At 42.4% G+C, this 144179-nt stretch overlaps 1 protein-coding gene across 4 annotated transcripts; it reads right to left on the bottom strand.

The window, feature by feature from the left end:
- Positions 1-4703: 4703 nt before the first annotated feature.
- MME (membrane metalloendopeptidase) lies at positions 4704-72173 on the bottom strand. Of its 4 annotated transcripts, XM_084639747.1 has the most exons (24): positions 71541-72173; positions 68665-68779; positions 67402-67571; positions 66316-66351; positions 60066-60227; positions 58863-58943; positions 57778-57873; positions 57552-57670; positions 56325-56390; positions 51588-51722; positions 48820-48921; positions 44703-44839; positions 44508-44601; positions 41403-41531; positions 37962-38060; positions 33689-33769; positions 32470-32573; positions 29067-29125; positions 20829-20948; positions 19940-20073; positions 14853-14918; positions 11458-11553; positions 10991-11067; positions 4704-6475 (listed from the first exon to the last, which is right to left on the bottom strand). In XM_084639747.1, the coding sequence occupies exons 3-24, from the start codon at positions 67559-67561 to the stop codon at positions 6376-6378; spliced, it is 2253 nt and encodes a 750-aa protein (XP_084495873.1). In that variant the 5' UTR covers positions 67562-67571; positions 68665-68779; positions 71541-72173; the 3' UTR covers positions 4704-6375. The 4 variants fall into 4 exon arrangements, with proteins under 4 accessions (XP_084495873.1, XP_084495872.1, XP_084495870.1 ...); XM_084639746.1 differs by lacking the exon at positions 68665-68779; XM_084639744.1 differs by lacking the exons at positions 68665-68779; positions 71541-72173 and adding an exon at positions 67832-67906.
- Positions 72174-144179: the final 72006 nt, after the last annotated feature.

Below are 144179 nucleotides of genomic sequence, written 5' to 3' on the forward strand. Positions count from 1 at the left end.
AAACTCATCCATTTCATCCTCACCCATAACAATTTTACATTCAACAACAAACACTTTATCCAAACCATGGGAACTAGGATGGCTCCCCAATGTACCAAACTCTTCATGGGCCACCCTGAAGAAGAATTTCTGGACAAGTGCACTATGAAACTAATGATATACCTGAGATACATCAATGATATTTTCATCCTCTGGACAGACTACTTAAATTGCATCATAGATTTCTACCACAACTTCAACAACCACTACCCGTCCATTATTCTCTCTCTGGAACACTCCCACACTAACATTAACTTCCTGGACACCACAATCAGCTTCAACAATGGAACCTTACATACATGTGTATAAAAGAAACCCATGGATCACCCTGCCTACCTTCACAGATCCAATAACAGCCTCAAACACACCAAGAAGTCTGTTATCTACAGCCAGACCACAGAATATGCTCTGAGGAGAAAGTCCAGGATATACACCTTAACATACTCAAAACCGCCTTCACCAAACAAGATACTTCACCAGAGAAGTAGACTGCATCATGAAATAGGTCACTGAAAGACCCCAAGAGAACCTGCTTCAATACAGAAAGAAAACCCCCTCTGACTGCACACCCCTCGTTGTCACCTACCACCTCACACTGGAACCCATACCGAGTACCATCAAACAACTACAATCCATACTCAAGGCAGATCCCATCCTAAAATAAATCTTTCTTGACACCCCCCAACTTCTAACCTTCAAACAACCCTCCAACCTCTCCAAGTTCATTATCAGAAGCAACCTCCCCAGACCAAGACACACCAACTCAAAGTGGCACCAGACCCTGCCAGAACAACAGATGCAAAACCTCCAGACATATCTCTGCTGCTACAATGATCAACACCCTCCCAAAAACCACCTTTCAAGTTCTACACATGCCTATTACATGTGGTGTACCTCACCAATGCACTAAATGCCCCAATAACAACTATGTGTGTGAAACCAGACAATAACTATGCTGTCAAATGAATTCACACAGGAAAATGATGAAGGACAAAGCTATCACCTGTGGGTGAACACTTTTCACACAGCAATCACTCTATATCTGACCTTTCAGTCCTCATCCTCAAAGGGAACCTGCACAACACAATGTGGGAGCTTAAATCTGTAACTTTGCCAGACACTAAAACTCATGGTCTTGATAAAGACACTGGATTGATGGCTTATTACAACAATCTGTAATCTACTAACCCCTCTTTCTGTCCTATGCCTACAAGGGCGATAACCAGCCACTTCACCTGGTATGTTCCCTTAGCACACATTCTAACTACTTATGCTAAACTATGTGTTCAATCTTGTATTTAGCTGTGACACTCTGAGTACCTTTCTCATACCTGAGGAAGAGCTCTGTGTAGCTCGAAAGCTTGTCTCTCTCACCAACAGAAGTTGGTCCAACAAAAGATATTACCTCACCCACCTTATCTCTCTAATAAGAAAAAAAAGGCAGACAATGAAACATAGGGGAAAAATCACAAAAGAGAAATCTGGCCTCAGCAAGTCGTCTGGCCCAACTGTGATAGGGGTAGAGGTTCTGCTTCATCAAACAATTTTTCTGCTGCTGCTGCTGTGGCCAGTGTTTTTTGGGTACTTTCCATAAGATGAGTTGCTTCTTACTGCCAGCCTGAGAGAAACAACTGAACTACTGAGCAACATCATTGGCCATGTATTCCCCTCTCCTTCTCCACTAAGTTAGCTGTCTTCTCAAGCTGAACATGGCTAAAACAGAGCTTCTAGTCTTCCCCAACCAAGCCTCCCTACTACTTCTTTTTTTGGTTACTAGGGAAAATAACACCATCCTTGCCTGCTTCTCATCTTCAGCTTGGACGTCTCTCTAGGTTCTCACCTCCAGGCTATGTCTAAATTTTGCCGATTCTTTATGTAGACCATCTATAAGATAGGGCCTTTCCTGTCCATCCAGCTAAAACTTGTGCAAGCTCTCATCATCGCATGTCTTTATTACTGCAACATCCTTCTCTTTTTCCTTGACAAATGCAATCCTGCCCCACTCATTTCCATTCAGAATACTGAAGCAAAGATTATTTCTCTAGTCTGTGGCTTTGACGATGTCACTTTCTCTTTGCATTCCCCATTGTCTCCCCCTTGTCTATTGCATGAAACATAAGCTGCTTGTCTTCACTTTCTAGGCCCTTCACACTCTAGCCTCACGCTACCTATCCTCTCTTATTTGTTACCAAGCTGTTGACACCAGCCTCCAATGCACATTTGTTAAACTTTCCAACAAGCACCTTTGTGCTTTCTCATGCTGTCCCTCGTGCTAGGGAAAGAAAAGGTTAAAGAATATTTAGGTAAGTTTGATGTATTCAAGACAGCAGAGCCTAATGAAATTAATTGTACGGTGCTTCAGCTAGTTCCCGAAGTACATCTTGGAACCATTAGCGATTATCTTTGAGAACTCATGGAGGATGATTGAGGCCCCAGAGGACTGGAGGAAGGCAAACAAAGTACCTATCCTTAAAAATAAAAAGGACTTGGAGAATTATAGACCACTCAACCTAACTTTAATTGGAAAGACACTGGAACAAATTATTAAACAATTAATTTGTAAGCACTTAGAGGATAATAGGGTTAAAAGTAATAGCCAACAAGGAATTGTCAAGAACAAATCATTACTTAATTTTTTTCTTTGAAAGGGTTACTACCTTGGGGGTGGTTGGGGGTGGGAAGCACTAGGCATGATATATCTTGATTTTAGTAAAGCTTTTCACATAGTCCCACATGACATTCTCATAAACAAACTAGGGAAATGTGAAACACATTAAAGATTGTGAAGCATTCAGACAATACAATAATGGAGGCCATATAAGTACCTAAGATAATAGATAGAGTGGGGTGGGAGAGGGATCCAGTAGAGAGAGAAATCCAATACACAGTTGTCTTTTTTTTCTTGTTATTCCTATCCTGTAATCTCCTTTCTTTGGGGCCATTATGTGATACTTTAGGCCCGAAAGGTGTTCTGTCACTTCCTGCCCTGTAACCATGGGTGCCTCTCTGCTGTACAGCTTCGGCTCAGAGCCCTGATGCCAACAGCACTCTAGCCTCACCCTGGCTTTGATCATCCTGGTTACTCCTTGTAGGGTGACACCAACAGTCTTTCCGGTCCTGGGTCTCTCTAAAACTGTTGCCTCTGTAGCCTCCAGTCCCTCTCACTGGGCCCTCACAGAAGATATTCAGTTTGCTGCCTCCAAAGAGACACCATACATACCAGCCTGCTAGTTTAGCTGAAGGTCCGCCCACATGTAGTTGAAACACACAGCATTCAGATAGTTTGTGGTAAAACTAAAACGAAGTTCATTAACCAAAAATTTAGGATTAAGTGGGTTTCTAGTACAAATGAAAGAAATATGAAAAGTTACAAACTAAACATGCTTTCTAGTGACTAAATTTAACTTCAGGAAGTTACAGTCTGAATATAAGGAGGTTTATCACCTATCTTCAGTTTCCATAGACTTTCAGCCTCCTTGGTTGAAAACCTCTATTTGTTTTTCCTCAGATGTACAAGAGCCCTGGCCACTTGTATCTGTCCAGTAATGGATACCAAAATGGCTCTCTATCTTTGCTTATATCTTCCAAAGTTCAATGACCTTATCTCCAGGAGGTTTCCTGGAGTTGCATCTTCCATCTCCTATTGTTAAGAGGCCATCCCCCACACTGGTTTGCCTGATGACTTTACATTTACATGCAAGGTAGACAATTTCATTGTCTCACCTTGCTCAATTTACTTTGGAAACACATTCAAGAACCACATACCTTTGTCTAAGGTGGGGGTGTCTTAAACCCTGTTTGCCAAACACATTTTAAGAAAATATTTCCAACACATATTTATAATTCATATATCACCTGTACATACACCACAAAATAATATTAATGACCAGCGTGGCACCAGTTTAGATAAAATATCTTACAGGGCACCTTTTAGGTACAGATTAGGACAATAGCGAGTTGGAGCAATGAGTGTGCCAAGCCTGATATGAGTTATATTATGGTGTGCCCTCTGCCAGTTGGCACTGAGGGGCTCCCTAGGTCACACATTGCTATCCCCTTTGCTGTGCCAACAGGGGGACCCAGATGGAGTGGAACTGGGATTAGAGTTCTCTTGTGCAAAGTGGGGAGTAGAATTTGGAAAGCCAGCTCAGGGGTCTACACTGGGAATACAGTGCAGAGCCAAGTTGTGTGGGGCTCTGTCAGGATCTCCGTACAATGGGCTTTGGCAGCACAGAGCTGACAGATGGCCTGGGGGCTGCCACTATGTTGAGCCACTGCTGTTGTCCTTTGTCGAGTGGTGATGCAGTGGCTGGTGAGCTGCAGTAGCATCCACAGAGTATTTTTTCCTCTTGCTCCTGCACTAAGCCTGACTACTTGGGCAGGGTGCAGGAAGAGGACTTGGTGCTCTATGTTTTGATGTATTTTGTTTGTCAGCCTGGTGTGATGAACACATGTGAGACAAAGACTAGCATAGTCCATTCTGGTGTAATTTCCCTAGGTTCCAAATTATCCATTCATTTTTTTTAATTATCATCAAATAATTTGAGTTCTCATGTTAATCATAACAGGCACCCCAGGAGTTTGGAATTTCTGTACCTCTACTGCAGACGACACATCTTTGTTACTGCACATCTCCCACAGAAAACACACATACACTGCAGTCATTGTAGACAATAATGAGCAGTTGGCTCATAATTTCAATTTATTATCAAAAGGTTTTCCTCAGACGACAAACTTGGAAAGCTAAAATGAACATAGTTTTACCCATTATAGAAGTCATTGGAGGTATCTGGTGTTTATTTTTGGAAGTCTTAACTAGCTTCGATAGAAGAAGCAGTAAGTTCTTGGCAACCTGCAGGAGGGCATTTCATATGTATCATAGTGTATTTAAAGCCTTTTGCCAGTACCAATTAAGGATCCAATCTTGCAAACACTTGTATAACTCTAATGACATAACCAGTCTCATTGACTTCAAATGGACTACTGACATCAACAAAGTCAAAGTATTTACTGGATCAGGCCCTAAAAATTGAAAAAGTGAGTCTCAAAAGTTGTTTTTTGGTGCATCCCTTTAGAGATCTGTTTTATAGGCTTTGTCATTTCATATCATACTATGTGTAACTAAAATTTCTCAATTATATGCAGCCACTGATAAAATATATAACAATAACTTCAAGTCATAAGTGTAGCTCAGAATTAAAAATAAAAACTATGATTTATATATTATTACAAATCTTTTTAAAAGACCAAGTTTAGAGAAAGCAAGACAACTCTTAGAAACCTGTGAAGGGGTCTTTGATCACAACATTACTGATTGTAAACTCAAAAATTAATAAATTAGCTACATTTTCATTTTGGCTGGAAGGCGGTAAATAAAACCAAGTAAATAGCCTTTAAGCATTGGAATAATTACTGAGAAATTATTTAAGTGAATTACAACAGGTCTTTGGACTTTTCTCATATAAATCATTTCAAGTAAAAATGAAAACAAACATTTGGTAGAACACATTTATCATGACAGAAGAGGGTACAGAGTCTGACATTTTTTAGATGAACTGTTGTCTGATTATACTTTGATGTCCAAGCAGTAGCATAGCCAGGGGGGGAGCGACCGCTCCCCCTCTGAGCACAAGTGGCGCCTTTTTAATTTATAGGCTCCTTTTTTAATTTTTACTCACCCGGTGGTGCTCCTGGTCTTTGGCGGCGGGGGCCTTCACGCGCTCCGGCTCCTTGGCAGTACTTCGGCAGCACGGGCCTTCACGCGCTCCGGGTCCTTGGCGGCATTTCGGCGGCAGGGCCCTTCAGTGCCGCCGAGGACCCGGAGCGCCGCCTGGTGAGTACAAGCGGGTGGTACCTTTTTTTTATGTCTGCTGCCCTGTTCGCTCCACCTAGCTACGCCACTGTGTCCAAGATAATGTGTTACTTAATATCTTCTTCCTCCATCTGATCAGAAATATCAGTATACATTCTCAAAGGAGTAGGTGATTAAGTGTTCCCCAGTGAGAATAAAAAAATCTGTAGACCAAATGGGAAACAGAATTAAACTATAATAACAATGTTGTTTAAGAGTGAAGAAATAGGTAAACAATTAAGTGATTTATATTTTGCAAGGTTTGGTCATAAAAAAGCAGTTTATATATTATATTTGCTGCCTTGGCTATAAACCTTAATTTGAAGAATTGATTGTTTTGAATTTCTGATCTCACAGATATTGTTGGTTTTTTTGTCCACTAACAAATGACTTTTGTAGCACATTTCCTTCCCCCAGTCCTCCCAGTAAGTTCCAAATTTCTGTTTGCCTGGAAGTTTGTCCTTGGGGTGCCTGGTTTATAGCTGTCACCAAACACGGCACTTTTTTGCAGGGTCCATGTACTCTGTTGTGGTGCATGAAAAGGCCTCGGTAAACTCTGCAGAGTTCTGCAATGATCCTATGATCCTTTAAAACAAAAACAAAAAGAAGTTGGTACCACTAATTCTCTTTAAGACCCAACTTAAAATAAAACCGAACTGTTATTTTCTGCACCTCAAAATATTTCAGGAAACATCCATAAGCATTTTCAGGTTATCCCCCTTTCTCCTCTAAAATGGTAGTGGCCCACCTAAATTTTTATTTTTCCAGTTTGCACATTCCCTATCACATATAAAAGAAGGCGACCCGTAGAAACACAGGCCTGATATTATTTCCATTGATGTCTATTGGAGTCAAACTCTCATTGACATCATAGGAACAGGGTAATGGCCTTTTGTTCGTTTTGCTGGCAATTTTTCTGACAGCTCCATTTGTGCTTTAAGTCCTCTGTAAAAGTAGGTAAAACCTAGAGCTGGAGGAATATTGAAGATGTTTTTTGTTAGTATTCATTCCATTTGACTATAGTCATGCCCCTTTTTCTGGTCACTGCCCACAAATATTCTAGTGAACAAGTTTCCTGGAAGAAATGTTGACATAAACAGTAGATTTTAAGTGAATTTTGGGAAATGCTAGTCAAAAGCAATTTTCAGATTTGTATTGTGAAACCTGACTCTGAGAATTACACCCTTCCCAGGGCAGAAATATACCCTGTGACCTATACATCTAGTCAAAACAACTCCAGTATTTAGTGTCAAATATCAAATAGTGGCACTGAATTGATTGTGAAGCAAGAATTATTTGCAGAAATCATTTTCTGAATAATTTCAATAACAATTAGATTCAATATAATCAAGAACTGTCTGTGGAAATTGTGAGCAGTAATAGAGGTGAAGCAGTTTATCTGATTACATTTGTTACAAATTACCGGATCGGCCCTGTAAAATCAAAAGGGGAATATTTGGTAAGTATTTTCAGGAGCCATCAGCAGCACATGGGACCAAATAGAAGAGAGAGAAGACAAAGATTGCTTTCTAGTAAGTGATCCAGCAAAGCTTTGACCAATCCCAGGGCTGGAGCTACTGAAGTAGGATTTTGCCAAAAACATAGCCAAAAATATTCTGTGTGTCATAAAATCTTACTTATAGCTGTCATTATTTTTGATCTATTGGCAGTGGAGAGCAAATCCCGCTTGCTTTAGTTATGTCACTAATACCAATAAGGTGAGTCAGATGAGCAGGATTTGACTTGTATCTGTCATTATATCTGATTTGTTTTAAAATGGAATAACAATCAAATGCAAATTATCTGAAAAATTACTTCATTTCTTTTTCCTCCTTTAGATACCAAAAATCTAAGGCTTCCTTTCATATTTATTTTATTATACTTAGATATTGTATTCTATTGCTACATTTATTCTAATTGTAACAAATGTAATCTGATCAACAACTTCAGGTATATACAAGCTTCTGTCATTCTCCATCCAGTGCTCAAAACAACCAATCCATACGTTAAAAACATATAATGCAAATAACAAAGCAATATAAAGAACTGCCCATCCCACCTTGACAGAGAAATAAATCAGCTCCAGCAAATGCAATAGGCATAAAATAAACCTATACATTTTGAGTCCATATGACTTTTTGATACAAAGTCATTAATATCCTGGTAGTTTTATATGTTTAAGTTAAATATGTTGTAGTTTTAGATACAATTCTAATATGTACAAAGATGCTTTAGATTTTAGAGCTTTATGTTGGGCCTGATCCTGCAAATCATTACTGAGGCAAGCTGTCCTGGCAATATCAGTGAGATTTCTCATGTAAGATGACTTGTGTGAGTAAAGGTTTGCAGGATTAGGCACGTTTCGTTTGTAGCCACCTATATAGATATAAAAACAGTAGTGAGACTTAACGTATGACATTGAAGCAAAGTGCATCCAAATATAAATGCATAAGGACATCAAGCCGATCACAAGAACGAATGAACTGTACAAATTAATAACACAAATATGAGGCAAAGCTATAACGAACTGCCACAGATCCTCATTAACATTGTGCCTAGATTCAGCGGCTTGCAGGAGTTTTAAATATAATTGCCTTGGGGAGAGGTTTGCAGATAACACAGAAACGCCCACACCAAAATGCCAATTAATGACAACAGCAGGAACAGTCACTGCTTTCACCAAATATTTGAATATGTGGGATAAGCAATAATTCTCTGGTAAAGAGAGGGGGTTAAGAAAAAAAGCCCTTTGGAAGTGATGTGCTGAACTGTATCAGAAGATAATGTGATCAGCGGGAGTGCAAGTGCTGTAGGGTTCACAATGATTTTTGTGGCTAGCACAGGTATTGTGGCATCTACCATTCTGACGAGACTTAGCCGATCGGATATAGAAGAACAAACGCAGTGTTTTTATGTAGTTCAAACGGAATGTTGTGCTGGTTTAGGTTAAAATTTAAGGGTCCTAATCAGCCCACACCGTCTGCAACTTCTGGGTACCTAAGCCTCATAAGTTGGGCCCTATCAAATTCACAGTCCATTTTGGTCAGTTTCATGGCCAAGGGTTTTTAAAATTAGTCAATTTCATGTCTTCAGATTTTTACATCTGAAATTTCAAGATGTAATCATGGGGGTCCCAGCCCAAAGGTGGGAGGGTGGCAAGGCTATTGTGTGTGTGTGTGGGGGTGTGTGTGTCATGGGATTGCCCCCTCACTTCTGCCCTGGTGCTGGCAGGGGCACTGCCTTCAGAGCTGGGCAGCCAGAGAGGAAGGCTGCTGGCTGGGCACCCAGCTTAAAGCCAGCACCAGCACAGAAGTGAGGGTAGCAGGGTATGGGGGCATGGGTTACCATCTCTGTGGTTTTCCCAGCAGTCTCCCACCCAAATCGGGGGCTGACAGCTGGAGCTGCAGCCTCTCCGCATGGGGGAGGGTGACAGCTGGAGCTGCAGCCTTTCCGTGTGGGGGAGGAGAGGTGACATCTGGAGCAGCAGCCTCTCTGGGTGGGGAGGACACAGCTGGAGACGTGGAGCTTCCTGCAGCTGGGGGAGACCCCAGAGGTGGGTCTGACCTGCCCTGGGAGCAGCCCCTGCAGGGGAAGAGGAAGTCAGGCAGCCTAGCTGACTCGTTAGACTGTCAGGAGTACTGAGCAAGTGCAGCTGCAGGGCCTTCCTCCTGGCACCCCCTCACGCACAGAGTCAGCTTTCTCCAGAATGGGTTGACTTGCCAGGAGGAAGGCCCTGCACCTGCTCAGTACTCCTGACAGCCTAACAAGTCAGCTAGGCTGGCTGATGGACCGCCCTGCCTGACTGGCTGAGGAAGCTAGCAGGATGGTCCTTAAGCTCAGCAGCAGCAGCAGGTTGGTGGTTGCTCAATGCACATGTCCACAGAGTCTCTGCTTCCCTGTGCTTGTCTCTCTCCAAGCCCTTCTCCACCACTGCTCCAGCCTAGACCTTGCCCTGCACCCAGTCCTGTCCCAGCTTTGCTCTTGGCTCTGAGCCAGCCCTACTGCTGCCTTCCCTGACTCCTGGTAATGCAGTTCTGAGCCTTGGCTCTGATTTCTGGCTCCCACTCTGTCTTGACCCTTGGTTCTGGCACCTGGACTCTGATTTTGGTTCTGACCTTTGGCCCTGGTCTGACCCTATTTCACCCCTTGGCTCTGGCATTTGGACTCCTACCACTAGGCATGATCACCTATGACTCAGTTGCCTGATGGGAGGAAAAGTAAACCAATTCTCCATCACGCCACAGTGCGTGGGTCTGTTGTTGCTCACGGGGTGGAGAATCTTTGTTACCAGCCTTTTTTTCTTCCCTCTTGTTAGGGAGAGGGAGGGAACAGGGACCTTGTTTCCCTTGTGTTTGTACAGTGCCCAGTACAATGCTGCCCCAGTCCTGTTTGTGGCCCTTAGACAGTGCCTCAGTACAATTAAATAATAATAATGTAGGTCTAAGGATGCAGTCACACTGTCTGTGCCATACCAGTGAAGGAAAAGACCCAATCCAGACAATAAAAAGCAAAACAAAAGAACCCCTAGAGTTCTGGAAGGTGCTCCTGCTTCTGATTTGGTGTGATGCCTGCGTACCTTTAGGCAAAGAGCTCCCACCATAGAAAAAGGCCCATCCTCCTCCCTTCTATTATCCCTGTTTGTGGGGAGACCATTTGATTTCTTCATTTTTCCCTGGCTGAGCCCTCTCTCCTTAGAGCTGTCAAGAGAGACATACAAACTGAAATCCTTGCCCCGATGAAGTCAGTGGGAGTTTTGCCATTGACTTCAGCAGAGCCAGGATTTCAATCCTAGCCTTCAGGCCACGGAGCCCCTTAAGTCACTTCCTTGTCTGTCTTTCGGCCATCTTGGGGAGAACCTTAGCAGAGGCTTAAATGAACATGATCATAGGAGGCAACAAGGAAAGGCCACAGGCCTGGATGTCTGCAATCTATTCCCGGCTCTGTCACTGACCTGCTGTCTGACCTTGAGATAGTCATGTCACTTCTTTGTGTCACATCCATAAAATGAGGATAATGATACTTGCCCTGCTTTGTAGAGTGCTTTGATATCTACAATGAAAAGCTATCTTACAGCCGAGGATGATGATTATAAACACTGACCTGAATTTGCCTGGGCTATGCGTATCAGTTTTAATGGAGTTGACAGCATATTCTGGACGGTATGTTCCACACCATATCTAGAAACGTATCAGAAAGAAAGTGATTTGTTGTGAATAAGATTTTTCAGGAGAAGTGTTGCTTTAGTTTTATTATGAAACATTTAATGCTGGAGAACACATTTCAAATTGGACCACAGTGAAAAAATGTGGATTCTATAAAATCCCACATACTGTAGTACACTTTCACGGGCATTTGAGCCTAGAAGACTGTGCCTAGCAGACTTACTCCTGCATGAATTCACGTGTGTAGCTAGGATTAACATCCTGTCTGCTTTGCTCTGGACTCTGCTCAATTTAACAACCCTGCCAGCTCTTGTTAGAATGAGAAAAGTCAGACTGCTGTTCAGCTTATGGTGAAATTGTAACTCAAAATTATTTTCAAACCTCCAGTCAAGAAGGATACAATACCTGTGCAAAGTTCACGAAGAACAGCTGCTTATGGTTCATGTCAAGCCCGGGAAGCAGTTTTTCTTTTCCGTTTTTTTTGACAAAGTTTTCGTAGGCCTGCAAAACGAATGGAGCAGAAATGTTATGGTTTCCTATTTCCCTTATCAAAATGGCACTTTAATGAGAAGGAACATGGATTATTTGACATACTACAGCAAGACTATTTTAGGTATCCTCTCTGGCTGAATGCCACCCATGTGCAGAAAAAGAGTGGCCAGCACAGGAAAGAAATGCAATGATCTGATTGACACAGGGCCTGATTCTCCTCTCAGATCAGTTTTACAGTGGTGTAGCTCCACTGAGTTCAGGTAGTTACTCCTGATTTATACTGGGGTAAGTGAGGGGAGGATTAGGTCCAAGGAATGCAATTTACTGGTAGAAAAGTAAACACAGCAATATCATTGTCTCAGTAGGACAGGTGTGATAGCTGACAATATATCATGCCGTCGGCATCCAGACGTCATGCACCTTTTTATAGGAAAGATAATGTATAGGCGAATTGTGTTTGTATGACAATAACTGTAGAGACACAAACTCTAGACCAGTGGTTCCCAAACTTCTTCTGCCGCTTGTGCAGGGAAAGCCCCTGGCGGGCCGGGCCGATTTGTTTACCTGCCGCGTATAACCTCCCCACTTCAGCAAGCTTTACATTAGTTAATATTTTATCAGATCCCATTTAACTGTCATGTACTCATGCTGCATTTCCCAGCATTACTAATTACCTATGGCTCGATTGTCCCCTGCCATGGTTATATCCAGGGTTTACATTCTTATTGAGTATTTTCTGGAGTCCTCCCCCCACATCCCTCTCCCAAAATCCTATAAAAACTCCAGCGGGTTTGAAAATGTTTACCAGAGCTCTGCTCCGGACAGTACCAGGTGAATTTTAGCCCGGCTCATATCTCCTTGTGGACAGGGGGATTGAACTTCCACAGAAAAGAGAGAGGGGCCAACTTCCAAATCTGGCAGGCCCCATGGAAGCTCTGACCCTCAGCACCTTGGGCTTGTGCATGTTCCTTCGGAGCCACTCTAACAGAGACTACCCCACCACAGCCCCCAGAGGGGCTATGTAGAAAAGTTAATGCAGCCTGATATTGTGCTGTCTTCCTAAAGTACAGTGCATGAGCCCAGAATAAGGAGACTATGTTCATCTCACCCACCCACTCTTCCTCTCAGACCACCTGGACTATGCAGAGTGCTCTGCTGGCTAGGTGCATGGACTGCAGCATGGAGTGTACTGAGCTCCTTCTGCGCATGAAGGACCCCTCTGTGCCTGGGCTCCAGGGGGCACAGTCTGTCTCCAAGATGATTAATGTGTAAACAGAGGCTTTATTCTGCTGTTTAATCAGCTAACATTTCTAACCTGATCCTTTCCATGATACTACAGTTAGAGCTGTGGGGTAACAAGTTTCAGTTGCAGGAAAAATCACCATCTTCTCTGATTTCAGACAATACACAAATGTGTCATTCTGTTCCCAAATTCTTTGTTTTCTCCATGAATGTAAGTAATTTCAAGTTATTTAATTAAATCCATAGGCTGTTACCACAGGAATTATGACAATGCTTCAGTTATAAGACCTCTTTGATCAGAATCTGGTCTGACTTATAAGACCTCTTTGATCAGAATCTGGTCTGACTTACATGGTGTAAATGTGGAGTAACTCCACTGCTCTTGCTCCATATTTACACCGTAGGCGATCAGAATCTCATTCATACCTATGTCTGGTGTAAAACTGATTTTGTGGTGACAAATGCAACATTTCCTTATGAAAAAGGAAATTTTCCCTAGGGCTACTTTTATGAAAATGCAGGCCATTTTTCAGGCTGTAATTAAGTTGATTTGCTAGTTTGTGGATTCTTTTTATTTTGAAAAGAAAAAAAAGTGTTCATTGGCAGAAATGGTGAAACTTTTCCCTGAACTAAATTCTTGTAAAAAATCTGTTGTCATCCAGTGAAACTTGCTCCTTTCACATGTTCATAATACAGACCATATCTGTGATATCACAGTAACTCTGAAGACCCAGTTCCTTCTTGGTAGTACTGCTGACTTGCTATTATTCCCTGTGCTAGGTTTGCTCTGGGCTCCCATTGACTTGAGACAGGATAATATCCTGTGTATTTGTGCTTTCCTGTTTAAATGCTACATAAACCAGGTCTTGGATTTAGCTTGTACGTAGCAGTATGACATACCAGCTCCTCTTTCTGGCTGCTGCCGTCTTGTCCAGAATCTAAGCTTTCCAGGAACTCCCTAGTGAACTGAGTATAACTGATGCAGTGATTCCTGTGTTTGCAGAACTTGTAACAATAGCTCTGAGAGGTCTGAGCTGCCCCATTTGTTCCAGGGGTGCTCTGGTATGGAGTGATATTACATAAAGTGTCAACATTGTGAAATATTTCACTCTGATTAAAGTGGAAAAGGAGAGGGTGGGTCATATTATGAGGATCTACATCATCTGCTGTGATGGAGACCTCACTGTGGTGCCACAAGAGTGGAACTGGGAAAGTACTGCCATTTTACCATTCCAAACCCAAGAAGCCTAGAAGAGCCTAGCAGGGCATCTGGGCCTAGGGTTGCCAACCCTCCAGGATTGGTCTGGATTGGTCCAGGATTGGTCTGAATTGGCATCAATTTCCCGGTGACTACTGAAAGCAATCCAGGAGATTTTAATAGGGTATTTTAAGAAAATGACATTATGTAATATTGGAAAAAAAAATCTCCGGAATAGCTTCAGTCAGAGTTTGCAACCCTATCTGGGCCCGCACCCAGGGGTAGCCTGGCACACAGAGCTGATGGGTGTATATGGACCTCAGTAAGGGGAAACCAAGCCCTGAAAGCAAGCAGGATCATATTTTGAACATCTGAGCAATCTACTGTGAATGGCGTTCCATGTGGGCAGAGACTGTTTTGTGGGAGGAACTTGGAAGACTACCATTACCGTTCGCTGCCATTCATAAACAAGAATGCTGGTGAACAGACATAGACAACAGGTCAATATGATCATTTCAGTCAGGTTAAAGTTTGTGTGGGATTGATTCACTAAGTGTTTTCATTCTACAAATTCTTTATGCCCAATCAGTAATAGTGAGAGAGAGCTAGAGAGAGCTGTAATGGGCAATAATAAACAAAAGAGCACTAGGAATAGAAAATCCCTTCCCTAAAGTGAGTAATATACTGAACAAAAGGTAACAAAGTTTCAGTTGTTTTAGAAGCTGACTTGGTGACAGAGAATTACAGTAAAGTGTCCTTCTGTCTTTGCCACACATAAAAACTGCTCCCCCCCCAGGAACTTTAATAAATGTGTTTCAACAGTAATAATCTCAACTGTGAAGACAAAGAGAAAATGGATCTTTCTCACCTTATACGCTTGTCTAACACCCCCGTTATCAGCAATGTTTTCTCCCAGAGTATTGATTCCACTCAGCTGCAAAGAGAGAAATGAAAAAGTTGCAGGTTTTCTTGCAGGAAAAGCTTCTCTATCCTGGGAATTACAGTGCTAAACTTCTGAATATCTCCTGTTTATTTACCCACTTTGGCCTTGACTAGCAGCCTCAGGTTCCAAAGCAGAGATGAGTGAATGGCAAAAGTTTCAAGCAAGCCCTCCCAAATTTCAATGTTTAACAGAAGATTTATGTTAATGCATCTGAACATTCTCTGCCTCCCTTGTCTCCAAACCCTAACTCCAAACTCCCTCTCGATACAATGAGCATTTTATGGCTGTCATATCTTTCTTGCCCAGACTCTCTGATGTCTGCTGATTAATTCACTCTTTCTTGTTCTTTGTGTCCTTAAAATCTAGCTTCTTATCTTTCTCAAACCCATCCCCCTTACTTCTGCTATAATCTAAACGGTGGGTCTGGCTGATTCTGTTGGGCTCAGTGTGGCTTTTGTCATCACTGCTCAAGGTCTCCAGGCCAGTGGTGGCCAGAATACACTGGAAACCCATGAAGCAGGGAAGACCCAGACTTCATGATGTTGGAAGACATGAGTTAACAGAACCAAGACTGGCAAATCTGCTGGAACCTTACTAGGAATTTTGCTGGATATCAGGCAAGGTGGATGGCCCCTTAGCTTCATGTTCTAATCAACATGCTGGGGCAGATCCTCAGTGGGTGTAAATCAATGTAGTAACACTAAAGATAATGGAGCTATGCTAGTGGAGAACCTGGCTCTTTATTTTTATTGAACAACTTTGCCAGTCCTTAATCCAAAACTGCATGTCATCTGAAGTCATAAAACTGCAACTCATCATTAGATTCAATTCTGAGGGTGGATAAGTATCAGGACAAAAACCTGCGCTGTCATTTCCCCAAATGATTTTAAAAGGATTCTGGTGATCTTATTGGTATAGCTGATAGATTGAAAACTCCTCTGGATGGGAGTTTGTCTTTTGCACGTTCTGTATGGCAATGAACAGACTTGTCAGCTGTCAACAAAGAGACAATAAGAGTCAAAGGTACAGCTGGGAGCAACCCCTCATTCATCACTTGCAGCAGGAGGTTCCATCCCATTGAAACTCTGCTCTTTAGACAAACAGCTTTCAGCACTGCTGAACACTGCGTGTGGTTATCTGGAGAAGTCCCAAATAAACAAGACAGATGTTGTAAGTAACTGGCCTTTCACAGTGGAATCAGGTGCTATTGTAAACACCTTCCACCCATTTACTGTCCAACAGTGTTTCAGGGGCTCATCCTCATTTGCTGTGTGGCCTTCTCTGTGAAAGAAACAACAACACAAACTGCAAAGCACATTCGTGCCGTACAAGCCCTTACAAGCTGTCCACAGAGAATGCAGGCAGCTCAGCAGAAACTTCAGGTGAAAGAGAATTGAAACTCAGTCTTTTAAACGTGTGAAATGCAAGTTTGGAACTCCAAAGGCACTCAGTCTGTTTTACCTCTGTCTAGTTCTATCAGCCTTTCTCAGCTAGTCGAGATTCTTAGGGCTCTTTCTGTGTCAACATGTCTTTGCGCTGTTTGGTTAGGAGGATGTTTTTTTCTCAGTGCATTTTCAGTTTGAAGGAGGTTCACTGGGAGAAGTTCCTTGGGACAAGTCACATACTGCTATTCTAGTGAACCACCAAACCTGGTACAACCCCATGAACATGTACACATTCCAAACCGTGGATTGTAGATACATGAGATTTAACACTTATTCATTGGCTTTTCTGTGGTGATATCTGAGTGCCTCACATACGTTAATGAATTCATTCTTACAACATCCTGATGAAGTAGGGAAGTGATGTTATCTCGGTGTTACAGATGCGGACTGGGGACAAAGAGAGCTTATATGATTTGCCCAAGATCACACAAGGAAATCAGCAAATTCAAGATTAGAACCCACCTAACCCTAAATCCTAATCCAGGTCTTTAACTGTCCCTTCCTCTATGAGAGAGCCCCAATTGTTTGAATGCCAACTTTGCTTAACTTCACGGCCTGTGAATATATGCAAAATGGTTCTGACAAATTCATGAAGCTGTTCAAATTGAACTTTGAAGGGTTCACAGCTCTGCTTAGACTCTAAGCAAATTCCAGACCAAAGGAGTAGAGGAGACTGCAGCAATGGAAGGAAAATGTGCTAATACAGGTCTCTGTTTATAAGAGAAATAGAAATACACTGATATGACTGAGTATCCTTCAATACTTTTTCAACTGGAAATTTTGCCATTTGAGTTAAATAGGCTGGACTCATATTCAGTTAAAAAAAAGAAGACAGATGTTATCGTCACCTGCTTTTATGAGTTAATGGAACGTTAAACATACACAAACAGACTGAGGGCCTGAATCTGCAAGCCTCTACTTATTCAGGACTCAAGAACTATAGTGATGAACACCATAGCTCTCTCCAGACTCATTGGAGGCCTGTCTCTACCTGGTTTGGGATCTGTGCTGCTGACAATGCAGGGGGAGAGACTGAGTGGGCCAGGGAAAGTAGCAAGTACGACGAGTTTAGACTGGGAGGTACATTTTCCCCACCTCCAGCTCCAAGGAAATGAAGCCAAAAATAAATTATCTTCCCTGTTCTACCAGGAAGTTTAAGTGGGAACAGATGGCAAAATCTGCAGATGACTCACACATATTTAGGTTAGCCAAGCCCAGAAAAGACTGTGAGGAATCTGAGATACCTAATAAATCTAGGCAAATGGGCAATACAATGGCAAATGAAATTCAATGTTGAAAAATATAAAATAGTGCACCCTGAAGGGAAAAATATAAACACTTTACAAAGTTCTAAATTAACTGTATCAACTCAGGAAAGGATATGGCATACATGTACACAGCTCAATGAAAACCTTTGCCCAGTGTGCTACTTCAAGGAAGTAAATAAGATGGTAGGAGGTGGAAGACATAAGATGGGGAATACAGAAAATATCATAATGCCCTTACCTAAATCAGTGGTGAGTCCTCATCTAGAATATTGTGTAAAGTACTGGTCAACCTATCTAAAAAAAGTGTATTGAAAAACTAGAGGGGGTTCAGAAAAGGGCAATCAGAAACCATCTCATGAAGAGAGATTGAAAAAAGATTGAATTGTTTATCTCAGATAGCTGATGAGTAAGAGAGGGGACTGTTCGTAAAATAATAAAGGGAATAGAGAAGGTAGATTGTGGGCTCCCTGTCTAATAACACAAGAACAAGGGCACATTCATTTAAACAAAAAGGTGGCAAATTCCAAATTAATAAAAGGAATTACTTTTTCACACAATGCAAAGTTACAGTGTGGAACTTCACAGCAACAGAAAGCCATTGAGGCCAAGAATTTAGCATGAATGAAAAACAAGTTAGACACTTTATATGGAAAACAAGGCCATTCAGAGTTATAATAGTTAATTCTCACAAATTTAGGAAGGGATATTAAACCTCATGCTTAAGGGTTTAAAACAATCTCTAAATATTAGAGATTAGGAAGAAACCTAATGTGGGGACAGATTATCTGATGGGTTCCTACTGCAGGGTTCTGTGTTCCTGTGAGAAACTGAACTACCTTTAATTATGTAGAGGTGGTCCCTCTGTGACATTCTGTACCTTGGGGGAGCACTCTGTAACCCTCATATTCCTCATTTTTATATAATAGTGATCTTACATATAAAGCGTGCCTTGTAAGGGGAAATGTTATGATCTGCTGAAAGTCATTTTTCTATCCATATATGTATATCATTAATGCATATTAATGCATCAACAATCATTGTCCAGCAAGGGAGTTACAATTCAATGACTCACCTGCATCAGGAGAGGTATTTCCAGTAGGGATAAGAAGGTTTTAGTACCATTATACAAGGCACTGGTGAGACCTCACCTGGAATATTGTGTGCAGTTCTGGTCTCCCATGTTTAAGAAGGATGAATTCAAACTGGAACAGGTACAGAGAAGGGCTACTAGGATGATCCGAGGAATGGAAAACTTGTCTTATGAAAGGAGACTCAAGGAGCTTGGCTTGTTTAGCCTAACTAAAAGAAGGTTGAGGGGAGATATGATTGCTCTCTATAAATATATCAGAGGGATAAGTATCGGAGAGGGAGAGGAATTATTTAAGCTCAGTACCAGTGTGAACACAAGAACAAATGGATATAAACTGGCCACCAGGAAATTTAGACTAGAAATTAGACGAAGGTTTCTAACCATCAGAGGAGTGAAGTTTTGGAGCAGCTTCCAAGCAGTGGGGGCAAAAGATCTATCTGGCTTTAAGATTAAACTCGATAAGTTTATGGAGGAGATGGTATGATGGGATAACATGGTTTTGGTAATTAAATATTCATGGTAAATAGGCCCAATGGCCTGTGATGGGATATTAGATGGGGTGAGATCTGAGTTACCCAGGAAAGAATTTTCTGTAGTATCTGGCTGATGAATCTTGCCCATATGCTCAGGGTTTAGCTGATTGCCATATTTGGGGTCGGGAAGGAATTTTCCTCTAGGGCAGATTGGAAGAGGCCCTGGAGGTTTTTCGCCTTCCTCTGTAGCATGGGGCACGGGTCACTTGCTGGAGGATTCTCTGCTCCTTGAAGTCTTTAAACCATGATTTGAGGACTTCAATAGCACAGACATAGGTGAGAGGTTTTTTGCAGGAGTGGTGGGTGAAATTCTGTGGCCTGCGTTGTGCAGGAGGTCAGACTAGATGATCATAATGGTCCCTTCTGACCTAAATATCTATGAATCTATGGCTTTCAGGGCTCAATGCCGGTGCAGATTTGCAGTCACAAACCATGGTCTTACAAATGGGGGGGGGGTAAATACTGACCCCTGCTGGATCAGACCGTATGTATGTGATCTTCTTGGAGATGTCATCCACCAAAGTCTCCTTCCACAGGTTTTTCTGAGGGAGGCTAATCTGGGCCATACACCACCATGGCACTACTCTCATATATAAGAGTTTGTGGGACTGGGCCTTAAATGTCCATCTAATTTCATTTAAAATGACATTGTATAGACAAATTATGAATGACCTACATGTTGTCCACCTGCTAGGTCCCACGAAAAGTTTCCATACTGGTATACCATACACTGCGACTGATCCTTAAAATGTTTTGCTGATTCTGGAGTCCACCAGTCTATGAGGTCCCCATTCTCATTAAAATTTCTACCTGTAAGGACATGTACACAGAATGATGTATGTAAGAAACAAGCTGATGATGCAATGATGAAGGGTAATAAAAGTTACTTTCTCAGTTAGAAGAAAATATATTACAGTGTAATTATCCATGCAAATAGGTGTTTCTGTAATGAAGCAATCACAGAAATGATGCCTTTTTTCTTCTTTCCAAACAAGCCTGTGTTCTAGCCAGGAAGGAAAGGTACGGTTGCCTAGAACATAAGGCTCTCTCCACAACAGCATACAAAGGGCTTTGGGAATAGCCCGGGGAAAAAGCAGGAGAGCCACTGGTCAAAAAACCATGATGGAGGGAGAGCATGTGCTGTGCTACTGCTCAGGAGTGACAGAAGCTTCTTAAAGGTGGCGTGGGGGCATCAGTGCCAGAACCAGGGTTCCGCCCCCTGTGGCGCCCTTTCCCCCCAAGGCCCTGCCTTCATCCTGCCTCTTGTCCCCAAGACCCCGCCTCCTGCTTTCTCCTCACTTTTAAAAGTGGTGGGGCCATCGCCCCCGGACCTGCCTGTTCTGGTGCCTCTGCTCCTGCTGCAGCCTTGAGGCTACCCTCGTGCCTCTGTAGTGCTTTGGCTGTTGCTCTCCAGAGAACACCAGTGCAAATCACACGGAAATAGGGATTGGGTCCTAGAAGCACCATCTTTTTATCTGCTACCTTGAATGACTAGACTGCAAAGTATGCAGTCAATAATGTAATATCTACCAAAAGGATTATCCAATAAAAACCCTGAACCTTACCATTGTCGTCAAATCCATGAGTGATTTCATGGCCAATGACCATACCAATGCCACCATAATTCAGCGATTTGGATTGAGAGGCACTGAAGAAAGGTGGTTGCAAAATGCCTGCGGGGAAGACTGCAAAGTAAGAAAACACAGTAAGATGCTGATTCATTATTTCATGCATTCAACTTTAATAAAGTAATTCGTTCATATGGGATCACTTACAAGAAATAATGATTCTGTAATATTTACAGAATCATTTACATGAACTTCCGTGAGGAAGTCAAGCTGTTTGTCCTCAAATACAGCAAAAAGGGTAAATATATTTACATGTGGAAGCTCTGTGAGAAGTGAAGATAAATGAAAAAAAAAATCAAACATGGGGGAAAGGGAAACATCCCTTCAAACATTTGCTTGGCAACTCACAACTGGATCTTCGCTGTTTTACATTGGATCTTCGCTGTTATGTGCAGCAAAAAGAAGTAATGGTACTTAGCTATTATACAGCATTTGGCACCCCCAGACCGATCTAGCAATGTTAATTAATCCTCACAACACCCAGTGAGGTCAGAGACCATACCAGGAGAGCGAATAAATTGTTTGACCAAGGCCCCACAAGGAGTCATTGTCAGAGATAAGACCTTATTCTCCCAGCAAAGGATATGAAATGATTCCATGAGAACCAATATAAGTAAGTTGTATGCAGTAGGGGAAGATTTGGGCCACAGGGGTGCCTTTCACTCAGTTCTGTGTTCATTTCTTTAGGCCATTAACAGAAGAAGCAATGTCACAAATACATAAATCAATTAAATTAAATGCATGTTTCAATTATGACGTGTTTCTGTAAAGATGAAGAATTAAAAAAATCTTCAAATATGAATTAGAGAATTCTGTTCTATTTTGTATTCTATGCAGGTTCTTCTTTTCTACACTCATCACTGGGGTTCCCCGAATACGAGGGATTAATTCCCATTGTGAATGGTATGGTTGTGGAACTACAATATAACAAGGGTGAGGAATTAATGGACAATTTTCCCATAGGGAGAATAGATACATTCAGTATTTTGCTATAAAGCCTAGTTTGGCTCAAGTTCTTCCTCAAATATTGAGGGAGGGGGAATAAGAAAATATTAAAAGACAAAATAAAAAGCCACAGTAATTGTCCATGAACGCTGCCTACTGAGAATAATCAGCAAATTGATTAATCAACACCATTTGTACTGTAGAAGTAATGTCCAAATGCTTTGATGTTAAATATTTTCAGGAAATGCAGTAGAAATGACAAGAAATTAATGATATTGCAGGTACTTTGTGACAACTTAACTATTGGCAAAACCGGGCAATATGAAACAAAGCATCAGCTGATTATATTCCTATGTAGAGGTGTGGCAGAATGCACCCCTATATTCGCACCCTATACCAGTGGTGGGCAACCTGTGGCCTGTCAGGGTAATCTGCTGGCAGGCCACAAGACAGTTTGTTTACAGTTGCACGGCCATCCACAGCTCCCAGTGGCTGCAGTTCACCGTTCCCGGCCAATGGGAGCTGCGGGAAGCTGGTGTGCTGGCCGTCGCTTCCTGCAGCTCCCATTGGCCGGGAACGGCGAACTGTGGCCACCTGGAGCTGCGGGAGGCTGTGCAAATGTAAACAAACTTTATGGAGGCCTGCCAGTGGATTACCCTGATGGGCCACGTGTGGCCCACAGGCCACAGGTTGCCCACCACTGCCCTATACACTATTGTAATAATATTTGTACAAGGTACGCCTTCCGAGGTATCATCTGAAAACGTATAACTTGCTGATCAGTAATATGGTAAAATGTGTGCAGCAGCATTATGTGTAAAGTTATAAATTTCCCCCTTTATGATATTAAAAATACATGTTCAGACTCACATGGCATCAAACTGGTCAAACAGACCTATCTTGAACAAAGGAGTATGTGTTTGCCTTAATTTGCATTTAAGCTGTAAACAGAGTAATCAAGCAGAAAGGGGGAAGGGAGGAAACAAAAGAAAACCTGTATGTGAGCAAACACAGGTGAAAAAAACCCAGCAGGGAACATTCTTCCACACAGACTCTTTGGTTCCTGGTTCTCAGCCGGAAATGCTTTTCAAGAGGGGGACTGAAACTCTAAAAAGGAAGGGCAAATAACCCAAAGGCACCTCTCTTTTCTCTCCCTGTCCATCTCACTCTTTGCACCTGAGAAGATAAAAGAAGCAGCTGTTGGACTCTGGGGAGGAGTCCTGACAATACTGCTGGAAGCATGTGGTGAGAAACTTTGCTTGGATCTAATATAGATTGTTAAGTTAGGCACTAGACAGTGTTTTATCTTTATTTTTCTTGTAACCATTTCTAATCCTTATACCTCCTCACTTGTACTCATTTAAAATCCATCTCTTTGAATTAATAAGCTTGTTTTATTGTTTTATCTTATCCAGTGTGTTACATTGAAGTGTCTGGCTAATTCCATTTAAGGTGGCAAGTTGTTGTATATTATTCCCTTAAAGGAATAAGGGACTCTAAATACAAGAAAAATGTATCGAACAAACATGAATCTGTTCAGTGTTTTCACTGATCTCACAAAAGCATCTGATACAGTCAGTAGGGAAAGATTATGGATGATCCTCAGAAAACTTGGTTGCCCACCAAAACTGGTAAAGATCATTCGTTTATTTCATGAGGGGATGCAAGGTCAGGTACTTTTTCTCACTGACTCCTTTCCCATTTCAAATGAAGTCAAACAAGGCTGTGTCCTTGCCCCTGTGCTGTTCAACCTCTTCTTCACCCAAGTTCTCAACCATGCTACAGATGGGCTCAACAGTGGCATATACATCAGATACAGACACGACGGCTCAGTCTTCAATCTTACAAGGCTTAAAGCAAAAACAAAAGTAACAGACTGACTAACAAGAGAAGCACTCTTTGTGGATGATTGTGCCCTCCTAGCACACACAGAGGGAGATCTGCATCGCAGATTGCTTCGCTGAAGCATCAAAATTGTTTGGCCTCACAAGCAGCCTGGAGAAAACTGTGATGTTGCACCAATCATCTTCATGGCTCCATGCCATATCCCCTAGCATGTCCATCAGTGGAATCCAACTAAAGCAAGGATTTCCCATCTCGGCAGCAACATCTCCCATGATGGATCTCTTGACAAAGGGATCACAAACAGGATAGAGAAAGCTTCTCAGTCATTAGGAAAGCTATGTAGCAAAGTCCTGAAATCCCACAACATAACCCTCTCAACAAAAATAAAACTTTACAATGCTTCTGTGCTCACATCTCTCCTCTATGGCTGTGCAACCTGGACACTGTACAAATGGCATCTCAAACAGCTAGAGGCCTTCCATCTGCAGTCTCTGCAACTCATTATGGGATCGGCTGGCGGGACAAGATTACCAACTTGGAGGTTCTCCAAAAGTCAAAGACCACAAATATCAAGGCCATGCTGATAAAAGCCCAACTACATTGGGTTGGACACATCATTAGGATGTGTGAATATCAACTCCCCAGAAAAATTTTCTATGGATAATTGGCACAAGGACACGGGAATCAAGGCCACTCCAGAAAGTGCTGCAAGGACAGCATCAAGAACAGCACACACTTTTTGGTGCAATAAAACTGGATGATGTTGAGAAGGCTGTGTTAAATAGAGCAGCATGGCAAGACACAGCACTCAGAGCTTTCCAAGCCTTTGAATAGGACAGAAATAATCGACTGTTAGCTGCAAGGGAAAAGCATCATACTACTGCTGAAGCTACCAAGACGCTCACCAATTACTTTGTCTGCTCGATCTGCTCACAAGCATGCGCGTCATGCTTTGGACTTCAGAGTCACTCCAGAATCCATAAAAAGAAAGAGCATGAAAATGTCATTGTCGAACTGATGGACTCTACACACACACATATTTGGACTGTCCAGGCGAGGGCTGGACAGTACAAAACATACTGTCAGGACTCATGGGTTTTTACCCACCCTCCTATAAGAGCATTGATTCCATGACTCCTGTTACATAACAAAATCCAGACTTAACTAGAGTTACCTGAGGCACTATTAAAGTTATGGGGTACATTCAGAGTGGAGATTTTAAGACTATGTGCAACTCCTGCTGAGCATTGAGAGCCTGTCTGTGCCCTGCTACTCTGCGGGCTCTTAGGCACCTCACTACACCAGCCCTGTGCACACCTGCACAACACAGCTCTAGTCCCTGAAGCACAAAGCCTGCTTCCTCGAGGCACTCCTAGGATGCAAGATACTCCAAAGACAACAGGGATGGACATGGGTCCACTGCCTTCTTCCCATATATTTGCCAACAAAGACAACTGGCTGCATGGGGGGGATCTATGGTGCAACTTCTGAAGGTCTCAAACAGTGGGTTATTCCCAGCATTCCCCCTGCACGCCCAACAGCTTAGGGAGAATTCTCTTTGAGGCAGAGTGCCTCCCAGAGGTCCTGCTGAGGAAATGTGGATCCATATCACCCCAGCCCTTGGCTGTACTGAAGCCCCAGAACAGATCCCTAAATTCCCTAAGCACTGTGCTGAAAGCTCTGCTTTAGAAGAAATCTTCTTAAGTGTGTTACTAAGCTATTCAAGCATCAACTTTAAAGATCATGCTGCTTTAATTATAAAGTGACACGCCATAGCTCAAGGATGAGATAGTAAATATGAGCCATAAATTCTTATCAGTCATTAGCTTCAAGCTTCCAAATTATGACTCCTGTTCCACTGATTACTAAGCAAAAGCTATTTTAAACAAAGCTCTGTGAGCAGATTTTTAGGCTGCCTGTTGAAAGGTACTTTCAGAATGTTTATTTGACTTCAACACCCTTGGCCTCATTCTGCAGTCCTTACCCAAGTGCAACTAGTCAGTGAAGTCAATGGAGTATTGTCTGTGTTAAGCTCTTACTGTAGTCTGTTTGTGGGAGCTCTTGTAGCTAAAGATAATTGTGTGGCAGTTTTGCTTTGCTGGCATTTGGGTGATCATGTACTGCTGGTTTCAGTCTGTGTGGTTGGAACTCCATCCCCACATGTTTAATGTTCAAAAACCCCTACCGTGTCAAAGGGGTGCTCACTTGGTGCAGTGCAAAACTGCAAATTTCACATGATTTTGATTTAAAGACAGAAATTGGCTGAGGTTAACTGGAAAAATTTGTGAGCAAACATTATCTGAGTTTCAAGTGGGTGATGAAACCTGAAAACCGGCGCGTTTGGCATGGTTTCACATGTTCATGCAAATATTTCACACAACCCATCTAATCAAATTGCCATGGGCTGCTACATTGTCCCTGGCTCTTATTTAGGTGCACCAGGTGTAGGGTGCCTGGAGGCTTCCACCTACTCCCGTCAATCTTGCCTTCCCTGTGCCAGGGCCAACATTATTGTAGTCTCTGTGCACTAGAGACTACAAACTTCTAGTGCCTCTCTGAGTGCAAGCCCAAAGGCGATGGGGAGTTTTGGGAAAAGGTGGGGCCACATTTGCGGGGCTGTGAACAAGATATAAACGGGCTCAATAAAAACTACGGACCTAGGACTTCAGGACCATTTTGAAATTGTCTAATTTAAAAAAAAAAGAAATATTCCAATCAAACTAGTAACCTTCTTGGAAGTATTGACCTTAGAATTCCAATTCTCTTTCATTCTGTGTCTGATACTAGACCTTCAAAATCAGTGGGAGCAGGAGCAGGGTTTATATGATCCAAGATGCAACATTAACTTTTGTTTTCTTCTGGGTAGAAAATACATACTCTCAAAATGTTAGCAATGTAAATATGCCCCAGAAATATGAAAGGAAAACCGCATCCATTCAGCTCAGTGCAGCTGTGCTTACAGAGTGTGCAATGGAAATCACTTTTTGCCATGCAATAAATTGATATATATTCCTAGAATAAAGTTTCAAATTGCAGTTGAACCTCCTGCTGGAAGTGACTATGTTGCAGAAAAGTGACATAATTTTTAACACTAGCAACCTGAGAACCCAGTGGAAGAAACTGCACACCAGTCTGCACGTTGATTTAATACTTCGTTTAAAAATAGAAGTAAGATTGTAATAGAAACAATTTTTTAAATATTAAACAGCCCTGGTTTAACTGCAATGAAACCAAGAGTGTCAAATATTTTCTTCAAAGGCTTTCCATATGTAAACCAGTAACACGTTATTTCTTCTTGTGCAAGCAATGCAAGATCAGGTCCTATAGTTTCTAAACATGGTACAGCTTTGTTTTCATGCAGTAATAAGAATTATATATGGTTTATGGTGTCTCCATAAGGGGTTATAAAGGCCAGAGGCTGTACCTGTGAGTGTCCCTTCTGTCTTGGTGTCGCATATGAAGCAAAATACTACACAGGGGCACCAAGATGAAAAAAGCAGAAATAACAGATACTTGAATTGAAATAGACACAAGGGGCCAGGTCCTCTCCTGCATCCACCTAGCACAGCAGACTGAAGGGACTATTAGGGGGATAGTTATATGTGCCCCAGTCCCAACACAGGTTAGAGCAGGCTGGGGCTGCTCTAACTTGCCCTAGTTGCCTATGGCCCCCAGGGTGCCCCACCCATCCCCTTCCCTGTCTTCTTCCTAGTCCTTTCTGCTCCTGACATGCCTTAGCCCTCTTGCACCAGGAGTCATGGAAGGAAAGCAGAAATGCTGACTATACCTGCTCTGCACCCACTTCGGCTTCTTCCTTGCCAGGGGCAATCTCCAGCAGGGGCCCTGTGAGCAGTTTCTTGAATAGTGTAAAAGGAGAAGATCTTCCATTTGAGAATTGAACAAATACATAATAGTAAGGAAGCACCCAGCAGGGTTGGGAAATTAGGAGTTCTGGCTTCGGCACTGATCTCTGATTGACTGAGGGAAAGCCCCTTCAACTGCCTGAACTTCAAATTTCTCTAAATTTCTATAAAATGAGGATAATACTTACTGCACCTATGGTATATGCACATTTGAGATCTTTGGATGAAAGTGTCTGCTTTGATGCAAAGTATGTTATTGTTATATAGAAGGGAGAACCTCAGAGGTTTCTCTCATTATTACTATATTCTTTTCTTCAGCCAAAGCCTATTTTTCCATATTCATAAAAATAATTTATCATCTTTTTATTGTTTCTCTTCTATTTCCAAATTATATATAACCAAAGGCGGGCCTGATACGCTGATACTACAAGGTTTCTAGTTATACCCAAAAGCATTGCTAAAGATATTTGATGATTATTGTGTCTTCTTCTCTTCTTTAAGCTGTTTTTGTGCTGAGTTTAATCTGCCAGGTTGACATTTTCATTTTTTCCAGTACAAAGGAAACCAGAATTAAAGAGAGATGAAGCATGTGACAGACCAGGAGTTTCAGGTCATCTGATGGATGACATGTGCTGAACAGAAATAGGAACCAAGGAGCCCCTAGACTTCACAAGATTTTACAGAGCAGTACTTTATAGAATGTGCCGTGTTGTAGGTTTAAGATAAAAAAATGACAAATGCCAGCTGAGCCTATTGCAGTGGAAACAGATTTCCTTACAGGCTAAAGTTAGTTACACTCGTATTTCAAGATGATTTAACATGGGGCCATCTTCTGTTACCTTGCCAAAAGGACATTTCTCTGAGAGTAGCCCCGTTGATTTAGATGAGAATACTCCCAGGGGAAGGAACCTCCATGAACGTAAGGGCAGGAGATTTATGGCCCATAAAGAGGACATGAAAAGGGATGTTAAGGGATTGTAAGGAATACATGCGGTAAGTTCATGCTTCCATTATTCACCTGGATGAAATTCACTGTCCCGACTAAAGCTAGAGTAAATAGGCTTTGTGTGAAGGAGCTATGGAGAAGGTGTAGGGAACAGAATCAATCTCTAATCTACAGACAGAACCCTGGGCAGCTCAGGCCACTGCTTCCTCTCTCAGGCCAGTACAGTTACTGCAACTCCTGGGCATCCCCTAGGCAATGTTTGTGGTCACTGTAATCTTTGACCCACTGGCCACACCTCTTTCGCTTCCACAGCTGAACTCCAAGCTCCCTTCCCTACTGGCTTATGCAGAAATGGTCCACTACCCAGTTCTTCCATGTACAGAAGATGTGGAGTCCCCATCCGTGAGTGAGAGCCCCACAATCACCTAATCCCCAAGTAATGAAACCTCTGTCGTTCTGCTACACTGAGGGCCTTCTGCAGTCCATATGCTATTGGATGCATATCACTTTCAGGGCTTAAAAACAAATAACCAGGCCATTAAAGAACTGTACCTTCAGTATGCTAGTAAACCTTACCTATCTGATTCCTGGTTGCAGAATAAAAGGCATTGACGACAGCGGCCCCACTTATCCACCTACAGAAAACACATAAGAAGTCTAGTTAGAAATGCAATTCTTAACAGCAAGCTCAATGGGGCATGGGAACAGACCAGGAAAGTGACCCTCTCCTTCACCTGTTACTGAAAATATTTAGATTTCCTTTTACTGGCACTAGAAGATTTCACTGGCAAAATTTCAAACACAAAAAAACATAATTAATCCAGATTGCCTATCTTCAAGTAGTGAGACACACCAGCATAGATTATTGTGATTTCAAAGTATTTATGATTAATTAAAATTGTGTTTATAGTCTTATATGTCAATGTTTTCAGGATCCATCATCAGCTATAAGTCCAGAAATCTAGATAGCAGACTTGAGCCTGTGGTCATTATGCAGGGATGTGAGGCCCACACAGGTCTAGAACCTAGTTCTGTAGAGCTACTAGGCAGCTAGCCACTCCAGGCTGTCACCCAGCAGCAGCAGCTATAATTAACTTGAGCTCCATTTCCCACAGCGCATGGAAAGTTTTGCCTCAAGTGTTTGACAGCCAGCAGCCCCATTGGCTCCAGATTGGCTCTGTGACCAATATAAACGCAAGGGGCATTCCAGGGAGTGCCTAGGCAACAGTGTGATTCTTCTGTGGCTGCCATGACTGGTCCTGCTCCTTGCTGTTGAATTCCTGGCTTGTCCTCAGATTGATTAGGACTTCACTGCCTGACTCAGACTCTGACCCTTGGTATTAACCCTGCCTTGGATCTGACTACGAACTCCCCTGCCACTCCCAGTCTTGGGTTTGTCCCTACTCTGACCCTTGGCCCTGATTGACCTCACTGGAATCCTAACAGGGCTTTCTTCCAGTGAAACTGATAAGAATTGTACCTCCATAAGACCACAGCACTGAACCCTTATTTACTACTTGATGGGTGGTTAGTGGGAAGAAAGGAGAATGTATTCTTTGGGAATGATGGACTTCATTTCTCCCATTGTAACTAACCTAAGAGGTACCTCTCTAAGTTAACACTTAATGAATACAAGGATACGTGCTGCTGCTTTTGTGTTAGCGTGATTTTTATTCTCTTCTAAACAGACTGTGTTTTTAATTCTGCTTGAGTCTTATCCCGCTTGGGAGTTTCCTGCTGACCATTCCAGAGACATAAAACAACCTTCAACCTTTAACAAGATGTACTGAAAGAAGGGTGCCTGGAGCCTACTCTGGTCAGGATTCTTGGTCAAAGGGGCACAAACTAGAGTCCCCTCCAAGAAGGTTTATCCCATGCAAAGCTGCAGTCCGATGGATGCATAGGGAATACCTAGTGACCATGGACAAAAACCAAGTGTAAGGTGGTAAGATGACAGGCTGAAAAAGATTACCTGTAGTCTGTTGGACTCTGCCAAAACTGAGCTAAAAACTATAAACCAGCTACAAAGATAAACTGAACAAACCCACTTCTGCAGCTCTTACTTATGAGAATAGTCTTGCATTTGTGGTCGGTGATCCATTCTGGTCATCATCCCCTCTCTGCTTGGGTCCTGCAAATGGCTAAAGTAGCCAAAAGAGTGGGCAGTGCTGGCAGGGGAGGGATGTGGCCAGGTCAACCAGGGACTGGGCTGATACAGCACATGTTTGTTTCAGCCTTTGAGTGGAAAGTAAAGCTGCCCTCCCCCGTGGATGCTAGCCACCCTCTTCAACTGATGAATCCTCACCCCATTTTGCCATGGGTTTTGGTGGAACAGTCCTTGTATGCCAGCAGGGGGCAGATCCGGTCAAATAGCCACAAAGTATATTATCTCACAACAGGTGAGACAACAGAGACTTTGATGCATTAAGGCAGTTTCTCTAAATCAGAAACCACAGAGTAAAATTTACAAAGAACATGAGAAACTGTGCTCTGGTCTGAAACAAGAAGCAGCATCAGCTAGTGAATCACAGCCTTTGAACCCCTCCACGACAGGTAAGTTCTTTCCATTCTGGCACTGGTTAATACTGAACATTTTCTCAAAAGATGGACAAAGTTTTTAAAAAGCTAAAGGCTGAAAAATAAAATTGTAGCTTTGAGATATGCTAGGGACAGCAGAGTTTAGCTGAGCCCGGACAAGAGAACTGGGTAATAGGACAGTTTATTGTAAAAGCAGAGTGTAAATGAAACTATAACAAGAGAAGTAGGTAATAGAGCACTGCAAGGGAGCCAGCTGGAGAGAGGGATGTGCACAAATTTAGTCGTTAGCTGCACTCATACAGTTGCACAGATGTCAGTGCTTAGATCAATTGCTGTCAGTCTATAGTAGTTACATTCTATGTCATTAAATTAAATGACCTAAGTGAAGTATCATAGTAATATTTCAGGTTGGAAGGAGGCCCCCGGGACCATTTAGGGCGTTTAGCTTTTTTATATCAGCTTCTCTACCTCTAAGGGTATGTCTACAGTACAAGCACGACAGTGGGGCAACAGCAGCGCGGCAGCTACACCACACTGTAGTGTAGGCACTTACTGTAGTGACGGAAGTGGGTTTTCCATTGCTGTAGCAAATCCAGCCCCTTGAGAGGCAGTAGCTAAGCTAAGCTAAGCACCACTGGAAGAATTCTTTCTTTGACCTAATGATGTCTACGCTGGGGCTTAGGTAAGCTTCACTACATCTCTCAGGGGTGTTAATTTTTCGTACCCCGTGAGCAACGTTGCTAGGTCAACCTAAGTTTTAGGTGTAGACCAGACCTGAAGTGTTTGCCTAAGTTTTTGTGACTTCTTATCTTATAAGATTTGCAAAAAATGTGTATAGTAATTAAGAGCCATTTCCTGCATAGCTAGGTAGACAAACTTCCCATTGATTTCACTGTGCTTCACAGCCGGATCGTATTTATAAGATAAATGTATACATGATGGATTAAATTTGTAATATAACTGCATTATGTTTCAGTTATTCCAGTATCATTCTCAACTCAGTACCTCACAAGCTCAAGCTCCCAAAAAACTCACCAATATACATGCTGCATTCTTTTATATTACCTAAATAAATGTAATCACCTTTCTTGTTTTGATAAATACTCGGACTTTCCTGAATTCAGATCTATCTTCAAACACCAATTAATGAGAGAACATCCGGAGACCGTAGATCCCTGGTAACATCTGTGCTGATTTAGGGTGAACAAGCAAGTCAAAGTGCTAATGCTCTGCTTTCAGTGTGTGCAGGAAATGTTAGTACACTGCTCACATAGTGTGGAGAAATGTGCACATTGCTCAGCAATGGTAGCAAACATCTATGGCCATGTGGAACTGAGTGCTGGGGAGGAGTGTGGCCAATCCCAGGTGCTTACCTGAAAGCCAGTTATGTCTTACTTTAAACACATGTGATAAACAATACACAGACATTTAAAATACATACTGTTCCTTGTCCACCTTTTCTCTGAGCTTCTTCAGACGCTTCCTTTGGCTAAATAGCAAACTTTGAATGATGTTCTCAAAGTACTCGTCCTCTTTGTAGTTCAGCTTAAAAAAGGAGAAATAAAAGAAAAATGATATTGCAGGTTTGTTACTTGACTGCTACCGAAGAGGGACTGGATTTAAAAAGTCCATTTCGAGCATGGTACTCAGAGTGATGAATTTCCTATGAAAATTTCTAAGCTGCAAAAGCAGATCTTGGTTTGCAGTGCTCTGTAACATCATTCCCTGGGTATCACAACTACATCAGCACCAGGACATACGCTAATGTAATGTTGCAGTGCAGTGTACCCCAAAGGATCATTATTTGCCACCACTATTTCGTATTTGTAGATTTAGGGCTGGATTCTGCCATCATTACTTGGAGTGAGTAGTACCTTATTCTAGAAATCACCTAATTCAAATCAATGGTGCTGCTTCCCAGGAGTATGCATGTCAGAATCAGGCCAGTAGGTTATTTTAAGAAGATATTCTGATTTTTTTTATGACTCTCCATTCTTTTTTAGCTTTAAAAATATTAACAGCACTTTGGACTCCTACCCCACCTTCTATCTGAGGCTCTCAACATGCTTTACATACTTTAATGAAAGTAACTCATGATATCCCTGCAAGGCAGGAGAGAATTATGAGCCACACTTTGCAGATGGACAAACTGAGATACAGTTTACACTAGGTGACTTGCAGAAGGTCACAAATGAAGGGCCAAATTCAACCCTGATATGGGCACAACTTCTTTGAATTCCATGAAACTGAAGTCACTTAAAGCAGGACTGTTTAATTCACACATAGTCAGTAGAAATACTGGGCCTGATTCTCCATTGCACTACTCCAATTTTATGCTGATATAATGCCATTGGAATCTGCACTTATGCACCATCCCCTGGGCATTTCTTGGCTTATACCAGCAGCAAATTATACCACTACCCATGCTGGATCAATCATCTGTGCCACACTGCATATCGGGGGGGAGGAGGGCGGATGTGCAGAACCTAAACTCCACCCACTCCCTGACTCCTGCTCCCCTGAATTCAAGATCCAGGCAGCCCATGTGGAGGTGAAATCTTACGCCTTATATCCCTGCATAGGCGTGTAGTACAATCACAGAATAGTTCTTAAGAGCCTTTGCTAACCATTGTTTGCATGATGACTTTATGGATACTTACATCTTGGTATTCATTATTCAGTTTATTATTATCTGTTATGATATCATCTGGATAGCCGATCCTCTCTGTAATTGCTGCAGCCTAAAGGACATAATAATATTTAAATGGGTTTGCTATTACATGCCAATCCAAATACAGCTATACCTCCAAGATAATCAGATACTAGTAATGTACCAGATGTTTACAGGCACCTATTTGGAAATACCTGTGTAGGAGCCTTCAGTCTCATTGTACAGAGTTTTTGTTGAGGTATTTTTTTTCTTTTCTTTTATGGATTTTAAGGATTGTAAAGTCCTATGGTTAATTACTTTATGACTCTAAAAGAATTAAAAAAATGTGTCCCATTCAACAGAAATACTATCATATGCTTTTTCTATAAACCCGTATGCTAGAGCAGGACCCCATATCTCAGCAGCAGTTTCAAATGCAATACTTATTTCAGTGAATGGAAGATTATCCCAACGTATCTGATATTTCTACAAGACAGAAATTAAATTAATAATTTTAATTTGTGTAACTTCAACACAAGACAGGCAAAATAGTCTTGTTAATATTTGCAGGGATAAGTACATTATATGGAGAGATGGGATCAAATTGAAATCCTGAATCTGAACAAATCCTAGCTTTTGAAGACAGGAATTTTCAGAATCTGAATCTGGATCCAAATTTTAGAGCAGGCTTCTACATCTACCATTGACTGAACCAAACCCCTGTATTTGAACACCCCTGTATATTGAGGGGTTTGATTGAAATCCAGATCCAGTCTTTTCAGTCCAGACCATTCAATGTCCATTACTTTGTGTAACTAATCAGTGTTTTCTATTTGATGACACGGCCAGAAGTTATAAAAATCCTCATGATAGTAAAGGCCTCCTTGGCAATCCTTTCTCATATTTTCAAAATATAAATGCCACAGTGAATTTAACTGTTAAACCATTAACTGATATGTCTGTAAGTAATGCTCTGACTGGCTATGCACACAAATAAGCAATATAAGTAACTCATCTCAGTACATTTGGGAATCTTAGGGCCTGTCTACACTTACGGGGGATTGATGAGCGGCGATCGATGTATTGCGGTCGATTTAGCGGGTCTAGTGAAGACCCGCTAAATTAACCAGAGATTGCTCTCCCGTCGACTCCTGTACTCCAGATCGAGAAGAATAGGGGCAGTCAACGGGAGAGCATCTCCCGTCGACATTACATAGTGTGGACCCTGCGGTAAGTAGGTCTAAGCTACGTTGCTTTGAGTTACACTATTCACGTAACTCAAATTGTGTAGCTTCGATCAAATTTCCCCTATAGTGTAAACAAGGCCTAATACTAATTAGTCTGAAATGTAATGATTTGAGTCAAAGGCTCATCCATGTGAATCTGCATAGTCTTGCCAATGTTTCTTAGGTTGGAGAGGCTGAGCACATATCAGAACTAATTATAGTACAGAGTGTACAATAGGTGCTCAATATACTACCTTGCTTAAAATACCATTCTTGGACTCAACCTACTGTATTGTTGAACTGTTGATATAGATTATAACTAACTATTCTCTATGACCATGGATGTACATAAATATAATATAGTATAATTGCATCTACATTGCATAAGCATGTAATGAAAGACACTAACGTAAAGCAAAATGTGCAGGGGAGATGGTTAAACTCATTGGGGAACACTAACTTTGAACTTCCTGACTGTAATGTTGCAATAATGACATTATTTTATATGTTGCAGAACCTAGAGCCTGTTGAAAAAACAACAATACATTTCACAGGAATTTTTCAAAAAAATTAATGGGTTTTTCCAAATTTTGAAAAAATACAATTGTCAAAAAAAACTGACCAGCTTGATACTAGGTAGAAAAATCCTACCATTTTCAGGGTTTTCTTTAAAAAAAAATTAGAGACAGCATTTGATGAAAAAGTCATTAAAATACTCAAAATTGGGAAAATTTCAACCAGCTCTAGAATATTGTTGATAAATGCAAAGTAATGCACATACTCCCAACTATGCATACAAAATGATGGGGTCTAAATTAGCTATTACCACTCAAGCAGATCTTGGAGTCACTCTGAGTAGTTCTCTGAAAACACCTGCTCAATGTGGAGCGGCAGTCAAAAATGCTAACAGAATGTTAGGAACCATTAGGCTTCAGAGTAGCAGCCGTGTTAGTCTGTATTTGCAAAAAGAAAAGGAGGACTTGTGGCACCTTAGAGACTAACCAATTTATTTGAGCATAAGCTTTCGTGAGCTACAGGAAGTGAGCTGTAGCTCACGAAAGCTTATGATCAAATAAATCTGTTAGTCTCTAAGGTGCCACAAGTACTCCTTTTCTTTTTAGGAACCATTAAGAAAGAGATAGATAAGACAGAAAATATCAGAACACCACTGTATAAATCTATGGTACGCCCACACCTTGAATACAGTGGGCAGTTCTGGTCAGCCCATTTAAAAATAGATCTATTAGAATTAGAAAAGGTGCAGAGAAGGGCAACAAAAATGATTGGGGGGGATGGAACAGCTTCCATCTGAGGAGAGATTAGAAATACTGGGACTGTTCAGCTTAGAAAGGAGTTGACTAAGGGGGGATATGATAGAAATCTATAAAATCTTGACTGGTGGGGAGAAAATTACTAGGGAAGTGTTATTTACCCCTTCACATACCCTAAGAACTAGGCTCACCCAAGGAAATTAATAGGCACTAGGTCTAAAACCAACATAAGTGTCAGGAATTAGGAACTGCAGCAGAGCTAGTCTCCACGCAGCCTCATCAGTACAGCTGACCTGCAGAAGCCTGCCTGATTAGCGACACCACCTGATTGGCTGCTGAGGCCAGAAGGCTGGCTTTTAAGCCAGCAGCAGCAGCAGCTTGCTGGCTTCTCAGTGATCATACTGTCCTACCCTCCTCCCCCATATGCCTGCTCCTGCCTTCCACCTAGCCTCGCTTCTGTCCTGACCATGCCTTGAACCACTCCTTGCCTGCTGCCCTGCTTGATCCAGTTCCTGACCTCGTTTGATCCTAGGCTCTGGCTCCTGACTATGGACTCCAGCTTGAACCTGTATCTGATACTCAGTTTCTGCCTTCTGGTTTGACCCTTGGCTCCCGATGACTGACTATGGCTCAGACTCTGGCCACTAGGCTAGGCTGCCCTCATCTCGGTCTGCCGACAATAAGGATGTACTTTTTCACACAATGCACAGTCAACCTATGGAACTTGTTGCCAGGAGTTGTTGTGAAGGCCAAAAGTATAACTGGGCTCAAAAAAGAATTACCTAAGTTCATGGACGATCAGTCCATCAATGGGTATTAGCCAAGATAGGGATGCAACACAATGCTTTAGGTGACCCTAAATATCGGACTGCCAGAAGCTGAGACTGGACAACGGGATGGATCACTCTGAAGCATCTGGCACCAGCCACTGTTGGAAGATAGGATATTGGACTAGGTGGACCACTGATCTGACACTATGGCCGTTCTTATGTTCTTATTAGAAATCATCCCATTTGGTTATCTCCCCTGCAAAAGAAGGATGGTCTCCTACAGTATGTTGTCTAGTGTTTAATTCAGCCTAGTTTTAAACGTCTAAAGCAACAGGACTTTATCTCTGCCCTTAGAAGCCTGTTCTACAGATCTCACTGTCCAGGAGTTTTTCACAATATTCAGCCTAAATGTTTCCCTTCTTAATTCCATCCCATTACTCCTACAGTCATTTTAGCTCAGTGAATTACCTTAAATCATTCCTTTACATTTTGGTCTTTATAACTGTCTACAAATATTGTATTTGAAAGGGTATCTACTCCCTTTGTCCCTGCTCAGCCCAGTGATTCTCAACCTTTTCTATACATGGATTTCCTGTTCCATGCCAGGATCCTCCAATGTAACCAGGACTTAACTGAGACCCCCTTCTATTCAGTAAATGGGAAAGGCAGGGTGGTTGTGACCCCTGCCCCCAGTTAAAAACCCATTAGTCGAACCATGCATATTTATCTCTTTTAACCTTTCCTCATCAGTCATTCCCAGACAATCTGAAAACTGCTAATGTAGTGTCTGGAGCTTGAAAAACTATGATTATATGTGTGATTGGTACACTTTTAAGGTCTGGAAAAACAAGGGATCTCCATATTGTACTATCTTGATTGCTGTTATTCTGACCTAACTAAAGGAACAGTAGATAAATGCAATGGTATGACTGTCTGATTAGATTTTTTGGTCAATTTAAGTTACCACTCTCTACAGTAGGGTTATAAAACAAATCAAAACTTGTTTTTTCACTTACTTTTTGTTCTGCTTTCTTTTTGGTTTCTGCATCCATCCAGGTGAGTTCATCTAACGTTGTTATAAAAACCTCACGGATTTGTGTAATCATTTCTTGAACCTGGGAAAAGCCATCAGAATACAGTAATTTTTCCCTAAATCATCATCTGTTCTGTACATTCTTGTTGTTACTCAAATGGCATATTAATTGAGCAACAAACAAACAAAATCTTAAGGCCAATTTTATCAGAAAGCAAAGTTTCCAAGTGGAAAGTGTTAATTATAACAATTACCTTTGTTATTTAAAGAATCAAAAGTTAAAAGTGGCTATTACTTATTGCAGCAATAATTATTTGGGAAGATGTTAGGGTCAGTGATCCTAAAGAATGTATGATTAGACAATAACCCTGTAATAACCTCAAAGGAAAAATCATGTATTTTCACATCATTAGCCATAATAAAATACTGTTTTAAATAACTAAATTCACCCTCCTTTCATTGAGAAAATATACCTTACAAAATCATTTTACTTAAATATTTAATTCATCAATTTATTTTAATTAAGTTGATTTAAAAGAGTTGGTTTTCAGAAAAGGTAATCAAATTCAGTGCCTCGCTCTGTAACCTTCTCTGCTTTATGATATTGCCAGCTGCAGTTTGCCTAAGCTGTAGATTGCCTAATCTCCACTGACATCCACTCTTAGGGTCATTTGCTAATTGCTTGTTTTACTGTCCTGGAAAAGGTACATAATCCCATCACCACAGATTGCTGACATGGGTGCTTCCCAGCGTATTGCTGAGTAGCATTTTCTTCACTGTTCTTAACCCAACCTGAACATCTGAATGTGGGAAATAACATTTTATGCTTTTGCAATTAGTGTTCCCTCTGTACTGGATGAGGGAACTAAATCTATTTGCTTAGAAACATTAGCAGAGTAGTACTGCATGATGATGTACTGTGTAACGTTTGTCAGATAACTCAAAGATTCTCTTGAACTGATAAGCTTGCTTTTCCTTTTCCTGATCTAGCCCTTGGTAGCCATTAGCATGGGAATGAAACAAAGCTACTATATTTTCAAGGAACAAGTTCTGACACTGGATGAATGAGTGGTGCAGCTCCCATTTATGTCAGTTGGAGCAGCTGCAAGCATGCCAAGACAGAATTTGCCCTGGGCATCTGCAGTGGAATGAAATGAATATCAGCAATAATTGGCAGGTTTCAGAGTAGCAGCCATGTTAGTCTATATTCGCAAAAAGAACAGGAGGACTTGTGGCACCTTAGAGACTAACCAATTTATTAGAGCATGAGCTTTCGTGAGCTACAGCTCACTTCATCAGATGCATAAAAGTGGAAAATGCAGTGAGGATGTTTTTATACACACAGATCATGAAAAAATGGGTGTTTACCACTTCAAAAGGTTTTCTCTCCCCCGACCCCACTCTCCTGCTGGTAATAGCTTATCTAAAGTGATCATTCTCCTTACAATGTGTATGATAATCAAGGTGGGCCATTTCCAGCACAAATCCAGGGTTTAACAAGACCATCCTGGCCACTCTGGATGTAGAAGCCCTCTACACCAACATTCCACACAAAGATGTACTACAAGCCTTCAAGAACACTATCCCCGATAATGTCACGGCTAACCTGGTGGCTGAACTTTGTGACTTTGTCCTCACCCATAACTATTTCACATTTGGGGACAATGTATACCTTCAGATCAGCGGCACTGCTGTGGGTACCCGCATGGCCCCACAGTATGCCAACATTTTTATGGCTGACTTAGAACAATGCTTCCTCAGCTCTCATCCCTTAATACCCCTACTCTACTTGCGCTATATTGATGACATCTTGACCCATGGAAAAGAAGCCCTTGAGGAATTCCACCATGATTTCAACAATTTCCATCCCACCATCAACCTCAGCCTGGACCAGTCCACACAAGAGATCCACTTCCTGGACACTACAATGCTAATAAACGATGGTCACATAAACGCCACCTCATACTGGAAACCTACTGACCGCTATTCCTACCTACATGCCTCCAGCTTTCACCCAGACCACACCACACGGTCCATTGTCTACAGCCAAGCTCTGCAATACAACCACATTTGCTCCAACCCCTCAGACAGAGACAAACACCTACAAGATCTCTGTCAAGCATTTTTACAACTACAATACCCACCTGCTGAAGTGAAGAAACAGATTGACAGAGCCAGAAGAGTTCCCAGAAGTCACCTACTACAGGACAGGCCTAACAAAGAAAATAACAGAACGCCACTAGCTGTCACCTTCAGCCCCCAACTAAAACCCCTCCAACGCATCATCAAGGATCTACAACCTATCCTGAAGGACGACCCATCACGCTCACAAATCTTGGGAGACAGGCCAGTCCTTGCCTACAGACAGCCCCCCAACCTGAAGCAAATACTTACCAGCAACTACATACCACACAACAGAACCACTAACCCAGGAACCTATCCTCGCAACAAAGCCCATTGCCAACTGTGCCCACATATCTATTCAGGGGACACCATCACAGGGCCTAATCACATCAGCCACACTATCAGAGGCTCGTTCACCTGCACATCTACCAATGTGATATATGCCATCATGTGCCAGCAATGCCCGTCTGCCATGTACATTGGTCAAACTGGACAGTCCCTACATAAAAGAATAAATGGACACAAATCAGATGTCAAGAATTATAACATTCATAAACCAGTCAGAGAACACTTAAATCTCTCTGGTCACACGATTACAGACATGAAAGTTGCGATATTACAACAGAAAAACTTCAAAACCAGACTCCAGCGAGAGACTGCTGCATTGGAATTCATTTGCAAATTGGATACAATTAACTTAGGCTTGAATAGAGACTGGGAGTGGCTAAGTCATTATGCAAGGTAACCTGTTTTTTCCTACCTCCCCCCTTCCCCGTTCCTCAGACGTTCTTGTTAAACCCTGGATTTGTGCTGGAAATGGCCCACCTTGATTATCATACACACTGTAAGGAGAGTGATCACTTTAGATAAGCTATTACCAGCAAGAGAGTGGGGTGGAGGGAGAGAAAACCTGGATTTGTGCTGGAAATGGCCCACCTTGATTATCATACACATTGTAAGGAGAGTGATCACTTTAGATAAGCTACTACCAGCAGGAGAGTGGGGTGGGGGGAGAGAAAACCTTTTGAAGTGATAAACACCCATTTTTTCATGATCTGTATGTATAAAAACATCCTCACTGCATTTTCCACTTTTATGCATCTGATGAAGTGAGCTGTAGCTCACGAAAGCTTATGCTCAAATAAATTGGTTAGTCTCTAAGGTGCCACAAGTACTCCTTTTCTTTTAGCAATAATTGGGTTTCTACAACTCTAATATGAAGCCAATTTCTATTAAATCATCATCCACTAAACTTTAACCACTTGGATGGTGAACAAGTTAAGTGAACTGAAAACATTACCACATGTTTACTGTCTCCAGAAAATGCTTCCTCTACATACAGTCGTCCCACTGCGTTCTCCATATTGCCATTGACATAGTTTGCACAGCGCCGCCAAACAGCTGTTTCTGATGTTGTGCCATAAAGTGCCTGTTAAACATAAACATTAGATAAAGGAATGGCATCTGGGTCAACATAAACAGAAGGAGAATGGTGGCTGATTGCCAGACTATGAGTTTTGCAGGAGTCTAATCTACCCTCACTGACTACATTTAATTATCATTAGTGTTAGTGGGGATGAGGTGTACTCTCTAAATTGAACACTGATCTGAGCAAACATACGGGAGTCACTGGCAACATTTCCTATCCCTCCAGCAGCCAAGGAAGGGAGTGGGGGAAGAAAAACACCCCTAATAGCCACAAAGGGGAGAGATAAGGAAGGTGTTGCTGCACATTGCTGCTCTGGTGCCTGTATTTGAACTGCAACCCCGTGCTCCACTAAGGGCCACTGTGACCAGAGGACAAATTCACACCCAGAGGTGGAAGGTTGAGCTTTCCACCACAGCCCTGCCAGCAGCTCCATAAGAGTGTCACTGGTGGTATCTGAGCAGGGGATCTACCTAGTCAATACCCCAGATACATAGGCTATACCACCTTTCCAGCGAGAGCCACACATTTTGGGGGCAGCCCTGACTGTTTGAAGGGAGGCTGTTGGTATCTCGTACTATCAATGTACATGTTGCAAAGATTTTGTCATGATATTTCATTAATAAATGATGATGCAGAGATGTTGATGTGATGGTGTGACATCACAAAATGATTACAATGTTAGGGAGTCACACCGTGATTATCTGGTGGCTCCCTGGAGCCCTGTTCAGTGAGGAAAGAGTTATCCTTTTCTTCAAGATTGTAGATCTGGGACTTCATGTATTAAGAGCTACATAGTTGCTGCACTTTGCACTGAATTAATGATAGTGAAAAGGAAAACTTCTGATATTTCCTTTCACCTCAACAAATACATGAAGAATTAGGAGGAGAGGAAATGGCTTCAGTGGGACACAATATAGAATTGTCTACGACAGGCTTCCCTGAAGACCTTGCATTGTTGCAGCTTTTCCATGACTCTTACATGATTCAACACTGCCACTGAATAGAATAGAAAATTCCTCTATTTCTAATTTTGCTTCCTTTTTCTCACACAGATACACACATATACCCTGCATCAGGGGAAATATGCATGTAATACAATACTGGCACAGTATGCTGGGACTGATTCACTTTTAAACACAAAAAGAAGCAGACATAGCAAAAATAAATACAAAAAAAAATCACGCTGTCATGTTATGGTCGACATTTTTTACTCAGAAATCAGGGGGCTAGAGTCAGTAGGTCAGCCAAGCTGTGCTCAGCACAAGTTCAATGGGAGACCATGAAAGTGACCTCAGTGCTGCTCAATCTTACACCAGCTTCCCACAAACCAAAGCGGGGTGGCAGTTGTTGCTGCAGCTGTTGCTCAGGTGCCCCCTTACACCTGGCCACACGCCACATACATGGGCTAGAATAGCCAGGAGAGAGATTACGGTGCTCTTTGTTGCTCAGGGATTCTCCTACACCTGCGGAATCCTCAGGAAGCGGCTTTTAAGTCTGTTTTGCCTCACCAGCATGGCGCAATGAACTGGTGAATCTGGCACTGGAAATCCAAACTTATGTTTCCTACAACAATGGAAACTCATCCGCTCTGCATGTGATTATCAATGGTGCTAAACTACAATGCATTGATATAGATTCATGTGTGTAAGGCGACCACATGGGTCTATTAGAAACCATACCACTAACTTTCATTATTTTATTGTGCATAAACTCTCAATTACAGTGTTCTATTAATATAGCTTTTAACATTTAACTTCTGTTTTTTAAAGAATAATAATAATAGAAAAAAGAAGGTGCCAGTGACTTTCTTTAAAGGAAATAACTATATCCACAGTTGTACAGTCACTTCAACTCCAAGTGCTATGCATCACCATACTAATGAGCATGCCATTTTCACTGTCTTTCCAAGTCTCTCAATAACAGATCTGTTGGAGGGGCAACAACTGTGATGGTGCAACCTGACAGTTTGGCCTCAGGGAATAGAATGGAACTCCAGTGAGCTAGGGTCATAGTCCTGCCTTTGTAGCAGATGCAGGTTTATTTGAATATGCAGTCTAGCAATCTGCCAGGCTCCTTCTGCTGAGATTCTAAAAAGTGGTGGCAACAGGTTTGATGGCCTTTTTGCTAGGGTTCTGGCATCTTCACTTGCAAATTTCAAGCATTCTGTCTCCAGCTCCAGAACATGTGAAATTTTAAATCAATAACTGACTGAATGGTCAAATCTTCAGAGAAAAATGCTCAGGGTGAATCGGGGAAAGGATCTTAATGTAGTTATGTTAGGGAGGTAGATTAACTACAGTGATGGGAGAACCCCTCCCGTCACTGTAATGAGTGTTTACACTGACATGCTGCAGCATTTTAAGTGTAGACACAGTCGGTACTTGGCATCTTGCAGGTTTGTGCCATTAATGACCGCAATATTGGGCCCATAATGTTTGGCTATGGGTAGGGTGACCAGACAGCAAGTGTGAAAAATTGGGACAAGGGATTGGGGGTAATAGGAGCCTATATAAGAAAAAGACCCCAAAATCGGGACTGTCCCTACAGAATCGGGACATCTGGTCACCCTAGCTATGGGTCATGATACCGTAAGGTGCTGGAAAGCTTGCAGCAAGTCAATAGGAGTCGAGGAGCCATAAAATATTAAATATTACTAAATACTAATATTATTAAAATATTACTGTACTGCCATAAAACTGATCATGCATTCACTTGATTGACTCAGATTCAGAATAACACAGAGACAGACCTTAGAACAATATGCTTCCCACCCTCTTTCCAAGTATCAAGGATACATCATATAAATTATAAACACACTCCAGCAGGAACATCAGCAAACATCTACAGCTTTGTTAGTTGCAAAGTTCAAAATGTATTAAAAAATGTATATTGTGTAGCTGGTTCTCGGAAAACATTTACCTTTAGTGGGTGTTAAAAAGTCAAATTTAAAATTTAAAGAGAGATGAATTTCTGCACCTTACGAAAAGCATTCCTTGTGTCCTTGTAGTTACGGCTTAGACTGTTTACAAGATCCATTACGTATCGCCAAATCATGTAATTTTGAATGTCTCTGTGTAATAAAACAATAATAATAAGCTGGTGATGTTTCTAGGCTTTTGGAACTTATCGGCAATAAAATGCAAATTTTAAAAACATACCTGACATACCTACCTGGAAGTATATTTATTAAGAATAGGCTTTAGTTTGGTTAGATATTCTGGAGCATAAACAACCACATCTTCTGCATTCTCAACATTAATTTTCACAGTTGACATTATATTATTTATGAATTCTGACCAGTTGAATTGCTGGAAAAAACATGCATTTTAGGGATAAGTATTAAATAAGATTAAAATAATGTGATTGTTACCCATTTCTTTTTGGGATTCGACTATGTTTGAGTGAAACAAATGTTTCAGTTAATCTTTAGTTTTCCTAATAGTGACACTACTGTAACTGAAGCTATCATGGTAATACTTGATTTTGGAGGATTTGAAATGATATTACTCCAGGCTGACAATTACTGTGCAGGATATGGAATTTGTTGTTTTTTTAAAGTACAGTGAGTTAAATGGTTATGGTACTATAAAATAAATCTGGAAAAGTGGAAATGATACTTTATGCAGTTTCAGGAGCTCTTTTCTTTTCTTTTCTTTTCTTTTCTTTTCTAATTTCTAGTCAAAAGTTTTTAAATTAATAATTCACTGAGAACCTTATTTTCATTTACTCTAAGGCCCCTCTGTATTGCTTTGGGAGTGTAATAGCATATAAACTAAGGCCTTGATATATATGATAATCTGGTCCTGTACTTTCATATGCACTAAGGTCCTGATACACAGCACAGTGAAATCAATAAGATGTATTCCAGTGGGCTTTGGAACATACCCCAAATCCTTTTACTCGTGCTCCCCATCCTGCCATATTTTCACTAAAACAAGATACTTGAAAAGGATATGTTTGAAAGCAACACTGTTTTCAGTGTAAAGAGGCAGTTAAATCTCAGACCAAGGTTAGCGCTTGTCTTTGGAGACCACATTAAAATATCAGTAAATTAAACAATGCCTTTGTATTTACACTGAGAGTGTACAAGGAGACCAAGGCAGGCTACAATAAAAAAAAAAAGTCAATGTGAATGGCAGGTACACACCTGCATAAACACAAACTGTTTGGACACATCTCTGAATGAGCACCCTAGAACATGGGCATCCCACATTCTGGCTTGTGCAAAATGTCTCCTCTCAGAATTCCATGTCATTCACATGTGAACAAGGTACACAGACTGAAACAGACCATGTCTATGGTTTATGTGGGTGAGTTACACTCTACCATTAGAATAAAGTGGCTTTTCTCCTCCTCTTCTGGTCCAACCCCATATTCGTTTGTGCTGCTGTTCATTATTACAAGGTCTTCAGAGCTTGGACGAACAGCTATCAAAGCAATTTTCTATTAAGTAAATTCTTATTGAGTAATGCCTATGCAGTCTACACAGTGTGTTATTTTAAAACGTGAACATGTTAAATTTGAAACTGTGTGAAGGTATAAGGGATACCATTCCTCAGGGATCAGAAGCCTGCAGCTGGCTGGCTGATTAGCTCCACCTGTTGCACTGGGGAAAAAGAGCTGGCACTTAATTGGTTGATCCTCATAAAAGAAGGCAGCAGGAAATGGAGGGAGGAGTTGGTAGTACCTTCCAGAAAACTGATGGGTTAGTGGCTGTTTGCAAGACTGCTGCTGGACCAATTGTGTTACTAAGGCTGAGAGGTAAGAGGCATGACATTTTGGGTTGATGAATTTACTGGTGTGAGGAGCAGACTTGGGGAAGGGACTACTCAACTTGCACAGACACTGAGGGAAGAGTCTATGAGGTTTTGTTTTCTTGTGTTAAGAAGGCTTGAAATAAAAAAAAAAAGCAACTAACTGTGTGGGAAAACTGCTTCCCTGGATTCTATGAGAGAGCATCAGATAGAATTACGCTAGGGAATGAGCTGGCTCAGCAAGAGCAAAACCTGGCCTGGTAGGAGGAAGGTGCTGTAAGATAGGTCTCCAATCCTTTATGCTCTGTAATTGTGAACAACCTTTGAATAAGAAATATCATTGCTTGCCATTATGTTTTCTGTTTTTAATAGCTCTTTGCTCAAGGAACTAGATGAAACTGAAACTGAACTGGATGAAAGGATTGGTAAGAGGTTATAGAATCTTTCACTGAACACTGAATTTGTCCCCCATACAGGCAGTAGTTATAAAAAATTGTTGACAGCTGGAGACTATTTTGTGGATTATGAAGAATGAGTTACTGGTCACACTTTATTATGTAGTGGGAGGGTATTTGTACGACTAACCTCACCAACATGGCATCTTTGTTCATAGTTTCATCAAAGAACAAGGTCTGAGTAAGAATGGAGACTATACTTCTACAACCTATACATGCTCCCTCTAGGTCAGTACTGAAGCATATTGGCAGAGTAATGGCCTTTTCCACAGACAGTTATATTGACAGCACTGGAAAATGTGTTACTTTTCACATGCATTACACTCCTATTGGCCTTATCCTGTGCTGCCCCAAACACTACATGGAAGATGCTTAACTCCTTCAACTACCAGAAACCTCAATGGAAGATGGGGGTGTTCAACACATTGCAGGATTGAATCCTATGAAAAAACAAAAAACCTTCTCCATTCATCACTTTACCAAATGAGCTTCCCGTGTGAGTAGATATGGCAGTTTCCATTAGGAAAACTGCAACTATGCACTGCTTTGTGTAGAAGTTCACATGATCTGTTAAAATCTGCATATTGGCCCATAACTCCCTGTTCCGTTGTGCTGGGAATTCAAGATTAAAAGAGGGCTGCAGAGCCTTTGTGGGCCAATATGAAGACTGAGGGGGTGGAAATTTTAGAAGAAGATGGTTGTCATTGGAGACAATAATTGAGCTGCTATTTTCCAGTATTTTCCCCCTGTTCAGTTAAATCTGCTCTTTAAATAGTTGAGGAAAGTTACTGTATTTAGCACAAGCAGCTTTGTACTTTGACACCTGAGGAAGTTTGTCACTCAGAAAGGTCTGTCTCTTATTTTGAAAAGTGGCTTGGTCTTGATTGGTACCTTCTTAAGGCATTTTTGGACAGACTTTCAGGAGAGAGGTGGCTGTTAATTTCCCCATGACATTAGAAATAGCCAGGGCAGTAATGTTTTATGAGCAAACTAAATAAATTCCTGATACCACAGTTTATGTATAGTCATTGTTTAATTGAGATCTGTGAGTGTATGTGATGTTTATGAAATCAGAAGTGCGATAAGCTGAGCTGAATTAAATTGATATTATTTAGGTTGGGACATTTAAAGTCATTGACAGTCTTTGAGATTAAGAAGGATACTATGTAACAGGCAGTGGCAGGAGGTGTATTTCAAAGTACGTTACTTGGGCGGAAAGACTCAGTAATAATACACTCCTGCCTAGCATTCCAAGTTCTCTTCCAGTGACCATTAGCTAAGACTGTATGTCCAGAAGTGGCAAGTTTCACCCACCTGCCCCGCCAAGAGTAAATCAAGTCCACGGAATTAATTTTTAATGAGAATTTTCTCTCCTCTTCTCTAACCTTACCATAGGGTGGGTGTGGGTGTGGGATGGCAGGGGCAAGGCCAGCCATAATCTGGCTCAAAATAATGTGTTTAGCTCTCAGATATAGAGACGTGTGGATAACTTTATTTTTCAGGCTGCTGGCTGTTCTGAAAAATAAAAAAACAACTTGCTTTGGGTCAAACAAAACATTTTGTTCAACCTGTAATAGAACATTTCATCTTGATTTCTGGATATATATATATATTTTTACTCTGTTTTGAAATGTCCTTCAATTTTATTTTAAAAATGTAACTTTGAATCATTTAGAAAATGAACCAAAACCTTCTGTATTGGGGGTTATCTTTTCAATTGAAACCATTTGGTGAATTCGACACATGCATAAAACATTTTGGTTTATCAAGTCTGCATTTTTTGGTCTTCTCCCCTCCCCCCAAAAAAAATTGGGGTTGAAAAATTTTGACCAGCTCTAGTCAATGCTCTTCCAGCAATCCTGAGTGTTGGCTTTAAAAGAGCACCTCCTTGTTTTTAATTTAGTGGCACCAAATCAGCCAGTAATAGCCTATCATCTTCAAGCACTTCATGTACATAGTTCAACTTTAAATACCTCAGTTCTAGATAAAAGCTTTATTTCAAAAAGAATTCTATAATACGACAGTTTCTTTCATCAGGAACTAATAGGACTTGAAAATATTTGGATATTAATCACTCACCTGATGATTGATCTCCAAAGAGAAGTTATTTTGGAGTTCTGTTAATGTCATTTTATTATATAGCAGAACTGGATTGTTTCTGTCTTCAGGTTTAGATGTAGCCTACACATGTTAATTACAGAAGAAGACTATATAAGTTGAGGCAATTTATAGCAATAGCAGGAAAAGGAAGTGACAATGATGAAAGAACTGAAGGTCTTATGGCTTGATACATTGATACATGTCTACTGTATATGGGCAGTATATATATTGCTCAATGTCTTGCAGGTACATGTAGTAGGCTTGAGTCAAAAGAGAGGACAAAATTGCACTGACTAAATCTCTGTTAATACTATAGGTCTCTACTTTTTGGATTGGTTTTGGATTAGAGAGCCAGTATCACTGCCTTTTCCAAGAAGCTCTCTTGCTCTGCTAAGATACTTTCAACCCGTGGGATATACTTCTACTCTTTCTCATGCACCATGGCTATCCCCAGTTAAGTTGCTTAAACAGCCATCTGGCACATGTTCTCTTGTCCTCAAAGATCCACTTCATTCCTGGGTTTCCGTCTGTCCTTTCCAATGTACAGCATCCCCCCCCCCGCCCCCGAGCCAGATCTGCCCTAAGGGTAGGAGAGGAGCAAGCACTTGCATGATGCAGCACTGAGCAGGGAAATACTGGCTTTTTGCCATATTGCTACTTCCCCTCTGTCTCCTCCTATTGCAGCTTGTCTGACTAGAGAGGGGGAGGAAGTATCATCTGGCAGCATATCGTCCTTGTGTCCCTTCTTACCTTGGCTCCCATGATGGTGAGTTGAGAACACAAAACAATAAGGATCCAAGTGATTTCTCAAAGGAAGGTGATCTATCCAAGGCAGAATCCCCTACCTTTATTGGCACTGCCAACTCTGCTGGTGTAGGGTTAGCAAACTTTGGCCTCTCCATTCATTTTTAATTTAGAAATTCTCTCCCCAGCTCCAATCCTTTTTAAGACTTCCTTTATATTTATTTTTTTTCATTCCCTCCACCGTGCTCCATTATTCCTCACTCGGCTTCATCATACCTTTTTCTCTGCACTCCTTTTCCTACAGGCTTTTCTAAGCCAAATGCAGATTCCACATCCATTACTGTTCAAACTGGAGCTGAACTTTCAAACTTAGGTCAAATGGGTTCAAAATTAGGCAACAGCAGGTTGCCCATCACTAAGCGTGGCATTTGCCAATAGAAATGCTATAGAGAAGTGTCAGATGTGACTTCGTTTCTAACTTCTCATTTCAATCCCTCACTCTTTATCAAATAAACTCCTCTTGGTTGAAAGTTTTCCATCTTTGGCCTCAGCCAGAGGTGACTTTCTCAAGATTCTGAGGAAAATCAAAATCATCTGGTTTTGATATGGAAATGGGGAAATTACACTTCCTCCTTGACACACATGCCATTAGTCTGTTGGTGTGACTCAAATGGCTGAAGCTAGAAAATGCAAACTTGGATTGTTTTATAGTCCTCCTCATTGAGAAAGTAAAAACAACTCAAGGGTGAAGAAAATCAGTCCAGAATCTTCAAGTTGTGAATGTTTTGAGCCCATATTTTTGTGCATGAGTACCAGAATTTTCCATTTGGTTTTCCCCCTTGACACATTTAAATTCTGGCTGCCTGTGTTAGGGATGCTACTGTTGAAGAAAACTCTTGGCTAAGAATCTGTTTGGGACAGCTGACTAAGGGAGGGACTGAAAAGGTGGTGTGGGCCAAATATTACTCTGTTGTAATACTGATCTATAATACTGCTCTAACCAACCCCCCCAAAATCAAGAAGGGTTGGGAGGAAAGAGACCCCTAAAATGTCCCTCAAAGTGCCTTTTCTTAAGCAAATGGTATGTGAACCAAGTCTCTTCTGTCATTTTCCCACTCCCCACTAGAGCTATGGAGGGCTGAAGTAAACAATGTGCAGAGGGTCAGGATACTACTGCTTGGGAGGAGACACCTAATGATAATATCTCCTCTTTCTCATTGTAATAGGCACCTTCAGGTCCATGTGCCCTTTAATCTCCCATCTTGTGTACAAGGCCTGACCTTCTTCAGAATTGGCCTGGTGCACATCCCATTTACAGTCTCCTGTGTCTTATGGACACCATACTGCCATATAAGCTAGTCTTAGGATTTGGAACCTAAAGCGTTGTATAGAGTTGCTATGTTTAAATGAAGAAACTCTGTGTACACGAATCGCTTCAAGTGGTTTGCAGTAGGTTGGCACATTACATGTAGCATTCTCCTCCTAATTTCCAGCTGCTTTATCAAATTAAAAGACAGCTAAAAATATACTCAACATTTTGCTAATAATACTTTCCAGACAAGCAATTGCTATAGTTGCCACAAGGGTGTTATGAAATCCTAACTCATAGGGGAAGGGGTCCACAGGATTGTGAATGGGAGGGAAGGTGGCCCATGAGACAATCTTTCAGGTCCTCACTTTGGAAAAGTCTGACACTTCTGCTCTACCCTATACAGTTGGTATATCAGTTTAAGATGTAAAATGTTTTGGGATCCTTTGAAGATGAAGGCCATTATATAAATGTAACATGGGCTGTGTTGTCTTGAATACAGCTTCCAGTTACAGGGAGACAATGGCTATTAATTATCTCAGGGCAGAATATGGCTCCATGTCTTCTTAGTGTTCACATTTAAGGTAACTTCATAACTGTTTATAATGTTCTTTCCTAAGTATTCCTACTGCTTATCTCTTTCAACCGAGAATAAAGTCAGTTATGTAAAACTCACAAAGAAAAGTTTCCTTACATTGGCAATCTCTATCTCCAGATCCATAACTCTTTCCATTTCTTTAGAAATCTGGCTTTCATTGATGGTGAGATTTTTTTCTTGGAGAATTAACTTAGCCACAGAAATCATGAAAGACACATAGGCTGAACATGCCTGCAAAAAAGAAACCATTTCAAGACAAACCTCTTCAAAGTACTGTGTATCATACATATCTTAGACTAACTTTGATTTCTGTGAATCATTATTCTTTAGAAATGTAGCTAACAAGTGCCAAGAACAAAATCTAGTACTACATTCTGAAATGCTGTGTTATAACGTGGAAATTAACTTTAAAAATTTCCTCATGGCAAATTGCTATATGTTTGCAGCACTAATCAAGGCTAAACATTGCAATCTATTATGCCATGCACTCTATTTAAAATTAAGATGTTTACAAGTTCATACTTAAACCCCACCCCTCATTTGTCTGGGAATTACCCTAAATTTCCTAATCATCTTACTTACTGCCTCCAGGCAGCAGAAGCAGAAACGTTAACATCAGGGAAATGCTGATGGGCTAGTGCTGAATTAGCATTTGGGAAACATCACTCCCAGAAACAGTGATTCATTTTTTTAGTCAAGTAATTACTATGTCTTTCTTGTGAGTCCATAGGAACCTCTGTGATGGCCAGTTTCCTCAGTCTGCAGTGATACATACTTTCTGTCAGAACATCCTGAGGTCTGGCTAATGGCCGTGCACTCCGTTATGCATTCAAAGGCTAGGGGAAAAGTGCTCTGTATACAGCTTTTTATGAATTGTGTTGGCTAAACAGTTTGTAGCAGGGATATTTCTGAATCTCCTGTGGAATTTAACAGAAAATGATAACCTTTCTGTAGGCTTTCAGATCATCCTATTCAATGTGATGAATAATAATATCCCTGCTATGGATATCTATAGGGTGGCTAACATGTAGTATGGATATAATTTTCTATTAAATTTTATAAGATTAAATTTCCATAGAACCCTCTTGGTGTCATCTGTTCGGTTCTATGGGACTTTTCCATAAAGGAAAGTAGGGCAGGAATTTCATTACAATGCCTCTTTATAATTCCCACTCACTTTGCTTTACCTTCTCCCTGATAGGAATCCTACTTTCAACATGTTCCCTTAATGCAAATATAAATAAATTAAACTAAATAGAAAAACAAAATTTTTAAAGCATATGTGCATTTAAGGAAATATACTGGGATGTTTTTATGTCTGCTCACAAGCTGACAGAATCTGTGTCCTGAAATGAGACATTCAGGTAGACATTTTAGTGACTACTACCAATCCCATTCATCTGCAGTTAGCCTCTCATATGTGTGTTAAAAGGCAGTGCTGGTAACAGTCTGTATGCACTTGGGGCTTAAACCTACAAAGCACTGGGCACCTCCTGAAAATGATGTTGACTTCACTGGGAGTTGGGAGATCACTGCACCTCACAGGATTGGGCCCTCAGTGATACTTTTCACGAGTTAGAAAAGAACATTTTAACAGGGAGGAAATGGCATGAAGTTCCTGGCAGTTAACATGAAAAATTGTACCATGAATTGTGCTTATCAAGCCCAGAAACACCACTTAAGAGTACACAGATATGTACACAAATCTTAAGCTTTCCAGGAGCCCAATCCAAATCCGAAGTTAATGGCAGTCCTTTAATTGCCTTCAATGGACTGTGGATCAGGCCTAACCTGGAGACCATTGCATGGCACCTAGGAACAATCAGAACAGCCAAGAGGACAATTCAGCTGATCTCTAGCTACAGTTGTAAATAGGTGCTGGATATACTGCAATCTTAAAGGGCATTCAGGGTCAAAAATAACTGTCAGCAGTGGGGTGATATGGCTTCTGAGCAGGGGTGAAAGTCGGCCAGTACGACATACCAGTAAGAAGTGGCCGCCGATACTGGCCCGCATTCAGCCGACGTTAGAGCGCTTCTTAAAGCCGCAGCACTTTAACGTCACTGTCCCCTTTGCCCCCTGTGGGTCGCCAGTGGAGGGGTGGGGGCAAAAGGGGCAGCTGCCCCAGGGCCAGCAATTTAAGAGGGCCTGAGGCTCCCAGCCGCTGCTGCTACCGTGGCAGTGGCCAGAGCCCCGGGCCCTTTAAATGGGCGCCAGAGCCCTGGGCAGTGTGGGCCAGGCAGCGCAGATGCGCTGGCTCGGAGAGACTGACCCCTTACCCCCAAACCTGCCCCTTCTGCCCGAGGCCCCACCCCTTCCAGGGTCCCCGAGCCTGGCCCCTGTACTGGTAAATGCTTAATGTTACTTTCACCCGTTTCTGAAGTACCATTAGTTTAAAAAAACCTCACATGTAGTTTTGGAATGAGAAACACCCCTTCTAAAGCTGAAAATGCTTGGGTTAAAGAACAGGAGATAGACTGTCTGTCTGTTTGCCACATACAGCTCAAGGATAAAAGCAGAATGACACAGCAGGAACCAGAGCCAAGAAAAGGCTGCTGGCAGAGTGCAGGTGTCTACTCTGTTGGGAAGAGACTTTTCCCATTTCCTTGAAGTCTTTGTGGCAGTGGGAAATTTAGATTCTTCTGGCCTAGTGCTTACTCTTGGCATTGCTAAGAGGTTTTGTTGGTTTTTTTGGGAGGGTTTCCCCCCCAAACATTTGTCCATACTTTCTTCCTTATTTAGTGGTAGAATGTTTGAGGTTTTGATGGTAGACAATTTTTCAGGTCACAGTGTAAGACCATCTAATTTGTTCACTAGATTCTGTATCAAAACAAATACTAAAACCAAGTATCTTGCATTTAAAAGGCCCAAGAAATAGCTATTGTTACAGCCCAAATACATCCTTAAGGGGGATGGAATTTGGATGAAAATTTGAATGGGGTGCCAGCCCTTCATGTTAAACATTGTACAGATTTGTATATCTGAGAACTCAGTGGCCTGATTCTCCTCTCACGTATGCTTGTGTAAATCACAATTTGCTCCACTGAAGTAATTAGTGCTATACTTTGTAAAAACTATTGTAAGATCAAAATCAGGCCCACAGTCAAATGAAAATACCAGCAAGAGTCACAATTCATACAACTTACATAATTTCCTCATGACCTACTTTCTGGTAGGCTGTAAGCTCTTTGGGGCAGGGGCCATCTTCTTGTTCTGTGTTTATACAGCACCTAGCATAGTGGGGTACTCGTCTGTGATGGGCTCCTAGGAACTATGCTAATATGCATAATTAGTGGTTATCTTTATTAGTAAGTAAACTCTCTAATTAAACATAATGTTACAATTTAAACTAGTTAAGTATCATATGTTAGCACAAATCAACAAAAAACAATCATGCATTTCTCACCACTTCTGCCTTTAATTATATGATGGGAAAACTGGCTAATTAAAGGCACAATTTTAGCACTTAGATGACTTCAGTAAATAAATATATATATATATTTAACGCCTAGAGGATTAAGGTGCACCCATTGTTGGCAATGGGGAGAATATACAATTCTAGTAGCAAGGAGTTAATGAAAATATACATGCACGGTAAGTAAACATGAATTAAAGATCAGCTAGAACTATAAACAGCTTTAGTAATTCTAATGGCACGATGTAATGTGGCTGCTAGGCTCTTTGCTTACCTTCAAGCTTAAGACACTTTTAGATCTTTTCTGCTAAACCATGCAATACAATAGTTCGATTGGAGGCTCCTTTTTGACTGTAGGTTTCTTACTGTCTTCATCCCATTAAACATATCAGTGACAACTAAAATTTAACATTTTTTTTTTCAAAATGATCAAGTGTCATCTCCATCCTTAATCTTGTTTTCAAAAGTCAAATACAGACAGTGTCAATGAATCCACTACCTCCAACTCTAGTCTATAAGCTCCCGGGACAAGGATCTCAAGAAGGTGGCAGCAAATCTGTAAAGCCTGGCCTCCACTGACACCCTAGACTCTTTCCAGTCTTGCTTCATTCAAGATGTGATAGTACAGAAATGGCCTTGGCTGAACTGATGAGACAACCTCTTCATGATGATGGAACACCAAGGCTGAGACCAAATCTTCCATATTAAACACTTTTAACACTGCCAGTTTCAACTATCCCGGTTTATTTTTTGTGTCCTGGCAGAAGTTGATGGAATGATGCTACATTTATTCCTTTCCATTTTTGGCAACTGCTGCTGCTCCATAAGAGCTTCAGCTTGCATGCTCCCACAAGGCTCAGCCTCATCATTGCTCTTCTTTGAAATCTATGTGCAGCCATTAGGGACAACTATGAGGCAACATGAGCTAAGTGCATCCTTCTCATCCAGCACAGAGTATCCCCATTATCTCAGTGCATATGGGGAACTTGACTTTGGATAGAGAACAGCTGGCTCAGAATGAACCCAGGAAAACTGAACCAAGTCCCTACCTTCACTACATCATATTCATAGCACCACCACGGTCCTATGGCTCTTGTCCCCCTCCCCTACTCTAATTTATATCTCCTTTCCTTCTCACTTGCTACTCATTCATATTCAATGTTTCCTTTTTCTGTTCCTGATTTTTGTGCCTTTTCTTTGTTTCTTCCACCTTTTCCTCTCTGCTAAGCACACTCTCTGATATCAGATCAATCTCTTCTTAAAACTCTTTATACCCATGAACCTCTCTGTTCTCCCCACCAGTGTGGTTTCCATGAGAGTTAGATTGCAGGCTCTTTGGGCCAGGGACGGTTCTCCTTTCAGTATTGCCTCTGCACATGGGAGAGAATGTGCACCCCTACTTGTTAGCCATGGCTTACCTCCTTATATGCACCAGTACATTCATAGTAGTCACGAGAAGGCAGACCGAGCCCAGGTTGATCAATCTACAAAAACAATTAAAAAAAAATAGCTTACAGACAAAATAGTACCACCCTGTAGCACACTAAAATTTTGGAAATAATGAAGTATTCTCTGATTTCATTCTTAATATTGCAAATCCATAGGCTGACTGAGGTGGGTCTCTTTCTCTTCCTACCTTCCTCTTCTCCCCTCCCCCCCTTTTCTTTTTCCTCTCCTTTTTCCTCCCTATTACTGGAAAACTTTAAATCAAGACTGGATGCATTCCTAAGAGCCATGCTGTAATTCAAACACAGATATTGGACTTGAAGAGGGTTTATACAGGGAAGTCTTCTGGCCTGTGTCCTGCAGGATGTCAGACTAGATAATCACAGTGGAATCTTCTGGCCTTAATTTATGAAGCATCTCTTCTTAGCTCTTTCCCTCTGCTGCTGCCCTATAAACAATACAGTCCATTGTGGCATTGTCTTCAGAGGTAAGCAGACAATGCAACTGGTGGCAAAGAATACACAGACAAAATCTATAGATGGGCACCATGGCTCTTGAAGACTCTATATAATGTGTAAAACAGAGTAGATTCACCATTGCTAAGGGTTGCATGAGAAAGCTGGGCTGTAAGTGGATTCACCACTGCGCTTCCCCAGATATTCTCCTAGAGGAGGCTATTTTAAATTTATGGCCAGGGCAGGCTGCACAGCAGCTGCTTGGAAAATGTGCTATTTAATCAAAAAATAGACTGGTCACCCTGCCCACATCCCTTTCAGAGCTCTGCTGGCTGACTGCAGATCCCACAGTGGAGTAAGGGGTGTGACTGTCTTGTACAGCTGCAGCTCCCTTGTTGGTGGGTTTTCTGCCTTAGAATCTTGCAATCCTGAGTTATGCTGGCTGAGCATAGTCCAGTGAATACAAGAAAATACGCTGCATGCATGCTATTTTCATACATATACAGATATTTGTCACAGTCCTATTAAGTGTCATTAAAACCCCTCAGTAACTGAGATTCTCTGTACCAGACTGATAAACCCTTTAAATACAAAGGGTACAAACATAAGATTTGCTATTTCTTAACTGCCAAAATTCAAATCAGTAATTTTTTCCTTCTGACTTCCTTTAGCTAATAATTATAAAAGAGTGAAATGTGTATGGCGATAAGGATTATTTAGTCAATGCCATCCTAGCAGACTTACATGAATGATATGCACTGTGGAGTTCTTATCATTGGTGCCAACAAAAAAATTAATAAGGACCTTTTTCCCATATTGTGAATTCAGTTGTGCAATAGCTGTTTCAGCTGTCCAACTGGCACCTAAGGAAATGATAGATGCATTTAGTCTCAGTATTTTTGGAAAATAAAGAAAAAATACAATCATTTAGAGATTTTAACAGAAAAATAAACAGACAAAGTTGGCCTACCATATGCAGAGTCCCAGTTATCTGTTGCTACAGGCCATTCAGACACATGTGGCAATATATTGATTAAAGGTTTTCCACCTCTACTATCAATAGTAGCTTTTGGAAACAAGAAAATTAATACAGTATGAGTTATATGCCCAGTTTTTTTAAAACATCCAAATACTATACTGACTTGTATAAAAGGTTCTCCGTATTCCAGGATTCTGCAGCTGAAAAACTTTTCCCCAGAACATACCCACCAGCAGCACTGCAGATTTGTGCTCCAGAATCTGAGATTTCTTTAAAAAAAAATTCTCTCATGAATGCAAAACAAACCAACCAAACAACAAAACCTTAAAATGTGAGCCAGTGTAAACTGAAGTACAGTTTGCTGCAATCACCTTCAAACAATAGCTCTGAAAAGTTTGAGTTAACATTTCACTCTGACACCTAACAATGATAATTCAAAGGGCTACTGTTAGCTCTTTTACTGATGATCATTTTAGTAGAAACATCTGGCTAACACTCTTATCCCCAAAATCCAAAACTGTTTCCCCATGCCTTTCCTGATGTCAGAAGTCCCAAATGACTGCTACCCAGCACTCAAAATCTTCATCTTCAAGAATTTCTACAGTGCAGTTCTAAGTTGCCTACAAAAGGCTGTAGCACAGAGAATAGGGAAGAGTAATATAAACTGATATCAAAATTAATAACACAGTGGCTACTGTACTGAGGTTCATATTTAATTAAATACAAATCTACATAAGAACAGCCATACTGGGTCAGACCAAAAGTCCATCTAGCCCAGTATCCTGTCTTCTGACAGTGGCCAATGCCTGGTGCTCCAGAGGGAATGAACAGATCAGGTAATCACCAAGTGATCCATCCCCTGTTGCCCATTCCCAACTTCTGGCAAACAGGCTAGAGACATCTAATCTAGTTCACATGAAATGGGGTCAGAACTTCCAGTTTGCTTCCTGAGATGGCTCCAGAAGCTGGGAGTCTTGTAGCATTTAGTTACAGCCCCCATGCACTGTGCAGTATATGCAGATTATGCCCATATTTACATAGAAATCTTATGTACAGTAATTTGTGGAGAAACTTACTTTCATTTATACATGATCTGTACAGAGTTTTTGCTTTCTGCACTGCCAGTATGTCATTAGTGTTGTCCCTGTCAAGGACGTCTGAAACAAAGAACACATACATGGAAAAATATTACAGCATTTCATCTGCAATGGGAGGAGCCTGGAGGAAAACATGATAGAAACCAACTGGGAGCACAAGGATGGGGGATCCATAACTCTTCAGCATGCTCCCTGTTCAGAGCAAATCCCATAGAAGCCCCTCCACGCCAAGTCTGAAAGGACAGGGCCCTGGAGGTGGCATGGCTGGGTGGGGAGTGGTGATACCCTTAAGACAGCCACTCTCCATGGTACCACCTCCAGTCTACAGATGTTTACCTGGCAAACATTATTGGGAAACTGTCTATGGAGTCCTCCAGTGTAGAATGAAAATTCCCTGACCCTGGAGGGAAAGTTTGCAGATGGTGGGGAAGCTCTGTAAGTAGAGGGAGCTGTGTTGCCATGCAAGAGGTGAAGCCTAGGAAACAGTACAGGAATATTGGGTTTCCCTGCGAAGGCCCCTGACCACCATGGATGCTTTGAGTTTTCTGGGTGGTGTCCCCCAAATGATCTGCTGGGGGCAGCTGGGAAGGGTGCTTGCTCTTCCTCCCCCCCCCCCCCGACACACAGTGGAATGATTAGAAAAACACCCTATCTGTGGAAACTCAAGTGAGGGATTATATAGGCCACAATCCTGAATTTGGTCTTAATACCCTTTGACATCTCGATAGGAGTACAGACATGCTGAATGTAAAGCTGGCACAGAGCAACTTCTAGCATGTGGAGCGTGCTCCAATGGCTCACACAGAGGGAAACTCCTTTTTTTCCCCTCACCTGGGACAGCTGTCACTTATAGGTCAGGAGGGTAGTGAATTGGGTTTCAGCTGTTGTAATAGGTGGATAAGTGCACACACAGAATTCAGTCATCACAGGGGTCAGGTCTGGACAAGTCTGCTTCAGTGGTCAGCTACTATTTTTTCAGAAACAACCGCATTACTACCAAAACTCAAATTACTATCCAAGCAAATAATCTGGGTTGATTTATGCTGAACTGAATACAGATCTTGACTAGTCTATCACATATAAACCTTTATTACATAACCTGTTTTGTTCTGATTACACACAAGCCAAAGAGGAAACTTTTATACGGTCCAGCTCTCTAGTACATGGACAAACTCCACTGACCTTTCAAAACAACTTCTAGTTCGTCTCTTAAAATGTCAAAGTTGCTGTAACGGGAGCTGGTCTCTGGAATGACGTTCTTCTTTAACCATCCTCCACAGGCATATTGGTAAAAATCTTTACAAGGTTCTGCAGTAGTGTCCATATTCTCAATGATTCGGGCTGCTGTAATATGAGACAGATGGACACATGTAGAAACCTTAGAAAATAAATAAATCTGGATTCTGATGTGGAAAGGGACAAATATAATCCCTGAGTTTAGGATACCCTGGCTTCCTCCTTCCCTCTCCAAAACACATACACAATCTTCTTAAGTTAAAAGAATTTTTTTCTAAACCAGGCAGTAAATTTAATAATTTAACACTTTATGTCTTTAAAGCCCTGTATAGACAATGACTAACTCATCCTCACAACAGCCTTGTTTGTTGGGTGGGTATTATCTCCATTTTACCACTGGGAACACTGAGACAACAATGTAAAGTAACTTACCCAAGGCACTGTCAGTGCAAGAGCCAGGATTAAAACTTAGAATCACCTGACTCCCAACCCTGTAGTCATTCTTCCAGACCACACCACCTTTCTAATTTATACTGTAACATGATAAATACTAAATTGATATCTGATATTGTTCACTGAAACGCCTTCATCCTCAAAGGGCAGTAGAGATGGACCCGCATGTAGTGGTGAGTAGGCAGCCTTAAAGCAAAACTCCAGTGATTGTTTGTTATCTAAAAGGTATTAAAAAAACAACCCCATTTTTGGGGCATATTCCTACTCAGTATACATTTTTAAATGTCAAAGCATCTTTTAAAAATCCTAGTTGCTTATTCAGTATCAATATTTGCTGGGCCAAATGCTGAAGAACTTTCTCGCTTTGAGTTTGAGATCCCTGGACTAAATTAAATCACCATGAGGGCCACATGAGGACTAGTACATGGGCCCAAGGGCCGCATCACTTGACACCTTTTCATACAAAGATACAAAAGCCCCAGCCCTGCTTCTTCCCACCCTTCCCCGGCCCCATTCCAACCCCTTCCCCAAAGTCCCTGCTCCAACCCCTTCCCCAAATCCCTGCCCTGGCCCCGCCTCTTCTCTGCCTCCTCCCCTGAGCATGATGAGTCCCCACTCCCCTCCCTCCTGGAAGGTCCTAAGCGGGTGGCGGGAAGTGCTCGGAGGTAGGTAGAGGAGTGGGGATGCGGCACGCTCGGAGGGGGCAGGGGAGTGTTGAGGGGAGCTATGGCGGGCCGCAAGAAATAACTCCATGGGCCGCCACGTGTTTGAGACCCCTGATTTAGTCCTTACTCAGGTAAATCTGCCATTGATTTTAATGTGCCTAGATGTGGAGCCAAGTACAATTAAACAGCCCACAAAATGCAACACATACAATAACTTTTTTAGTTACCAGTTTTTTCTAATTGTATTTAGCATAATCAAATTGTCAAGATGATGACTCCATGACTGATGATTTGTTTTTAATTATATACAAGGTACTTGTGTTTCCTTTACTCATTTATACTTCTGTGTAACAAAATGTGGCTAAAATAGCATTTAAATTACACACACACATTTTCCCTTTAAGGAGTGGGAGACATTTTCAGAGGAGATTAGAGTCTGGCAAATGAAGGAAACTAGAGATTGGAGGTGAGTGTTAGGAGTTAAGTCTCCTAGAAAGCCTGTGGCTCATGCCTTTTTTATGCCATTGGTAAGTTGCATGAAGGGCCTAGTATTTGTGTGTGTGGTGTTTTGTTTTTCTGTTTTCATGGACTTTTTAATGACTTGAGACCTTTTTGAAGCCAACATCTGTTTTTTTCACAATGCCCCAATTCTTGGATCATGCAAAAACTATGACTAGAACAAATCCTGCATTATTTGGCCCCAAGAAATAGCTCCCATAAGCAGTAAAGGGCATGGAAACAAATAAAATACAGCACCTGATCTTTGTACCACTGAATACAATGGCAACACTCCCATTGATTTTTAAAGCATACAAGATTGTGCCCACCATACAGGGAGATTGAAGTTTGGTTGTGTTTCCCCATGTTTGGGTGTTTGTTAAGGTTCTTGTAGAATCCAAAACCCAACTCTACTATCAAGTACCTTTTGGTCAAAGGGTTGCCTACTTTGGCTGTAATCTCTGATATCCCGGTCACAGTCTAGATTTCCCGCCCCGCGCCCTACTCCCCCAAGGTGTCGTGAATGTTTTGAATTGTGCCTTTTATCTTGTCATGGCTCCAGCTTCTTTCTCTAATAGGTTTGGTAGTGCCCTGTCACAAGCTTGCAGTTCCATTTTCATCCATTCCTTCCTTTGTTTTTGTGGTCCACCATTCTGCCCAAGTAAAATCTCTCTTGCTCTCACTTTTTTTTGTTTGTTTTTGGTCCTTGTCCACCAGAATCTAACATTTCACTGGCTTCCATTACTTGACAGCTTCTGTCTTAAGATAGTAAATTACCATTTTTTTTTTAAGCATGACTTCATGAGTTTCACTGGCTGGGCAGAAGCTCAATCCAAAAGGCAGTATTCTCCCCTGAATTAAGTTGGAGTGCATCACCAGGCACTTCACTCTTGGTTTGCCCAGGGGACAAGAAAGTTTTTAATATCCTAGTCTGCACCAAAGCTGGCTGACTTCCATGACAGTGCAAAGCACCAGCCATGTCGCAAAATAATTTTGTACTGGAAAAATCTCCTGTTGAAAAGAGTGGATATGAAACATTTTGGTTTTTTGTTTGTTTGTTTTTGTTTTTTTGCAAAAGTGACACATCTTGCATGCATCTGGCAAACCATTAACAGGCTACATAAAAGCAAAGACTGTTTCACCCTTGGAATTAAACTCCTATCTGCATGTACTATGACCTACCTGCTATTGAGATATACACTTAATCACAACACTTTTACTGAAAAGCCTATTGTCATAAATATAAAGGGAAGGGTAAACCCCTTTGAAATCCCTCCTGGCCAGGGGAAAGCTCCTCTCACCTGTAAAGGGTTAAGAAGCTAAAGGTAACCTCGCTGGCACCTGACCAAAATGACCAATGAGGAGACAAGATACTTTCAAAAGCTGGGAGGAGGGAGAGAAACAAAGGGTCTGTGTCTGTCTGTAGTCGTCTTGGCCAGGGACAGAACAGGAATGGAGTCTTAGAACTTTTAGTAAGTAATCTAGCTAGGTATGTGTTAGATTATGATTTCTTTAAATGACTGAGAAAAGAATTGTGCTGAATAGAATAACTATTTCTGTCTGTGTATCTTTTTTGTAACTTAAGGTTTTGCCTAGAGGGGTTCTCTATGTTTTTGAATCTAATTACCCTGTAAGATATCTACCATCCTGATTTTACAGGGGGGATTTCTTTATTTCTATTTACTTCTATTTTTTATTAAAAGTCTTCTTGTAAAACACTGAATGCTTTTTCATTGTTCTCAGATCCAAGGGTTTGGGTCTGTGGTCACCTATGCAAATTGGTGAGGCTTTTTATCCAACATTTCCCAGGAAAGGGGGGGTGCAAGTGTTGGGAGGATTGTTCATTGTTCTTAAGATCCAAGGGTCTGGGTCTGTAGTCACCTAGGCAAATTGGTGAGGCTTTTTACCAAACCTTGTCCTGGAAGTGGGGTGCAGGGTTTTGGGAAGTATTTTGGGGGGAAGGACGCGTCCAAACAGCTCTTCCCCAGTAACCAGTATTAGTTTGGTGGTGGTAGCGGCCAGTCCAAGGATAACGGGTGTAATATTTTGTACCTTGGGGAAGTTTTGACCTAAGCTGGTAAAGATAAGCTTAGGAGGTTTTTCATGCAGGTCCCCACATCTGTACCCTAGAGTTCAGAATGGGGGAGGAACCTTGACACCTATATTGGCCAGTGTGTTAATCAAAGAGCTGTTCCTCTCTGCCCCTGCATGGCTTTGCAAAAGTTGTTTTTAGGAGCAAAACTCTGTGACAGGCAAATGGTTCATAACCTCCTGTTTGGCTCGCTCACCTCTAAGCCCCCCCTACTTTGCAAAGCAGAACCACTATGGGGAGTCTCTACAGCCTGAATGATGGATTTGTGGCTCAGTTAAATTTTAACTTTATCACTTTCCCCAAAGCACTACTGCTCTTGTTTTTCCTTTATTTGTCAATACTGCATCTCTCGGTTTATTGGGCCTGCTCCCATTGAGATCAGTAGCTAAACTCCTATTAACTACAGTAAGAGCAGACCCACTGAGCTTGGTTAATTGGCATATATAATGCAAGACTTTCATTTTAACCCTTTTTAGGGGCTTGTGCATATTGCAAAGTTTTTGAAAATGAACACACAAAAACTGTCCCAGTACATTGTTCATATCTGGTGTAAGTTCAAGGCTTTACCAGTTTATTTAATTTCTATCCCTAATAAAATTGTCCTGATTCAATTTCTTTTGGGACCTCTGTATAATTTCCTAGCATTAGTAATTTGATCACTTGCCTTCCATGTGTGTACCGCTGCCATAGTACTACTAAAAGTAACCTGAGCAGTTTATCCAACTAGCCCTTGATACCAAAGCCCAATCAGATATTGAATGGACACCAACTGTTGATTTAAATACTGAACTCAGAGTTATGGTTCATCATAGTGGAAACATTAACACATGGTAACTAATATGGATCGACAACTATTTCTCTGGTTTCAGGGTTTTTTTATTATACTAGTCTTTCACAACAGAGTGAATTTTATCATGCCATTGAATCACTTCATAACTGTGGAAAACCCATGAAAACCACTATATTGCCAAATCTTTTGAAGAGCTGGGTGCCTTGAACTCCCATTGACTTGCCAATACAGAACACTGATTTAGGGCTGGAGCGTGGAGTCCCCATTCACAGTAGTGAGCATTTAAACCCAGGAGTAGTCCTGTGAGTGAATGAGTCTGTACTCACAGACATGAGCAAGGACTCCACAATCTGGCCCTTAGGTCATGTGGCATATTTATAGGTCTGACCTCCTACATAAAATAGGCCATAGGACTTCCCTGGAAGAAGAATTCAGAATACATGATGGGTTATACAGTATGAGGTTTTATAGGTGCTTGCTTGGGATGATCTGTGTTATTCACAAGGCTCATCTCAAATTTATACTAATTTTAAAACATTTTATCTATGCTTATTTAGTCACATAGCACTGAAAGCATATGTAGAAAAGATGGAATGTTCTCTGGGTCTCTGTCCAGAAGAATCTGCAGTCTAACTCTCACAAATATGATATATGGACAACAGTTCAAGGATGAGCAGGTGTGGAGATAATTGTATTTTTGTATCCCAATGAAAACCAAGTAAAGGCGAGACTGCTGGACTGAGTTAGTGATAGCTCCCAGAAATATAGGGTGAGCTCCCAGAGACATTGGAGTCAGTGGCAAAACTCCCATTGACTTCAGCTGGGCCAGTATTTCACTAATTGTGCCTCAGGCAATACAATGTTTCCTGAAACATTAGGTGAGTGTCCACAGCAAAGGCATCTGCTACTACCACAGTGCAGTATGTGCTTCCCATGCCAGCCAATGATGAAGGAATGATGAAATTCTATTGCTCCTCCTTACAGTATTGTCCCCCCAGTCCTTTTACTCTAAAGGGCCAATGACTGGCTATACTTAGAGAAGTTAAGTGGGGTACAAGGTTCCTTGCTTCCTCTTCACCCCAGCCTCTTTCATGTGTGCATGCAGGGCAGTGCACAATTTAGAAGATAGAGGATGAAATTTGGAAATATAGGGTAAAATCCTGCCCCATTGGAATCAATGGGAGTTTTGCAATTGACTTCAATGGGGCCAGGATTTCACCCATAAAATATAAATCACTACCATGCTAGAGAGCTTGAAGGTTTGATCCTGATCTCAGACACGCAGAGAAGCTGATTGTTGACTGTCTTGCAAAAATGAAGGCCTGAAGGCTTTGAGATCAGGATTGAGGTTTTAATGTGCTTTTAAAAAAGTAAGTGAACCATTGTTGCTATATTTCATGAATTAAAAGTATGATATACAATTAAATCAATTTATTTTACCAAACATTTTAATTACTTAAATAAAACTGAGATTATAAAACTCCCATGAAGGTATCTATTACAAACACATAAAGACCATATGAAATCAGTACTCTAAGTGCCTTTGCTTTCCTGAAACAGCTAAAGTGTTACTAAATAAAGGATAGATTTGTGAAGAGGAGAATATTTAAGGTAAGCAGGGTGACAGTGTAATGGATTCTACAAAGTACTAACACAGGCAAAAGTAGTAGAATCAGTTGAAAAGCTATATATCCTTACCTGATTTTACACAGTCTGAAGACTTGCAAACACCATCTGAAAAAAGTTATGGGACAAAAATTCAAATCCTTAATTTCCATTTGAAAGTCTCCTTAATGTACACTACACTAAATTATTGATTTTCAGTGCTACTGTCATTTCAGAATTGAATTTAAAGGCAATGCAGAAACTAAACACCACCTAAAATTTTAATTAATTCAGGGCCTGATCCTTGAAAACACTTGTACAATTGAATATAATGCTAACTACTATGTCCTACTGACATCAATTGGATATTCCACAATAGTTAGTGCTTCAACTGGTAAGTAAGTGTTTTCAGGATCAGGCCCTAAGATTGCTAACATCTTCATTTAGTTAGGGTCATGCACTGCTTTTGATCCTTCTGATGAAATTCCAGTTGACAACAGTGGGAGCTGTACTTCAAATCAAGAGCCTTAGTTAGGAAGAATGGAGTTTTCATGCTGGGTACAGTAAGAATGAACAGAAAGCTTTCCTATTTCATTTATCTTTTCCCCAGCATACTGTGTAATTAAATTATAGTGTATACAGTAAAGCACAGACTGTAAACTACAGAATTAGTATATTGGAACAAACAGGTGTTTTTGTTAAAATAAATGTAGCATTTGCCACATTCTGTTACTTGAAGTAAAAATTCTTGGAAAAGGAACGTTCATAGTAAATCAGAACTTTAAATGAAATATTAAATTTGGATGAACTTTTAAATTTCAGTTGACCATGTAATGCTGTCTAATGACTCTTTTATGGTCAGCTGCCAATAAATTGCAGCTGTTAATCAGCTAATTTTATAAAAAGTATAACATAGTAGTGACAGGCAATTTAATTCTTGGCTGAGCCCCTCTAGGTCAAACATAAAATGGTTTTTCTTTTATTAGCTAAATTATTTAGTTAGCAATATATATGCACTCAGACATATTGAAACTTTAACATTACATTTGAGCCTACCTCACTTGTGTGCTACTATCTCTTATCTTATTCTATCAGGTTCATTCTATTCTTGAAAACATTTTTTTGCAGACTATTAACAACTTTAACATTCAAATTGCAATAAGATGAACATCCACTTACCATCATATGTTGCATACAGAGCTATCATTGTGATAGATATAATAGTTAGGAGAATCACTACAACAACGAGCCCTATTTCGAGGGTGCTCCATCGCAGTTTTTTCTTTGGTTTTGGAGTGTTCATTTCAGTTATATCCATTTGGCTTTCCGACTTGCCCATAACCCAAATTCTGAAAAGGAAAAAGCCAAATTCACTAAGAACCTAATTGAATCGTATTTCCCAAATACATCTAGCCATTTAGCTCATCAGCTACTAGGATTTTTCCATGGTGAGCTTTCACAAAAGGAAAGAACGTTGGCTTGTTAGTCATAAAATTAAAGTGACTATAACCACACAGCTGTTTTGCCACTCACAGTTCACAGGACAGTTCTTTCACACATACAAGCCACCAAAAAGGAAAGAACACAAACCCATGGTTTTAACACTTACCCTTGTGATTTAATCATATGTCTTGGGACAAGAGTTCATAGGCAAGCAAAAGGCAACTATTACTGATTACTGTCTGAATAAAAATTAACTTAACATTCCACTCTTTGATCTAATGCCAAAGGTCAAATATGCTGTTTTTGCCTCAGTGGCATTTTTTTAAAATCCTTTGAGCAATTAAAGTTTGTAATGTTGAGGCTATGACTAAATAGAAGCAAGAAAAATGGGCTTTGTTCTGGGTTCAATCCCACTCACACTGAAGTTAGTGGGAGTTGTTGTTTTAATTTTAATGGGAGTAGCATCAGAACCACCAATCTAACTTTAGATGGGTGTAAATTAGGAATAACTTCAATAAATAACTTCATAGTGGAAGTGAGATCAGAGAATGTGCAGGTAGTAGGATATGATTGTGGTGACAGTCCTTTTTGTTTATATTTCTTTAAGGGCAATTTTTGGTTTACCTCTTACAGTACTGCTGAGCTTATACCCACTCCTTGCATCCTCATTTGAATATTGTCATTCACATAGGGCCCTTTCATTCCCTCTGCTTCTGCAATACTGGGTCAGATTCTCCTTGATGCAGGGTAATTCTCCCTGCCACAGAATGGGAACTCTAACCATTTCAACTCAGTTTCCTTGAGATCCTTTTATTAGGGGGTAGAGTTCACCCCCTGCCCTTTTCACTCTACAGGGAAGAATAATGGATTTCTACCAGCAGGAATGGTGGAAATCCTCAAACTCTTTGGGTTTGTCCCCCCAAAGTAACCAACCAAGGGCACAGCAGTAAGTCAGGGCCTTTGAGTCCTCCTGCCTCCATCATACCGAGAGGGACCCACCTGGGGCATCTGGCCTAGTGGCCCCGCCTTCCCATCATCCAATAAGGAACGACAGCTGGTGGCGACCTTCTCAGCATCTTGTCATCATCACTCAATCAGCTCTGAGGCTTGTATTCTAGAGATATATATATTTTTATTTGCTGTAATGCTATTGGTGGCTGGTTCTGCTTCATCCCTATCCTCTCCTACCACCATAGCCATTCAGCTGCCCAACCTCACTTCCCTCCCCATACAGACTGAAATTCTCAGTCATTCCCACTCTTTTAAACCTATGACCTCTTCCTCCCCTCCTTTCAATTTCAAGATCTCCATGCCCCGCCTCCCCCCAAACTAGCTCTCTATAACTAGTATTTGTAAGTTAATAAATAAAAAAACATGTAAAAGAATTCAACAGCCTGGAGATACCTGTCCCATCACCCTGATCACTTTGTGTGAATGTTCCCCAACTCTTCATCTCTTTTAGACTGTAGGCTGTCCTGGGCAGGGCCAGTATATGTTTGTCCAGCACCAAGCTCAATGGAGTCTGGGGCCCTGAGCCTGACTGGGGCCTTTGGGGACTAATAATAACAACAGTAAATAAATGAATAGGATGATATGCCCTCCCATCGTCTCCCAGTTCTACTTGCAGTCCCCAGGCATCCCAGTACTTACAGACTCTCCTGACTCACAACTGTTCCCTTAAGGGATAGTTCTTGAACCACAGAACAGGGAGGCACAGGTCATCCATAGGAGACTGAAATCCTGCATAGCCTGTCTAGCCCCTCCCTTTCCAAACATATAGACTACCAGAGCCCTACCTCCTGGCCAGTCCACATGGGCCCCCGTTTTACTGTGAATTACAGGTTTTTCATCAAATAAGTTACAGCTTGCCACTCATAAGAGTGGAATCCCATAGAAAATGGATACAGAAGAGTGAGAATTTCCTATGTTTGGGAGAACTGGGACCTATATTAAACTGTGAAATCTAAATTCACAGATACAAATGTATAACTTTTTAAAATTGCTTTTATCTTTTCACCTCCACATACAGCAAGCAATAAGGCTTGCTCTTTATTTATATTAAGAGCTGACCAATTCTCAACACTCTCCTCCTAAATTAGAATATAGTGTACTCTTCTGATTTTGGAAGTGTTTTTAGTGCTCTGGAAATGCTATATTTTTTCATGTGCAAATGTGCTTTTGCAGTCAGCAACTTTTTCCAAGTAAACTAGTCTTTCTGTTGCTACAGGAGTGTTCCTCTTATTTAAAGGTATCCCACTGATTCATTCTTACTTTTAGTTCTTTGTAAAATCTATAAAGAAAACCATTAAAGAACACCTAGTAAAAGCCTCTTTATGCGTTAATTGCAGACACAAAAGCGTAGGAGTAATTTAAGCAGATATGAGCTTAGGTATTATAGTTTCATTATGTTTCTCTCAGTGCTCCTGTGATCCTCTACCAGCTGCCCACTAAAGCTTAGACAAAACAGACAACCATAATTATTTTGACCGACTGTGGCCTAGGTGGCAGAGTGAGTTAATGCATTAGCTTTTCATTTCTGGATGCATATGTTTAAAACTGACTTCTGAGATGAGCCACATGTTCTCAATCAAATCTCTAAAGAAATGCGAGTGTGTCCCAAAAGTACCACACACTTCCACATGAGTTAAAACTTATGTCCTGAGGAACTGAGGAGTAGACACACCCCGGCTGTTACAATAAGGGTCGGAAAGGATTGACAGAGATGACTAACAAATGCCTTCAGCCATCACTCAGATAAGCATGAACTCTTGGGCTAGAGCTACTATCTCTTCTACATTTTATCAGACATGTGAATGTGATCTTGGAGTAACAATGTATACCTGCAAAAACCTTTACCATTTACAAATGTAATTTGTTTTTAATTAAAAAGTGAACACAAAGTATTTGTTACAGCCATACCACTTTGTGTTATGATTTTGTCTGCTCCAACAGGCTAAGTAGTAGCCTGGATCAGAAAAAGGATATCAGAATCTTATTGACACTACAATTTGATTGGTTATGGCATCCATTGCTCATCTTTTGGAGGAGATGTAAAACCAAAGTTATCAAAGGTGTAAAACCAGAGTCACTTATGATCATTTCAGTAGGATGCCTTCCATAAGTAAAGGATGCAGGATGTGGCTACTGGAACACTAAGCTGGATCCTGCAGGGCAGTTAGCTATGAGCTGGTACTTAGCATCTCACTGGTGGCACTAAGCTTCTTGCAGGTTCAAATCCATAGTGATTTAATACATAAATTTTATGAAATGTGTAATATCAACTTTTATGTAAAAGACAATGTGAAAAAATAACCAAATGCCATCAAAGCATAATCAGTATCACTGTAAATTACATTTGAGTCCAATGGAGGAAAACAGGGTACTTGAAAATAAGGTATGACTTCATGATGACAAAGGTAGCAGACGGAGAGCATAATAACATAAATCTAGACGGTGTTAACTATATGCTGTATATAATCAAAAATCACAGTCCAATGAAGGCTTGGCCACCATAACCTCAATATCCCATTAAAGGGAGACTCTGCTACAACAAGCTCTCGGCGCACCTTTGTTGAAGAGGACAGCCAAGTAACTGTGTAGAGGGAGGTGTGATAAGAGTTTAGAAAACTGCATTCTCTCTGTGCCTATCTCCAGAGCTCTCCAGTTGCATTTTCTCCCTGTCCTCCTCTTCCTCCCTCACCTCCAGAACCTCTCCCTGTCCGACCCCACTCTCACTCTCTTCCCCTTTTCCAGTCCCCGTCTCCTCGCCCCCCTCGCCCTGTCCTCTTCCCCTGCCAGTGCGGCTGCCCCGTATCCTCTTGCTGCCTCAGTCCCCCCGCCAGTGCCGCTGCCCCGTCTCCTCTCCCGGGACTCACCAGCTGGTGTTCGGAGAAGTTCGGTGCTGATGTAAATAGACACATCACCGACCAATGAAAAAGCGAAGGCAGCCTCGGGTGTCCCCGGCTGAGCAGTCGCCGGGAGCCGGCGGGAAAGCGGCTGGGGAGCTAGAGCGGGGCAGAGACTCTGCTCCTGGGGCGCCGGGCTTAGACTCCGGGTGCAGCACGGCCGGGAGCGAGGAGCTGCGGCATCTCCCAGACATCAAAGCCCGGCACAGCTCTGCCTTCTTCCCGCACCGGCTGCGGTGGCAGTTCGGCGGCGGCGGCGGCGGCGGCTGCAGAGCCAGGCTTTGGTGGCGGCGATAAACCAGCCCTGGTCTGCCGGCGGAGCCGTTCTCCCCCCGGGCACAGTGGGATGGGGGCAGGAAGAAGGTCACCTCGCTGCCCACCGGGCGGGGGGGTTACCCAGGCGCTCCCGCCACAGCTTGCTGAGGGATCGCGAGGGAAGGAGGCGCCTGCGGGCGGCCCTCAGCGCAGGGGAGCACTGATCCAATGGAATTGCCCCATTTCCTGACTTCGGACCGCAGCCTTGGGGCAGACTTTAGTCAGCTGCTCTCTCTCGCGTGTGGCAAACACACACACAGGCCGTACGCAAAGTGACAGCCGAGCTGCAGCGGGAGCTCAGACTGCACCTTCCTTCCCGGGGTTTTCATGTCTCCCCAGGCTCGGGGGGGGGGGAGGGGGGGAGAGGGGGGCGGAGGATGCACAAGCGGGGTTAGCAGAGGAAGTTCTGCCGTGCACAATGCCTGTTTCGTGCCGGCGCGTTGCCTTTGTCAAATGAATGCCGTCACACCGCTTCTCTGCAAGCTTCCCTTCCCCAGGCGCACTTCATGCTTTCTGAAGAGGGAGAGACAGACAGGGGAGACTTTTTGCATTCAGAAGGGGGCTGGGTATGGGAATGGCCCTGACCTGTACTTTTCTCAGGATTCTCTGACAAAGTAAAGATAGCCATGTGCGTGTTTGGCGCCTTGCTAGTGGGAATCACTCTACTAGCTACACCGTTAACGGCAGTAGTTTGATTTCTGTTACTAACGTGCCAAACAGGCAACGGATAGATTTTTATTACCATTCCCCACACCCCCTTTCCTAGAAGCCCATATAGTGTTTCAGGGATGCAAGTGCCAGTTGAAATGTCTCAGCTCTGATATTACCAGCTCCGCAAACGAAAATATCTGCCACCTCAGAGCTGCACCCTTTCTTTAATGGGGAAGGGTGAACATTAAGAACTAATTTCCTTTCTGAGCTGCACAGCAAATGGTCCCAACCACCCATCAGTAAGACGAGGGTGAACAGCCTACAATTAAGTAGGACAGCCTATTAAAGGAATAAAAACGAACAGAAGTTTTTTATAGACTGAGCAGAAAGGCAGAGAAGCATCCAGTGAAGGCAAGAAAGGGGCACATTCAAAAACTAACAGAACAGAGATACCACATTTTCTTCCAGTGTAAAACTAAATGCAGAGTAATAACCACCCTACTCTAATCTTTTCTAGAGACTTATTAATTCAAACGTCTCAATTTCAACCTCTCATGCATTAGTCTTTCATTCCTGCCACTTCAGTTATTACAGCAAGCCATCTGCTTCCACGACTATCCATCTTTCTACTGCCTTAAAATCACCCTTTACACAGTCATAATTCCAAGCCTTCTACCCATTATCCTTCTTACAAATGGTGGCGGCAGACTAGCCATTTAAAAACATTTTAAAATGAGTCTGATTATGTGAGTGTAGTAGGTTCTCCCCCAACCCCCTGATATTTAAAGTACAGTAAAGTTCCAGAAGTAGAGGAAAATGGGAGTGGTCTGAGTTAAAATGAGCCCCAAGGTTTCATTTTTCAAAATGTTCTGAGGTGAACAAAAGAAGTGCCAATACTTTGGGGCCCATTGCAGAGGGAGGAAGAGGGGAAAGTAACTTTAAAATCTGCTCAAAAGAGACTAAAATACCTAAGTCTGCATCCCTTATTTGTCCAGTTGTTTTAGAGCCCCTAGTTTGGAGGGGATGGGGGAGAGAAGAGATTACAGGCTAGCAGATGTAGGGGTTAATCAGTTGTTTAATCTGTGGATCAAATTCTGAAGTTCTTCCTCAGCCTTTATTCAGGCAAGAATCCCATATAAATGTATCCTGCTTAAGAGATGAGTGAAGAGGTAACAGTTTGGGCTCAATGGGCCACATCTTCAGCTAGTGTCAATTTGCACAGCTCCCTTTACTTCAGTAGAGCAACATCCATTTTCACCAGCTGAGGATCTGGCCAGTGCAATAAAGGGTACCAAAAATATGAAAGGATTGCTAAGACGACTTCAGGACTACATTCTCTAATCTTTTTATGCGCTGTATTTTTTAGAGATAACAAAAAGGTCATTCCATTCATGGAAAAAATAAATATATTTATTAGATATGCCTCTACTGCCATGGTGAACCAAATAAATGACAGCATAATGCTTTAACTCATGTGATGTTCTCTCAGAATATTTGTGTGCATGATCAGATTCCTTACTGTAATTCAATTTGCTCATTTGTTCGTGTTATTTAAAGAAAAAACAAAGAAAGAAAAGAAACAGAAACAAGTTCTCCCTAAATTTTATAATAGTTTATAACAGTTTATAATCCTAGGCATTTTAGTGTCATAATAAATGGCCAGTCCTCTCAAATTGTACTCATGTAAGTAACACTTAGTCTCTTGAGTAGTCATATTGGTTTCAGTGAGAATAACCACAGGAGTAAGGGTTTGCAGAATCAGGCACTATGTGGTAACTTTAATGGGATCTGGGGTTACTCCCTGATAACTTTCTGTATTCTAAAAGATGACTACTAAGTTGAAGCCGATACATGAAAAAGTGGTAATTTGGTAGTCAAAGAGAATACAGCATGCCACTTACAGAATCAGAGAATGGAAATAGTATCAATAGAATGGCACATTGCCATTGAATCAATGTCTCTGGCTTGAAACATACAGGTTTCTGTGCCAGCAGTTTGTCTAAGGGAGATCTGATGGCAGTCCTTCATACTAGTGACATGATCTCTTCAAAAGAAGAGGTTAAAGAAATCTGCTTCTTCTGAAACTTTACTTCCAGGTACTTTCCCCCCAGCTTCATGCATCACAAGTCATTATCTAAATTGTTCAGCCATCTAACTGTTGCATCATTGAGGGTAGTAAGGTGTTGCTGTTGACCATCCAATCTTCTAATTGTGCACTCCACTACATTTGACTGTCTGCATCACTGCCCTGCAGTCACACTGTGAAGACTGGACTAAGCCAAATTTCTGCATTGTGGGAGCCACTATGTCTATTCTAGTCAGTAGCCTATTAAGCCTAGTTCAGGATAAGCATCCCAGATTGTAAACTAGGGCTTCTGAAGTTCATCAGCATGCCTGTCTCTCTATCCCAGAGTTGGTGCCACTCCATAAAGTCATAGCTGTCGGCCCTGATATGTTGTTGTTCATTTGAGATAGGCACTGGACTGGCAGCACTGGACATGAATGCACGAATGGCCACCTCAAAAGAATATTGAAAAGTCAGGTGTGGAAAGTCAGCAGGAACTACAGGGGTAGGTGTTTTCCTCTGGAGGTGGGCAGATCTTGTGGGAAATGTGAGTTGCTTATTTGCACGTATTGGAACCATTGTCAGGCCTTGTGTGCAGCAGATGGTTTCATCTGTCCTATCCCTCCATGCAGTTTTATGGGTGATGGTGTCTCTGTCACATTGCACTCTATATGATTTTATAAAAATATGCTAATGAGTGTGAAGATAATGTAATTGGAATATGCTTCATGCAAAAGGTCTCTTGTAAGGTATCATTACAAAGCTTATAATCTACCGAGTGTGGTCATCCTATTTGTATAAATGTATCACTCTTGTATCTGAAACTAGAAATGTGAAATATAACTCTGAGGTCCTATTGTAGTTATGCAAAGTGTGGGCCATTAATGGTGGTTTGGAATCTTAATGGATCCCATTAAACAGGACAATTACCTGTAGATGGCTCTGTTTTACTTGTAAGTCTTCCTGTATATCTGTGGGCTGGCAAGTGGGTAATGAAGTGTTACAGTGACATGTGATAATGTCACCTGAACTGGAATCCATCTTTAACCTGGTGCTTTTCCATTGAGAAGGAGGGGCGGCAACCCAGGGGGACAAAGGATTCCCGCCTTATGCAAAAGATATAAGTGGGTGGAATAGAACAAAGGGGGTGGCAATCATGAGAAATCCCCTAGCTACCACCTGAACTGGAACAAGGGCTGTATCAGGGGAAAGGATTGTGCCCAGATTAGGAAGGTATCTAGTCTGTGAAAGAAACTTATTGAAACATCTCTGAGGGTGAGATTTTATCTGTACTAGACTTAGACTTGTGTGTTTTATTTTATTTTGCTTGGTAATTCACTTTGTTCTGTCTGTTACCACTTGGAACCACTTAAATCCTACTTTCTGTATTTAATAAAATCACTTTTTACTTATTAATTAACCCAGGGTATGTATTAATACCTGGGCGGGGGGGACAGCTGTGCATATCTCTCTATCAGTAAAAAGAAAAGGAGTACTTGTGGCACCTTAGAGACTAACAAATTTATTTGAGCATAAGCTTTCGTGAGCTACAGCTCAATGCGTCCAATGAAGTGAGCTGTAGCTCACAAAAGCTTATGCTCAAATAAATTTGTTAGTCTCTAAGCTGCCACAAGAACTCCTTTTCTTTTTGCGAATACAGACTAACACGGCTGCTACTCTGATCTCTATCAGTGTTATAGAAGGTGAACAATTTATGAGTTTACCCTGTATAAGCTTTATACAGTGTAAAATGGATTTATTTGGGGTTTGGATCCCATTGGGACTTGGGCATCCGAGTGTTAAAGACAGGAACATTTCTTAAGCTGCTTTCAGTTAAGTCTGTAGCTTTGGGGCATGTGGTTCAGACCCTGGGTCTGTGTTGGAGCAGACTGGCTTGTCTGGTTCAACAAGACAGGGTGCTGGAGTCCCAAGCTGGCAGGGAAAGCAGAGGCAGAAGTAGTTTTGGCACATCAGTTGGCAGCCCCCAGGGAGTTTCTGTGATCCAACCCATCACAATCTCATCAAAGTTTTGGGGGAGCTATGTGAGCCAACACATAAATTAGATGTTAATATATGGTTAAGGCAGCCACTAATGATATGGGTGACAGTGTTCAGCTCCAAATCAATGAGATGCTATGCCATCTTTTTCCCCACACTGCTGCACTGCATTCCTCTGAAGCGAACAGCAGTGCCAGAACTGAGGTTTGTAGAACATTGCTTCGGCTTCCCAGGAGGTTCCTGCTAGCTTTTGGATCAAGGCTGTGTAGGAGATGATCTTTTTCTTTGTGTTCTACTTGGGACCATTAAGATAGACTACAGTACAGTTTGACTCCTAAATAAGTGGCAACTAGCTAAAAAGGGAGTGAACAATCCTCAGCAGAGACTGTAAGCAGTAGATTGGTTATAATAGGTGAAGAGTTGGGCTGTTTTGAGGGAACTCTTGGTAAACCCAGGAGGGGGCAATAGTTGAGCTATTCTGGGGGTACTTAACTTCTGTTTTTAGGGTAACAAGTAGCGTCTAAGACAGTGGCCACAATCTTCCATCTGAATGATCACCTGGCCAATCTGTTCTCCTCAGGTACGGGTCTCCAGGATGTCTAAGGAATTTCTTAGAGGATACAGATACAGCCCTCTGATAAATGATTGACACAAGCAGTGTTCCAAAACAAAGCACCCTTTGTTGGTGCAAACACAAGTAACACAAATCCCTAACACAATAACAACCTAACAACACCCCTTACTGATGCTATAAAACACAAAACCCTCACAACAAGCTAGAGAGCACCCCAAACTCAATTGCCATAGAGTTTGAAGTGATGCTATGTGGCTGCGCCTTGCTTCAGATGGCCAGTCTTCCACAGGTTGCTGACAGCTGCTGGTAACAGTCTTTCAGTGTCTTTCATGTTAAGTCTCATCTTTGGATCCTTCTCTGGTTTCTGCTCCTCCTGTTCCAACTTCTACATGCACTCTAGCACTCTTACTCTCTGCACAGTCTCTACACTCCTTGCACCTTCTCTTCTGCTATCTGTATCTCTGAAACGCTGTTTATATACTATGCTGAGAGGCTTGATTGACAGTTGTTTTGCTTACTTTTGCTAATATTTTCCTGTCAGAGTTCTGCAGAGCACCTACCACATCACAATATTGTTTTTAATGTACCCAACCTCATGATCAACAACTGCCTCACCTCTGCTTTTGCTGCCAATAAATATAATTAATAATAAATATAATAAATATAGTAATAAATCTCCTGTCAATTTCAGTGCTAAGTGACCTACAGCTTTCATCTAATGGTGGAGTGACTCTTGCTCATTCAACATAGAGGCTGGGGTACAAGATGGAGTCTGGGGACTTCAAAATGGAGTTTCTCTGGTATCACACGGACAAAGGTAAGTGGCCAGGGCATTCATGTCTTGGCAGAGTAAATCTTCAACATTGCGTAGAATGTTACCCCCATCAGTGGGATGGATGTCATCTGAATATACATACTAATTGGCTTAGGTGTTGGTAGTTTATAAGTATATATGTTGAAAAAGAGAGGAGCTAGAATGGATCATTGTGGGAGTCTGTAACAGAGATGCCTAAGCCAGCAGACTTTGTCTCCTGCTTGCAAGATGAAGCATCAATTCATTATGATGAACCGTACTCCATGGGCTTGCAGTCTGGAACAACTTGGCAGTCAGCCTTGTATGCCAGACAGTCTTATATGAAGCTAACATATCCACCAGAATGGAAGCAACTTTCTTGCCCTTCTCAAAGGCATCTTCAATGTCTTGTATTAAGCAAATGACTTGATCCTCGGTACACCATCCTCATTTGAAGGCAGTTGTGGTTTGATAACCTCATTGATGGACATCAGAATCTGTCTCTCCATAAGCTTGCATAGACACAAAGGAGAAGAATTGTTTGATAGCTCTTGGGATCTGCCACTAGTTTTTCTGGTTTCAGAATGGCTACATTTTTTTCCCTGCACCAGATTTTTGAGATGCAGTTATCCTGGAAACATGTAAAGTACACACAGTAATGTGCTTCCAGATAATCCAGCACTATCTATAATAGAAAGATGCACTTTACTGTATACTTAGAACAAGTTGCATCACAATAGGTCAACTCACAGTCACATGCAATCAATGGAAGAACAGCGAGTAATCCATTCAATATTGTATTGGCTCATATGACTAGGGCAGCAACATCAGGCATTTTGTTGTCAAGGTACTCTCTGAATGACATTTAACAAAATAAGTAGCCATTTAAAATGACTATGTGATAACGTTGAGAAAAGTTGATACATTCCCTTTGAACGCTGGTCATTTTGATGAGATCTAATGCCCACCCTTAATATATAAATTATATTACAAAACACTACATTAAAAGAACATTAGGTTGAAAAGTCAGGCATTCGAAAGTTAGGAAAGGCCAAAATTAGGGTTGCCTAGACTGCTTCCTCTCAGGTCCTGCGTACAGTGCCAGAGTGATCCGCATCAGCAAGAAACAGCTATTGCAAGGAAAGTCCTGCTCAGCCCTTGCATTCCCAAGAGGGAGCATGCTCAGTGCAGATGGAATCTTCAGAGAATGGAACTGATAATCTGCAACAAATCTCTATTGAGTATGTGCAAACAGATTTTTCAGAGGCTTATAACTCGTCCAAATTTGTGGGAATTTTCATGGGGACAGCAAAAGTCACAACCCTGGCACCATGTCAACTCCTCCCACCCACCACTAGCCAAATTACAAATCTTTGCTCCAAAGTATGGAGGTACTAGAAATTCTCAACAAAACAGTTGTAAGAAATTTTAACATGGGAAAAACAACATATTGCTGAACTAGTTTAGCTGAAATTTGAATAAAATAAAATAAAGTCAGCCTGATGCAGTCACCTGGCATGGAAAATTTCAACTGAAATGATTAAAGTTTGGCAACGTTATAAACAACTGAAAATAGGGTCTCATAATGGAAATTGTCAAGCAACTATAGGCATTGCTGGCTGTGCTGCCTATAATAATAAAAATTTTCCACACTCAGATAGCATTTTCCGCTTGAACCTCTCAAAACATTTTGTGAATGTTAATAAATTAATCTTCTCAGTGAGGTACGTTATTATTATTACAATATTATCTCCATTTTACAGCTTTGGAAACTGAGACACAGACAGGTTAGATTACCTGTCTAAGGTCACACAGCAAGTGAGTGGGGAATTGAATTTTCATCTCCTGACTTTCCATATCCCATTTTTTAGCTACTAAACCATGCTTCCTAAATGATCGCTTTCCACACCCAAACTTAGGGACACAATTTCTCAGTAAGAAGCTGTCAGCTCACTCAGATAGTTCTTTCCCTGCTGTCCCCAGCGCTGCAGCTTGTTTTGATTGAGGTTGATTTATTTATTTTTCTTTCCCAGACTTTAATTCAACTCCTGGCTACCGATGTTGCATTCTCTTACAATAGTATATAATTGTAATGTCTCCTTTACTGTATCTAAACAAGTCTGTGGTCTGAGTATTTTGCTTTGTAAATTATTCATTTAAGAAGATGGTTTCCTCCAAATGACTCAGTGTAGAGTAAAGCAAAGCAGGTTTAACATCGTCTATTTTGGTATGAGGGCCTTGATTAAATCTGTCAGCTTCCTCTTGCTTCAGCAGCAGAGAAGTTATCCAGGAGGCTGACGGACCAGATGATGGTTGCTGTAAAACAGATTGTGAATTCATGGCTCTAGGTTCATCATATACAAGATTCAGAATTCCTTTCTTTGTGTTTCATATGATTGCAGACTAACTGGGTTATAATCCCTGAATTCCAAAGAGATCACAGCTCTCAAAAGGTTTGTTAGAATTTCTAAATGATTCAGGCTTCAGTAGTAGAGTACTGTAAACCCCTCCATGGCTGGTGTGAGCAGGTTGATAAGTTTTATACCACAACTGATTCAGATGAGTTTGCAATCCTTGACATTTGAAAAGGTTTGGCTGCAAACACATCTGGTTTGCTGTATGTTTGAATCTCACTGCAAACCCACAGGCAAAGTTTGAGTTAACATTGGCTCACTGGGACCAGAAATTGGACTAGTGACCATATTGGAAAATATGATTGTAAGTGTTGATTAGAAGACAACACAGAGGCTTTTTCTTTTGTGAGAGGAGGGAGCAAATTAACTATAGATAATAAGTGACATACACACTTTATACATGGGGAAGAGGAGACACCACATTGGATGAGCATAATATAAATGCAGTAAGAAAGAGAAGGAGAAAGCAAGCATTGTGGGAGATTGTAGTAATAAGGACAGTAGGCAGATGGAGTGATAACCTGGGAGGCAGGTGCTGTCTGCTGGGGATCAGATTAGAGTGTGGTCTGTCTTTGGGGACCATTTTCCTACAGGAGATATCAATCAGATTGTCACTCAAAATCAGTGCTGCAAAGAGGTGAACCGTGGTCAGGAAGGATCATAGGAACTATAGGTAAGTGGGAGGATAAGTAAATATAGGAATATGTTATAAGGGTAGTGTTATTAGAACAGTGATCGTGGGGTGACAGAGCAACACTGTGGCCAAGGGAAGAAGCTTGTATGTGCACCTGCTGGGTAGCCAGAGCAGACAGCTGGAGTTGTAGGAAAGTTGGACCTGGTTGGCATAGGATGTAGTGGCATTAGCTGAACCAGGATTTTGAGTCAGAGAACTTTTCTCTTGCAAAGCTATACAAGTAATACATATAATTAGGCTAAATAATAATAATAATTTAATTTTCCACTAACTGATGGAATGAAGGCTAGTAACATACTGGCCTAGACTACTGCCCAAAGCTGAGTTGAAATGTTTATTTTCTCTGACTTTTCTGTCTGGACAAGCGACATAACCTTAACTGCAACCTAAGAAACAAAGTGATATAGTTTCTGCCTTCCCTTCTGATTGCTCACAGTAGACACCACTAGTCAGGGACACTGGGGAAATGCTGTGTAACTTGTCTCACTTCAGAACTGAGATGCACAATAGCCTCAAAGTGTCTGTGAGCTGGGATAGAGTAAAGAAACTCCTATCCCACTTTGATAGAGCGTTCACAGACTCAAGTAAATTTGTGTGAATCATTGCTAGTTTCTGAATGCAGGCTGGATTTGATCAAAGGTTTATTTGTGTGTGTGTGTGTGTGTGTGTTAAGGTTCAAACTGAATGTGTTGCATAGCTCTGCTTTTAAGTAGGCAGTAGTTGGTGAGTTTAAGAAAGAAACCAGACAGCTCTCATCAAGTGAAGGAGATTACAGTGAGAATGGGCCCTCCTACTTTTAGGATGGGAGTTGAAGGATCTGGGCATGAATCACTGGAAATATTTTAGATACACAGTAGCTTTGTCCAGGATAATAACTCTTCTTGGGATTATAACTCTTCTTGTGGTTGGGGGTTGACTTTTAGAGGTTGTGAAGTGTAGTGCAGTCAGAAGGTTGACAAATCCGTGAAATGAGACTTTATTCAAGTGTGTAAACTGCAGACTTTGTCAGCTCCTTGCATCGTGTATGCTGACTTCATGTCTGCAAATTCAATTATTCAGGGAATCAGGGAAACATTTCATGATATTATCCATATCAATACAAATCAATTCCAGGTCACACTTACTCTGTACCTATTAGACATGAAAATCAGTTGATAGTAAAACATAAAAGAATCAGTTCCATTAACCTAGTTGAGTAGGAAGAAGTTGATGTTTCCCAAGGCGTTTTCTACTGAGGACTTACAGTACTGGCTGGTAAATGAAGCTAAAACTGTATAATGAAAAAACTGCTTGTTAAGGGAACATTATTTCTGCAAAATGCTAGAATTAAGTTCTAGAAGGTACCTTAACTCAGGCACAGAGGACTTATGTGGTTAGACTTTATAATGTGCAACATCGCATGGTATATGTTTGAATGAGGAGAGTAGTTTTATATGATTTTCATTAATATTTTTTATTTAGCTGCTTGGTATTCACAGGCATGTGCTTAGTATTTTTCTGTGCCAGTCCTGTGGTATTATACATTGTTTGTATGAAAAATGAACAGCACTTCAGTATTGTATTTGCCCTTGGTTTGAACTGTTTTCATTTGTTTTATCATCACTACCTTTTAAACTTTAATATTTGCATATACGCGAGCAAACCTGGAGCAATGGCAATGTCTTTTTTTTGTTAACAGTTTCTGGCATATCAACACTGCAGGGAGGGAGCTTGTTGTGAACTCTCTTTTATAGTAACTGGCTTTTAAATGCTTATCTGCTGTATACTAGTTTAGAGACACATGCAGTGCTTCACTTAGTATTTTCAGTGCTTGGCGTATTAAAGTTAGAGTCATAGAGTTTAGGGCCAGATCACCTAGCTTCACCTGCTATATATCACAGGCCACCAACACCAACCAGTACCCACACACTAAACTCAACAAACAAAATGAGACCAATGTATAACAGTCCACCGGAGACTAAACTATTATGTTCACAGGGAGCGAATAGGAGGGATTGGGGTGCACCAGTGCCCAAGGCCCCCACAATGGCAGGGTAATTATTAAGTGAGATATGCCCAGGTAATCCTCGCAAGTGACCCACACCCACACACTGCAGAAGAAGGGAAAAACCTCCCCCCAAGATCACTGCCAATCTGACTTGGAGGAAAATTCTTTTCTGAACTCACACATGGTGATCAAGTTGCATTTGTTCCTTCCTAGTTATGCAGTAGCTGACTGAATTTTTATATTGTCTTCCTGCTCCTCTCCTCTTTGCAATCAGAGGCCACTGTTATTTTGATGTTTGGATTCTATTCTTAATCCATTAATCTATTCTTATCTATTTAAATTATAATTTAGCTGTCTTGAAAGACTGTATGTGCATATTCTCCCTCTTGTTTATTTTTGGGGGTGGGGTAATACTTCCCCTTTTGTGCAATCTGTACATTTCAAAGTCAAAAATTCCTCTTTGGTATTTTTACTGCATATAAATTGTACTCCTCATTTCTATAGTTCCTAATCCCTGTGAATTCTCTAAATTTAGTAAATATCATGTTCACTTTTTGACATGCTTAGCACTTTTCAAGATCTAGCAATTTTAATTGCTCAGAGCTGCATGCCACATACAGGCAGGATCTGCCTCTTTCTCTGACCATGCACTCTCTCTAGGGGCAGATCTGCTTCTGCTTGCTACATCTTGAATCAGACAGTCTGACTACCAATGAACATCAACAAAATCTAGGGGAGGTAATAGGCTACCCTATTGCTGCCTCCTTAAATGGTGCACCTGGGAAATGCCTCTTTTTTTTTTTTTAAACACAGGGATGTGGCAATAATTCATTTGGGCTATAATGCTGCAGAAAAGAAGTATTTTCTTGTGCTGCATTGGATGGCTGAATAACTAAATTCAAAGAACAAGCTCAGCAAATTCAGTTTGACTCAAAATAAAGTCTCGCCCAAGTACATTCTGCTCTTTAATACACCAAAATAACTGGTTTGGTGGATAGGGGAATGCAGTGGACATAATATACCTGGACTTCAGCAAGGCTTCTGACACAGTCCCACATGACATTCTGATAAGTAAGCTGGAGATATGCGGACTTAGAGGAACTACCATTCAGTGGATACATGATTAGTTAAACAACTGCAAACAAAGAGTAACTATTAATGAAATGATGTCAGATTGGAGGAAGGTCTCAAGTGGGGTAATAGTACTGCTCTTCTCAGCAGTGGTTAGGCCTCAGCTGGAGTAATGTGTCCAGTTTTGGTCACTACTGTATTGAAAGGATAGAGAGAGACTGGAAAGGAGCCATATGAGCAAAGGCTGAAGGAACTGGGAATGTTTAGTTTGGAAAAGAGGAGACCGAGGTGGGGACATGATAGCAGTCTTTCAATACTTTAAAGGCTGCCATAAAAAAGATGGAGAAAAGTTGTTCTCTCACAGAAGGCAGGACAAGAGGCAATGGGTTCAAATACAGTGTAGTAGATTTAATCTAAATCTCAGGAAAAACTTCCTAATCGTAAGAACAGTTTCCCCAGTTGTGAAAAGGAACGTCGGGGATAACCATTTCTCTCCACAACTCTACATTCCCTCTTCTAAGTACGGCACAGAGAACCCCAATAGCAGCTTACCTCAATCCCCATATCTGAGAAAGGAATGAATAAATCCAGCAAAGACAGCAGGAGGCCAATGGCATCTCCTTCCTCTACCTAACAACTCTATCATGAGACAAGGGCAGGAAAATCCCCTAGCTTCCCATTCCTCCAACTTGAACCCAGGGTTGGAAAACCCAGCAGATCATTTCTCTTCTTCTGATCTCCTGTTGGACAGAGGTTGGGAAAACGTAGAGGCTAGGTGCTGCAGGATTCTACTAGTTATTAGTATGACTTTTGGGGGAGAGGGTGAGTCCCTTTACAGCCCACCTTGCCTGCCTCTCTGTCTCTCACTCTCACTCTAGTCTTCTACTACACCTAATCACAGGAGGTAAATATACTGATAAGCTGGATCTTTCTACTAAAATGGGCAGCAGTGAAATAGTTAACACTGGGTTTTAAATTGTAATCACTGAGTTTCAGCACTAATACCAGGTGAGATTAACGGAAAAGTTTATACCTCTTATATTGTGTTTTTAGGGACTCAGTAGGCAGTAGCAGTGGCTCATATTTGAAGCTCGTATTTGATTAGAAGAGCCAGGAACTTAGGCCAAAAATTTCAAATGTCTGAAGTTAGGCAGTTAAATCCCCTACCTGGGGACCTAAGCAAGTGGCTGGATTTTTAGAGCTGTAGGTCAGGCCCCTTAGGCCTGCACCTTGAAAGTCAATGGGAGCTTTGCCATGGACTTCAAAGAAGGTAGGATCAAGCCCTTATTTAGATGCCTCACTATGGATTTGGTTGTCTATTTTTAGGCACTCAAGTATGCATATTTTGGCCTTTAAGGTTTTTTAAGAGACTCTGCAGAAACTAATGTGGGCTATTCAGAATGGCCATTCTTTTCCTCTCCCCAGATCTATTGCTGGAAGTGATGTAAGAAGCATGATTTGGACTTGATTACATGAGAATTCTCACTGTGGTCTAACAGCCAGGAGACCCAAAGGGACAGGGATTTCCATTCTCTTTTTTTTCCATTTTAGTACAGGATTTATGCTGTGCAACATTCTCTTGAATGGCTGCACTTATGTGAAAGCATCCAAGTAGCAGCTGATGCAGGCAACATCAGAAACATGTATGACGGGATCAAGAAAGTCTTGGGTCCAACTTCAAAGAAGACAGTCCCATTGAAATCAGCAACAGGGGAAACAATCAACGACTGCATCAAGAAGATGGATTGCTGGGTAGAACTCTACTCTGAGTTTTATTCTCATGAAAATATTGTTACGGATGCAGCCATCAATGCCATCAAAAGCCTGCCTGTTATGAACCAACTCGATGATGAACCAACTGTCGAGGAGCTTAGTCTTGCCATAGATGGCCTCCCCAATGGAAAGACCCTTGGAAAAGACTGCATACTGTCTGAGGTCATAAAATGCAGAAAACCTATTCTACTGCAACATCTTCATGAGTTGCTCTGCTTGTGCTGGAAATGAGAGACACCAGCATCATCACTCTCTATAAAAACAAGGGTGATGAGCGACTGTAACAACTATCATGGCATTTCCCTTCTTAATATTATGGGAAAAGCCTTTGCCCGAGTTGTCCTGAACAGACTTCAGACCCTTGCAGACAGAATCTATCCTGAATCACAGTGCAGCCCCCCCACCAAGCTCTTAAGCATGATTCGATTCTTCCATGAAAACATGTACAGCACAGACCAATTGGACAGCTCAGTTTTTGAGGCTTTTCAGATTCGTAGCGGCGTTAAGCTAGGTTGTGTACTTGCCCCAACTCTGTTTGGGATCTTCTTCTCTCTGCTACTGAAACAAGTTTTTGGTTCCTCACCTGAAGGAATCTACTTGCACACAAGATCTGATGGAAAGCTGTTCAATCTTGCAAGACTCAGATCTAAAACCAAGACTTGGGAGGCCCTTATTCAACGCCCCCTCTTCGCTGACAATGCAGCAGTGACAACCCACACAGAAACCTGCCAGGACTTTGGGCTTACTATAAGCCTAAAAAAAGACTAAAATAATGTGCCAAGGAGTTGAGGAAGCAATCTCCATCAAGATCAACAAGCTTGAAGTGTTGAACAAGTTCACATACCTGGGGTCCACTATCGCAGTCCACCTTTCCCTTGAAACAACTCAGCATCCGCATTGGAAAAGCCACCACAACAATGTCTAGACTGAACAAGAGGGTCTGGCAAAACAACAAACTGACAGAACACACAAAGATCTGTGTATATCATGCATGTGTTATAAGCACACTTTTGTATGGAAGCGAGACATGGACACTATACTCTCATCAGGAAAAGAGGCTCAACAGCTTTCATATGTGTTGCCTTCGTTGAATCTTTCGAATCTCCTGGAGGGACAGTCACCAACACTGAGGTGCTCGAACGGGCCAGCATACCCAGCAAGCAAACACTGCTGAAGCATAGATGCCTCCACTGGCTTGGGTATGTGTGCTGAACGAATGATGGGCACATCCCAAAGGACATCCTCTACAGCGAACTGGTATCTGGAAAAAGACCCAAAGGACATCCAAAATTGCGTTTCAAGGATGTGTGCAAGCGAGACCTCAAAGAAATGAATATGGATGTGGACAAATGGGAAGAACACACTCAAGACCGAAGCCTTTGGAAACAAGAGCTTAACAAAGGTCTTTGGAGTTCTGAGAGGAAGCTGTCCAGCTTGGCAGAGGAGAAAAGAGCTCGGAGAAGGCAGAGCACAAAGGGTCGAAACATCACCTTTAAATGTGACAGATGCAGCAGAGATTGCCTCATTTGAGTGGGTCTCCTCAGCCACGTTCGTGGCTGCCATAAAACTAACTGAGTAAATTCTTTACCTCTCGGGGGCACATATCCATGGACTGAAGGATGCCTACTATTTATGCTGTGCAAGCCTTGTATTTTGTCATCTGGGATAAAAAGACCCAAAAGGGACACTTAATTGGAGCAAAATCCATTATTTATCTCATTGTGCACGGATGCAGAGCCGCCTAATCTGTGACATGGAAATAGAACTCATTCTTCTTTCAGGCTATTTGCTTACATCATTGGGAAATGAGACTACAATATAGGTTTTAAACACAATGTGAATGATGTGGGTTGAAATTCTATAGTTGCATTGATTTGTTGCTGCAGTGGATGAAGTGCAGTGGTTTGTTATTTTGTAGGGTTGTGCAATATTTGTCCAGTGCTCTAGATGTTACTTTGAAACAATTTATATATTTTTTTCTTCCTATGTTTAGGCCAGATTCTCCTAGGGTGACCAGATAGCAAATGTGAAAAGTCGGGATGGGGTGGGGGAGAGGGGGTAATAGGAGCCTATATAAGAACAAGACCCTAAAATCAGGACTGTCCCTATAAAATCGGGATATCAGGTCACCCTAGATTCTGCCCTTATTACTCATATCAAGCAGTGCCATACTTCCTGAGTAATAACATTGATTGCAATGGTACTCAACAGGAGTAAGAATGGCACAATGTAGCCCTTAGTATGTAGCAGATATATAATTGTACAATCCATCCATGGCTCATTGTATTATAACAATGAGAACTGTACCCAGTATTCTTAAACTCTGTATAAGGCTATGTCTACACTTATTGCAGCATGTACAATACATACACTGCATGCCCTCCAGCAGGAGTATATATAGAATATATACAGTGAGGCACTGCTTATGCCAATAGAGTAATGAGACGACAGACCCTTAGGGTCCTACACAATCCTCTGCAGGTAGAGAAAGGCTCTGGCAGGGGAGAGGCAGCAAAGCATTGATAAGTATTCTCTGAGTATGGTCTTTCAGACTTTGACATTCTGCCCCGCTTTGCAGCAGTCAGTAAGAAAAATCTGTCTTTTTTCCTCTCTTCTCAATTTCTGTCATATTTTTCTCCTTTTCTTTTAAAGATTAATATCCAGAGCATATTATACACATGAATTTACTGCAGTTATGCATCTATAATACTGAACTAGTACATTATCCCTTATAATGGGTCTAAGCCTGATCCTTAGTCTGTGATCAACTTTTTTTGAATTACCAAAATCATAACTCACACTCTGTTGTGTTTATTTTTGTTTCCATTGAGATCCATGTTAGCTTATCCTGATATATGTAGCAGGATAATCTATCACTTTTTCTGTCTTTGTTAGAAGCCATTCCGTAAACTTTACAAAGTAGGACAATTAAATTTGTACTGTAGATTCCAAGGTGTTTTTAACAAAGGTTGGAAAGATAGTTTGTGAATACAAGTGGCTAATAATTTGATTACACCAGAATAATTTAGGAGTAATTCTACTAATGTGAATGATTTACTTCAGATTTATTTTAATAGAATCATAAGGTTAGAAGGGACTGCAAGAGTCGTCTAGTCTAACCCCCTGCCAAGATACAGGATTTGTTGTGTCTAAACTACCCGAGACAGATGGCTATCCAGCTTCCTTTTGTAAACCTTCAGCAAAAGAGCTTCCACAACCTCCATCGGAAGTCTGTTCCATGGCATGGGCTCTGAGGGTGGCAGCACACTTCCAAGTCCTATCTCTTTTCTCCACTTCCTATGTGGACACCCAACTGAAGTGAGAATTGGGGATGGCTGAACCCTGTGGAGTTTGAGATTTGGCAAACTGCTTGAAGTACTCTTTTGGGTTAACAGAGTTCACAAAACTTGCTCTAGTGTATGAACCTTTTATTTCTGTAATTTAAATCCTTTAAAAAATAAAAGGAATGCTTTGCAAATATTCATGTCAGGCTTGTGCAGAGGCCATGCTAATTGTCTCCTCATTGTTCCAGCATCTTCTATGGTGCCAATCAAGCAGGGTTATTTCCTAAGGGTGATTCAATTAAAAAAGTTATTCTGACTGAAAGAGAGCCCGTGCAATTTATGAAAGCAAGACAGAATCCCTCCCTCCACTCCTACATAAAGATACGAAATGACAAATGGATACTCACTGTTGTACATTGTTCATTTTATAATTAGAATTTTTTCACTCCCAACCCCCAGACTTTCAGGGGAGTTCAACCTTACTCTTGTGTTTTCAGTCTGCCCACTCTTAGCACCAATATTCACTTTGTTTTCATATTGGCTATGTCCTCTCTCACCCTCTCTTCTTCCCTTTTTGACAGCATCTCCTAATTATGAAGTGAACCAAATATTGTTCAAGGTTAAATCAAACCCTTGAACTCACAATGTTTAAATAGGTTTGTAATTAGCCCACCCACCCCTACTGAGAAAAGGACAGCCTTGGAATTTGCCTGGATTTTCAGGGGGATTTAGTAGTCTACTTACAAGCCTCTTAAATGCCCCTCAGCTCAGCTGACAATAAGGCATTCCAAAGACACCACACACTGAGACCAGAGAGGATTTTGAATGAAGCTACCTTAGCCTACACACAAAAGCCTAAAGGAATAAGGAAAAAAGTTATCTTTTTAGAAAAATAGTGTAAGAAAATAAGTGAGAGAGTTTTAAAGTTTTTTACATCTAAAATGGAAAATAGCATCTTAAAACTTTGTAAAAGTGATAGGGGACTTTCAAAAATCAGCTGGGCAAAACTTGGCCGGTTTGGTTCCAAATGGTATGATTTTTCTGTTAGTATTCAAATTGGCATATGAATAAAAATGTGCATGTTAAAGTGTATGCCTGCCAGACACTGCACCTCACACTATCAGTCCACTAAAACACAGTGTTTGTGAACAAGGAATTTCACAAATTCTCTTTTCTCTGGTGATGCTTTGAAATGGGTCTCAGTGTTTGTCCAACTCAGGAAGAGACTTGCTCCCAAAACCTTCACCCTCTTAAAATCCTCAGATGCAAGGTGTCTGTTAAGCATCAAGTTTTACTGCTGTGCTCGCATTATGAAAGTAAGAACATATGAATCACCATACTGGGTCAGAACAATGGTCCATCTAATCCAGTTTCTTGTCTGCTGACCGTGGCCAGTTCCAGATGCTTCAGAGGGAATGAACAGAACAGGGGCAACTATTGAATGATCCATCCTCAGTTGTCCATTCCCAGCTTCTGGCAGGTGGAGGTTTAATGCACACCTGGAACATGGGGTTGTGTCCCTGACCACTCAGCTACTAGCAATTGATGGAACTATGTTCCATGAATTTGCCTAATTCTTTTTTTGAATCAAGTTGTACTTTTGACCTTCACAATATCCCCAGGCAACAAGTTCCTGCCCTTATTTGTCTCTCTTTTCTAAGATGAATAGTCCCAGTCTTTTTAACGTCTCCTTGCATGCTCCATGCCTGAAACAGTTTTGTTGCCCTTCTCTGTAGCTTTTCCAATTCTAATATATTTTTGGGGAGATGGGACTACCAGAACCGCACACAGTATTCAAGGTGTGGGTGCAACATGCATTTGTATAGTGGCACTGAGATATTTTCTGTATTCTTATCTATCCTTTTCTAAGGTTCCTAACATTCTGTTAGCATTTTTGACTGCTGCTGCACATTGAGTGGATGTTTTCAGAGAAATATCAACAGTCACTCCAAGATCTCATTCTTGAGTGGTAACAGCTAATTTGGACCCCAGCATTTGTATGTATAGTTAGGATTATGTTTTCCAGTGTGCATTACTCTCCATTAATACCATTAAAAAGTAATTAGCCCAGTCACATTCTTCCTGACTACAAGGGCAGACCTCCACTGTAGCTTTCCTGGCCAGGAAGAGAGTGCAATCCAAGTTCTTTAACTGGGATCTAAGTGAGTAGCCCACTTTTCAGTGCCGTTAGTTGAAAATAGCAGTGTACGTGTGTTGGAATAAAGGGATAGAAGTAGAGCAAACGGTTGTTTTTGAGGCAACATGTCATTGCTTTTTCTTCCAGTTTGGGCCTGGACCAAACTGCAAATGGGCTGTTCCTCTTTCACTTCCAGTCAATGCCCTGTTAAAAGACCAAAGTCACAGAAATAAGAGGTGGAGAATTTATACATCAAAGAAACTGTATCAGAGTGTGACTTAGGTTTGGACTGTCCAAATCTATGTTCCGATTATATATGGGCTTGAGCTGTAAAATTCGGATCCAGATCCAAACCCAAATTTTCCCAAAGTCCAATGGGGAGTGGGATCCAGGGTTCTGATTTGGGCCTCTCTCTAGTTTTATTGTCCAGCCAGACTTTCTTGCTGACGTAAGATCTCTCCATTTGTTCCCACTGAATTCACAACTCAGACCTCATAAATGAAATGAAATGAAACGGATGTAAATGAATGAGAAATCATTAAGCTTTGCTTCAACTACTAGCAGTGCTTCAATCCATCATGTGTCTGAGTCATCTAAGATGGCTTTGCATCCAAAAAGAGTGTATTTAAGAACTAATAACTCATCTGTTACAGTGGCCACTCAGTGTCTCCCTCAGCTTCTCCATTACTGGTCTGGTGACATCCGCAGGACTGAAAGTGAACATGCCTAATAGTATTAATATACATATTTAATGCTCTATTGTGCCTAATATTGAGGTATACAGGAAAACATTAGGGTTTTTCGCTTGGCTTTTGGCCTATGCCTTGGATGTATAAAGTCATAGATCCAAATTCCGTGCTCGTTTACCCAGGTGAAACTCCAGAATTTCTCTATTACCTGCAACTGAAGATATTCCATTGCAGTCCTTAGTTATATTGGATTTACACTCACAATCATATAACCGGGAGTATAGTTTGGCCCTTATTATTTAAATAGTAGTAGTAGCAGCAACAGCCGTTAGTAGTTCATTGTGTCACACTGTGTATTCCCAAAATGTAGCCTGAACTATAAATCTGAAGAGTTTCTGGAAAATAAAATTGCTGTTTGAACATCAAGCACACACTGTCCCTTCCTCTTCCTTCACTGAATTAGTTTTTAAAAGGCCAAGAGCTGCTGCAGAGATAACAAGGACTAAAGAATTTACAGCAGGTGGTACCAACTGTGTAAGTATAACTCCAAGCCAAAATAATATGATAGCAAGCTGTGGAGAAGCCTAGGGGATCTGAGAGTGACTCAGTTAGGTGGAAGTGAGAGTAGAGGATCTGCTCGACTCCCCAGCCTTCCAGAAGTGTATTACTATTCTCTTACTTTATGAGATAATCTGGGGGGATGCTATGTTAAAATTAAAATAACCTCCTGGCTAGGGAGCAAGCAGATACAGTCGAGAATACTTGTGGACCAGTTAGACAATCTCAATCTCTATACGTAGAGAAATTGCAGAACAAAGCTATAAAACATTGTGTCAAACAGTGGTGCTCCCAGTATAGTTTGAGAAGTAGAAGTTCATAAACATTATAAAATCATATAAAATCATGCCATTCCATACATGATGCTTAAAAACAGCCATAAATCAGTAACAAATATGTTACAGGGAGCCAGTAAACTCCTCCTGAGTTTGCATTCTGCCTCTGCCACTGATTAGCTATGTGGACTTGAGTAAGTCATAGTGGTATCGTCCAGTGGATAGAAATAGCAGTGAGGAGGTTTCTGCTCTATATGTGGCTCTGCCACTGAATCACAATATAGTCTTGAACATATCACTTAACTGCTCTGTGCTTTGGTTGTCTCATCTGTAAAATGAGTATCTTGGTACTTTTACTGTATCCACCTCTTCAGGTCGGGGTGGGGGGGAGTGCTAAGTGTTAACAGTAAGAAGAAACAATATTATTTTTATATTATTAAAACCTCTGTGTTTCAGTTTTTCCATCTGTAAATTGGGGATTCTAATACTTATCAACCTAGGGTGTACGAAGATAATTCTCACCTTTTGTGAAACTGTAGAAAATTCATTTTTAAACCCCAGGAAATAGGTGCTTTGTGTGAAATTCACACAAATTGTATGTGGATTTTACTGGCAATTGCTATCAATTTTGTGAAAATAGTGGGAATTAACCCACAGTACTGTGCTGGCCTAAGTCCAGACATTTGCACAAGCATTTACCTTTCTGCATGATTAAAATATTGTTAGTCTCACCATTTGACATTGACTCCAACGGGATTACTTAAGAAGGAAGGGCAGGTGAATCAGTGGGATAAAGAGAAATGAATAGCCTCTTCCAGATATAGTTGCTGGCTGCGTGACAGCCAAATATTTTACTTTTCAAAATCTTGTCTTAAAGCTTTTTGGGGTGTTTCTCAGAGGACTGTTGTAGAAGTGGGGGCAAGACTATGATTCCAATCTAGTTTCCAATGGCATCAGATATGGGAGCTTGATTCTGCTCTCATGCTGGGGTTCTATGCCCATGTAATTCTTTCAACTTCAGTGAAATTGCTCCTGAGATAAACAAGTACTTCTCTCTGCTGGTTGCAAAATAATATATGCTTTAATTACTAAATAGTTACTCTTTATTGCAGGCCTTATTCCAGGGGTATGCTTTCTCAGTACTGTCAATCTTTCCACAATTTTCAAAGTAGTGTTCTTTCTAGCTACTTTCCTATTTTTATTTTTGCATGGGGATCTTAGGTCTCTCCAGAAGTTCTTTCCTTCTCTGAGTGATCCAAAATGTGTACAGATATTGAAAGCATCTGCTAGAAGATATCCAGTAGAATGTTCACCCTCAGGAAAATCCTACATAAGCTGTGGCAGACAGCTGAGAAAGCAAAGCTCATGTGTGAGTTTGTTATCGCACAAGGAGCTTACAACATAGTCAGTGATGATGAAACTGGGGGAAGACTTTGGGAGGTACGCCCCATTTTTGTTTAGTCTTTCAGAGCAGATGGTACAGTTGTGCTGAGAGTTGTGTGGTCTTGTTATAACCAGAGGTGCACAGTGCAGCTTTCACCTGAAAGTCAATGCCAACGGTTGAAACAGATACGTTGTAGAATGACACCCTAATGAGCTCAGACAATATATATATATAGTCTGTTCCACCTATGCCTAACACCACATATATAGGGGAGAGAGCTAGTTTGGGCTAAGTTGTCTTTATGTTCATCTTATTCTGGGCCAGTTCTCACTACTTATTCCAACGTGGTTCTGAGTGAGGTATCTATATGAACAACTAACCTGTTCTGCAGATTCTTTTCCTATCTCAAACATAGCTTATATCAATCTTTGCTAAATAAGAGCTGGTCACATTATTTATTGCAAATAATTTATTCAGAGATTTTAGCTCAGAGGCGACGTGTGGTGGGAGTCACATGTCCCTCCAGGGTGGGAATTGGACTCAGCACAGCTTAGCAGGATGTGCCTTGGGAAGGCTCCAACACCTAGTGCTCCTGCTGAGTCCTGCTGGGAGGCACCTGGAGTAGAGAACAGAGACCGGACTGGCAGCACAGCTCTGCCAGAGTGGGTGAGGGGAAACCCACTGAGTCCCATCCCTTCCTCACCCAGAACTGCAGTTACCTGCTTGACAGTGTCTGGAGCCTGCGCCATGCCCGTAGGGAGGCAATAGAAGCAGTGGGGAAAGAGCTCTGACGGGAGTGGGCGCAGGGTAGTGCTGGCTTGGAACAGGTGTGGGAAGTACAGGGCGAGTGGGGAAAAAGGACCCTGAGGCAATGCATGGGATAGTCATGTGTCCCCCACAACCCTTAATTGTGCTCCCCCACCATCAGGTTGTCTCCGTGTTCCGCTCACAAATTGTCTATGAACATATTACAGTTTTCAAAGTTTGTTCTTTGTTCAAACTCGTTTGCTGAACGGTTTATATGAATACATGTCAGTTAGTGGATTGTTCACATATTGTTCAAAGTGGTCCTTCAACTTTTGGACTTTGCTGTTCAAGCTGCATGATGAGTCATATGATGTTGCTCCTATTTTTGGCTGACTGGATGCCCTAATATTTATAAACAGCATCTACTTCTATGCAAAATGCATTTTGTGCCTTGGTTCACAGATCCTGGCTCCAGCTTTAAATTAATTTTCTGTGAGCTTCTCCTCCTGTGAACAAGGCTGAACTGAAATGTAATTCAGAATTCACAAAAATGTTCATAAATACTTCCCCCCCCCATTTGCCCAGCTCCAGCTACAATGTATTATGATTCACTTGAGCTCCTGGTGTACCTCAGGTAGCTTGACCATCCCTTTGACTTCTGTGGTGAATCTTTGTGGGGAGACTGACCGATAATGACAATACTTTAGTACTTGCCCTTTCTCTTTTAAGTTAATTGCATGTTTAGTCTGGCTGGTCTGTGTGTTAAATTCAAGGTGGAAGAGGGGAAAACAGAGTACCTTCTTCTGATACAGACCATGGATCTATGAGATAAACAGGAGCAAGTCATCTTGTCCACATATGGTGCAGGACCAGATCAAATCAGTATTACTGCTTCTGATATGGTCAGTTTCTAATTGTATCGTATATTCCTCTAATTATTCACCATAGTTCGAAGACTGTACAGTTGCTTTTTGTTCACTGCATGATTCCTTCCCTGACTACAGCCTTGAATACGTCCCACATAGAGCTATTTGGAAACTCCTGGCTCTCATTCAGCCTATTGAAATCTATCATTTAAGAAATGTTTCCACATGAAGTCAGACCCTTTAACAGGAGTGCATTATGAGCCAATGTGAATCTTCCTACTGACTGCAGTGGGCACTGAATCAAGCCTTATACCTCCTTCTACAGTCACTGGTATTGATGATATTCAATGGATCAGGTATCAGCAGGTTCAGGTATTCATTAGGATAAGCACACTGCTTATCTGAACTATCAGAATTTTTTTGTATGCTTCATGCTGTTGGATGGCCTGGAAATACCGCAGCAGCATTTTTCTCATGATATCTTGGTACATCAAGTTTGTTCCAGTTAGAAAGAGGATGTGTGGAAGTAACATCAGTAAATTTCTGTATCATTATAGCACTCAAAACCCTCAATCCTGACTACGGCCCCTTTGTGCCGTATAAACACATAGCAGAGACCATCCCTGACACAGAAAAAACACAAACAAAGGGCAGGTGATGGAAACATGACACACAAACAAATGTGTGGCACAGCTTTGTTAATTACATGTGGTAGTGGTGGTATTTAACACAGGGTAGAAGTAGGCAGTAAGGGAATAGGAAAAAGAAAGAAAAGGAAGAAGAACAATCATAGATTGTCACCTATCTAGACATTATGTATCTGGATTCAGAGGCAACACAGCTGAAATGACTAATAAGGAGGAATTTCAGGAAAGATAAGGTAGTGGCTGGACAGATTTTGTCAGGGAGTTTTCCCCATGCATAAGGGTGTGTGATGGGGTATGTAAACCCCACACAGGGCACAGAAGGTTAACTGGATTTGGAGAGCTTTATTAGCCTCACCTAGTGCACCTGAAGTGTGTGTGGTAGGCTGAAGGAGGAAGCTAAAGAAGGGAGTACAGGGCAGTCAAAGGGAGAAGACCCTGGGGAGAGGTGGTTTTGGATCCTCTCCTGTAAGAGGATTGGCAAGAGACAGGGATAACGGAATTCAGGAAAGCTGCAGGAGAGGATTAATTTTCTGGTGAGCCTGGGAAAGGACAAAACTTGAGGGGAGAGGCCTTGTGAGTCAACATCCTAAGAATAGGATGGTGGACTGAGAGGAACAGGAAAAGAGACTGGAACTTCATGCCCCGCAGGGCTGGAGGTTGGTTTTTTGTTTGTTACTTCTCAGCAGAGACACTGGGACTGAAGAGAGACCTCAGGAGGTACAAAAGACATTGGAGTTGAGTATATGTAATTTGCCAGCTGTGGTGGACATTTGGAATTCTAAAGACCAGTTGAACCCAGGAAGGGGTGTGGCTAGAATGTGACCTGGCCAAGACACCATGATGCAATATCACGGAAGTCCTGAGGCAGAGCCATGGAAATGTCATGTCACATCACAAGGGGGTACACTGGGGTGATGAGTCAGTTACAGGGAGAAAGTGTGAAGGTATTTAACGGAGAAGGCAACTGATGGGTAATACAGGCTGGGAACATTGGAGGAGTGGTGGTGAGGTGGTTGTAATAAATTACAAGATTAGCGAGATAGAATGGGCTTAATTGTGAAGGGCCTTAAAGACAAGGACGAGACACTTATGTGGAACTGGTTTGCTTCTTCTCTTTCCAATCTGATCTATATTTCATAGCGGGATACCAGACTTGGCTGACTTTCATATAAATACAGGAACAATCTACAAGGGTAATGATAATAGCTGCAGTTTCCCCTTTTGTTCCACCATGCTACCCTTCCAGGACCTAACTCCTATCTAAATCATGCGTTAATGCATAATATTTTCTAAAGCTTTAACTTTGTGGGCATTTGTAATTGGCCAGATTCTATATGCACATTGATCTGGAACATTCCTAGTGGATTCTTTGAATGCCATGAGGGTTTTTCCATCTGGGTTAGTCAGTTGGTTAGTAGAGGAACTTTTATTGAACTTCTAGATTGATATTATTCTTGGCCTGACTTCTCAGGTGATGATTATCTTGGAAGTATGGTCCATTAGAGATGGAAGTAACCTGGAAAGCTATGCCTACAAAAGCAACTGGACCGATACATCTGGCAAGGAAAGGGTACAGATGGGGAGGAAACACTGAATATAGGTGTGTTCTCTGAGGTTTCATCCTCTATCATTCACTAGGCAAATTCCCTTGTTGGGTTAGGATATATTATTCTGAGGAGGGATGAATTACACTAAATTAATATTGGATCACTTCAAATGTCTGAACATTTTTTAAAAAAATTGTATCATGCCTAAAATTACAAAATTTAGGAAAAGATTGAGGATATGCAACAGGATATTTAGAGCTTTTACAAGAATGGGATAATATGAAAACTAATTGAAATACTTTAAAGACATGAGCTAAAGACAAAGTTTTGGCAAGCAATACTCTGTTCTTGACTGTCTGCCCTGGATGTGACGGAATAGCATGTTAATGTCACTCCATCAGAGATGAGTGCTACTGTTGTCAGATATGATCTGTCAGATATTTTAAAAAGAAGAATCCATCTACATTAGGGGACTCAAAATATATGTGGACATGAAGTTCAGATGTATTTGTTCAGCTGCTCAGATACCCTGGTGAAGAGTGTGGTAGAAATGCACAGATAGATAAAATCTGCCAGTTGGTGGTCAGACACTAGAGCAAACATAACCAAATATCAAGATTCCTCTGCCGCTGACCATGCAGCATGGTCATCCCACATATGACTATAGCAGAGACTCAACAGACTAAGAGGCTCTCAGGTTTGGTTTGTGGAGAGTCAGGAACTTCTGAATTCTATTGCCACTACTGCTATTGAATTTCTGTGTGGTCATGGGCAGTAGCTTCACTTCAGAGTCTGTTTACTTTTCTGTAGAATGGAGATAAAAATTATCTACTTTACAGTGATGTTACAAGAGTTAGTTATTTAGGCCCTGATTCAGCAAGGTGCTTAAGCATATGCCTGACATTAAGCACATGAACAGACTCATGCTTAAAGTTAAACTCATGCTTAAGTACCTTGCTGAATGTGGGCCTTAAGGCTTTTCTAGACAAATAGTGCACAGCAAGCTGGGTTATAAGTCTACAGCACACTAGCATGTTGCACACCATAGACCTGTCTACACTATGGGGACTGTAGTGGAATAGCTACAGTGCTGTAACCATGCCAGCATAACCCCGTAACATAGACAAAACCTACAGTGACAAAAGGGGTTTTCCTTCATTGTAGAAACTCCACCTCCTGGAACAGTAGCTTAGGTCAATGGAAGAAGGCTTTTGTTGACCTAAATCTGCATCAACACCAGGGGTTAGAGTGGCCTGCCTAACTGTCCGGGCAGACAATGTGACTACACTGTAGCAGGGCAGCAACTCACCCCTGCAGCGCCTCCTGCTGGTCATCCAGGGAATTAGCATTCCAGCCTCCAGAGCACCCTCTGCAGGCCAGTGGGCCACTTGCTGTTGCTGGCCCCCCCGAGTCCCTCCTGGACCTCGGTGCCCCCTTTCACACCAGAGTGCTGCCACCTGCAGTACCCCACACAGATCTGGGAACCGCCAACCCTCTACCCCCACCTCATCTCAGTCTGTGGCAACTGCCAGTCATCACCTAGCCCCCATTCCCTGCGGCCGACTGCAGCGTAAGTACCCCTCATCATAGGCAAGGAGGGTTTGGACCTGCTACCTCTGCCTACCCCTTGGGCTCTCCTCTGCAACCCCAGTACCTATTTGGCCTTCCAGCTGGGGGGTTTCCAGGCTGGAGCGCCCCAGCTCCTCTGGCCTTCCCCTAGCCCTGCTCACCTCAAGTACCTTGATACACTCCCAGCAGCCAGGTCCCTCCCTCTCAGGGGGCTTCACTGGCTTTTATAGGGCCAGCTGGGTCTGTCTGGCGTCTGGCCACAGCTGAGGCTGCCTCCCAATCAGTCCCGCTTTTCCCCTGCCCCAGCCCTCTCCCAGGGCTGTTTTAAGTCCTTCCAGGCAGGAGCAGGTGACCATCCCGTCACACACACATTAAAAGTCCTCTAGTGCTTTGAAACGGGAGTAGGTCATTATGTACTAGGGATTTTTTAGTGTGCAGCAGCAAGGTCCACATGGACAATTAGTGCACAGGATGTCAGAGCACTGTAGATTTATATCCTAGCTTGCTGTGCGCTAACAGTTTGTCTAGAAAAACCCTTAGTGCTTGTACAGTGCTTTCAAACTGGAAAGTGTTCCATAAGTAGTATTATTGAAGTCAACAAACAGTGAAGTAGCTGTGCCAGACAAGCCAAATGGAATCTCTTTCTAGTTTATCTGAGTTCAACTTGGCTCCACTAGAAGTTACTTTTCCCGTCTATACTGACAATCCATTCTGCATGCCCAGTTGCTGCTTTGATTTGATCTTTGCCAATCAAAACAGCCAGCCCAGTTTTTCATAGAGTCAGTTATTACTCCACTTCCCTCTAGAGTCCCCCATTGAGAATCAACCTCAGAGACCTATTACCTAGTTTGCTGTGAAGATTTCTGGGCATAGAGATGCATTTTAAAATAAGAGCAACATTGTATTGTTTTATAAAAATGTCAAGAATTTGTTATATTTTATTAGGTGATTTTCCCTCTTGCATTCTAGGATTCCATATTCATACAGGAAATGAATGATTTCTGACCAGTTTCCTCTGACCATTCTTTTTAGAATCTAGCTTTTCTAAGCACAGTATACCTACTGCAATACAAAAAGCAGCATACAGTATAATACTGAGGCAGATGAGAACAAAAAAGGCATAAAGGGCATTAATATTTGACCAGCTGTGAAAAGGCATTTTGAGTGCACGTGACCTGTCAGTCCATTGTGCAGGCTCTTGGCTACTAAGTAATGAATGAAAGAAAAAGCTCTTACAGTCTATGGCTATCAAACAAAGCTCTCAGTGCAAAAGAAAGGGCTTAATTCTGATCTCACACCAGTTTGCATTAACATTAATGAGATTACTCCTGATTTACTCATGTGAGATGCCCAGAATGTCCATGATGACAGTTGCTATGGTTGCTCCTTAAGGAATAATGACAGCTTTTCCATACAAGGATTTTCATTCTAAAAGATTGTAGCAATCCATTGTATAAATGGACAGGGCTGGCTCCAGCTTTTTTGCCACCCCAAGCAGCAAATGAAAAAAAACAAACCAAGCCTGGTTGAGCTGCCACCAAAGTGAAGAGGAAGAGAGGGCCCGTCGCTGAATTGCCGCCAAAGACCCGGACGTGCCGCCCCTTTCTATTGGCTGCCCCAGGCCTGCTTCCTTCGCTGGTGCCTGGAACCGGCCCTGTAAATGGGCCCACAGGGTCTGAGATGAATTAGCTAACATTCTATATATATATGTTTAGGCTGAGATTTGCAGAGCTGCCCAAAGGACTTGGACACCTGATTCCCATTAAATTTAAGTGGAAATTGAGCAGCTTTGAAACTAGTTACCCTTAATAAACTCTGACTCATGTTTGAATATTGTCATGAAGATATTCAGTCAGGAACAAATTTACCCTAGACTGGATGGTTAGGAGACTGTTAATGGGGTATGGATGTAGGTCTCTGGATGTGTGAGGGTCCCAGCCATCAGCTGGTCCATATTTGGTCAAATATTGAGCCTCATCTCATCAAAGTATTCAGGTAATAACCACTTTGGCTGAAGACCCCTCAGTCCTGCTCATCTGCCTCCTTCCCACAGCCTTGGGGAAGGAATCATCAGGTTGTGGATATCTCTCCTCACACACTATCTCTCTCCTGTCCTCAGGAAGAGGGGCCACATAGCCTGGAGGGAACTTCCTTCTTCCTTTCCTTCCTGGAAAAGTGGAAATTGAGAAGATCCAAGCTGTCTGAGTAATTTTAACCTCCTGAGGCATCAGGAGTCTGGCTTGCCAGCATCTTACTCCCTTTGCATCCAGGGAAGGGAGCTAGACCGCTTGAATAGTCACTCTCTTCCCACTGGAACTAGGAGAGCGGTAACTGAAGTATCATTTTCTTCCCCTCCCCCTCCAAGATTTGGTGAGGTAGGCGGGAGAAGGGGGATGGTATAGATGAGCCACTGCTGTGCTTACAGTTTTGAGCTAGCTGAATGAGGAGTGGATCTATGCTTCTTTGCCTCTCCCTGTCAGATTGACATCAGCTGGGTATAAAGGAACACCAATCAGCCTGTCATTCTTCCTGGTGGTCCCTGGCATCATGCTCTCCTGAATCTCATTTCCTGTCCCTGAATCATAACTTATCTAAATAGCCCTGAATATTAGTGATGTTTGGGTATTTCTCTGAACCCAGTTGTCACCAATTTAAGATTATTTGGGTAATTTATTATTCACTCGGCCCACTTGGAGTCATAGGTTTAAATCCAATGCAAATCAGCTGTAACTGTAAGGGGTTGTCTCTGAAGGCTGTTCAGTGGAACGAGCCATTGGTCAGTATTGTGATGTTAATGGACAGGTGGCCAAATTACCCAAATCATAATAAAAAGGGAACTTAAAGCTGCCTTAAAAAAGCAGCTGAAAATTCCCTGCCAACATAGGAGGTATGCTGAGCAGGGAGAAGACATGTCAGGATGGGAAGGGGTGGAGTCAGAGTGCAATATGTTAAGGTGATCATGGGCTGGCTCAGTGGTCCATGGAACTGCTCCAGCAAGGGTAAGCTTCAGCAGTCCTGTGGCCACTCTGACTTACACCAAGAGCTGGCTATTGGACTGGGGCAAATGGAAAGATGGCTAAGTGCCCAAAATGTTAGAGGCACATTCCAAACACAGAGGAAGGTATAGTCCCTGCCCCAAAAAGCATAGCATGGTTTTTCAGCAGACCATAACTGATGCTGTGCTGTCTTTCAAGAGAGAGTTTTGTTTTGATGGCTGTACCTTAATTACATTTGAAAATATGCAATTCATTTGTGGAGGGGAGAAATAAAATTATAAATTTTTTTTAAAGTAGTGACTTTGGTTTACAGTGTTTTTGTTTTCTTTTTTTTAAAGAGACTGTTCTGACACTCTCATAAATACTAATATCATTTGTTTTTAAAAATAGATTAACAAAAGGAAGACACCTGAGCTCACAGAGCTACAAAAATTCTTGCTCAAAAGTGTCTGATAGTGCATAAATAGGCACTATGCATTAAATGCATATATTATTACATGTATATGGAATCCACTATCTTGGTATACAGCTATGTCCTAGATGGCTTGCATGCATCCTGATTTGTAAGATCTTACATATAATTAGGATTATCCATGGACTGGGAAGAAGCAGGCTGGAGCTCTGCTTGGCACCACAGATACCCAGCTGGCATAAATTAGACCAGCCTTGAAGCTGTTCTAATTCATGTTGGGGCTGGCACCAGTAGAGACTAACCCATGGAATCAGGGAGTTGGAATCAGATTTGTGATGACTTCCTTGACCCTGCGCTGCGTGGATCTCAGACACAGGAGAGAATCAAGCCCACCTTTGTAGCTGGAATATCCATTTTGACTAACATTCGCAAAAGCATCCATTAACTTTGGCTCTTCCATTTTTGGGTACCCAGTTTGAGACACAAAATAAAGGCACCTCAAATTAGGTGGCTGTTTTTAAAATTTTTGCCATAGGTTCTTCATGTTAGATGCCCCAAAACTGAGGAATCCAAAGTAGCGGACACTTCTCAAAAGTTTCTCCTTTATGTTTTAATAGGAAAGCACCATATTACTATTCACCATATAGAAAATTATTTGTATTACTTGTAGCTGAAAGCCCATGCTGTGGCACAGGTGTAGCATTTAAGCCAAGTAATCTACCATCTGTGCAGTCTACCTCATATAACCAATGTAACGGTTACATGCAAATTAGCTGTACAATGAGGGTGGTGATTGGTTGAGTTACCTTTGATATCACAATGGTCTAGAACTCTTGGCCTTAGATACATGCCTTACTGTAGCTGTAAATGGCATAGGTGTAATTCATAAAGACAAAATGGCTGAGAATTTAAAATTTGGACAGTAGTAGACAGTGAATTCCATTGATGGTTGAACCTGGTGATATTCTAAACAAAAAGAGCTCTCAATTTTTTTTTTAATTTCTTTTCATTGCTTCATATTGACTCAGATATCCTAGACTTCAGAGTGACAATCCTGGAATCTTATTCTGTATGTGGAATTTAAAAGGGGTAGCTCCATGTTCTAGGGACTCAGAGTTGATTGCAATAACACAATTCAGCAATGTATTATTACACTTTTAAATGTATCAAAATATTCACTGCATCATAGCAAACATGTTCAAAGCAAAGAAAAGACAAAGTGCCCTTATATTATCATACAATTTTAAAATATTACCTTTGCTATATATAGATTTGCTTGTTCCTTTACTAAAATAATACAGTTGTTTTTTTTTTCCTAGTGTGGTTTAAAAAATGCCTATATATAGAATTTTTCCTTCAACACTTCCAGTTTCCATATAAATCATGATGTAGAAAAACATTCATCTGGACGTTTGGGGTCCACTGTAACACAGTTTCACTGTGCTGCTCAGAAGATGTTCTTAATGACCTCAAGGCTATGAGATTTTAGATAGCTGAAGAGACTGCAATCTGAAAGTATGATAGGACTGTAATAAAGACACTTTTCCCCATTCATCCCAGCTAGCCTGAAACATATAGTCCAACAGACACCAATAAACGTAGATCTAGAAGGACCAAAAAAAGGAATGTGTCAGATTTAAATTAATGAGGAAGAATAGAATGTGGTGACAGACATAGGATGGATTTTGATGCCAAGTGGGGAAGGTAGCACCCACATTTTTAATATTAGATTTGAATTTACAAAGCGTTCTGATTGAAAATATAGTTCTTCACAAACCTGATTTATTTAAGGTATAATTTCCCATCAGCACATCTCCTTTTTGCCCCCTGGAAAATATAATAATTAACCACTGATTAATTGAATCATCACCTCTTGAAATGGCCAGATATGCTGAATAATTGAAACAAAACAAAGCTTTTTATCTGAATGTAAACAAAATAACAGAAAATTATTCATACATTTCTTTTTTGCATAGCATATCAAATTCAATTGACCTGCTAACTAAGGAATGTTAATTTAATTTGCTATTTCTTCCCACTGTCCATCTTTTTCTCATCAAATACAATTAAAACGAAATATTAAACAAATTGCTATGCACAGTAATGGAACAGGATGAACTAAACTATAATTTAAGCACATGTAAGTGGACTGAGTGAGCAGATCAATTTCAGTGATTAAAGTTATCACAAAAGAAAGAGTAGCCGCCATCTCATAACCTAAGCAGGTAACAGAGAGGTGTAGGGAGCCAGGGTGGCTCCCCTCCGAATGAGAGGGTAAAGAGCCACCCTCTCTGCCTGAGTGGGCGGGGCCAGACCAAGCTTACGCCAATCCCCGGAAGGGGAGGGGTGGGACAGGAAGTACAAAGGGTGGGGCCCTTTGCCCAGTGAAGAGAGCACCAGGGAGGGAGACAGACACAGGCTGCTCCCTCGCGATCCTGCTGCTGACCCAGGTGAGGCCCTGGGCAAGGAGGAACCTGACGGGGAAGAAGGCCTGTGGCAACCAGGACTGCCAGCTGCTGAATACCCGGAGGACCTGGAGGGGCCTGGCTGTAGCCCGGGCCAGCGTGAGTCCGACACAGAGGGGGATCTGGAGCTGCCAGCAGCGGAATACCTGGACGAGCTGGAGGGACCGGAGAGACCCGCTTGAGAGACCGGGCTAGGAAGTAGCCCAGGGGCAGAACTGCACCGTGGGGTGGGTGTGTTTGGTCAGCGGGCGCGGATGGCCCCGCTGACCCAGCGGCAGGACCTTCCCCTCCCTCCACTGACCGGGCCCTGGGCTGGAACACAGTGGAGTTGAGTGGGCCTGAGTTCCCCTACCCCGACCAGCCTGCCTTGGGTAGCTGAACTGCACGCCACAAACCCATGCCGGCGCTCCCCCCGCCTGAGGGGCGCGCCGCAGACTCGGGCCAGCACACCTTCCCCGCTAATTCCCCAGCGCCCAAAAGGTGTGACTAAGGCCTGCGAGTGGGACCATAGCTCTCCATCGCCCCTAGGGGCTCGGAGGACCAACTGAAACCTGTCACAAGTGGTGGAGAATGTGGGCAGGTGATCCCTATCTCTGCAGAAAGGGGTTAGTGCGAGGGGGCCTCTGAAGCTCCCCTACTGGAAAGATGGAGATGGAAAGGCTTATCAAGTTCCTGGCTGAGAGCCAGCAACAGCAGCAGCACCAACTCGTACAGCAGCTGGGCGCCCACCAGCAGCAGTTGCTTCAAACCCTAGGGGCCCAGCACCAGGAACAACAAACCCAATGCTTCCAGCAGCTTGCAAACCTGTGGCCGGGCCATGGTGGTGCTCAACCAGAGCGGGCAGCCACCCTGACCCCTCCCGCCCCACCGATCTGTCTGGCCAAGATGTGGCCTGAGAATGACCCGGAGGCCTATCTAGTGATCTTCGAGCGGGTTGTCTCAGTGGCTGGTTGGGCGCCTGACCAATGGGCGACACTCCTCGCCCCATATCTGACGGGGCTGGCCCAGAAGGCTTACCGTGGGCTCCCAGATGATGAGGCCCGCATTTATGCTCGAGTGAAAACAGCTATCTTGGATGCCTTCGACATTACCCCAGAAACTTTTCGGTGACAGTTTCGGGAAAAGGTCTACCCACCAGGTGCCAGACCCTGGGCCGTGGCCCAGGAACTGAAGGACGCAGGTACCCGATGGCTCCAACCCGAGCGTCGAACCGCAGCTGAGGTGACTGAGCAGGTCATCCTCGAACAATTTGTGCACATCCTCCCACCCCAGGGGAGGGCTTGGGTGTTACGGCACCGGCCACAAAGTCTGAGCATGGCCGTCGTGCTTATGGAGGACTTTCTCGAGGCAGAGGCCCTGATAGGACCGGCCACCCGCCCCCCAAACCCTGGACCCAATGCACAGAAACTTGAACGGAGGGGGCCCACTTCCCAAACCAACGCACCCCACCGTACCCGACGACCAGATGGCAGCAGGAACGGGTTTTCCTGATGCCCCGAGTCCACACCACTCTCCGGCCCTGGACGCTTAACACGACCACCGGGCCCCAGCCCACTCTGCAGTCCCACTGATGCCCCCACGTGGCCGGTGCGCCCAGAGGTAGGACCTTGTTTCCGATGTGGCGAGTATGGTCATCTGCAACGGGGCTGTCCTGCAATGGACTGCAACTTTGGCCTGGTGTGCACCGGGGAGCGACGAGTCCATCTGCCCTCCGTGGCCAAACTGACAGCTCCCATGGAAGTCGCCGGGGTCCCTGTGGTAGGTCTAGTTGATTCGGGCTGTGGGCAGACCCTTGTCCGCCAAGCGCTCTTCTCGGACACCAAGCGGACCATTGGGGAAGTACGGATTCAGTGCATCCACGGAGACGTAAAATCGTACCCCACGGTTCGGGTCCCCATCACGGTGCACGGAGCAACTCAGTTAATGAATGTGGCGGTGGCGTCATCCCTCGCCTATCCAGTGATCCTGGGCCGTGACTGGCCAGACTTCGTCGAGGTGCTCCAATCCCTACACACCAAAGAGGCCGTTCGAGGGAGCCCCGCCTGAGAAGAAGACAGGACCTGACTCGAGCTCTGACCCTGGAGCTGACCCAGGTCCCACCCCCGGGCAGGATGGCCTGGAAATGGCTGGTCCCCCTCCTGACCTGGTGGACTTTAGCCGGGATCAAAGGGAGGACCCTACGCTCCGGTTTGCCTATGAGCAGCTGGCCCGGGTGGATGGTGAGGTCGTGGAGGCGCGGCGCACCACCCAATGGCCCAGGTTTGAACTCAACCACAAGCAGCTCTACCACCTTGACCGAGACCCCCAGACCCAAGAGGTCCGGACCTAACTCGTGGTCCCCCACATTCATTGTCGGGCTGTCCTGAAGCTTGCACATGACATCCCGGCTGCCGGCCATTTAGGGCAGGAAAAAACTGTGGCCAGGGTCCTGGCCAGGTTCTTCTGGCCCGGCGTCCACCATGAGCTGAAGGATTACCGTGCGTCGAGCCTGGACTGCCAACATGCAGCCCCGGCAGGGGTACGGAAGGCCCCCCTGGTCCCGTTACCAGTCGTAGGTGTACCATTTGAGCGGGTAGCAATGGACCTGGTTGGGCCTTTTCCAAAAAGTAAGGCGGGCCATCAATACATCCTCGTCCTGATGGACTATGCCACCCGCTTCCCCGAGGCCGTCCCCTTAAGAAGTGTCACCGCCCGCACTATCGCTGCGGAGCTCGTGAAGATCTTTGCAAGGGTGGGCCTCCCACGGGAGATGCTCACTGATCAAGGGACCAACTTCACGTCTAAGCTGTTCCGCCAGGTATGTGCCCTATTGGGGATTAAGAAATTGCAGACCTCGGTCTACCATCCCCAGACTGACGGATTGGTCGAACGGTTTAACCGGACCCTGAAGGGAATGTTGCGGCATTTCCCAACCCAGGACCTCCGCCAGTGGGACCAGCTGCTCCCTCCTTTACTACTGGCAATTCGAGAAGTCCCACAGGCGTCCACGAAGTTCTCCCCGTTCGAGCTCCTCTATGGGCGGTGACCCTGCGGGGTGTTGGACCTCTTGAGGGAGACTTGGGAACACAACCCGTCTGCAACACAGGGTCTCTTGCAATACATCTTACAACTGCAGGGGCGGCTGGCACGGGCAGGCAAGCTCGCGAGGGAGAACTTAAACACAGCCCAAAGAGCCCAGGAGCAGCACTACAATCGGGGTGCCCAGGCTCGATCATTTGGGCCAGGGGACCGAATACTCCTCCTGCTCCCCTCAGAGGAATCAAAGCTTTTTGCCCACTGGCAGGGTCCGTATGAGGTCCTCCGCCAGGTAGGGCCGGTCACCTACGAGATTCGGCACCTGGTCACCGTAAGGAAAAACAGATTTATCATGTAAACCTCTTAAAACCCTGGCAGGACCGGGAAGGGCTCCTAGTTGCCCCATATCCCCCCAAACCGGACCCCAACCACCCGAGGAGTCGGATAATGGTGAGCCCCAGCTAGCAGAGACACTCACCGTTGAGCAGCAAGAACAGGCACTCTGCTTAGTAAGGGCATTCCCCAAGACATTCACCACGAAACCCAGGCGGACTACGCTCACCTACCATGTGATCCAGACGGAACCCAGGGTGGTGGTCCAAGAGACACCCCGGCCATTGCCTAGGCGAATGCGGGAGGCCGTAGAGGAGGAAGTCCAGGCGATGTTGGATCTGGGTGTTATTGAACGCTCCCAGAGCGAGTGGCGGAGCCCCGTCATCCTCGTACCAAAGCCAGATGGGAGCCGGCGGTTTTGCATTGACTTCCGGAGCGTAAATGCCATCTCAAAATTTGACGCCTATCCGATGCCCCGCGTCGATAAGCTCCTCGACCAGCTCGGGGAGGCCTGTTATATCAGCACTTTAGATCTCACCAAAGGATACTGGCAGATCCCCTTGGATCCCAGGTCCAAGGAGAAGACCGCATTTGCCACCCCTTCAGGGTTATACCATTTCACCCGGATGCCTTTCAGCCTACATGGGGCCCTGGCAACCTTCCAGCGTTTGATGGACTGGGTGTTGCAATCACACACGAAGTACGCTGCGGCCTACCTGGACGATGTGGTCATCTATGGCAATAACTGGGAGGAACATCTTAACCAAGTAGCGGCAGTCCTCCGGGACCTCCGTGGAGCCGGGCTTACGGCCAATCCAAAAAAATGCTGAATTGGGTGGGAGGAAACCACTTACCTGGGGTACATCTTGGGCCGGGGACAGGTCCGCCCCCTCATCAGGAAAGTCCAAGCACTCCAGGAATGTCCAGTGCCGACCACGAAGAGGCAAGTGCGTCAGTTCTTGGTCTTAGCTGGTTATTACCGGCGGTTTGTACCCCACTTCACAAGCATTACGGCCCCGCTAACGGAGCTCTTGACCAAGGACAGTCCCCGCTGGGTGCATTGGTCCAATGAGTGCGAGACAGCCTTTTGAACTATCAAAGAACGGCTGTGTAGCGATCCAATACTCTTCAGCCCTGACTTTCATCGTGACTTTATTGTTCAGACTGATGCCCCAGGCGTCGGGCTTGGGGCAGTCCTCTCGCAGGAGGTGGACGGGGAGGAACACCCGATTGTTTACCTCAGTCGGAAGCTGTTCCCCAGAGAACGGAACTACTCCGTTGTGGAGAAAGAGGCCCTAGCAGTTATGTGGGCAGTCGATGCTCTCCGCTACTACATCCTCGGGGGCCCCCTTTATACTGGTTATGGACCACGCACCCCTGAAGTGGCTTAATAAGATGAAGGACAATAATACCAGGCTGATGTGGTGGTATCTCGCTTTGCAGCCCTATGCCTTCATGATTCACCATCGGGCGGGACGAGACAACGCCAGTGCGGATTTCCTATCCCGCCTCGGAGAGGGTGAGGACGCCAGCTCCGAAGATCGGGAGCTGGATTTGAGGGGTGGGGTATGTAGGGAGCCAGGGTGGCTCCCCTCCGAACCAGAGGGTAAAGAGCCACCCTCTCAGCCTGAGAGGGCGGGGCCAGACCAAGTTTACGCCAATCCCCGGAAGGGGAGGGGTGGGACAGGAAGTACAAAGGGTGGGGCCCTTTGCCCAGTGAAGAGAGCACCAGGGAGGGAGACAGACACAGGCTGCTCCCTCGCGATCCTGCTGCTGACCCAGGTGAGGCCCTGGGCAAGGAGGAACCTGACCGGGAGGAAGGCCTGTGGCAACCAGGACTGCCAGCCGCTGTGTACCCGGAGGACCTGGAGGGGCCCAGCTGTAGCCCGGGCCAGCGTGAGTCCGACACAGAGGGGGATCTGGAGCTGCCAGAAGCGGAATACCCGGACGAGCTGGAGGGACCGGAGAGACCCGCTTGAGAGACCGGGCTAGGAAGTAGCCCAGGGGCAGAACTGCACCGTGGGGTGGGTGTGTTTGGTCAGTGGGTGCAGATGGCCCTGCTGACCCAGCGGCAGGACCTTGGCCTCCAGCCACTGACCGGGCCCTGGGCTGGAACACAGTGGAGTTGGGTGGGCCTGAGTTCCACTACCCCGGCCAACCTGCCTTGGGTAGCAGAACTGTGCGCTACAAACCTGTGCCGGTGCTCCCCCTGCCTGTGGGGGCGCGCCGCAGACTCGGGCCAGCGCTCCCCCTGTGTGGGGGGCGCGCCGCAGACTTGGGCCGGCACACCTTCCCCGCTAATTCCCCAGCGCCCAAAAGGTGTGACTAAGGCCTGCGAGTGGGACCATAGCTCTCCATCGCCCCTAGGGGCTCGGAGGACCGACTGAAACCTGTCACAGAGGATATAAAAAGACCAATTCTTGTGATCAACATTAAGTTTGCATTACTGCACTATTTGCTAAATTTAGAAAGGGAGCTCACATTCCAATATAAAAAGGGCACCTTGATTAAACAAGAAATCATCCAGGGAGATTACGTAACTGACTTTCCATGAATAGATATTTAGTTAAGAGAAAATTAATGACTTTGTTTCACAGGAAATATTTTTTTCTGTGACACTGAAGTTTAAAGGAAGAAAAAGTGGAATCCATCAAAATAAACTCAAAGGAATACAGCTGGGATACTTACGTCGATATATTAAGTGCTTGCAACTAGCCATAATAACCTTTACTAAATGGTTCCAAAAAGTTGCCAACAGGCTTTCCGGTCTCTGAACTTATATTAAGTAGACTTATGGAGAACTAGGGTGCTACAGTATTCTAGTGTGCTAGGAAAGAAACCCTGCCTCCCAAAGCCCCCTAACCACTATCACTAGGAAAGGTTAAACAAGCACAATATTTGTACTGTTTGTGTTTTTTTTTTTTTTCATTCTTGGAAGACTATATAAATGTTCTCATTAAATATTTACTATTGCCAAATGTAGTCATCCGGATTATCTCATGACTGTTTTAATAGCATTACCAATAAGGCTTTATACAATATTTAGTTTCAAAAAAGTTTAATTACAGGCTGTTACCATAAATTTCATTGAGCCTGATTCTTATTTATATTACAGCTTCTTTACACTGCTCTGGCAGCGTAAAGGGGGTGTAACCTTTACTTTCAGAGAGCAGTAAAGGGGCCTTAAGGGTAAATTGCAAAAAAGATGTTTAACCTTAGTGGTTTAACCTGTGTTTTAACTCATGTTTGCCAGCAGTGTAAATATGGCCACTTGGCTTTTAAACCAGGTTAACCCATTGAGTTCAAGCCCATAAGGGCAGCCTGGGGTGAACTTGAGCTGCTCACTCAAGGTAAAACCCGAGTTTCCACGTCTTCCCTACTATTTTAACCCAAGTTAGCTAACCTGAGTAAAGATTTTTTTTTTTACAGTGTAGACCAGTAATGGGCAACCTGTGGCCCATCAGGGTAATCTGCTGGTGGGCCGCCAGACCGTTTGTTTACATTTGCACAGCTGCCCGCAGCTCCCAGAGGCCATGGTTCACATTTCCCGAGTGGTGGCCATCACTTCTCCAGCCTCTAATTTTCACTGCTCTCTTTGGCTGCCCAGATAACTCCCAAGTAGCTGTTGCTTGCATTCATTGCTAGAACTCATCTTCTCTTTCCTCCCACCATAGTGGCTCCATGCGATAGCTGCTCTTCCTGGCCCTTACTGTGACCCTGAATCAGAAAAGCATCCCTAAAGTCAGTACTTAATTCCTGCTTAATTCAATGGGACTTAAGCACATGGTCAAAGTTAAGCATATGCTTAAATGCTTTCCTGAATCAGAGCTTGTATTTGCTGTGGGTCCCTGCTGCCATATCCTCAGCCAGATAGGCAGAGCGCTGGAAAGTCCAGTGGGGATTTGTTTCTCCTTCCTTTTCTACTCTCATGGGCATGGGCTGAGGAAGCCCAGAAATAATTTGTTTCTTCCCTACATACCTCCTTTACCGAACAACGTGTGGGAGAGCTCAGCAGTGACTCATTTCTCTCACTGTCCCCTTTCTGGGCAGCAGATGGGGAAGCACAGCACTAGTGGCCTTTTCCCTCTCATCTGTCTTCCCGATCCCTCTCCTGGGTATGGGCTATGGAAGTCCAGGCCTTGCTTAATATAAACATTATACAAGAAGAATTTTGATCATCAGCAGGAAATTTAGGTTTTTTGTATGTCCCCTCTACCTTCCCAAATCTTGCCCAATAATCTTTAGCCAGATCATTTTATATTTATGCTGTTCCCTTAAGAATGACTGTTTGTTTGATTTCTTCTCTGGGTATTTTGTCTAGCTCTGTGGTTTTCTGTTTTGTTGGTTGTTCGCATTTGTTTTGCTTTTAAACACCCTTCCTGTGCCAATGCTGGCACACAGGGCAGAAACCAGTCTCTTCTATTCCTCTCTGTCATTTCGCTGCTGCTTCCATTTTTGCTCTCTGGTGTTGAGATCGACTATTCTTTCTCTCCTGCTGTGAGTGGCTCATGAACATGGGTGCCAAACTCAGAGGAGACTGTCAGGAAATAGGGCTCAAACCCCAAATTGGTTCTGTGTTCTATAATGCAATTTCATCAACCAAGTAACAAGTGTGAACTGAACAAGCACTATAACAGCCTTACCGTGGAGTCACAGACAGTCCCCTTGGGCACTCTGATCTATCTTACCACTCTAGGCAAGTCTGCCTCTTGGATAGATATAGTCTCTTATACCAAAAATCACAACAATAGTCAGGTTACTCCTAATCCCAAAGGACCAGTCTCTTACCCACGTCAACTGTACTCAGATCTCAGACCAAAGACAATGCTTGTAGCCAATCCTGTAAGAAATTAACTAACATTTATTAACTAGGAAAAAGAAATGAGTTATTTACAACGTTAAAGCAGGGAACATACACACCCAAATGAGTTACAGTCTTAGGTTCTAAAAGATAGAAACTTCTATAATAAGCAAACTCTGTATGTCCTTTAGGGCTAACCCAGGCAAAACAGCTGGGGGTCTTTTGTTTAGGCTTAGTGATTCTTGTCCCTTTAGAGTCCAAGAAGCAAAAAGAACTAAGTTTCTCCTTGTTGGGTTTTTAGCCCCTTCACCCCAGAGCCCACGCTGAAGGGATGAGTTCATTCGCAGGTCTCCTCTGCCTGGAGCAGGGAGGAGTGCAATTAACAAAGCCTCTGTTCTTTTAATGGCTCGTGTTGGCTCATTTGGTTTTAAAGGCCTCCTTGTTGGTCAGAACCTAGCATCTTCTGTAGGAAGCCAGCATTTGCACTAGAGAAGGCTTCTTTCCTGTTTGAGTTACACATTTACAGAGAAAAGGAGTACTTGTGGCACCTTAGAGACTAACCAATTTATTAGAGCATAAGCTTTCGTGAGCTACAGCTCACTTCATCAGATGCATGCATCTGATGAAGTGAGCTGTAGCTCACGAAAGCTTATGCTCTAATAAATTGGTTAGTCTCTAAGGTGCCACAAGTACTCCTTTTCTTTTTGCGAATACAGACTAACACGGCTGTTACTCTGAAACCTGACATTTACAGAGGTTTACAATGCAAACATTTGCTAATGCTTTATAACATTGGGTACAGATAAGTGAGACTAATACAGCATCCTACAAGCTATTCATAAGGTCTAAACACCAAACACATTCTTACAACTCTAATATCTATCTTAACAATACTACCATACAGATAAGCCAGACTGGTTTCCATGCTGATTTGTTCAGTGAGGCAGGGGCCCTTGGCATGAGCTGGCACCAGGTCTGCCAGAATCACAGTGTCCTGGCTCCAAGAGTTTTTCTTAAGGTTTCTCTTGGGCTCCCTCGTTTCCTCACCCTCAGGTGGTTTCCATTTGACAGCTGCATGTGCAAATCTGTGTGTTGGCCTCCAGAGTACATACCCTAGATATGTCCAGCACTTCTGATAGAAATGAGCTGCTGGTTGGTGATTTCTCAAATCTTGTCATTAGTGATGAAGGCTTTCCAACCAATGCCCAGAATCATTCTTACGCATTTATGTTCGAAGGCCTCTAGTTTTCTGCCCACTGTGTTAGTAGCTGTCACAGCCACATGTTAGCATCGAGATTATGGTTAAATTGAACATTCTCAGTTTCATTCTGGTACTGTATATCTTTGATTTCCAAATGTTGTTGAGTTTAGTAAGTGCTGTGGATGCCTTTCCTATTCTTGATGTCACTTCCTTCTTGAGATCTCCACTGCCCAGATGAACTGATCTACTTCCATGATATTTTTGCCTTCTAATGTGCTTGACATCTGGGTTTCGAGGGCTTCACATGAGCTAGGAACCTGATAGCCAGTGAATAATATATTGCAGACTCCAAACCAGATTCCTAAAGATGGCCATCATACAGAGGAACATGAGGAGTTCTACGGTTGCCTCCAAAATGTGATTGCCAGAATATTTAAACATTACTTACTTCTTGTGATGGGTGACTTTAATGCTGAAGTACAATATGGCAACCAAAGAACAGAAAGAACAGTGGGGAAGCACACAATGGGAATCATCAACCAAAATGGCAAGACAGTAATTGAATTGTTTGGTGTCCAGCTTATTTCTTGCAAGTACCCTGTACTCTCATAAAGGTCCACACAAAGAAACATGGAATTCACCAGATGGCAAAACAAAAAATAAGATTGACACATCTGTGATAATTTTGAGATTCAGGTCATTGATTCACATCACAAGGGAATGTTGAACAGCAGATGTTAGCAGTGACCACAATCTTTGCAATCGCAAACTGAAATGCAATTTGAAAAAGATCAACTTTAAGCAGAAAGCAGGAAAGAAAATCAATGGTACATAACTGAAAACAAAAGATTACTGCGGAAAATTCCAATCTGAATGAAGGAATAGTTTTAAGCTCTGTTGTAACCTTCATTTATTAGTATTCATTTCAAAATTGCACTTGTGTTTTACTTGGCTTCTGGTTTTCTAAGAGTATGTCTTGTCCACTGCCTTTTGTTTCTTCTCAACACCCTCTGTCAATTCAGCTTGTGTTTTAGTTGTAGTTTTCACTATTTCTCTCTTGTGAATTAATGCCCCTTTTAGCTCTTTACACGTGATCTTGGTTCATCCTGCTTCTTCACTTTTGTGTTGAAGGACAATATTTCCATCATATTACATGCTGTTCAACAGAGATCTCCAAATTTAATTTCTAACTGTTTCTGTTTCTCTAAATAATTCTGATTTAATAGTTTTCCAGTATTCTAAATTGCAGGGATATAAAATGATATTTTAATTGCAGCTGGAAAACCTATATGGAAGATTGCAGCCATAATATAAACATGGCTTACAAATGTAATTGTACCCTTCCTTTCTTAAGTGTGATTTATACATTGTATAAATGCTTTCATGAAAACTTGCATTAAATGCCCAGCTGTGAAATCATGATTATAATGAGACTAATCAGTTTAACTAAATGGAATAATTCAAAAATACCATATTAAAGGAAACTGTTGGCATATGTCCTTTTGAAATAGCACAATATCTCCCTTTTTCATGAAAGCCAAATAAGATTCAGGATTGAAGTGAGTGGAAACTCATGCCTCTGGAAACACAGCTGTTTTTCTTTTCCTTGAAATTCTTTTCTTTAATAACCTTTATGGGAATTCTTTTTCCCTTCTGTTCATGTGAGGGTCTGCAGGGACAGTTTGCCAGAAACATAGGCCACACCAGGACATTATTTTCAAATGTGGGTGCTAAGCATTAGGCACCCAAATACCTAAATAAGTGGATGGGTGTTTAGAGGTGCTGAGCACCTTGCCTTGAGATCAGTGGGAGCTGTGATTTCCCAACACTTCTGAAAATCAGATCCCCTTCTGAAAATATTTGTCACAATGGTTTTCAATATACTTTCCTCAGCCCCAGTATAACACACATGTGAAGGTCTCTCTGCAATTCCATCACTACATCTGGAGGTTTCCCTAATAGTGCCAAGTTTTTCCAAGATATTCTCACCTGCAGTTTTTCTGTACTCTTCTATGGGATAGAAAAGCAATCCAAGAAGATCTGAAAACCTGCAGTGGCTTAACTCCTAAATGGGGTGAATGTCCCTGTGAACATATGACTCCAGTACTTTATGATCTGCAGTGGCTTCCTGTTTGTTTCTGGATACAATTAAAGGTACTGATAAACCTTTTATGTCTAGCACTCAGGTATCTGAAAGATAGGGAAGAGGCAATCTCTTGTCACAACAATTGAGATTTGCTGATACATTCTTGCTGTTTCCTGAAATGGAATTATCCAGGAGTAGGTAGCAAGACATTCTCAGTTTAAGACTCTTGGGTGGGATTTTCAAAAGCTGTAGTCACATATAGCATGAGTCCCACTGAGTTTCAATGGGCCTGCATAGATTACATTGGTAGTTTATAAAGCCGCAAGGGACCACTGTGATAATCTAATCTGATCTGCTGTATAGAACAGGGATTGGCAATGTTTGGCATGCAGCCCGCCAGGGTAAGCCCCCTGGCAGGCCGGGCCAATTTGTTTACCTGCTGTGTCCCCAGGTTCAGCTGATCGAGGCTCCCACTGGCCGTGGGTCGCCGCTCCAGGCCAGTGGGGGCTGGAAGAAGCTGTGGCCAGCACATCCCTCAGCCCATGCCGCTTCCCACAGCCCCCATTGGCCTGGAGCAGCGAACCGTGGCCAATGGGAGCTGCGATTAGCCGAACCTGCGGATGCAGCAGGTAAACAAACCAGCCCAGCTCGCCAGGGAGCTTACCCTGGTAGGCCGTGTGCCAAACATTGCCAATCCCTGGTATAGAACTTCCTTGGTGACTTAAGTGCTTTTGAAAAGTCCACTCATCTCCTATACATTTTGCTTCCTCTGATCTATCAGAACATGAATTCAGCAATATCAGAATATGGTATGATCAGGTTCTTAATTAATCAACCAACTGTCACCATCACTGGGGGTTTGTGTTTGATTTCATTGAGTTAATTGTTTGTGTAGTTTCTTTCAATGTATTTAACAATTTTGTTTTAATTGCAAGTGAGATGCCCAGCTAGTATGGAATGGATGCTGCATAACAACATCAATGAATGAATTGGCCTAAACATTCTTTGAAATTCTCCAAGGACATTTCTAGAAATGAAATGGGTGCTTTGAAAGAGGGGATGCTGTCACAGCAATAGGAACCTCTGTGAAAAGGCATTGTCCCATAGTAGTGTCAGATTCATTTAGCAAGACAGTAGGATGACTGAGAAACAGGCTCAATCAAAAGCTGATTCTAAAGACGGTGGGATAGCTGGAGTGGAGACATCATCACTCAGTGTAAAATTAAAAAAGGCATCAGTGGTAAAAGTGGCTTGGGGCAGAAGGGGTTTCATGCATCCCCACACCACAGAACTTAATGACTTAAGGTCTGAATACTCAGTTAGTTTACACAAGCTGAGGATCTTGTCCTTATTTTACATAAATCAGTTTGTATGAAATAATAATGAGGCATGTTAAGGAAATCTCAGAACCGTTAGCAGTTATCCTGAACACTCATGGAGGAGGGGTGAGGTCCCAGAGGACTGGAGAAAGGTGATACATTTGCCTATCTTTAGAAAGGGGAACAAAGAGGACCTGAAGAATTGTAGACCAGTCAGCCTAACTTGAATACCTGGAAAGATACTGGAACAAATTATTAAACAATCCATTTGTAAGTACCTAGAGGATAATAGGGTTACAAATAATAACCAACAAGGATTTGTCAAGTACAAATTATGCCAAACCAAACTAATTTCCTTCTTTGATAGGGTTATTGGCCAAGGGAATTGGGGGTGGGGGGAGGAAGCTCTAGACATGCCATATCTTAATTGTAGTATGGCTTTTGACACAGTTCCGGATGACATTCTCATAGGCAAACTAGAGAAATGTGGTCTAGATTAAATTACGATAAGGTGCATGCAAAATTGGTTGAAAGACCATGCTCAAAGAGTAGTATCAATGGTTCGCTGTCAAACTGGGAGGACCTATCTAGTGGGGTCCCGCAGGGGTCTGTCCTGGGTCTAGTACTGTTCAATCTTTTCATTAATGACTTGGATAATGAAGTGGAGAGTTTACTTATAATATCTAGGGCTTACACTAAATTGGGAGAGGTTGCTAGCACTTTGGAGGAAAGGATTAGAATTCAAAATGACCTTGAGAAGTTGAAGAATTTGTCTGAAATCAACAAAATGAAATTCAGTAAAGACAAGTGCAAAGTACTACACTTAAGAAAGAAAAATTAAATCCCCAACTACAAAATGGGGAGTAACTGGCTCAGGAGTAGTGCTGCTGAAAAAGATCGAGGTGTTCGACTGGATCACAATTGAATGAGTTGACAATGCGATGCAGCTGCAAAAAAGGCCAATATAATTCTGGGATGTATTGATTGAATTTATGTATGCAACATACTGTGGTGGTTGTCCAGCTCTACTCAGCACTGACAAGGCATCAGCAGGAGAACTGTGTCCAGTTCTGGGCGCCACACTTTAAGAAATATGTGGACAAATTGGAGCGGGTCCAGAGGAGAGCAACAAAAAATGATAAAAGGTTGAGAAAACCTGACCTCTGAGGAAAGGTGAAAATATCTGGGCATGTTTATTCTTGAGAAAAGAAGACTCAGGGGGACTTGATAACAGTTTTCCAATATGTTGAAGGCTGTCAGAAAGAGGATGGTGATCAATTGTTCTCCATGTCCACTGAAGGTAGGACAAGAAATAATGAGTTTAATGAGCAGCAAGGAAGATTTAGGTTAGATATTAGAGGTTGTAGAATCCCCATCATTGGAGATTATTAAAGACAGATTAGACAAACATCTTTCAGGGATAGTCTAGGTATACTTGTCCTGCCTCAGTGCAGTGGGCTGGCCAGGATGACCTCTCAGGGTCCCTTCCAGCCCTGCATTTCTATGATTCTATTTTAGGAATTTTCCTCATGCTCCACTAAGAACTGTCAAAATCTTTGGTATTGTTACCTCAGTTTCCCCAGTGTCCCTAGAAACCAACCCAGGGCTACACTTATATTGTTTTTATTAAATGCTGCTGTTGGATCAAACAGAAAAGGCATGGGGCTTATTCATGCATGCACACATTCATCGCATTCATACCTTCATGCACCCACACACTCACACAGGCTGACAGTTACCAGAGACAGCAAAGGAAGCAGAGAAGCCGAAGCATAGTAGATCTGGTGTGTCTGCCTGTGGTCACGGGTCCCGGACGGCGAGCAGGTCAAGAAGCAGGGGGCTCATGTGCATGCCTTCTTCCTTTTATTGGAACTGGCAGCTCCTGTCACATACACTGAGTTTCCCTTCTGCGTCTGTCATCGAGACGTATTCCCAGGCCTCGCTCCTTTCATGCATACCAGGTTCTTCTTTTCTTTACGGCACCCCATAATTGCCTTCTCAGGGCAGATTACATCAGACACACCTGCTTCCTGTCTCCGGGCTCTATTCTCCTTGCAGTTCCTCTCCGCCCAGTCCCACACTCACTCCCTTGTTCACACTCTCTCTGATTGCATGATGGGGTATTGCAAAGCTTGGAGGTTTATACAAGTGGTAACTGAAAAGGTTACAAAGCTTGCAAGCGTTATGAAGCTTAAAAGGAACAATAACTAAAGTTAACTTTCTGATCATACTAGCAATGACTGAAAAGTTACAAATCTTACAATTGCATTCTGCTGGATTGAGCCGAGGCTTTACATAACCGGTACCACAAGAGTCTTCCCTTACAATGGGCTATAAAGTAGAAATACTCCATTACTTGCAAAGGAAAAGGCAAATTATGTATGAGACCACCAGTAGTGTGGAAACAGAATGTAGACTCAACAGCTAGCAGCAGGCTACGGTTTTCCAGCACACACAGACTTCTGGGTTACTGTTTTATTAAAAATGAATGGCCTGGTTTACAGAGGTGCTGAGCCCCTGCAACTCCCATCAGAGTGCTCTGTCAGTCTGAAAATCAGACAAAATTCTCAAATCAACCAGTTTTTCCCAGTTCAGAGTCTTGGATTCCCCCCCCCCCCCATATTCTCCAGGTTGTTTTTTTTTACAAGACTAATATGTCCCATAACTGTCACATTTTTGTTCTATGGTTTGGATCTACCTAAACCTTCTTATGAATGCACTTTACTCCCATTCCCCCACTTCTATGGGCCTTTTTATCTTCCCAAGTTTATCCTTGGGGATGGGAAGAGCAAAAAGAAAGAATCATATGTGACAGATGCTAGACACGTCAATTAATGTATTTCTGGAAGCTTCTCAGATGTTACAGTGATAAAGGCTGTATAAGCCCTGAATAGAATGGAACAGCATATGTTTGGAGCAGGAACCATTTTCCAGTGCACCAAATGTTCTTACTGTCCTTCACTTTTCTTCTTTAAATGTCTTCCGCATTTTATTTTCTCTTCTGGGCAGAGTGGTCCTGTGGGAAGAGTACAGAGATTTGGATTCTGTTCTCAGCACTGCCACAGGGTTCGTGAGTGAGCCTAGGCTAGTCACTTAGGGCTAGGTCCACAAAAAGACTTAGGTGCCTAACTGCCTTCTTAGGCACCTAAGTCCAACATCTAGGCAACACTGAGATCTTCAAAACCCTGACTCAGTGGATGTCTTGCTCTGTAGGTACCTAGATTTCTGCCACAACAGCCTCCGTCTAGCGACCACTCACCTACCTCATGCTGTAGCCCCAGCGGGATCCTCAGACTCGCATTACCTGCAGGGCCTGATCTAGGTGTTCTCAGAGCTATCCTAACTCCACACAAAACAGCCAGAAGAAGTGGTGATGCCCTCACAATGGTTAGCCCAGTAATTAGAGTGCTTATTTATGATGTGGGAGACCTAGGTTCAATTTCTCCTTCTATAAGTCCAGCTTCCAACTTTCAGCAGACAGAATGGTGCTTTCAAAACCCCTTGTTAGTACTAAATCATTCACTGGGGTTGCTGCTGAGTTATGCAAGGCTCATATTTCACCCTGACCCCTATGTACTTTACCACTAAAATGCTGAAAAACAGAAGATCGGTCTGGAAATCAGACTTGGGTCTTTAACATGTCCTCACAAAGAGTTACAACCAATCTGTATTTAGAGATCTTTGAATGCTCTCCAATGTGTTTCAATACTATCTTGCTTCAGAAGTAAATATCACTTTTCCTATCTGCATAACATTTTATTGACATCAGTAGAATAAAATTTTAAAAATGAAATATGCTAATGTATGAAACCCCAATAATTTGGCTATATACACATCTCATTCTTTGTTCCTCCCACATTTACTTATTTAATTTACTTAAAGAAAATGTACCACAGATTTAGTTTAGTTTAATGTTAATGTCTGATGCACCTTCAGAGCAAGGCTTTGCAATGTACTGCTGCAGCTCTGACCTTGAAGAGTCGATTTGCTATTATGTTTGTATTTTGTCATTTTCTTTATCCAAAAACAAAATAGAGAATAATATAAGAAAATAGCTTGTTCCAAAGTGATTCACGTAAAGGTCTGAAAACATGAGCATGCAATACAATCACTTACCATCACTGTTAGTTTAAATTTGTTTGATGGAACAATTGTTGTAGGTCAGGGGTGGGCAAACTTTTTGTCCCGAGAGCCACATATGGGTGGGGAAATTGCTTGCAGGGCTGGGGCAGGGGGTTGGGGTGCGGGGGTGGAGTGTGGGAGGAGGTGCAGTGTGCAGGAAGGGGCTCAGGGCAAGGGATTGGGGCAGAGCAGGGGTGTGGGGTGTATAAGGGGGCTCATGGAAGGGGGTTAGGGTGCAGGAGGGATGTGGAGTGCAGGAGGGGCTCAGGTCAGGGGGTTGAGGTGAAGGAGGGCTGCAGGAGGAGGCTCAGGACAGGGAGTTGGGGTGCAGGAGGGGTGTGGGGGGCGGCAGGGGGCTCAGGGCAGGGAGTTGGGGTGCGGGGTGCAGGAGGGGTTCGGGCTCCGGCCCGGCGCCACTTACCTAGAGTGGCTCCGGGTGGCAGTGGCATGCACCGGGGCCAGGGCAGGCTCCCTGCCTGCCCCAGCTCCAGCCCCGGCCTCATGCCGCACCACTCCCAGAAGCAGCCAGCTCCACATCCCTGTGCAACCCCTGGGAGTGTGTGGGGGGGCACAGGGCTCCGCGTGTTTCCCTTGCCTCTGGGTACCACCCCCGAAGCTCCCACTGGCTGCGGTAACCTGTTCCTGGCCAATGGGAGTTTTGGGGGAGGTACCCACAGGCAAGAGCAGCATGCGGAGCTCTGTGCTCCCCCATCCCCACCCCCAGGGGCTGCAGGGACTTGGTGTGGCCGCTTCCTGGAGTGGCGCATCACCACGGGGGTAGCAATCCCGTGGGCCGGATCGAAAGCCCAGAGGGGCCGGATCTAGCCCCCTGGCCATAGTTTGCCCACCCCTGTTGTAGGTAGTCACATTTAAAGGATCCATATCAAGGACACCAATTATATAAAATACAAAGTAGTATTTTCAAATATACAATGAATTCAAGATAGCTGGGCAGTCTCATGCAATTAAATTCACAATCTCATAACTGAAGAAATAGGACTTAGTATTATAGATAAAGCAATGCCTGGACACTGGATCTAAAACCCTTGAATTCTGGGCCGATTCTGACTCTGAACTTAGCATTTCATGGCCATTTATTCCTGAATATTAAACATTTTATTTAACTATGGTATGTAAACAATTAAGAAAAAAGTATTCAGTTAGCAGTAGTTCATATTAGAAGAAAAACAAGTAAACGGTGTTGTACCAATAAAATAAAAACCAGCAGGATCTTATTAAAGGGAAAAAGGCAAAATACCACATTTATTGTGAATACAGAAAGAATCATAGTAAGCAGTTAGTTATAGTTATAACATTCCATTCAATCTCAAATTTATTCTCACATTCATTCATTCATTCATTCATACACACACACACACACACACAGGTTCTGCAAGGTTGTTATCATAGTTACCAGCCTTAGAGTTGCTCATGCCAAGCCACTGGCCAGGTGGCCTGGACATGAGGAGGGAGCAGGGCCTTGTCAGATGCTCATCTGATGCTCCTGGAAGTTGGTTTGCAGAATCAGACCCCAAAGTTCTCACTTTCTAGAGTCTATTTTTATCGGAATTTCTTCCTATGCCAGTCTATGGGAATTGCTTCATCATGCTGTTGCTGAATCAATCGCAGATAGCACATTCCTGACGGCTCCAAGATGTTATCTTGTTCTTTGGTTCTCCCATTCTTGAGGCTGTTGGGTGGATTCCAGTCTGCCCTCCGGGGGGGGGGTCCTCTGGTTATTTCCACTTGACGCCTTCTTCAGCCGATGGACACTGGATTCTTAGGCTGGCACCTCCCTGATCATTCACTTATTATCCACACCAAGCATCCATCCACATACATCCTCTATCTCTATTTTAATCACAATTGTTAATACAACAAAAGGGCCGGGAGTCTCTGGGTGCTGTTTCTGTTGTTAGAGTATTGCTTTGAGTCTCTCTCTCTGTGAATTGCTTTGAGAACAGACTCTGTCTTAGAATGTACTAACACAATTAGCAGCTTGCAAGTTTCACACATAGAGGGAGAGAAACAGCACCAAAAACCAAGAGACCTCTTAATTAGTAATACCCTGGAATTGAAACTCTGGGGAATCAAACTCATTTGTGATTTTAATTCAGAACTTCTTTAATATGATCCAACATAATCCCCCTTTTGACACTAAGATTTATAATCGTCAGTGTCACTTTCTATGTAGCCTATTCAAGAGAAAGTACTGTGAGGCAATTTGAGTTTGTGATTCCAATTCATGCCACATACATGATCCTAGTGATGTATCTTTACTACAAGGTTCTGGGGCAACAGGCAAGGTGAGGCACACCCACTTTTGAGGAGTCCATTCGGTACAACCTCTAGTGTCCAATAGCTTCCCTCCCTCCCCAGCCCACTGGCTCAAGGTCCAGGGTAGCCAGAAGGATCCCATGTGTAATATGGGGAGTGGGTTAACCTTCAATACCTTTGCCTCCAGGGACTGTTAGTGTGCAATTTTGACAACAATTTCTCCCATTAACAAGTCTGGTTTACAATACTGGAAACATATTGCATCCGTTCATATTGATAAGTGTCAAACAATGATCTCTTTCTTTTTTAACAAATGCATCAAACCCTTAATATTTCCCAATATGACCCAGAACATTTTGTGTTCCAAAGTAGCTAGTGCAAGTATCTGCATTTCAGTGCATCCCATAGCTATGGCTGTGTAGTTTCCTATTTCTAATATTTTTTTTCTTATGGATAAGCCATGTGGTAGTATTAAGCCATTACTAAAGATTCCATTGGCCTTTTAGGTTACCCAGACCAATTTGGACCAAGTCTACATTGGCATGTACTTGTTTTTGTATCAGGCTGTCCTGTAGCTGGGACAGAAAGCTTAATTTATTTTTAAGTTCCTGCAGGTCTTCAGTATTTTTTTTTTTTAAACACACAACAGTGCTAGCAACAACACAAAACACAAGACAAAACATAGAACACAGAACACAATTTCTATTGTGACAGTAGATTCATGGTATTGGGTTGCTTTTCAGCTGGCAGCTTTTCCTGATTTTCTGAAAGACAAAAAGAACATGTTTCTACCCCTTTTGGGGTGGCAGATTATTGCTTAAAATATTTATTTTACAAATACCCTTGCTGATTGCAGGCAAAACAGAGAAATTGCCCCCATATTTTCCTGTTTTTGTTCTATAGGCAGGCCAGGTTTCAATGGCTTTTATCTTTTAAGGGTTATGGGGAAATTATCCCACTGTTTAGTCATTAAATCCCTGAGTTTTCCTTCTTATACAGTAGACCAAGTTTATAATGTTTTTCCTGCTGTGTTAAGCTTTAAGTTTTATTTACAGGTAATAACTGAGAAGCATCATTACCATACGACCTTAAAGGATTTTTCCAAAAATCATACACACTATACGTTGTTACAGGGATACTTATTATCATTACATTTATTAAAATTATCTTGTTATCCCATGCCTTTTATTTAGACAATTTGTTTGCTGACCAGGTATGTCCTTTATCTGCAGCTCCTTTGTGCTGCTAGTTCTTTCCTTCCTTTATCATTTAGGTAATTTGCATTTTCACAGAAACTTCCTGCTTTTGGATTTAAAGCCATCAGCAGCTCAGAGACTCTATCTTAAAAGGGACACAATCAACTTTCACCAGAGTTTTGATTACTTTTAACTTCTGGTTCCAAAACACACAGCAATCTGAAAAAGAAAACCCAACCTATTGTGGCTCCCTTTGGAGCCTCAATAGCATTTTAATTAAGTAGCATGGTATGTTTGTATTTCTTTTGCCCCTTCTACAATATACCCTGCACATGTTCTGGGGCAAATGCACATTCCTTCCATAGTTTAACTTCTATAACATTATCCAGATCCATTTTTACATAAGGCGTCACTATTTCTTTTTTTGCTTACAGAGTTTTCATGTACCTTTATCAAAGTGACAGTCTGATTACTCAGAGCCATTTTAAGACTCAGTGTTTCTAACATTGCTTCTTTTTGTTTTGTGCACCTCACCCCTGCTGTTGCTTCAGAGAGGCACTGTCTTTTTTTTATTTTTTTTTTTACTACAACTCTCATCTGCTATTTTGTTACAAAAACAAACAAACAAAAAACAAACAAAAAGAATCCAACATTTTTTTTTTATATTCTCCTGATTTTGACTGCCCATCTGCAGCCACAACTTAAAAACATTTTAAATTTTGTAAAGCATTGAGTTACCTTTTAAGGGTTAAATGCCAAATCCCAAAGCCAAACAACACTAATTACCTGTGTCTAGCAAAAAGGTCTGTCAGTTTTGCAACTTTGAATTAAAGAGTCAAATGAATTTTTAGTGGCATTATTTAAAACAAAAACAAAACTAACTGGTCCTTAGAACTTTACATATTTACACACACACAGACAGATACATACACATTTTCTTTTCCTTAACATCCCTTCCACACTGCTCTGTTTTTTACATCTTACATTCCCTTTATACATTTGAGACAGTTAAGTTCCAATAGAACCCTCTTATGTTCTTTTAGCAAATTTGACTAAATTGTCCAGTCAAATGATTTTAATCAGATAGTTTATTTTTGCCTGGCTAATTTACAGACATTCCTTTGGAAAAGGGCCCATTTTTCTTTCAGAATGGCTGCAAAGAAACCAAGAATGCTCTTTCTCTAACACTTTTCCTTTTTAACATTTTCGGTAAAAAGTTGTTTGGGTGAAATACAAAGTTTAACTGCTTAATTCCCTCCAGCCTCTGCAGAGTTAACTTTTTTTTTTACTCTCTTTTCTCTTTGTAATTATGCCTGGGGGTGCCGTACATAGGACCTTCTCCCCCTTTACCTGCCTCCCTCCAGCCTCTGCAGAGTTAACTTTTTCACTCTTTTTGTATTCCTGGAGTGCCTCTTTCACTATTTTCAGGTGGCTTTGAGTATTTGTAGCCAGCACCTTCCAATTGTCTGCTCCCTTTTCCGTTTGTGCCTTTTCCTCTTTACAAGCGGAGGGAAGAATCCTTACATGCCTCCCACAACAACCAAATTGCTGCTGCATCTCTTTTGGCAGCACTAGAAGGTTTCAGAGTAACAGCCGTGTTAGTCTGTATTCGCAAAAAGAAAAGGAGTACTTGTGGCACCTTAGAGACCAACCAATTCATCTGAGCATGAGCTCACGAAAGCTCATGCTCAAACAAATTGGTTAGTCTCCAAGGTGCCACTAGAAGGTTTGTATATGAGGATATACTGAGCCAATCTATCCTCTAGGTCCGAAATAGTGCAGACATCAGCTAGGGCTTGTTTAGTCCAAGGACTGTGCCCAAATTTTTGAAGGATTTGTTTAAAAGGTGTAATTTCTTTAACAAAAGGTGAGGTTGGAGTTCCTTCTGACTCCATTCCTCCCTCTGGTACTGGCTTACCCTGTTTTCTTTTAAACATCTTAACATGGATATTTCAATCTCTTTGTCACTGCTGGTATTACTTAGCAAGTGACCCAGCCTAGATTCTGAAATCATAGCTTAATCTATGCGTTTTTCCCCTGCTACCTTCCCGGAGGCCAGCAGGTCCCCTGCTACCTTCCCAGAGGCCAGCAGGTCCAGTTAACCTATTTCTCCCTGCTACCTTCTCGGAGGCCAGCAGGTCCGGTTAACCTGTTTCTCCCTGCTACCTTCTCGGAGGCCAGCAGGTCCGGTTAACCTGTTCTTCCCTGCTACCTTCTCGGAGGCCAGCAGGTCCCCTGCTACCTTCTCGGAGGCCAGCAGGTCTGGTTTAATCTGTTTTCCCTACTACCTTCTCGGAGGCCAGCAGGTCCCCTGCTACCTTCTCGGAGGCCAGCAGGTCTGGTTTAATCTGTTTTTCCTGCTACCTTCTCGGAGGCCAGCAGGTCCCCTGCTACCTTCTCGGAGGCCAGCAGGTCTGGTTAACCTAATAGAAATGCCTAGCTCACTAGAGCTGGCGGTGTGCACACCAATATTTACAATAACTGAGGTTTTTTACCAATATTCCCCCTTTCGCAATTCTCCACCAAAATGTTGTACCAATAAAATAAAAACCAGCAGGATCTTATTAAAGGGAAAAAGGCAAAATACCACATTTATTGTGAATACAGAAAGAATCATAGTAAGCAGTTAGTTATAGTTATAACATTCCATTCAATCTCAAATTTATTCTCACATTCATTCATTCATTCATTCATACACACACACACAGGTTCTGCAAGGTTGTTATCATAGTTACCAGCCTTAGAGTTGCTCATGCCAAGCCACTGGCCAGGTGGCCTGGACATGAGGAGGGAGCAGGGCCTTGTCAGATGCTCATCTGATGCTCCTGGAAGTTGGTTTGCAGAATCAGACCCCAAAGTTCTCACTTTCTAGAGTCTATTTTTATCGGAATTTCTTCCTATGCCAGTCTATGGGAATTGCTTCATCATGCTGTTGCTGAATCAATCGCAGATAGCACATTCCTGACGGCTCCAAGATGTTATCTTGTTCTTTGGTTCTCCCATTCTTGAGGCTGTTGGGTGGATTCCAGTCTGCCCTCCGGGGGGGGGGGGTCCTCTGGTTATTTCCACTTGACGCCTTCTTCAGCCGATGGACACTGGATTCTTAGGCTGGCACCTCCCTGATCATTCACTTATTATCCACACCAAGCATCCATCCACATACATCCTCTATCTCTATTTTAATCACAATTGTTAATACAACAAAAGGGCGGGGAGTCTCTGGGTGCTGTTTCTGTTGTTACAGAGTATTGCTTTGAGTCTCTCTCTGTGTGAATTGCTTTGAGAACAGATTCTGTCTTAGAATGTACTAACACAATTAGCAGCTTGCAAGTTTCACACATAGAGGGAGAGAAACAGCACCAAAAACCAAGAGACCTCTTAATTAGTAATACCCTGGAATTGAAACTCTGGGGAATCAAACTCATTTGTGATTTTAATTCAGAACTTCTTTAATATGATCCAACAACGGAATGCACAGATTAGTTTAAATCAAAGTATAGTGACCTATTCTGAACATGTGATTGATAGGTAACAAAGATTTGCATTTTTTGTAGAAAATAGGAAAAATTGCAATATGATATTACTGTACTGTGGACAATAGCAGATGTAGGAAGATGTACAATGGATGATCCTAATCTGGTCTGCATGAAATAACTTCATCGTTGTCTAAAAGTGCTCATTCATTGCTGACTGTCGGCCACGATTAAGAAGGAGCATACTGTTCACCAGCAATTTGAATTAGCAGGCTTTCTAACATTTAAATGAAGAGCACAGATTAGCTTTATATACACAAACATTTCACTATTTCACAGTTTGAAAGAAGCAGTAGGTGACACACAGCAGTGCAGGTGTGGTGGGATGTGCAGGTCATTGGGTGCTACTTGAGGCCCTGGGGGCGGGGCTCACTGAGCCAGATAGTGGTGTGGGGTTTGCTAGGTTTCATTGCAGCAGGGCTTCCAGAGTCCCAGCTGGCCGTGCCTCCCAGAGCTGAAGCAATCAGGGGCAGCTGAGCCTATTTGAGCTCAGACCCTTAAAAGGGGTGAAAAGAGGCTGGCCTGACCTTATGGGGGCAGATATGGATGTTTGCTAAGTAGAAGCTAGGCTAGGGAACTTAAAAGCTGTCCCATTTAAGTTGTTTTGTTGAGTTTTATATTTTGTGCAGTTTACAGAGAATGTATGAAGGGAATGTGGCCACAGAATTTGCTTTGTGTTGTTAGTTTGGGGTGGGCAAACTTTTTGGCTTGAGGGCCGCATCGGGTTTCCGAAATTGTATGGAGGGCTGGTTAGGGGAGGCTGTGCCTCCCCAAAACAGCCAGGCATGGTCCGACCCCTGCCCCCTATCTGACCCCCCCGCTTCTCGCCTCCTAATGGCCTGCCTGGGACTCCTGCCCCATCCAACCCCCCTGTTCCCTAATGGCCCCCTGGGGATCCCTTCCCTATCCACCCGCCCTGCTCTCGGTCCCCTGACTGTCCCTGGACTCCCTGCCCCTAACTGCCCCCTGCCGCCCCATCCAACCTCCCCTCTCCTTCCTGACTGCCCCCCCGGGACCCCTGCCCCCATTCAACCCCCCCCTGTTCCCTGCCCTCTGACTGCCCTGACCCCTATCCACCCCCCCCCCGAGCTTCCCTGTCCTCTATCCAACCCCTCCCTGCCCCCTTACCGTGCTGCCTGGAGCACTGGTGGCTGGCAGCGCGGCTGCACCAGGACTGGCAGCTGTGCAGCACAGAGCACTGGGTCAGGCTGGGCTCTGCAGCCCTGACGCCCGGAGCATTGTGCTGGAGGCAAGGTGAGGCTGCAGGGGAGGAGCCAGGGGCTAGCCTCCTGGGCCAGGAGCTCAGCGGCCAGGTAGTACAGTCCCGTGGGCCGGATGTGGCCCGTGGGCCATAGTTCACCCACCTCTGTGTTAGTTGAACAACATATCTAAAGCAGAAAAATGCAGAGAGGGAGTTTTGGTTTAATCTGGGCCTTTTATATCCCAAGCAGCTGAGCATCTGGGTCACATGCAGTGGGGCAGATGAGTGGGGTCCCAAAGTAAACCTTAAGAAAGCAGGGAATGGTTGAGCAGGTAGGTTCCATGGACACATTCCTCCAGTCTTGAGGTTTTCTTTGTCCTAAGAATCAGTGCCTTTCATCACATCTCTTTCTGTGCAACTTATGACGCAAATGACATGCTTTATTAAACAAGTACCTTAGAAAAACAAGAACGAGAAGACCAGCTACTGACAAAAAATCAGAGGGGAAAGTGGAAATCCTGGCCTTCCCACAAGGACTCTTCAGCCTTTCTTTGAGTTGTGGGTCTGGAGCTCTGAATATAGATCAGTGCAGGCTGCCATGGCCCACTGCAGGCCAGACATTTGCCAGATTAAAACAAAACCAGTCTGTGAAAAAGGAGCAAAAAAAGAAAAAAAAAGTGATTCTCTTCCCAGTGTAGCTATAAACAAATAACAGGGATGTGACACTAAAGGTAGTGTGGACCGCGTGTAGTCTACTGGCTAGAGGAGGGGCCTAGAAGCCAGGTATTTGTGTGTTTTAGTTCTTGCTGTGACTGACTCACACTGTGGCCTGGGGCAAGTCACACATGGCAAAAGTTTTGAATGTGACTCCTAAATTTAGATACCTAAATCCACCCCACTTAGCTGCGTAACATACCTCATAGTGATAGACCCAAGGAGCTCAGTCTGTTCAGCTTAACCAAGAAAAAGTTACTTATAAGTACCTACATTGGGACCAAATATTTGACAATGGGCCTTTCAATCTAGCAGACAAAGGTTATAACAACATCCAATTGCTGGAAGTTGAAGCTCAATAAATTTAAACTGGAAATAAGGCATAATTTTTAACAGTGGATATTAATCAATGAAATAATTTACCATGGGTTGTGGTGGATTCTCCATCACTGAAAATTTTTAAATCAAGATTGGATATATTTCTAAAAGAATTATTTCAGGGAGGTACTATGGCCGGTGGTATACAGGAGATCAGGCTAGATGATCACAGTGAATCTATACTGATATTGCCCTTTCCCAGGAATTCCCTGGGAGGGCAGCTTTAAAATCCTCATTTATTAAAATTCTCACTCATTCAAAGGTCCTGGCAGGATGGTGGTTGTAGGCAGCTTATACCAATGAGCCTCCATATTATATGTGTTTATATGGGGGCCCATCTATGGAGCTAAGTAATAATGAGACAGTGCAGCCATTGTTTTCTCACTCTACTGTAATGGGAAGAATGTCAACTAGTAGTTCTACTGAATGGTTTGACTACTGAGCCTTTAGTTAAGTGTTTAGTGCACGCAGATAGTCTTTCTGTCTCACACGCTTACACATCTTTCCAACATAATCATTTTCTATAAATTTTTTTCTTCAGAAGTTTGGGGAGTGGAGATAAGTCTATTATTTTAGGCTCTTAAACCAAGAAATAGTAAAATTATATTGAAGTGAAACATAATGTAAATATTGTCCAATCATGCCATAAAGTTCAGAAAAAAAAAACCCCAACCACTGGCACACATCAAAGAACTCCAAATCCTCTTTATAAGAGAACAAGGCATCCTTTTTCCTGATAACAGATTTCAGATCAAACTCTGAAAACAATAAGCTGTTAATTGTCAGCACTTTATTGAGCATTATGGCAAGTCTATCCTGCAGAAAATGAAGTGCTTGTCTCTTCCTCTTATCTTCTAAGCACTCTGAGGGTAGTGCAATTTAAATGAGTAACCACTGAAATTAGGTTAATCCCATGATGTGTGAAAGTGTAAGTAAGATTTCCACTCCTGCTTCAATGGTGAGTTAAATACAAATCCAATCCATTGCATGTGTTGACAGAAGACCAGACTTAGAACCATAAGACCGTAACAGCTTTTGGTCACTACCAACCTGAACTGGTTTCTAGCCAGGGACCTGGATATGAAAGAATCTGTATCCTGTTTCAAAGCCCAGTGCCTTATAATAGACCTGATAATCAAAGTGTTATTCATGCTGTTATTTGGACATGCATGTCTGTATAGCTGGACACTCATCACTGCAAGTACTTGAAACTCAGGTAGTGAAAGGCATATCAGATTTCCACAAAAGAAGACTGAGGACGTCATATGATGCAGAATCGAATACTTGAATGCTATTGACTGTAGGGATGGGCTTCAAGAATTTCAGGAACAATTGCTACGTTAATCTTAAAGTTTTAAGTCTAATACCAAATGGGATTTACTTGATGCTGTTACAAAAAAAGCTCAAATGCTCTTCTGGTGGTCCTGATGCTTCATATGTCACTTATCTTGGGTTATTTTTCAGCAGAGGATGACAGGCTGTTTCCCTTTGGGATGACAAGTAGGTATGGAGGGCTCCCCATGGTATGACCGTGGAATGTCTGGCACTTCAGAGCTGGCAATGGCCTCACATGCACTGGTTAGCAACTGACACCTCCAGATTGGATGTGAATACCAGGAGAATTTAAATCCCTAAACTGGCAAGTTGGGTTCCTCCTCTGAAATCTTTCCCCCTTTTTCTCTCTCTGTCCAGAGTCTTCAGCACAACCAGTCTTTGTGATTTACATGGTTCCTTCCTCTCGGGTCCTAGTGGCAGACAAGACTATCTGGAAATGAGTTATTTCCTACCATTGTAGGAAAGGGAGTTAGGGCTGGACTCTGAGTTAGGAGAGTTTGCATGGGAGGTTGAGCCATCAGATCAGCAGAGTCCTAAGATCTGCTTGCTCTGCTTGTGCTTTAAAGCCAGCCCTAATCAAGAGACTACAAAGGCACCACCTAGTTTCCTTGACTGGGATGTCAGACTCCCAAAAGCAGACAACTTCAATTTTCCATTGGAGTGGTTGGAGGCAAGAAACAAGAGGAAGAAGTGAGGGGGGAGAGAGAGATTCTTACAGAGGCAGAAACTTTGCCATGCCTGACTCAATCCTGTGAGGTGCTGAGAGCCCTCCATTCCCAGATGCTGACTGGGAATTGAACAGGGTTCAGCACCTGGTGGGAAACACTTGGCATCCACTAGACCCAGAGTTTGTGCTGAGGTTTTGTGTAAACTAATCTTTCACACTAAATTTGGTTTCCCTTTCTTTTCTCCCTACCCACTTCCCCTGCCGCCACCTGCACACTCTTTCTTGCAGTGCAACATTATATTATATTATATCTGACTTCTTTGACCCTTGTCATATGGAGTTTGAATCTGGGTAGGAGATAGAACCTGCACTGGTTGATGATCTTTCTGGTGTAGGGTAAAGATCAGGGACCAAATCTCTGGTCTTTCTTAAATCCTCTTTGCTCCCATAATCCATGCCTTTGTCACCTGTAGACTGGACTACAGTAATGTAGGCGCTATACTGTTCAGATGCTGAAACTAGTGAAGACTATAGTAGCTCATCTGAAGTGGAGTACCCCAATGTGAACACAGGACATCAGTGATCTGTGACCTGCAGTGGCTGCCCATTGGAGTTTAAGATTATGACTGTTGTTCTATAGAGCACTTTCTGAGAGAACCTTCCTCCTCTGGGCCACAGTACCATGGCTGGGATCAGTGGAAGCACTCAAGCTGGAGCTCTCTTGATCTATAGAAGAGAGGTGGATGCACTCAGGGCATTCTCTGTGGGTGCCCCTTCAGTTGGGGGACTCCTCACCGCTTGGGTATGCGGCCTAGTTTATCTTTTTGAGCAGGGCTGAAATGACTAAGATTAGGGTTTCTTTGCAAATCTATAGGTTGCAGGGAGGAAATGTAATTTGGTTTCTGCTCTATTTTGCTGCCTGACAGTGTTATGAATAGGGAGAAACATGTTGCTGTTCTGGTTTTGTAATGATTTTTCTAGTGTATTTTAATTGGTGACAGGGGAACCTGGAGCCTGGCCATGGGTTTTTTATAAAATCCAAACAAATAAATGCATACATGTAAATGTGTGGTGTTTATTTTATTTTAATGTTTTAAATGCCTGCTAAATAGAACCAACAGAATGTTTTTATTTTAAAGCAAATGTGAGTGTGCTTTCCTTGCTCCTTCTGTACCTGAGCCACAAGAGGATACGAATCGGTTATAGCCAGACCTAATACTCCTTGGTTGTTTAGCTCAAACTAGAGTAGTTCATGCTTTTTGTTCTGGAAGTCCCTAGTTCAGTCTTTGTTGTTTCAGCCAAGATAGCATCTGCGATGTAAGGGGACTCATCCAGGATTCAAACTGCTATGGGCCTCCGATACTCACTATCCAGTGGGTTATATATGTATGCTACACTCACATACACACAAATGATATGGTGGTGATATCCAAATTACATGTATCATAAACCTCTGACCCAGAAACCTCTGGAACTGCAGTACTTCTAACATTGCTTGGGGAATGTAATATGCCAGTATTTCCTTCTTGTCTGCACAAATATGGAATTTCCTTCCAAAAATACACTTACTTGAAGCTCAAAGTACCAATATTTTGTGCTGTACCACTGATAGATTTAAGGTGAAATATATCATGATCCTTCAGCCTAGCAAGTGGCATTTTTATTGATAGAAAACCTAATTTTTAGAGGCATTTAAAATTTATCAGCTATAATTTTTTCTCTCCCTCACTGCTCTGTAGAATTCAGCTTATGGTACAAAGGGACCCTAGCTTTATTTAGCATATTGGTTTATTTCTCTTTCTAGATACAGGAGATGCCATCCATAGGTCTGGGCACATCCACACTATTGCAACCAGTGTTAAATATAATCATCAGCAAACTAGAAACCTTCAACAATCTCCAACATTGGCCAATTAGTTACTGTCTGGATTAAGGTCAAAGCAACCTCCTAAATACCTGAGAGAACAGATGATCTTTTCAGTATGCATGGAATGGCAACAAATCTGGGCTCCAGACGATCCAGGAGAAGCACATTCCTGAGTCAAGACTTGATGGAGAATACCCTGCCAGCTGCTTTCTTCCATTCCTCACAAGGGAGCTCTGTGCTGAGTGCCCCTGTGGATCACAACTCTGGATGTATTGTATGGGGAGTAAGATGATCTCTTAGGTAGCTGCATCCTAAACCATTTAGAGCTTTATAGGTTAAAGCTAACATCTTAAGTTCCACCCAGACAGCTAGTGCGCTTATAGAGGGTATTGGTTTTATGTATCTGAGTGACGTTTCACTTAAACAGCAGGCAGCTGCATTCTGCACTAGTTTCAGTCTTCAAGTGATCCCAGGATGTAGCCCTAGGTAGAGCACATTGTAGCCCCGAGGTGAGAAACACATGATTAATTATAGCAATCAGACAGAAATACATACACACAAGTGAAAAATAGAACTCTGCTACAGCTATCCCCTGGGCATCAGGAGCAGATACCTGTATCATGCAAGATCATATAAAAGGTTGTTACAAGGAGGAGGGGGGTAAATTGTTCTCATTAACCTCTGAGGATAGGACAAGAAGCAATGGGCTTAAATTGCAGCCAAGGTGGTTTAGTTTGGACATTAGGAAAAACTTCCTAGTTGTCAGAGTAGTTAAGCACGGGAATAAATTGCCTAGGGAGGATCTCCGTCATTGGAGATTTTTAAGAGCAGATTAGACAAATGCTCCCTCAGGGATGGTCCAGGATAATACTTAGTCCTGCCATGAGCTCAGGGGACTGGACTAGATGACCTCTTGAGGTCCAGTCCTACAATTCTAAGTTTCACTGTGCAAGATTTCACAGATGTTATGGTAGAGGTAAAATTTGATGACTTTGAGAATGAACCTAAGCATGATGACATTTAGGGGATACTGTGTCAATGATCAGTGGCCCCTAAGTAAAAAATCATTTTAGAATCAATTCAAGACATCAACTGAGTGGTCTGCTGGCAAGGTACATGAATTGAATACAGCCACTAGGCAAACCATGCAAACAGTTAACTTTTGAGGGGTACAACAAAGTGGAAGGGAAAATATCAGAGTCATTCAGTCTTCCAAAAAGTAATGGAAAGTATAACTTGTGGGGCTAACAATTATATACTTTGACAAATTCAGATGTGATATTGATGAAGTTGTTTGTTTATATATGGCTGACTTTGGTCCAGTGACTCAAATGACCTTAAACTCTTAGGGAAATGTAATAGTGAGTAAAAAAGCCTAGATAAAGAACCTTGGATCACATGGTCCCTGCTACAACTATGACTCATAGAGACAAACTGGCACCCTACAGCTGTTCAGAGCCCTATGTCAAATGAGTTCCTTAGGTCTGAGTACTGTCCGTTCCTTGTCGATAGGTGTCTATCACAAAACCCACTGCCATAACAGACGCTGATTGGCACTCTTGTTGGCAGTGTCAATGGAGAGGCCAAGGACTGAATAAGAATGAAGTATAAATTGTTCTTTTTACAAGATGTGGCTCAAGGCCTACTGGCAGGGTAGGAACACTTGCACTTCAGACAGCAGATTTTGGTATGCTCTTCAGTGACCCAGGAGTGCTATCATGCGCTGTGATTTTCTTAATGGACAGTTTAAAAAAGTCTATTCCTCCCACCGCTTTTTTATTAGCTAAATTTGAGGCCACTTGGATTTAATAATTAAAGGCCAGCTTGTGCCCAGTTGCTTGGTTGGTACACCAGGAGGGAGGCAGGGCCGGCTCACAACATTTTGGCACCTGAGGCGGGGAGCTCAAATGATGCCCCTGTGCTCCCTCGCTTGGGCCAAAACTTTGAAACTCTGGGTCCTAGTGACGCCCCTCCACAGTCTGGCACCTGAGGCAGCTGCCTCAGTTCACCTCATGGTAAGGCCAGCCCTGGAGGGAAGGCAAGTGTACAGAATCTCGGATCAGTGTGTAGCTGGTGTGCACAATTCCCTGTGCAGCCCATAGAGGACAAGACACCACAAAGAGGGTGGGGAGGAAATTATCAAGGGGAAATTATCAAGCAACCTATGAAAAGTTGTATCCGCAGGTGCACTCCCCTTCTTGTTGGTAAAAATCCCATATTTCCACAAGTTCCCTTTGGAGTGCTGCAGCTTCTTCATCATCCCTAATGTATGTCTGAGACCTAAGTATTTTCTTACCATAATTCAATGCGTTAGCATGTATTAAAATATATCAGAGATGTTGATTGTACTTCTTCTAAAACATGTAGAGCTTATGTTTCTTTTAATTTAGTTTAATTTAAACATAGATGTGGAATGACTGTGGCTATGTAGTTTTAATAATTAAAGATACCATCACAAACATATTTTGCAATCTGCACAGTGCTTCCTCTGGATACTACTATATTTAGCTTAAGAGAACAAACTTTGAAACATGTAAAGAGCTTTAGGATCTTTCTTGATGAGAATATTGGACCATATTCACTGGAATGCTCTGGCAGCTTTATGCATCTGGCATTATAAGGCATTATTGTTAAAAAACCCAAAGTGAGTGTGAACATAGTCATATAGCCAATGCCTATTGAATAGAAAATGTTTGGCCTTTTAAATATTATGCCTTTCAAATATAAACAGCTAGTTGCATCTGTAGGGCAGAACCTCACTTAGTATAAATGGCCATAGCTCCATTTAAACTCATTGAAGATCTAGCCCTCTGACTTTAAAAAAAAGATTACACGGCAACTGAAATACTGTACCATGAACATTTAAACATCTGCACAGATTTCTTTCTGAGTGTGCTATCTCTGACGTATTGGAAGAGCAGAGCAAGATGGAAATTTTACCTTGTTCCCTCTCTTTTCTCTAGCAAACTGAATTTCTAATCTTCCCTCCCATATTCAGGCCTCTCCCTTTCTCCAGCCTCATCCTCCTCCACACCACAGCTCTCAGCTTTGGAGTGATTGTTGACTCCTCTCTTCATTTCTCTCTTCACACCTAGTGTGACACTTCCTGGGGGTGACCAGGGCTGTGAGGCATCTTGCTACCATCTGTTCTTAGCATGAGGAAGCCTTGTCTGTGCATGCTGTGGGTCAGCTGCCCCACTCCACCACAAGTGCTCCCCTCAAGACCTCGCAGGCCCTGCTGTTACTTTACAGGTTAGTGATTGGCACAGCCTAACCACTGAGCCCTCCAAGTGTCTCCCTCTGGAGTCTCCAGTCCCTGGTCCACTGGACACTTGCAGTGTTCACAGGTTTGCTGCTTCTAAAGAAGCCATGCATCCCAGCTTGCCACATTCACATCAGATCGCTGCTCGTAGATTTGTATTTAGTGAAAACAAGTATAAGTTTATTTAACAAAGTATAGAGATTCAAGTAAATGTATTGGACAAAAATGGCAACAAAATAAAATCATAACATGCATTCTAGAGCCTAAACTTAATTAACAGGACCCCCTTTGTGTCTCGTAGAGTATTACTCACCCAAAATACTTCCAGCACTTCATAGCCAGGCTGGCTGTGATCCTCCTTTCATAAAACACACTGTCAGTTTCCCTCATAGGTGAAGGATTCTGTGTGTCTTCTTGTATTCCAGGATATACCAGAACAATCCCTTGTCTTTGTCATAAACAGGACAACCACTGCTGTTTGTTTCATCTTGTAAATTTCCTTTCTTGTAGATTTGAAATCTCTCATTCTGCTCCTGGCTCAGTATCCATATAGGCCTATGGTGTGAGGCATACAATATACATTACACAATGGGACAGACAGGGAGATAGGCATCTGTTACTTACTGCCTGACAGGAACATTTCTGAGGTATGTCACTTCCTGGTGGCTTTAAGAATGCAATTTTTAATATTGACGCATCACTTGTACACACATATCACAATGATTATGACAACCAGTGGGCTATGGGCTGTTGGTAGAGACCTCACATGCCACCTTTAAGTGAACTGTTACACATATATCTGACCCAAGAGGTCCCTGTAAAACCCTATGCACCTCCTATGCCTTCTGCCAGTTGGCACCAGGGGATTGCTGGGTCACACTCAGGCTCTTGACAGTTTCTGTTACTACTGCCTCTACAATAGCACCGAAATCCACTCCATCCTTTCCTAAACGCTCATCCATGCCTCTCTATCAGCCTCCTCTGGCTGCTCTCAATGGTGCTGCGGTAATGAAAGATCTAGATGCCACCATCAGCACTCTCCACCCCATTCCCTGCCACCCCATTCCACGCCATCAGGTTGCTGGAGACAAGAGGGCAAAGAGAGATTTTCCATAAATATTTCTTGTCTGAAGAAATAAAGGGCAGGAGATGTAATTGGTTTATACCCCTCCAGCCCCATTACCAGCTGTCATTTGTAGCAGACAGAGAGAGGATTCACAGTTGGACAACAAAAATGACTAGAAGCATGGAAAAACTTCTGTATAAAGAAAGGCTGAAACTAATGGGATTGTTTTGTTTAGAGAGAAGATAATGACTGGAATAGGAAGGTAAACCAGACAGCCCTATATCTACTTTCTCATATACAAGAACAAGAGGCACTGAATTAAATTTAAAGGAAACATTTAAACTTGATGAAAGAAAATACTTAGAGAAATACAGTTTTCTATTCAATGTTATTAAATTGCATATGACATATGTCTTTTTCAAATACAAAAGGAAAAGCATACACTATGTAAAACACCACCAACAGCCATATACTACATATAATACATTAAAATGTCAATCATAACTTGAAAAACTCTCTTTGTCAGCCCAATGCTAAAAGGGCAAAAATTGCCATGGATTTAATTACTATTGAGGATTGAGAAAATATTTAAAACATTATCTTTTGAGATGGTAATAGATTCTTCTTTATACAAAAGAGGTAAAATCCAGTGTGCTCTCAGAAGCTGAAAAATCCTACAAACCAAAAGATAATAAGGTAGCTCTTCCAATGCTCCAGATTTATGTGGGCAAAAACAAAGATTTTAAGGGAATTTTCCACATCTACCTTTAAGGACAGCAGTTATTTTAAAAATACAAAATCTTTATGACAGTTCCCTTTATTTCCCCTCTTCTCTCCTGCAATGCAGTATATCCATGGAACTCATTGCTACAACAATTCACTGAGGCCAAAAGCTTTAGAAAGAGTCAAAGAACGTTTATATGGATAATGAGAAAATCTGTAGGTAGAATAAAACAGCATAAGGGATATAAAGTCTCATGCTTAAGGGCATAAACCAACCTCTGACTGTGGAGATTTGAAAGTAACTTCCCTTATGGACTGGTTATTCTGTAAATGTATTAATGTCAAAAACCATGCAATAGAACTTAATTCTCTATTATCAGCAGAATTTAATTAAGTCTGAAGCTAGTCCAGAAATATTCAGGGATGTACTAATTGTGTGTTTCCATTCAGCATGCCAGGTGAACTGTTCTATTTTCCTAAATTGCAGAGATAGAATAGTCACAGATCAGGACAAGTCAGTCTATCAAAAAGTGAAAGTGACAGGAGGGCAACCGGTCAGGTAAGAGTCTAAATGTCTGATCTGGCTGTGACATCTTCTTGATGTGAAGAAAAACTGAGCCCTAATGAAAGGCTCTCAGTTTTCTTTCAGAGATGTCCTACAGGCCAGTAGTCACATACATGTGCATAACTCCACACCACTTCTAAACCCCCACCCCTCACCCCAAGGTCAATGATATCATTGCACTTATGCAGGTGGGTGTCAGAGCACCGAGTTTTGGCAGCAATTCTATCACAACCTCTGCCTTTTTTGGAATGAAAATAGAAGAGGAGATGTTGTTGGTGCCACAGGCGCAGAACAGGTTGACCTTAATTTTCAAAGCTGATGAAGAGCACAATTAAAAAATGATGACTAGCTGCATAACCAATGCTCTGGCTGCACGACAGGAAAGGAATAATTTAAGATATGAAGTAACTTTTACACTTGATCCCTGGTGGCATCACTGAAGTAAACTTGTTGGAACATAGCCTGAGAAAGCAATTCTGAAGTTTTTCCTAGCACTCCTGTTGACCCAGTACTTTGCCAAGAAAGCCCAGCAAATGCCTGCATAGCTATTAGATCATAAGGGTGAGTCAGAATATTGGTGTCTTTAGATGCTTTTCATATTAGCTTTTAAGCTGGTGAGATGTTCTAATTCCAAAAAATACTTTATTTAATACATTTTTAAGACACTTATCATCTAAGTGCAGCACAATCAGATCATAAATCAAAAGACAACAATAATAATAAAAAAAATCAAACAGATCCCCAGCCAGCACCAAAGGGCAGACGTTGTAGTTCTCAGACAAGCCATCTTGCCAAATAAAATGCAACAATTCTCATTTCACATGCAAAATATTGAAGAAATGCAAAACTGAAGAAATCTAATTCTCTCACACCACATCCCTACCATCCACCCCAACAACATCAATGACAGAGTCAGGATTAAAAAAAGGAGTATTTGTGGCACCTTAGAGACTAACAAATTTATTTGACCCCCATTGTCCCACCCCCACAGCAAGGGATTCAAGGTTCTTCTCTCCTGTGGGAGAGAATTCCACAAGCAAGACCCAGAACAAGAAATCTGTGCTGCTGGCTTAGTCCTGGTCCTGAATGGATTTAGGGCCCAGGACCCGACCCACTGATTGACTGACTAACTACTGGGCAGTGATTTATGGAGAGGGAACAATTCTTGTCCTTAAGCCCCAGATTATGAAAGGCTTTATATACAATATATGAAAACCTTGAATTGTACTGAATTAATTTACATATCATTCAGATCTGCCGTGCAGTTTTATGGGTGAAGAAGAAGCCTACAAACCATAATGGTGATTGAGGGAGAAGCAGAATCCTCATTGACATTTTTCACTTAGTATTAAGCTGGCTGCTAAATGTTTGGCATCTGACCAAACTGATTTGAATCATTATCAAATGATTCTTTCGCACATGTGTCTGGGTCAAGTGCAGGTGGTTGGCAGCATAAGCCTCAGAGAGCACAAACACCCAGTCACAGCAAAGCTCCTCTGGTTGAGCAATTCACGAAATATCATTGTCTTGAGTGAGCAAGATTGTATCAGGTTATGAATTGTTGTTGGGTGACTTCCCTCCTTTCATTAAAAGTTTCTTTTCTACACTCAGAGTCTGTACTTGCGAGAGGGGAAGTATTGCCTCTCAGAGACCCCCAGGAGTGGTGTGTAATTTTCCCAGGTTATTGGGTGGGGGCTCGAGCTGGGTTTTGTGATGTATCGATGGAAAGGAACCCCTAGATATTGAACCCAGCCCTGGTTGCTGCTGGCTCCACCTGGCAGAAGGGTTACATAATAAACACAGCTATACACATTGTATGATGGGATTACATGATTTTGGCAGTTAATTTAAATATTCTTTAAATATTCATGGTAAATAGGCCCAATAGCCTGTGATGGGATGTTAGATGGGGTGGGATCTGGGTGACTACAGAGAATTCTTTCCTGGGTATCTGGCTGGTGAATCTTGCCCATATGCTCAGGGTTCAGCTGATGGCCATATTTGGGGTCAGGAAGGAATTTTCCTCCAGGGCAGATTGGAAGAGGCCCTGGAGGTTTTTCGCCTTCCTCTGTAGCATGGGGCACGGGTCTTTTGCTGGAGGATTCTCTGCTCCTTGAAGTCTTTAAACCATGATTTGAGGACTTCAATAGCTCAGACATAGGTGAGAGGTTTATTGCAGGAGTCGGTGGGTGAGATTCTGTGGCCTGCATTGTGCAGGAGGTCAGACTAGATGATCATAATGGTCCCTTCTGACCTTAACATCTATGAATCTACATTTTCCCTGCCACAGTCCCCTTACCACTTGGGAGAGTTCTTTGGGCATAGTCCAGAGTCCTAGGAAGAATCCAGTATCCTTTCACTCCCCTCTGCTCTCCTGCACGTGATTTTTCATCCAGAATATAGAGTCTCAGGGTCTTTGTCTTTGTTCCTTCTCGCTTTCAAAATGGCTGCTGAGAGACCCTCTCTTTTGTAATCTCCAGCCAGTTTTGTCAGGTGACTCCCTGATCAGCCTCAACACAGTTTGCTTTGAAGTCAGCAGGTGCTTTGAGTGCTCAGCACCTCTGAAAGTCACTGCTCCGGTGCCATGTTTCCCTCTTAGAAGTGGCTGCATTTCACTGGGGTGTGGCATAATCCTCACGCATGCAGGGTGAAATTCGACCCACACATGTAGAGCAGAGTGTCTTGTAAGGGATCTCTGAACGAGGGAGTCTATTTCACTCACAGTCTGCAGAATACTGGGTTGGCATTGTAAATTATTATTAGTTCCCATCAATATATATTCTTTGCATGAATTGTATTAGTTTTATTACACCATGTCATTATTAATAAAAAACTAATGTGCACATGTCAGCTGAGAAGGTAATAGACTTGCTACCTTTCTTTGACAGCTCCCATTAAGTTGCTATCTGGTTGTTTGCACTGAAAGATAAAACAAGTTTTCCACCAGGAATAACAATTTATTTTTCTGTTATTAACCAGAAATGTCTTCAGTGTGAGTCTAGCATTTATCCAGGAAGTGATAAGCCCAATAAGTTTT

Source organism: Lepidochelys olivacea (assembly GCF_965140295.1).
Source record: "Lepidochelys olivacea isolate rLepOli2 genome assembly, chromosome: 9".
NCBI lineage: Eukaryota > Metazoa > Chordata > Testudines > Cheloniidae > Lepidochelys > Lepidochelys olivacea.

Coding starts and splice junctions, on each gene's coding strand:
- MME (XM_084639744.1), bottom strand. Junction 60,228..66,315: donor TTCAGACTGTGTAAAATCAG/GTAAGGATATAT, acceptor CTCATATTACAG/CAGCCCGAATCATTGAGAAT. Junction 11,554..14,852: donor GTGTTAGACAAGCGTATAAG/GTGAGAAAGATC, acceptor TTCGTTTTGCAG/GCCTACGAAAACTTTGTCAA.